Source organism: Schistocerca piceifrons, chromosome 9 (assembly GCF_021461385.2).
Source record: "Schistocerca piceifrons isolate TAMUIC-IGC-003096 chromosome 9, iqSchPice1.1, whole genome shotgun sequence".
Classification (NCBI taxonomy): Eukaryota; Metazoa; Arthropoda; class Insecta; order Orthoptera; family Acrididae; genus Schistocerca; species Schistocerca piceifrons.
The window spans coordinates 49,284,086-49,428,264 of record NC_060146.1 but is presented as its reverse complement, the minus strand read 5'-3'; the positions used below and the strand labels follow the sequence as shown (position 1 = coordinate 49,428,264).

The following is a 144,179-nucleotide window of genomic DNA, read 5'->3' as shown; positions in this document are numbered from 1 at the left end:
TCATATTGCTTAAAAACAATATCAATCCCTTAATGCAATAGTGTAAAATATTTTTTGTTATTCCATCTTTAGCTAACACAAACAAACTGGATGGTTTGCCCACTCGAGAGCATGCCACGTATAATTGTCCGTGTGGAAAACATGGTGTGTTCAAATCTAAGCCACAAGCAGACATCGTTTGATCTTGAGACTTATTGCTAGTCATTGTAAATGCCAATATACTTGTAAATTGAAAACGTTTAAATTGGATCGGCACATCTGTGGGTGTAATAGGGATTCGTGGTAGTAATATATTTTCACCTTTTAATTTGCCATTTAAAATGATGGCTTCGACAACGTTTTTCATTAATTTTTTAATGACAAATCGCGTGCCGTTACACAGCCGTGGTGGGTTCAAGTTTCGAAGCAAAATAACGGGAGATCAAACCTTCAGTTGTAAATTATGCGGTGGCATGTCTGGTAAATCCAATGAGTTCAGAAACTCTGTTGGGTAATTCACAGCTTCGGTGGCATCGCAAACTGTATCAACAGATTTGTATGTCACTTAGTCCCCTGGCAACAACTGTTGTACCTTGAGATTCAATTCGTTAACGTCCACATTTCTGCTGCCAAAATTGCTCTTTCTGCCAGCCACTCATGATCAGTGTAATGTGTGTGTAAATCGGGAAATATTTGGTCAATGAGAGCATTTTGCGAATTTATGATTGTGCAGAAATCGATCGGTAATTTTATGCATTCAGTTTCATCTATAGTAACTTTTCCATAGCCGATATCTAACAATTGTTTTGAGAATGTTTCGGCGGATGGATCTTGAATCATTTGAACGCGCATATTTGCTTTCAGTTGTACTTTTTCAACATTACGCCACAGTGGCGATAATTTTAAGCAAGAGTTGATCTCATCAGCGTACGTTGGACGTGGAATGACGGGAAGTGTTTGTCTGAAATCACCTGAAAGGAGTAACAGAGTGCCGCCAAATAGTTCGTCGTTGTTTTTTTTTATGTCTTTCAATGTTCTGTTCAACGCCTCAAGGGAATGTTTATGTGCCCTAGTGCATTCATCCCAAATAATAATTTTACACTGTTTCAGCACAGTGGCCATGGACGATTTTTTTTTTTTTTTTTTTGTTGCACATTGCGTCTGTCATATTTTGAATATTTAGTGGCAGCTTAAATACTGAATGAGCTGTTCTGCCTCCATCCAATAAAGTTGCCGTAATGCCAGATGATGCAACGGCCAATGCGATGCCATTATTTGATCGTATTTCGGCGAGAATTAGCGAAATAAGGAATGTTTTGCCAGTTCAGCCTGGTGCATCCAAAAAAAAAAGAATCCACCTTGTCCTGCCGAAACTGCGAGCATTAATGCGGTCGTAAATGGTTCTTTGTTTCATTCATCAGTGGGACATTGCGAGAAACAGTCGTTGCCATTTCTGTAGTATTGTATTGCAGTTCACGATTCATTTCAGTGTTCATTAAATCAGATGCAGTTTGATTTAGCGAATGCATACCGAAATGACTGAATGGTAAGTTGGCAATGATAATGCAAAGATCCTCAATAGCAATCAATGCTTCATTGTACATTGCGTCGCTGAATGCTATCGTTAGATCTTTGCACAGAGTAAGATGTTGATACGGTATATCATCGGTCTTTGAATCTTTGTGATTATCCCACAATGTCTCTGCTCGAGCCGGGAAACATGTAGTCAACACTACAGCGAATAGTAGACGAATTTCTTTTGCTGTACAGCTCAATGTACAAATTAATATTCGAAAGAAAACTACTAAGAAAAATTTTTGGACCTGTATACGACGAAAATAACATGGAATGGAGAATAAGAAGAAATGAAGAATTAAGAGGGCTGTACAAACACCGTAACATCGTCGAAGTGCTCAAGCGGAGAAGGTTGAATTGGGCAGGCCATGTAGCAAGAATGACAGAGAATAGACTACCTAGAATGGCTTTCAGCAGAACAATAGATGGGACGAGAGGAAGAGGGAGACCCAGAATGGCGGGATAACATTGGGGAGGACACAACTAGGGTGAACAGCAACAGCTACTGGACAAACAGCGCATTGGACAGGCAGAAGTGGAAGAGGTTCATAGAGCAGGCGTATGGTCGATAAGGCCCTTGCCACATGTGAAGTAAAGTAAAGTAAAGTAAAAGTAAGTACAGTTCAATGCTGCTTCATCAAGCATACATTCCCACTGGTTGTCGTCTTCCAGCAAGCCGAGTGCAAGGCATGCATCTATATACGTTGGATACTGTTGTCCACAGTTGACGACAGTGGACCGGTGACATTAACCAGCAACAGTCGAAGATAAAAGTACTCAGTCTGCCTTGGATTGACTGTAAAAACTCGACCACGTTGTTTGATTTGAAGAAACTGGGACAGGCATCAATCGGTGTGCCATTTTTCTGTTTGAGCCCATGTGAAATATCGTGGTACTTCTGAATAGAGTAATGTCCGCGCAAAGGCACCAAAAGCATCCGTACGATTACACAATTCAAAAAATTCGGTGAGTGTAGTTTTTGGTGGATTTACAGCACGATCAATCGCTGTCTCGTTCGTGAAATATACGTGCTGACAGTTTGCAAGATGGACGGCTAAATGAATAACTGCTGGATCCCGTTCATGAATTGGGAAACCAAAGATACGCCAAACAGCTTCATTGGAGCTTATGTACCGGCGAACTTGGTAAAGCGTTATTCCATCGTACTTATTCATTGGAGGAGCATTGGTATTTCCAACTCGGAATACAGCCATATCACCGCCTTTATTCACACACTTGCAAATGTGTTTGATGCTCTTACCTTAACTGCAGAACTCGACATTAATATGAGCATCGAATGGTTGGCTCAGCAGAGGCGAATATGGCACCACCCAACGATTGTCAATGTCGGTGTTGCTGATATTTTTAATAAATGATTGTCCGCCATTATCGGGATTCCTGCGACGATATATTGGATATCGGTCAACATTTGTGATCGTATCGTTAGTGAAATTTTTAGGAAAATTTTTGGTACATTTTCCATCTGCCATGCAAGGTGATGAACGATTCAAATTACCGCATGGGCTATGAATCGTGTTTGCTGTAACAATATCAAACAGCAACGGATCAGTGGACAGGTCTGGAGTTTCCGCAGAAATTATACTATCGATTAACCAAACCAAAATGTGTGCATGAGGTAATCTCCGCTTTTACCATTCAACCGAATACATCCAGCAACGTGTGGGACCGAATACATGTAATTTTGTAATAAAACTTATTAAAGACTTTAATTTTTGTCTGAACACACGTGCTGTAATGCCATTACGATGTATTGCATTTTGGCCAGGCAATAGCAAAGATGTAATCTCCGGCCATTTTGGATTACATGCGAACGTGATAAATAAACACTGTCGTCCACATTCGCGCACGGAAGTCTGAGCATCCTGTACATATTCTTGCATATGACGTGGACTGCCTATTTACGATGATGGTAGAATAACAAAGTTACCGATTTCGGTCGTGTCGGCGTTGTTGACAACAGTGTCTCGCAAATGAACGTATTCTTCCGCACGCAGCTTTTGTTGATTAAATCGCAAGTATCGTAGTCGTTCGCTCTCTATCTTCACGTACATGTCGACCTTGTATTGTTGACAGAGATCACGACATCGTAGAATGATTTAATATTTATGCGACATCCGTCTAGTCCCTTCCAGAACATTGGCGGATATTGGAGAGCGTCATATGAGCGGTGTATATCAGCAATGAACTGGCGATCATTATTTCTTCTACGAATCACGATTTCTCATGTAGCTGTACGATCGCCAACCACGATTCCAGCAACGTCGTCAGCAACAGGTGCATTGAATCTACGAATATGCTCTCCAGCAGGTGTTTTATCAGGATTGATGACAATAGCGTGATTATCGCTTTGTAATTTGTGCATGTGCGATTTGAATACTTTCAACAATTCATTGTGCTCATTCAATAGAGCGTCCAGCTCGCCGACGATGCGTCTGGAAAAAAGTGAATTGAAGTTATTGTAGTCACAGCGTGCATCCATGCGTGCATCCTCACCGCCCATAAAATAGATTTGTAAAAATTTATGTGGTTCGTTTGGCATGGCAGCAATGAGCCCACTTTGTGATAAATTTGGCCTTTGATTTTGAATGTTGAATTCAATTGTTGACGATTTACAGCATTATTCTTAACTATTTCTGTTGTTCCGAACGATGTCATTTGGAAAAATGAATTGAATGTTCGAATTGACTTCAGGAACAGGTTGGAATGTGGGTACGTGCCGATAAGTAAACCGTTCAGTGGTTCAGGTGGTGTATCAATTGCAGGTAGTTGCTCCTTTCCTGACGCGCAACACATCCCAGATGGCTCATTTTTAAATTTAAGAGCATTACAATGCGGGCATTCCTTGTCCATAGCACCAATTACCACTTTTTATGAGCATAATATTGAATATCCGGCTCATATTCGAACGCTAGACGCAGTAATGAATCAGATGTAAATGATCGATGCACCTGTTTGCGTTGTTGTTCATTTGCTCTGCGTCGATTAACTATGAAACGATGTGCTTCTCTTTGTTCTAATCTCCCTTGTTCATTCCGCTCAACTCGTGCATTTGTATTAACTTGCTGGATTTGTTCTTCTGTCCTTTGGGCTCTTGTATTTGCTTGCCTGCAGCTTTACGTGTTTTTCACGGCCCATAGAAGCCCCTTTGCGTATTTTTGGCATTGTTCACTGTACAAAACACACATAAATAGAACAAACTGAATAACTAATCACGAAAACAGTATAGTAATAATGTATTTATTCATTGATTGTACATCGGCCACTATTAGTTCTAGCGTTTCTACGGGAGATCGAGCGGATTTAATAATTGCAGCCGATACACGGCTCGTCCATGAGCATACAAACATAGCGGCAATTTCGTGTCGAAATGTGTTCGCCAGCATTATGAATAAGGCCAAGCGCACACGCATCGATTTTTATGGTTCAAATGGCTCAGAGCACTATGGGACTTAACTGCTGTGGTCATCAGTCCCCTAGAACTTAGAACTACTTACACCTAACTAACCTAAGGACATCACACACATCCATGCCCGAGGCAGGATTCGAACCTGCGACCGTAGCGGTCACGCGGTTCCAGACTGTAGCGCCTAGACCGCACGGCCACTCCGGGCGGCTCGATTTTTATGGTAAGTAAAAATATTGTACGATTAAATTCTTTTAGAGGAACATAGGAGAGTGTAGGAACTTCTTTGTTCCGCTGAAAGAATTAGATCGTACGATATATTTCCGTACGATAAAAACCGATGCGTGTGCGTTAGGCTTAAATGTCGGTTTGGCGAATGAGCGCGTGCTACCTAGTCAAACTTCTCGGACTAGTTACGGCGTTTCAAATAGGGATATTAGAGTCGTTGCTTTTGATACGTTTTCCTCAATTACCTATCTATCGAATAGTGGAAGGCTATCACCTGGCGGGGATAACTGATCAAGTGATAATTGATCAGTTATCGACTGGGGTTGAAAACTATTAAATTACTAAAATCGCTATTAAAAATAGGGGTTGGTGGTAGAAGTATGAAAATTTTGGGGTTGTATGTATTGTTTAATGCCATATCATAAAAATGAATATAAAAAGTTCTGTCTAAAAAATAAAAAAATGTTTTTGGGGTGGACCATCCTTATCACTTAGGGGTATGAAAAATAGATTACGACCAATACTCGGACCTACCGAATACACAAGTAAAATTTCATCAGAATCGATAGAGCCGTTTCGGAGCAGTATGGCAACTAACACTGTGACACGAGAATTTTATGTACAGTAGAGTCTGGATAGTTCGAGTCTCGATAGTTCGAGTTTCCAATAATCCGAGCCTCTTTCTTTTTTTTTTTTTTAAAAAAAAAAAGGTTACAACGATCTACTTTCTTTTTTTTACTGACATGATAAATAATGAAAACATCATTGCAAAAGATGGGTAGCGAGAGTACAGCTCAGTGACAAAGCAGACAAGAATGCAATCAACACCGACGGTTAGCTCGCTGCCCTGTTGCACGAACATCTGTTGTCAGTGTGGCACGAAACACCCCGACTGCTGCCGGCTGCTACCGATCAGAACTGGGGAGTTCATACGCTACTGTAGTTCCCAGTACCTGTACTGTACAGTGTTGGGTGTCGTTTTGTTTGTTGACTGTGTGTTCCGCTGTACACCTTACAAACATGAGTGCTGCAACAAAAAAGAGGAAATTTGTGACTTTGCATCTAAAATTAGAAGTACCAAGACGACTTCTAAAATTAGAAGTACCAAGACGACTTGACAAAGCAGAAACAATAAAAAAAATTGCTCTCGAATATGATGTCGGTGAAGTTACTATTGGTGACTGACGAAGAAACCGACTTACATTGGAAGTTTTCTTCACAGAAATGCTCACACGAATCTCTCAGTCGAAGAAGTATAAAGAAGTCAAGACTTCGAAAAAACAAGTGAGGCATTGTTCATGCGGTTTACCCAACAGAGACAAAAGGGTGCTCCGATTTCTGGCCCAATCTTTTAAGAAAAAGCTTTGTTTTTCAGAAACCAGCTGCAGGAAGGAGATGACAATTTCGCCGCTAGTGTGGGCTGGCTCGACAAGTGGAAGAAGAGGTATGGAGTGCGTCAGCTAGACGTATGTGGAGAAAAACTCTCTCGCGACGCTCAGGCCGTTTCAAAATTTATCATCGAGATTAAAAAAATAACTGACGAAAATTTGTCTAATGAACAAATATATAACTATGACGAAACTGGGCTAAATTTTAAAATGTTACTAGCGAGAACACTTGATTCTTGTGAAGAAAAAAGAGCTCCTGGACACAAAAAAAGCAAAGAGCGGCTCACAGTTGTGGCAGCTTCAAATGCAACTGGAAACCACAAACTGAAACTAGTTGTGATTGGGAAGTCTGCCAAGTCAAGAGCATTCAAGAATGTATCCATCTCAGCTCTTCCGGTTGTCTATACACATCAGAATAATGCCAGGATGAATCAGGAAATCTTCAAGAACTGGTTTTTTAACTCATTTGTACCTGACTGCAAGAATTTTTTAAAAGAAAAGGGACTGCCATGCAAAGCAATTTTGCTCATGGATAATGCGTCCTCACGTCCAAGTGCAGGAGAACTGCAGTGCGACGGTATCCGCGCCTTGTTTTTCCCACCAAACGTTACCTGTCTCATTCAGCCCATGGATCAGGGCGTTCCGGAATGTCTAAAAAAAGTATCGACAGCGATTGCTACAGTCAATCCTGCATTCCGAAGACAACGACAGCATTGTAGGAGCTTTGAAGAAAGTGACTTTGAAGGACGTCGTGTACTGGATTAGTGAATCTTTGAGCGAAATAAAGTCAGACGCAATTTTTAAGTCATGGAGGAAAATTCTACAGGAAAGTATGGCAGACACAAAACTGAAGATTCAGCAAATGAGGACGATCAACCATTGTGCAATTTAATCAGAAGATTGCCAGGGTGTGAAGAGGCAGAAGAGGTGGAAGAAGGCGAGTGGTTGAATTCGGACTAACAGTTGGAAGTGACAGACCCTTGACATTGTTAACATTCCATCGCAGTGTGAGAGTGACGAGGCAGAGGCTGCACCGGTGATGAGTCACACCGATGGCTAGGCCGCTCTCGAGGCCGCCATAAGCTACGTGGAACAACAGCCTTAGGCGACACAAACTGACCTACTGCTCCGGAGACGGTGGCGTGACATTTCCGCTAGGAAACGTTGCAGTTTCGCCAAACAAAAGACACTTCACTATTACTTGTCTAAATAAATAATTATTATTATTCTGCCAATGCAAATTCATGTGTAAATACTTTTATTTTAATAAAGTTCAAATTTTCACCTGTATTACTTACAATATCATAATATTTCTTTTACCCATTTAAATTTCGATAGTCCGAGTTTTCGATAGTTAGTTCCGGTACCGTTCACTTCGAACTATCGAGACTCTACTGTACGAGGTGCATTCAAGTTCTAAGGCCTCCGATTTTTTTTTCTAATTAACTACTCACCCGAAATCGATGAAACTGGCGTTACTTCTCGACGTAATCGCCCTGCAGACGTACACATTTTTCACAACGCTGACGCCATGATTCCATGGCAGCGGCGAAGGCTTCTTTAGGAGTGTGTTTTGACCACTGGAAAATCGCTGAGGCAATAGCAGCACGGCTGGTGAATGTGCGGCCACGGAGTGTGTCTTTCATTGTCGGAAAAAGCCAAAAGTCACTAGGAGCCAGGTCAGGTGAGTAGGGAGCATGAGGAATCACTTCAAAGTTGTTATCACGAAGAAACTGTTGCGTAACGTTAGCTCGATGTGCGGGTGCGTTGTCTTGGTGAAACAGCACACGCTCAGCCCTTCCCGGACGTTTTTGTTGCAGTGCAGGAAGGAATTTGTTCTTCAAAACATTTTCGTAGGGTGCACCTGTTACCGTAGTGCCCATTGGAACGCAAGGGGTAAGGATTACGCCCTCGCTGTCCCAGAACATGGACACCATCATTTTTTCAGCACTGTCGGTTACCCGAAATTTTTTTGGTGGCGGTGAATCTGTGTGCTTCCATTGAGCTGACTGGCCCTTTGTTTCTGGATTGAAAAATGGCATCCACGTCTCATCCATTGTCACAACCGACGAAAAGAAAGTCCCATTCATGCTGTCGTTGTGCGTCAACATTGCTTGGCAAAATGCCACACAGGCAGCCACGTGGTCGTCCGTCAGCATTCATGGCACCCACCTGGATGACACTTTTCGCATTTTCAGGTCGTCATGCAGGATTGTGTGCACAGAACCCACAGAAATGCCAATTCTGGAGGCGATCTGTTTAACAGTCATTCGGCGATCCCCCAAAACAATTCTCTCCACTTTCTCGATCGTGTCGTCAGACCGGCTTGTGCGAGCCCGAGGTTGTTTCGGTTTGTTGTCACACGATGTTCTGCCTTCATTAAACTGTCGCACCCATGAACGCACTTTCAACACATCCATAACTCCATCACCACATGTCTCCTTCAACTGTCGATGAATTTCAATTGGTTTCACACCACGCAAATTCAGAAAACGAATGATTGCACGCTTTTCAAGTAAGGAAAACGTCGCCATTTTAAGTATTTAAAACAGTTCTCATTCTCGTCGCTGGCGGTAAAATTCCATCTGCCGTACGGTGCTGCCATCTCTGGGACGTATTGACCATGAAAGCGGCCTCATTTTAAAACAATGCGCATGTTTCTATCTCTTTCCAGGCCTTAGAACTTGAATGCACCTCGTATTAAGAAGAAGTTAAAAATAAGACTAAGATTAAGATGGAGAAGAGCTATGTTATTCTTTATTATTTTTACTGGTTTCGGTAATGTACCATCTTCTCGGTATCTGCATCAATCGAAAGAAAAATCCAACTACAGAAAAAGTATGTACAATAATCGTTGAGTTATGGGTTGAACAGAGGGTAATATGATACAACGCTAATGTTACTCACATATCACTGCAGTCGCATTATCCTTGTTTTGCTTTTGTTGGTGCTCATCTTTTATCCTCGTTTCAAGATGCTATCAGGTGATGCCAAGGGAATTAGATTTTGAAACGAGACACATAAAGTAGAAGATGAATTTTGATATTTGAGCAACTAAATAACTGATGATGGCCGAAGTAGAGAGGATATATAATGTAGACTGGCAACGCCAAGAAAAGCGTTCCTGAAGAAGAGAAATTTGTTAACACTGGATATAAATTTAAGTTTTAGGAAGTGTTTTCTGAAAGTATTTGTCTGGAGTGTAGCTATGTATGGAAATGAAACATGGACGATAAACAGTGAAACAGTACGTGTGTCCATCCATCGAATTTAACTGAATAAGTTCTGCAGGGAATGAAAGACTGAGTGAAATTGTAAAAGTCGCATGATATGACGTGACCTGTTCTGCCGCCGAGCGCCAAAGATTACTATTGCGATCTGATATACTCAAAAGCGGTCAAAGATATTTTTCAAGCCCGACCGCAGTGAAACAAAATATGAGTTACTTTGTGAAAACAAAATGTGTACTAAATCCTTCGACCATAGATACTAGTAGACTGGCCTTGCTGTGCAGAAGCTATAGGGCTGGCGTGGCTCCAACATAAACCACGTGACTGTTGCCAAAACGTGGCGGGATTTCAAATCAGCGGTCTGCCATCCTATGTTTGTATCGTATTTTACCCACATTTCTCAATTGACTGCCAAACGCTTCCAAAAAAAATTACTTTTTTATTTGCGAAAAATTATGCCAGAACTACATTTGACCTGGATTTGTTCACAATACCATTTATAAAATCTAACAAATAGATCGAACGCCCCTCTGGTGGGCAGTGGGACGAAATTACTATAAACTATCAATTAAAGTAAAATGTCGTTAAAATTCTTTTAAACAGTAAGAGTGGGCTCGTGTCAAAACTTTAAATATTGGATTCGCCGTATTTCGAGCTCTAGTCACTTATAAAAGAAATGGGTTATGGGAATTATGTAAACTATAGGTGCCAAAATTGTCGACTTTAGGAGCAGGTCCATTTTAGAGTATCAATTTTAGGTGCACTTCAAAGGTTCAGTTCCTACTATTTTTACAAAAGTTTAAACTATCAGTTAGAAAAAATATTTTAGATGAAAGGTGAGACTTTGAAGTTTCAGAAAATAATTTTGGAGTCTACATTTATTTAATAGTATTAGAAGCTAGAAAAACATTCTCTTAATGTGTCGACTATAGGTGCTCTTACTTTATTATAATCTCACTTGTATATACAAAAAGGCGCGTATGTGCAGATGGCTTAAAGTTTTCCCGTTTCAGGGCCTGTATCCAAAGCTGCCTTCGGTTTTCATCCTTAGAAAACCTATGAGTAGGAACGAGAAACAGTTATACTCACTTCTGTAACCGAATTATCACAGATACTTTCCAAAATGTAATATGAGTCTGACTTTACAGGCATCACTTTCAACACTCTAATTTACGTGATACTCTGTTTCAAGTGTAAAAAAAAAAATATATATATATATATATATATATATATATATATATATATATATATATATAAAGTCACTTCAGTAGATTTCAATAAACGCATCTGCACTATCCTAGAAACACACGTGAAATGTAATGCCATTTCCCCCGACAAAACGCCGAGCACAGCCATAAACGCAACACGAAACAACCATGTTTTGCCAACATTCACGTGACTTTAACCCAGACATCTTGGAGCCACGAAAATGACGTCAGGGCCAGTCTATTATATTTATGGTCGAAGACTAAATCCTGTACCACTTATGTTTTGCCTGTCTGTATGTGTAGACGCACGTTATTACAGTTCATTGTAATTTATAATTAAATATATCTAATGTGAATAGTTTCGATGTGAAACGTCTCAATATATCAAGAAGTAAGATATATAAAAAGCAATGGATATTTGCCTGTTTATGAGGAATTGTAATTATTAGCATGAAAGCTGGTTTATGTGGCATTGTCAGCCACGGTCACGTATGAAAAAGTGTTTAAAGTAAGTTTCTCTTTAGCTTATTAAAAATTAATTCTAAACTGGATGCAGATATTTGACTCATTATTTAAATAACAATCACCAGTCAATTTTCATCCCTATGTTCGTAAATGTTTAATTGTCATTTTAGTACAAATGTTCACAGAAATGATCGACGGTTCCACAGGACGAAGAAACTTGAAAGAAGTTGTCGTAATCAGCAAACTACTATTCGTCACTGAAGGGTAATTCGCTGTACTTTATTTCCAAACGTAGGTCCCTTCGCTAATATTGTTGAAATCCAGGCTCAGAAGCTATCCGGCGAAAATTTGATTACAATCCCCGTTTTTGTTTCCCAGAAAAGTGTATCAAAATTATTGATCGCATCTTTCAAGTATCCGACACGTCATTGCACGGAACAAGGTGCGCTTATGTCGAAATCCGGAGTATTCGCACGAGACTAGAAAACGGTATCTTCAAAAACATCAGGTACCGTAGTTAACAGAAAAATACTCTCTCCATTTACCCCCTTCAGAATATTTATAATAGTATAACAGTTTAGACAAGAAGAGAATAGAAGCGTTTGAAATGTGTTGCTACAGAAGAATTCTGAAGATTGGATAGGTAGAAAATGTGGCACAACAACTTGACTAAAAGAAGGGATCGGTTGATGGGACACAGCGTGAGGCGTTAAGAGGTTACCAATGTAGTATTGGAGGCAAGTGCAGAGGGCATGGACAGCTGCATCAAACCAGTCTTCGGACAACTACAACGCTGCAATTACTGACATGAAAAATTACATTTTAACTACAAATTCTTCATAATTTTGCCGTTTTGTCAGGTTGGTATGTGTTCTGTCACTGAGTAATCGGTTACCCATTAAAACGCAATAGATAACTGATCGTAATGAAGAAAGCATATAGACAAAAACAGATAACAAAGATGTCCGATCATGGAAGACAACAGTACAGAATTTTGGAACACGATTATCTTAGAGTATAATGACTTTTCTGGAGACTAGAAATCTAGTCTGTAGGAATCAACATGGGTTTCGAAAAAGACGATCGTGTGAAACCCAGCTCGCGTTTTTCGTCCACGAGACTCAGAGGGCCATAAACACGGGTTCCCAGGTAGATGCCATGTTTCTTCACTTCCGCAAGGCGTTCGATGCAGTTCCCCACAGTCGTTTAATGAACAAAGTACGAGCATATGGACTATCAGACCAATTTTGTGATTGAATTGAAGAGTCCCTAGATAACAGAACGCAGCATGTCATTCTCAATGGAGAGAAGTCTTCCGAAGTAAGAGTGATTTCAGGTGTGCCGCAGGGGAGTGTCGTACGACCGTTGCTATTCACAATATACATAAATGACCTTGTGGATAACATCGGAAGTTCACTGAGGCTTTTTGCGGATGATGCTGTGGTATATCGAGAGGTTGTAACATTGGAAAATTGTACTGAAATGCAGGAGGATCTGCAACGAATTGACGCATGGTGCAGGGAATGGCAATTGAATCTCAATGTAGACGAGTGTAATGTGCTGCGAATACATAGAAAGAAAGCTCCTTTATCATTTAGCTACACCATAGCAGGTCAGCAACTGGAATCAGTTAATTCCATAAATTATCTGGGAGTAGGCATTAGGAGTGATTTAAAATGGAATGATTATATAAAGTTAATCGTCGGTAAAGCAGATGCCAGACTGAGATTCGTTGGAAGAATCCTAAGGAAATGCAATCCGAAAGCAAAGGAAGTAGGTTACAGTACACTTGTTCGCCCACTGCTTGAATATTGCTCACCAGTGTGGGATCCGTACCAGATAGGGTTGATAGAAGAGATAGAGAAGATCCAACGAAGAGCAGCGCGCTCCGTTACAGGATCATTTAGTAATCGCGAAGGTGTTACGGAGATGATAGATAAACTCTAGTGGAAGACTTTGCAGGAGAGATGCTCAGTTGCTCGGTACGGGCTTTTGTTGAAGTTTCAGGAACATACCTTCACCGAGGAGTCAAGCAGTATATTGCTCCCTCCTACTTATATCTCGCGAAGAGACCATGAGGATAAAATCAGAGAGATTAGAGCCCACACAGAGGCATACCGACAATCTTTCTTTCGACGAACAATACGAGACTGGAATAGAAGGGGGAACCGATAGAGATACTCAAAGTACCCTCCACCACATGCCGTCAGGTGGCTTGCGGAGTATGGATGTAGATGTAGATGTAGATGTAACATGTAGTTCTTCACGTGATCAATGTGAAACATATTCTTTGACGATGCAGACTACAGGATAACAACTTTTGTTATGATAGTTCAAAGTTAATCATAAAACGCAAAAACAAGTGGTTATTAAAAAATAGAAAGGAAATGAAATAGAAATCGAACTAAACAAAAACCTCGAACAAAAGTAATTACAAGTAACAGCCGCTACTACGACCATTCAATGTCTAAAAAAATGTTACAGAAGAAATCGCTTAATATCCTTCCCAACAGTAGGGACAATTTACGACCATAGTTATTTGTCGCCTGTATTAGTATCGCAATGCTCTAAAGGCTGGCTGAAACTGAAAAAAAAAAAAAACACACAGTCTTGGTACGCATAAATTATCGTTTCCCCGTCTACAACATCAAATGAAACTATATAGTTCCAGAGTCATTTTCAAGTCTCTAACATCTATGATGTATATATGCAGACTGAACTGACGAATGAAAATTTGTACCAAGGCCAGGATTCGACAGTGACCCGGCATTACTGTACGGACTACCCTGGCACCACTCGCGCCTCAATCCAAATTTGCAACCACGCCTCATCTCACTTCGTACTCCCCCAAAGCACGAACAGCATTGCAGGGGCTCTCTGACACTACTGGAATAGCACCTCGGCACCGAACAAAGTGGGGTATCAGCCCTGAAATCGAAGCGTAGGTGCTTTAATCAGATGAAACTTCTGTCCAAAATTAAAGCAACAAACCGCTGTGTCCCTGTGTTGCGTCGAATTCACGGTATAATCATACAAATGTCAACAGATGTCGGTACAATCTTCTTCGCGGAAGATGACATTCCGGTCAATGGACAACCACTTCAACGATGAGGTCAGGGTACCTATCAAACGGGGTAGTGTTTGCAGGGTAGTCCCACATCCACAATCGCTGTGTACACAGCCACAGACGGTGCAGTATGGCACAGAGAAGACTCCTTCCGGGCGCTCTGCAGTGGAGGGCCATGGAAGGAATGGAAGCAGGACAGCGGCAAATTCATGTGGCCCGGTGACTTAATGTGAACCGTTCTGTTGCTTCTCGAACGTGGCGACAATTTATAGAGATCGGAACTGTACCTCAAAGACCAGACCGGTGCCGACCATGTGTAACATCAGAAAGAGAGAACCGTTATTTGACTGTAAGGGCGCAACGGTACCGCCTTAGTACTGCACGACAACCAGCATGTGACCTCGCAGCATCCTGTGGTGTCACCGGCAGACACCACACTTGCTAGGTGGTAGCCTTTAAATCGGCCGCGGTCCGTTAGTATACGTCGGACCCGCGTGTCGCCACTATCAGAGATTGCAGACCGAGCGCCGCCACACGGCAGGTCTAGAGAGACTTCCTAGCACTCGCCCCAGTTGTACAGCCGACTTTGCTAGCGATGGTTCACTGACAAAATACGGCTCTCATTTGCCGAGACGATAGTTAGCATAGCCTTCAGCTACGTCATTTGCTACGACCTAGCAAGGCGCCATTACCAGTTACTATTGATGCTGTAAAACATGTACCGTCAAGAGCGATGTTCACCATTTATGGATTAAAGTTAAGTATTCCACAGCTACGTCCTTTTTTGCTAGTCTCATTTCCTAGACCTGTTCCAGACCTCACGCCAGCCTGCGTGAGTTAAAACGCGTGCCTTTCGGCTTCCTCTCATAGTGGGTTGGCTGTCTTGCCAATCCACAACACATCCACTGGACGTGTTGTAGTATGGAAAACGATGTACAGAAAGCTTTGGCAGAGTGGATTTTGTTAGACACCTGCTGTATGTGTACCTCTGATGCGTCTTCACTGATCGGAACGACTAGAGTGGAGTCGTCAACATGCGACCTGGACAGTCGAACAGTGGGTCAATGTTCTATTCTCTGATGAGTCCCGATTTGGTCTGGAGAGTGATTCTTGATGCACTCGCATCTGGGAGGAACGTGAACCACGATTTTGGAATCCAAACACTGTGGAAAGAGACCGATTTCGAGTAGGAGCCTTAATAGTTTGCGCAGCGATTATGTTGACCGCTCGAACGCCTCTTCATGAACTTGTACGGGTGACTCAGCAGGAATGAGGTATCGAGACGAGATCCTGGGACCACAAATGCGGTTGTTGCGATGTGGTGTGGGCGCGGACTTCGTACTGATGGACGATAATGCTCGACCCCATAGAGCACGGGTGATCGACGTTTTCTTGCTAGATATTGCACGAATGGCGTGGCCTGCTCGCTCCCCCGATTTGAATCCCACAGGGTGTGTCTGGAATGCACTACGAAGGCGGCTTACATCACGTCAGCATCCACCAACCACCCTCCAAGACTTGTGAGCAGCTCCGCAGGAAGCACTGGCGTTATTGTCTCAACATGAGATTAATAACATCATTCACAGCACGCCCCATCGTTGTCAGGTCTATACTGGTTCCATAGGTGGTCACACTCCATACTGAGCACATTAACCGGCTGTCGGAATATGTGTGTAAATCCGTTAAGTTGAAAAAACGAACATTTTTGTCTACCGTTATGCATGTTGCAATTGTTTCCGTTCTGTGTTCTTTACATTGTTTCTACATTACTATCGTCTGTTTACACAGTTTTGTGGCAAGATAAACGCAGCCTTGCAAAATTCCCGTTTGTTGCTTCAATTTTAGACACCAGTGTATATGGTTTCATTCGATGATGAGATGCTATTCCAATACAGTTGGAGAGCCTCTGCTATACTGTGGAGTTTAGGGAGAGTACCAAGCGGTCTCAGGTCCGAGTGGGACTTTGGAGTGAGGAGGGAGGAGAGCTATGGAAGTCCGTTCAGTTGTGCAAAGGCCTCCTAGAACAATTGTAATGCTTTGCTTTGCAATAGTTGACATTAAAAGTGATGAAGTTTTCTTATCTGCGGACGTATGTCACATGAACAAGTATGCTTGGCTGTTCTGTAAAATACGGTGTGCCCGAGGTGAGACATTCCCGGACGTACGTAATCTCCGCAGGGTAAACAAGTGAACAAATAAATAACGAGGCGGTAGCGGTCAGGTGGCGAGCGAATCGACTATCCGGCCTGCACCGGTAACGCCTTTATCAACATCCTCACGAATGTAGACAGTCGACTGTTTGACACTTATTCTGATCGTCACTTTGTTTGCTGAACCACGTCTGGAATAGCTTCTACAAAAGCTATCCGCCTCCGTAGCGTAGGGGTAACGTCACCGCTTACAACGTAGGGGGCCCGGGCTCGATTGCCGCCAGGGGACTGGGTGTTGTGTGTCCTTAATCATCATTGACTCGCAGGTCGCCGAAGTGGCGTCAACTAAAAAGGAATTGCAATACGGCGGCAGAACTTCCCCGCATGGGGCCTCCTGGCCACCAATGCCATACGATCATATCCATTTCTTTTTCATCGAGAACTATAGTGAGTTCGAAATCGTGACGTGCTGCTTGGTTAGCACAAGACACAACAAGAATGACGTCACAAACCACCATCATAAAATGAGGCATCTCATATGATGAACAGACGTTGTGGACATCTCTGGAGAGTTTTTCACTCAGATAGGCCAGTTACTACCAGAGTGACGAAAGAGAAAGTTTCAAATTTATTTATTTGTGTGTATGTGTGTGTGTGTGTGTGTGTGTGTGTGTTATCTTTTCGCATATACTCTGCATACCAATGTTTTAAATTTCTTTGCTGACGCTTTTTGATTGCATTTGAAGATGGCACTACGTCAAAATGTCGGCTGTTCTTGAAACATTGCCCGGCTGAGTTCTCGAAGATTATTTGAACATTTTATACGCCAGGAAGTTTCAATTCAAAGTTATTACACGGGGAGTACATAAGTGTGGGAATACTGCCAGTTATTTAATGAACAAGAACCAATCATTGTACAGGTATCATACCTATGTTACTTTGAGGAGAAACGCTGAAGGCGTTTATTCATGTATACCGCCACAGCGTTGTTTGGTAATTTGCCGATAGTCAGCGCTAGTCATAAACAAGCGAGTTCAGGTGCGGAGCGAGCTTTCTGTGAGTTGGAGTTCGACAAAAACACCAGATCTCACTCCGTGTGTCTTTTTTCTGTGGGGACACATTAAAGATCTGGTGTATGTACCGCCTCTACCACGTGATGTAGCAGAGCTCCGGCAGAGAATAGGGGAAGCGACTGCCCCAGTCGACGATGCCATAGTGGGACGGGAATGGTAAGAATTCGACTACCATATTGACGTCTGCCGGGTCACTCATGGTTCGCATACCGAATGTTTGTGAAAGAAACTTTAAGAGTTTGTCATCGAAATGTATATGACATCTGTACAATGTTCAGTTCTTGTGCAATAAATAATTAAGTGTTCCAGGACTTTATGTACACCCTGTATTCTGAGCGTATAGCTTCCGCAAATGAATGTTTTCTAGGGCGGAGTCGTTTAATATTTATGCTATGAGAGGTCGAATGAAAAAGAAGTCGTTCACTTGTTTCGAATTTTTCTAAATTCTCTAAGGAGTGCGTGATGGCTACGAAGTTGTGGTAGATATATACGGCTAAGGCTTGGTAGACAGAAAGTAGAAGTACTCTTAGAATGAGATTTTCACTCTGCAGCGGAGTGTGCGCTGATATGAAACTTCCTGGGAGATTGAAACTGTGTGCCCGACCGAGTCTCGAACTCGGGACCTTTGCCTTTCGCGGGCAAGTGCTCTACCATCTGAGCTACCGAAGCACGACTCACGGCCAGTACTCACAGCTTTACTTCTGCCAGCTCAGATGGTAGAGCACTTGCCCGCGAAAGGCAAAGGTCCCGAGTTCGAGTCTCGGTCGGGCACACAGTTTTAATCTCCCAGGAAGTTTCACTCTTAATCTTGTCCTAAATCATTTTCATTGCGTGATTTAGGTGGGGGGTGGGGAGGGATGCCGAGGAGTGGGGGAGGGGGGGCCTTCGAATTTTTTGGGGGAAAATTCTGAAAGCTTTAAATGAAACAAACCTTATATCCATATTCTTTATGTCTCTATATTTATTTCTCAACACAGTCACTATAGCGACGAACACATTTCTCCCAGTGAGAGATGAATCTGTCGATATTGCCACTGTAGGATGTGTGTGTCTTTGTTGATCGAACCACGACCTCACCTCTGCTTGCATCGCTTCATCACTGTCAAAGAGCGTTCTTTAAATTTCGAAAACGGTTGAAATTCGGATTGGGCCAGGCCGTAACCGTATGGACGATGATCGTCGACAATGAAACCAAGACGTCAGTCGGACTGCTGCAAATGCCGCAGGGCTGTGATCTGGAATTGTCATGCTGAAGGAGTGCGTGAGCCATGTGTGGGACGAATTTTCTGAGAGTCTCTCACGCACCGCCATACTTACGTTGCATACTGTCACGTTACACTCTACAAGGCGGAGCTCTCTAGGGGCAAAGGAAGTGGAAAAGTCGACTGATTAATACGAGGGCAGTTCAATAAGTAATGCAACACATTTTTTTTCTCGGCCAATTTTGGTTGAAAAAACCGGAAATTTCTTGTGGAATATTTTCAAACATTCCCGCTTCGTCTCGTATAGTTTCATTGACTTCCGACAGGTGGCAGCGTTGTTAAAATGGCGTCTGTAACGGATGTGCATTGCAAACAACGGGCAGTGATCGAGTTTCTTTTGGCGGAAAACCAGGGCATCTCAGATATTCATAGGCGCTTGCAGAATGTCTGCGGTGATCTGGCAGTGGACAAAAGCGCGGTGAGTCGTTGGGCAAAGCGTGTGTCATCATCGCCGCAAGGTCAAGCAAGACTGTCTGATCTCCCGCGTGCGGGCCGGCCGTGCACAGCTGTGACTCCTGCAATGGCGGAGCGTGCGAACACACTCGTTCGAGATGATCGACGGATCACCATCAAACAACTCAGTGCTCAACTTGACATCTCTGTTGGTAGTGCTGTCACAATTGTTCACCAGTTGGGATATTCAAAGGTTTGTTCCCGCTGGGTCCCTCGTTGTCTAACCGAACACCATAAAGAGCAAAGGAGAACCATCTGTGCGGAATTGCTTGCTCGTCATGTGGCTGAGGGTGACAATTTCTTGTCAAAGATTGTTACAGGCGATGAACCTGAAACAAAACGGCAATCAATGGAGTGGCGCCACACCCACTCCCCTACCAAGAAAAAGTTTAAAGCCATACCCTCAGCCAGTAAAGTCATGGTTACAGTCTTCTGGGACGCTGAAGGGGTTATTCTGTTCGATGTCCTTCCCCATGGTCAAACGATCAACTCTGAAGTGTATTGTGCTACTCTTCAGAAATTGAAGAAACGACTTCAGCGTGTTCGTAGGCACAAAAATCTGAACGAACTTCTCCTTCTTCATGACAACGCAAGACCTCACACAAGTCTTCGCACCCGAGAGGAGCTCACAAAACTACAGTGGACTGTTCTTCCTCATGCACCCTACAGCCCCGATCTCGCACCGTCGGATTTCCATATGTTTGGCCCAATGAAGGACGCAATCCGTGGGAGGCACTACGCGGATGATGAAGAAGTTATTGATGCAGTACGACGTTGGCTCCGACATCGACCAGTGGAATGGTACCGTGCAGGCATACAGGCCCTCATTTCAAGGTGGCGTAAGGCAGTAGCATTGAATGGAGATTACGTTGAAAAATAGTGTTGTGTAGCTAAAAGATTGGGGAATAACCTGGTTTATTTCAATGCTGAATAAAACAACCCCTGTTTCAGAAAAAAAATGTGTTGCATTACTTATTGAACTGCCCTCGTATATATCACACGAAATACATCAACCAATATTGAGAGCAGAATAAAACATTCTGAGGCGTTACTTTTCAGCACGGCTTCGCAGTTCCATTATTTTGTTGGTTCGGCGGCTCTTAAGCCAGATGGCGTGCAGTATTGTGCTACTGTATAAACAAGAGCTAAAGCTGTTGTTCATAATGCAGATGTCGAAAAGTCCCATACAGTGCCTCATAGATTCTGTAGGATGTTATTCCTTGCAGCTGTCCCTGTCAGGTGCTTCTTATTGCTCAACGTTCTGTCTGAAGTAACTCCTAGATACTTCGGAGTTATATTGCGAGCTAAAGAGACATAATTGAAGTACTTCTAAGTTCCACATTTGCAAGTTTATTGTTCATGTGGGAGTGGGGAACCCCTGTCTCAGTTCAAATAGGCTGGAGCCTCCATTTACGGAAATAGTCACCCATTGTTAATAAGTCTTTTGTTAGGTATCCTCCATTCCAGAGCAGAGGAGCTAAACCGAGACTTGAAGAAGGCCATTATTCACTTCCATTTGGTTGCCCCATATGTTCTCAACAATCACTTGAAATGTTTTACCACGAAGCAAATTTTCTAGCAGTCTTGCTATCAAACAACAGGTAATAAAATAAAGAGACTTGCGCATTAATCCTTAACTCCATACAGTGTCATACGTATGCAGCCTTATATCTAACAATACTACAAATAATTGCAGTTCTCTTTGGAATCCACCTTCACTATCAGTAGTTAAAGACAGAATCTGGTCTGAGTAGCCTCTGCCGGTTGTTGAAGCCGAGCGGTTCTAGGCGCTACAGTCTGGAACCGCGCGACCGCTACGGTCGCAGGTTCGAATCCTGCCTCGGGCATGGATGTGTAGGATGTCCTTAGGTTACTTAGGTTTCGGTAGTTCTAAGTCTAGGGGACTGATGACCTCAGATGTTAAGTCCCACAGTGCTCAGAGCCATTTGAACCATTTAGATTTCCTATGATAGTTCCTTGGGGGACGCAAGGAAATCACGAATCCAGTCGCACAGCTGAGATAAAGTTCCATAGGCACGAAATTTTAGGCCTTTATCATGGCATGGAGTGGTCGTAAGTCGGCACTACCATGATGTCTCAAAGTAATGAACTACGTTTCGTCCGAAACGCTCAATATGCCCGCAAAAAAAGAGGTTTAACATAAAAAATGAGTTTTCATCTAATTTTTCGTTCCCTTCACTGTACTGTCGTACTGAACCCTTTCTCTCTCTAGTATGGGTAGCTGTTTTCGATTCATTCGTGACAGTAAAATGATATAGAAATAAAGGATATACCACAATGCCAGCAAGGAAAGAAAACATGTAGTCCGAAACTTAGGGAGAGGGTACTAGTCCTTTAACTCTTTTCTTACCCTAAGAGATGCTGAAAGAGAATTTTTTTATTTTTTATTTATTTCTTTTATACAGAAACTAGTTGAACTAGTTGCGTTTTATTCTCGTGGAACAATTATCTGCAGGTCAGGAAGTCGTCGTGGGAATGCCGCGAGCTTGGTGACTAGAAACCGTGTTGTTCTTAATTGGCAGTGCAAAAATGGTTCAAATGGCTCTGAGCACTACGGGAGTTAACATCTGAGGTCATCAGTCCCGTAGAACTTAGAACTACTTAAACCTAACTAACCTAAGGACATCACACACATCCATGCCCGAGGCAGGATTCGAACCTGCGACCGTAGCGGTCGCGCGGTTCCAGACTGAAGCGTCTAGAACCGCTCGGCCACACCGGCCGGCAATTGGCAGTGCAGAGAAATCGTTTGCATAATAATAATTGGTAAAACAGCTCTAAATATAGTACCTAGAGAACGTCCAGAAAAAGTAGGGTTACAGATCTCATTCGAGAAAAGTGAAACAAAATACGGTAAAATCAAAAAGGTACCGTATGTTAAATATCTCGGAGAAATTGTCGAATCTAAGGTCTTGAAGAAATCTCACAGAAAAAGCGTCTCCAAATAGCAAAAAATACGGCATTAGGGTTATTCCAAAACCTCTACAACAAAACATCCGTGTCAAGAGAGACAAAAATTCGGTGCTACAGCCCAGTCATAAAACCTGCAGTCCTCTGCACAAGCGAAACATTGAGACTTAACAAGAAACATGAACTTTAGAAAATCAAAAAATCATTAGGAAGGGAAGATCATTAGACAATTTTAGGTGCAAGACATACACAATCAATCAAAACAACAAGTTTTAAAAAATCGAAAGTGACGTTAATGAAAGGAGAGTGAAATCCTTCAGTTATCTCCGCGGACTAGCAGAAAAGCGATTGACAAAAAGCGTAATAGACTATGTGACATTACTTAAGAACTAAATATTCTGGCTGAACGAAAGACGAAAGTTCCTCAAAAACGCAAATATAACACAAAGTAACATTTTAAATAGAAACACCTTCTGACAAAAAGTAGAAAAATAGGAAGTTACAAAAGAGAAATAAAAACAAAAACAGTACAGGCCAAAGTGGTCGGAAGAACGTAAACAAGCCATCTCGGAAAGTCTATTGCAGCAACATGAAGAACCTAAAGAAAAGATGATTGAGTTCTTTCCTCAACTCCTTTCATTTACTATGAGAATTCGCTAATAATAATCATAGTAAACGGTTTTCGTTTAAAAAAACAGATTGCAGGTTCGACTTACAAATGTTGAAATGAGATGATAGACCGCTTAGAGCGCACGATCGCCGCATCAGCAAACTGACTACTTCCAGCTAATTTAAAAGGACAAAAATATACAAAAAGCTTCGTTAGTACAGGAATGCAGGATTAAGCACTGTAATACAAAGTAAAGATGAAATAATTCAGATAACATTATTATTTGACACAAGAATTCAAGATACAGGTATAACACAACTTTCTAGCAGACAGACTTAGCAAGGAGGGAGGAAATCACTTTATTGTATTACTTTCACAAGAAATGATCACAATGACCTTCACAGACAAAATGTACTCGAGCATGAAGCTTATCATCAACTATTTAGAATGAAATTTTCACTCTGCAGCTGAGTGTGCGCTGATATGAAACTTCCTGGCAGATTGAAACGGCGTGTCGGACCGACACTTGAACCCGGGACCTTTGCATTTCGCGGGAAAGTGCTCTACCAACCGAGCTACCTAAGCATGGCTCACGACCCACCTTCACAGTTTTACTTCCGCCAGTACCTCGTCTCCTACGTTCCAAACTTCACAGAAGCTCTCGTGCGAAACTTGCAGAACTAGCACTCCTGGAAGAAGGATATTATGGAGACATGGCTTAGCCACAGCCTGGACGATATTTCCAGAATGAAAGATTTACTCTGCAGCAGACTGTGCGCTGATATGACACTTTCTGGCAGATTAAAACGGCTTGCCGGACCGAGACTCAAACTCGGTCCCGAGTACGAGCCTCAGTCCTGCACACAGTTTTAATCGACAAGGAAGTTTCATCAACTATTTATTTCCACACTATTGTTAGATTCTATCAGGTTCAGTCAGGGTATCCGCTTGAAATGAAATGGTATGCTACATTGCCTAGGGGAACTTATAGTTATCACGGCCTCTAACGCCCACTAAAGAATTCCAGCTTTCATGGCGGGCAGTAAAACATTTTCATTAAATTATTATAAAATTTTGTTATAAGGTATCTGGTAAGTCTTTATTATCACATGTTTTAACTTTCTGTAGTTCTGTTTTATATATTTTATAAATCATAGTTACTTTTCCACTTTAAAAAACACCATTACTGTGGAACCTTTGGGCCGTAAGATAATTTTACTATAACAGAGATTCAAAAACAGGTGGTAGGAAAAGTTCAGATTTCACGTTGAACTGTAGGTGTTCTTTCTAAGGTAGGACTGCTGAGCTACATTGAGGTCGCACCGAAATTATGTCCAGCTAAAGTAGTCGCACCAGCCCGTTGAGCGACACGAAACTATCTTGTTTTGTCCCCGTGAAAAACTTGTGGTTCTTGTTGTTGTGGCCTTTAGTCCGAAGACTGGTTTGACACTGCTCTCCACGCTAATCTATCCTGTGCGAGCCGCTTCATCTCTGAATAACTACTGCAACCTTTATCCTTTTGGACCTGCTTTCTATATTCATCTCTTGTATTACCACTACGATTTTTACCGTCCAGACTTACCTCAAATACTAAATTGGTGATCGCTTCATACCTAAGAATGTCTCTTATCAACCGGTCCCTCGTTTTAGTCAAGTTGTGCCATAAATTCCTTGTCTGCTCCACTCTATTTAGTAACTCCTAGTTAGTTACACGGTCTACCTGTATAGTCTTCAATATTCTTCTGTAGCAACAGATTTCAAAAGCTTCTGTTCTCGTCTTGTCTAAACTGTTTGTCGTCCATGTTTCACTTCCACACATGGCTACACTCCAGATAAATACTTTCAGAAAAAAACTTTCTGTCGCTTGAATCTATATTCGATGTTAACAAATTTCTGTTCTTCAGAAACGCTTTTCTTGACATTGCCATTGCACGAAAAAGGGTTCAAATGACTTTGAGCACTATGGGACTTAACTTCTGTGGTCATCAGTCTCCTAGAACTGAGAACTACTTAAACCTAACTAACCTAAGGACACCACACACATCCATGCCCGAGGCAGGATTGGAACCTGCGACAGTAGCGGTCGCGCGGTTCCAGGTTTTAGCGCCTAGAACCGCTCGGCCACTCCGGCCGGCTGCCATGCTATATTTTGAATTTTCTGTACGTCGGGCATCAGCAGTTATTTTCCTGCCCAAATAGCAAAACTCATCTACGGGGTGTTCAAAGTCTCTCCGCAGTGCCGTATGATTGTTAGCCGCGCGTGCCGCATGGTTGTTCGCCTGCCTGGGTTACTTCCCTTTAAGTGGACTCTCACAACATTCCAGCGTCAGTAGTATCTTTGGTGTGGCTCATTACGTGTTGACGTGAACGTTTAAGTTTAGTTCCTTTGTTCGTTTGTTTCGTTTTTGTCACTGTTAAAATACTAACCATTGAACAACGTGTGTTTTTAGTCGAACTAGTGTTCAAGACTGGCCGGAAATACACAGTTTCAGTTCGTCAAATATTTAATTCAGTTTTCCCGGAGACAACACTCCCACATCGCGATACTGTGCCAGATCTGATTAACAAATTTCGAAGTACGGGTACAGTGACAGATGCGCCGAGACGTGATCGTCCTAGCGTTTTGTCCGAGGATAAACAACTCGATATTTCCGATAAAATGTCCATGAGTCCGAACAAGTCAGTAAGAAATCGATGTTAGTGTCGGAACGGCCCACACAGCTTTAAGGAAAAAATTTGAACTTTTCCCATAAAAGTGACAGTCGTGCAAGAACTGAAAAATTCTGATCATGGCAAGAGACTGCATTATTGTCAATGGTTCAAAAATATCGTTCAACAAAATGGAAGGGATATTCTTAATGAGATGCTTTTCACTGATGAGGCATGGTTTCATTTATCCGGGCACATGAACTCGCAAAATTGTCGTATGTGGATTACTGCAAATCCACTGTGTATTCATGAGGAACCTCATCATTCTGTGAAAATAGGAGTTTGGATTGCATTTTCTAGACGTCGGATTGTGGTTCCCATATTTTTCAATGAAACAATAAACGCACAACGATACTGCAGAGAGATTCTGAACCAATTCATAGGAGAACTTCTGTTAAGTGAAATACTGAACGGTTATTTTCAACAAGATGGTGAAACCGCGCATTCAGCTCGCTTCTCAATGTCATTGCTTGCTGATGTTTTTGGCGATCGCATAATTTCACAGGGACTTTGGCCTCCACGATCGCCTGACCTAACACCACCTCACGTTTTCTTCTAGGGTGCAGCGAAAGCAACTGTCTATGAAAACCGTGCAAATTCAATCGATGAAGTGAAAACTGCAATATCCACTTTCACTGCTTCTGTTACAGAAGAAATGTTACAACTTGTGTTTGGGAACATGATTAGACGAATTCAATTGTGTATTCAACAACAGGGGCGACACTTTCTATATTTAATGTGAAAATTTGTAAGTAAAATTGAATATTCATTAAATTAATAACTTGTATTTCACTTGTTTTATTTCGGTATATTCAGTGCGGCATAAGGCACGCGCGGATAACAATCATACGGCACTGCGGAGAGACTTTTTGAACACCCCGTACTGTATACACTTCTGACGTCTTCAGCATGGGGGCGATCTGTAGTATTATGTTCACTTAGTAAATTTCCATCTGCCAAGATTTATAAAATCATTTATTCATGTACCTGACCGGTTTGGGAAATTCTCTGTTGCCATCTGCGAAAGATAGAACCGAAAAATGCTGGGATACAGCAACTAACATAACAGGACACACACGTAATTATGTCCAAGATTGCAATACATGGAACGGGAACATATCTATTTTTTCATCATTACACAATCTTCTTCTTCATTAAATTGATCCTACACAAAAACAAAAAAATTATATTCCGTGTTCACTCGTCTACTACTTTTCGTGTTTCGTTTCCTAATACCTCTCGTTTCTTAACGCCCGCAGCATCACCTGATTTAAATTGAATACAGTATGTTATCCTTGTTTTGCTTTTGTTGATGTTCATCTTATACCCATCTTTCAAGACACTGTCCGTTCCGTTCAGGTGCCCTTCCACGTCGTTTGCTGTCTGTGACATAGTTAGAATGTAATTAGCATACCTCAAAGTTTTTATTTCTTTTCCGTGAACTTTAATTTCTTCTCCTTAATCTTCTATGGTTTCCTTTACTGCTTGCTCAATGTACGGATTGAATAACATCGGGGCCGGCCGTAGTGGCCGTGCGGTTCTAGGCGCTACAATCAGGAACCGAGCGACCGCTACGAACGCAGGTTTGAATCCTGCCTCGGGCATGGATGTGTGTGATGTCCTTAGGTTAGTTAGGTTTAATTAGTTCTAAGTTCTAGGGGACTGATGACCTCAGAAGTTAAGTCGCATAATGCTCAGAGCCATTTGAACCATTTTGAATAACATCGGGGATAGACTACAACCCTGTCTCACTCCCTTCTCAATCATGCTTCCTTTCATGCCCCTCTTCTCTTATAACTGCGTCTGGTTTCTGTACAATTTATGAACACCTGTAGTCTTTCGCTACCTGTAATGTACCCCATCTACCTTCAGAATATCAAAGAGAGTCTTTCAGCAAACACTGTCAAGAGTTTTCTCTAAATCTACAAATGCCACAAACCTAAGTTTGCCGTTTTTTAACCTACCTTCTAAGAGACTTCGTAAGGTCAGTATTGCCTAGCGTGTTCCTGCATTCCTTGATCATTCCCATGTCGGCAACTCCCAGTTTTTTCATTTTTCGGTAAAGAAATTGTGTTAGTATTTTGCAACTATGACTTATTAAACTGATAGTTTAGTAACATTCAGAGCTGTCAGCACCTGCTTTCTTTGAAACTGGAATCATTACAATCTTCATGAAGTCTGACGGTATTGGAATTGCTATGGTTAACGAAATAAAAATATGTAAATTTTTTTTTTTTTCGTGACATTTCACGGTTGGCCTGCGACTAGCGAACGCATGTGGAGAGTTGTCCAGACTTGTTGTGGCACGTCTGCCTGTCAGCATCACGCCAGAGACAATGCAGTACGTGACCTCCTTCGGAACCTGCAACGCACGCGCTACTCTCTCAGCAGGACAAGCAGGCGACGAGTTAGTTCGTGGCCGCTGTCCGCTCTGCTCCGTTTAGAAGCTCCGGCGCAGCAGCATGCGGACATCCACGATTGCAGCCTTCACCGTCCACATCCTGCTCTGTGCCTCTCCTGCTCTCGCCAAGATATCCTTCTGCGGTAACTATTACCTTAACTTTATCGTCATCACTTTGGTTCAATCTGAGCCTTCAAAATCACGAGTGACATTTTCAGCATTCTCCCTGCTTGCGTTGTGTTTATTCTTCATCTCCTATTACTCCGAAAGCCACGTTGCGGTGTATGGCTGAGGGTACTTTGTACACCACTGTCATTTCCTCACTTTTCTGTCCCATTCGCGAGTTGTTCGCTCTCGGTTAAGTATCCGTGTCAGCTCGAACTCCTCTAGTTTTACACTCGTGGTCTTTTCGCGAGTTATACGCAGGAGGAAGCAATATATTGGTTGACTCTTCTAAGAGCGTGAGCTCTCGGAACGTTAACAGTAAGCAGCATCTGCACCTCTAGGTGGCTGAAGCTCTCCGTGATGCTTTCGCGCTCTCTAAATCAGCCTGTAGCAAAACGTGCTACTCTTCTTTGGATCTTCTCTATGCCCTCTACCGATCCTACCTGATAAGGATCCCAGACTGACGAGCAATATTCGAGTATTTTGTGAACGAGGGCTTTGTAAGCTACTTCTTCTCTGGGTGGACTATACTTCCTGAGGACTCTTCCAGTAACACTCAGTGTGGCAAATGCGATTAATTTTACGTGATCGTTCCACTTTGCGTCTTGCACTCCTAGATATTTCATGGATGTACCTGCTTCCAGTTATTGTCCTGCAATCGCATAATCTTTATACATACGCAGTACTTTCTTTATTTAAGGTTGAATAACAGACACAATCTGTTCTCTTCTACTGATTTTTGTTTATTTCAAACTAGTTTTCGGCTTATTGGGCCATCTTCAGAAAACAACTGTCTAGCGTCTGAAAGTGAGCCTAATTCTAAGTTAACTGAACATTGGAAGCGAAAATACAATCCACTTCCATCGAGTGTCGTGCATGAAACGAGGTTCTTCGCGTTGAAATTACAATTCTTTCAATGGGCAATATTACGAACAATAAATAATTAAACTACACAATATTACAGATTAAATGGTTGTAATGCTAAAATCTGTGAGTTCTTGGCAGTGGTTGAGAAACTTTTAAACTGGCCACTCTTCATTTATGTCGTGCAACAAAAATGTTTTTTAACATTCTACATTAAACTTTTGGCAACGTACAATATTATAAACATTAATTAATATGCGCAACCTTACGTACAGAATTACATGTTGTACGTTTTTGATGTCATGATCTGTGAGGCCGTGAAAACTCTGAGTGAGCGTTAATGACTTACGTTGTGCAACAAACATGTGTTACATTGAAAATTATATTGTATGCAGTTGTCAATATTAAACTCAGTACGTGATTAAAATACACAGTATAACAGTACTGCAAGTTATACTGTTGAAGTGTGTGGGGCAAGCGAGGTAAAGAATCGAAAACTGTACTGTATTTTAATTTTGTGCGGGAATATGTGTCATTATGGCGGTTTGAGGGGATGTGGCTGTTGACTACATCACTTGAAGCTTAAAAGTGGGGATGTGTTCAGCTGTAATTAATCATTTAAAACCAGCTGAGGATTTTTAGCTAAATGTTTATTTACCTCAAGTGCTTCAAACAGGCGTAGTTTTCTTTCTTTGTCGGCTATATGTAGTAGTTCCGTGTAGACTTAGTACCTATGTCCTTCCTTCAACAGATATTCGACAAAGGTAGAGTTTTACATGTAATGTCCAGCTGCGTTCCTGTTCATTCAGAGTAGTTGTCATAGCCCCAATATACGTGGCTGTGGTCGGTAGAGCCTATATACGAGCCGGCCGCAGTGGCCGAGCGGTTCTAGACGCTACAGTCTGGAACTGAGCGCCCGCTATGTCGCAGGTTCGAATCCTGCCTCGGGCATGGATGTGTTGATGTCCTTAGGTTAGTTAGGTTTAATTAGTTCTAAGTTCTAGGTGACTGATCACCTCAGAAGTTAAGTCGCATAGTGCTCAGAGCCATTTGAACCATTTTGAGCCTATATAAGACAACAAGTGTCTGGCGCAGTTGTTAGATCGCTTATTGCTGCTACAACGGCAGATTACCAAGATTTAAGTGAGTCTGAACGTGGTGTTATAGTCGCCGCACGAGCAATGAGACACAGCATCTCGGAGGCAGTGATGAAGTGGGGATTTCCCCATACCACCATTTCACGAGTGTACCGTGAATATCAGGAATCCGGTAAGACATCAAATCTCGGACATCGCTGCGGCCGGAAAAAAATCCTGCAAGAGCGAAACCAACGACAACTGAAGAGAATCGTTCAACGTGACAGAAGTGCAACCCTTCCGCAAATTGCTGCACATTTCAATGCTGGGTCATCAACAAGTGTCACCATGCGAACCATTCAACGAAACATCATCGGTATGGGCTTTCGGAACCGAAGACCCACTCATGTACCCTTGAAGACTGCACGACACAAAGCTTTCCGCCTCGCCTGGGCCCGTCAACACCGACATTGGACTGTTCAAGACTAGAAACATGTTCGCTGGTCAGACGAGTCTCGTTTCAAATTGTATCGAGCGGATGGACGTGTACGGGTATGGAGACAACCTCGTGAATCCATCGAACTTCTATGTCAGCAGGGTATTGTTCAAGCTGGTGGAGGCTCTGTACTGGTTTGAGGCGTGAACAGTTGAAGTGATGTGGGACCCGTGATAAGTCTGGATACGACTCATACAGGTGACATGTACGTAAGCATCCTGTCCAGTCACTTGCATCCATTCAAGTCCACTGTGCATTCCGACGAACTTGGGCAATTCCAGCCTGACAATGCGACATCCCACACGTCCTGAATTGCTTTAGATTGGCTGCAGGAACACTCTTCTGAGTTTAAACTCTTCCGCTGGGCACGAAACTCCCCAGATATGAACATTATTGAGCATATGTGGAATGCATTGCAGCATGCTGTTCACAAGAGATCTGCATCCCCTCGCACTCCTTTGGATTTATGGACAGCCCTGCTGGATTCATGGTGTCAGTTCTCTCCAGCACTACTTCAGAGGTCAGTCGAGTCCACACCACGTCGTGTTGCGGCACTTCTAAGTGCTCGCGGGGGCCTTGTACGATACTGGGCCGGTGTACCAGCTTCTTCGGCGTCACTGTTACCAAATAAATCAGTTTTGTTTTTGTTGTTGAATAGGATATTAGCTGTAGTGCCACTTACATAAAATGAAGTTTTGTAATTGCAGGATTTGAGGGCAATGGGCAATTAGGATTTGAGTGTTACGGTAATTTGTGGTTCAAATGACTCTGAGCACTATAGCACATAACTTCTAAGGTCATCAGTCCCCTAGAACTTTTCCTTTTTTTTTTTTTTTTTTTTCCATCAGTCTACTGACTGGTTTGATGCGGCTCGCCACGAATTCCTTTCTTGTGCTAACCTCTTCATCTCAGAGTAGCACTTGCAACCTACGTTCTCAATTATTGGCTTGACGTATTCCAATCTCTGTCTTCCTCTACAGTTTTTTCCCTCTATAGCTCCCTCTAGTACCATGGAAGTCATTCCCTCATGTCTTAGCAGATGTCCTATCATCCTGTCCCTTCTCCTTATCAGTGTTTTCCACATATTCCTTTCCTCTCCGATTCTGCGTAGAACATCCTGATTCCTTACCTTATCAGTCCACCTAATTTTCAACATTCGTCTATAGCACCACATCTCAAATGCTTCGATTCTCTTCTGTTCCGGTTTTCCCACAGTCCATGTTTCACTACCACACCATGCTGTACTCCAGACGTACATCCTCAGAAATTTCTTCCTCAAATTAAGGCCGGTATTTGATATTAGTAGACTTCTCTTGGACAGAAATGCCTTTTTTGCCATAGCCAGTCTGCTTTTGATGTCCTCCTTGCTCCGTCCGTCATTGGTTATTTTACTGCCTAGGTAGCAGAATTCCTTAACTTCATTGACTTCGTAACCATCAATCCTGATGTTAAGTTTTTCGCTGTTCTCATTTCTGCTACTTCTCATTACCTTCGTCTTTCTCCGATTTACTCTCAAACCATACTGTGTACTCATTAGACTGTTCATTCCGTTCAGCAGATCATTTAATTCTTCTTCACTTTCACTCAGGATAGCAATGTCATCAGCGAATCGTATCACTGATATCCTTTCACCTTGTATTTTAATTCCACTCCTGAACCTTTCTTTTATTTCCATCATTGCTTCCTCGATGTACAGATTGAAGAGTAGGGGCGAAAGGCTACAGCCTTGTCTTACACCCTTCTTAATACGAGCACTTCGTTCTTGATCGTCCACTCTTATTATTCCCTCTTGGTTGTTGTACATATTGTATATGACCCGTCTCTCCCTATAGCTTACCCCTACTTTTTTCAGAATCTCGAATAGCTTGCACCATTTTATATTGTCGAGCGCTTTTTCCAGGTCGACAAATCCTATGAAAATGTCTTGATTTTTCTTTAGCCTTGCTTCCATTATTAGCCGTAACGTCAGAATTGCCTCTCTCGTCCCTTTACTTTTCCTAAAGCCAACCTGATCGTCACCTAGAGCATTCTCAACTTAGAACTACTTAAACCTAACCAACTTAAGGACATCACACACAACCATGCCCCAGGTAGGATTCGAACCTACGACCGTAGCGGTCGCACGGTTCCAGACTGTAGCACCTAGAACCGCTCGGCCACCTCGACCGGCGCAATTTGTGGGGTAAATTTCCTAAATATGGGATAGTACACCAGTTGGTTTTATATATGACTGTTGCTGCAGAGGGGCATATACAGAGGGCAACATTTTTCCATTTCCCTGCATCAACCGTCGATCCACTGCAGGTCTTCCTGCATTTCGCTATAATTTTCTTGCATTCCTACTTCTCTGTATACTTCTACATCGTACGCGAAAATACTCGTGCCACCCTGCCTACATTATCAACTCGTCTTTCTTATACAGGGTGAGTCACCTAACGTTACCGCTGGATATATTTCGTAAACCACATCAAATACTGACTAACCGATTCCACAGACCGAACGTGAGGAGAGGGGCTAGTGTAATTGTTTAATAGAAACCATACAAAAATGCACGGAAGTATGTTTTTTTAACACAAACCTACGTTTTTTTAAATGGAACCACGTTAGTTTTGTTAGCACATCTGAACATATAAACAAATACGTAATCAGTGCTGTTTTTGTTGCATTGTAAAATGTTAATTACACCCGGAGATATTGTAACCTAAAGTTGACGCTTGAGTACCACTCCTCCGCTGTTCGATCGTGTGTATCGGAGAGCACCGAATCACGTAGGGATCCAAAGGGAACGGTGATGGACCTTAGGTACAGAAGAGACTGGAACAGCACATTACGTCCACATGCTAACACCTTTTTATTGGTCTTTTTCACTGACACACATGTACATTACCATGAGGGGTGAGGTACACGAACACACGTGGTTTCCGTTTTCAATTACGGAGTGGAATAGAGTGTGTCCCAACATGTCAGGCCAATAGATGTTCAATGTGGTGGCCATCATGTACCGTGTGTACCGTGATGTGCCTACAACCCCAGAGGATATGAAACAACGTATTGTGGCAGCCTGCGGCGACGTTACACCAGATGTACTGCGGCGTGTACGACATTCATTACGCCAGAGACTGCAATTGTGTGCAGCAAATGATGGCCACCACATTGACCACATGTTGGGACACACTCTATTCCACTCCGTAATTGAAAACGGAAACCACGTTTGTACGTGTACCTCACCCCTCATGGTAATGTACATGTGCGTCAGTGAAAAAGACCAATAAAAAGGTGTTAGCATGTGGACGTAATGTGCTGTTCCAGTCTCTTCTGCACCTAAGGTCCATCACCGTTCCATTTGGATCCCTACGTGATTCGGTGCTCTCCGATACACACGATCGAACAGCGGAGCAGTGGTACTCAAGCGTCAACTTTAGGTTACAATATCTCCGGGTGTAATTAACATTTTACAATGCAACAAACAGCACTGATTTCATATTTGTTTATATGTTCAGATGTGCTACCAAGACTAACGGGGTTCTATTTAAAAAAACGTAGGTTTGTGTTAAAAAACATACTTCCGTGCATTTTTTTATGGTTTGTATTAACCAATTACACTAGCCCCTCTCCTCACGTTCGGTCTGTGGAATCGATTCGTCAGTATTTGATGTGGTTTACGAAATATATCCAGCGGTAATGTTAGGTGACTCACCCTGTATATATTGTGAAACTTGATGGTCCTACAGCACTTTTGTGTTACTTTATGTTTGAAGATTTTTGTCCATTGAGAATGACGTGCGATGTTCTGTTTGTTAAAAACTCTTCAGTCTTATATCCCGCACGCTCGTATTTTCATCATTTAGCGGCAGTGCGGAATTGTACCGAACGTCTTCTACAATCAGTTCATCATAAGAATAAACGTGATGTAAACATTGCCCTATGTATTCTTCCGCGTTTGCTGGAACCTCATTTTATTTCCGTTTCACGTGGCACTGCAGCCAAGCAGTCTCGAGTACTGTCAAGTACGATAGTGAGAGTACATTTTGTATTGTGCGTTACGCTCAAATAGACTTAGCGATAATACGGGACAACAGCTTTACCGGCGCATTGAACTTGGACAGCACTGGCCGGTCAGCTGGTACAGCTAAGCAACACATTATAGATTTTAGCTAACGTACTGCTGTAATTAAAAACAAGAATGATGAAAATTCCTGACTTAACCACAGGGTAATTTTTCTGCATAAGCTGTGTGTAACGTAAGAGAGTATTGAAGGATTTCACCGCATAGTTAAATATTGAAGCCACTGAAGGTATTACTTACTGTCAGTCGTCTGGTAATCTCTTAGCTCCTTCCTCATCCGAATCCGAGAAATACATTTCAGTTACTGGAAGTGTCACCTACTACGTTGATGGCGAGCCTATCAACAACAGAATTCAAGAAGCCAACCAGGCGCAGCATCTTCTCTTCTTTTATGACGAGCCGTTCTATATCCCGCCAGCGTTCGGCAGTGACGTGTGAAAAAGGTGCGTGCGTTAGTTCCAGTACGTCAGGTAACTTTACAGCTTCTTACTTCTCGGACCAAACCCCGCAGCTCCAGATCAGTTCTGTTGAGCCGGCCGAAGTGGCCGTGCGGTTAAAGGCGCTGCAGTCTGGAACCGCAAGACCGCTACGGTCGCAGGTTCGAATCCTGCCTCGGGCATGGATGTTTGTGATGTCCTTAGGTTAGTTAGGTTTAACTAGTTCTAAGTTCTAGGGGACTAATGACCTCAGCAGTTGAGTCCCATAGTGCTCAGAGCCATTTTGAAGTTCTGTTGGGTTCAAATTGTAATGGTACAGTAGCAAACGTAAAAAATGTAGCGTTTGTATGATGTGCCCGATGCTGTGAAAATGATTGTTTTTCATGTTTCTACGATACTTATCTACCTCTGTGGTATAAAACGATAGACATAGTCCACATAAAGAGGATTTGATTTTTCATTTTTGACTTACACAATTAAATTGTTATGTTTTCTTAATTTAAACAATTTTTATGAACAGTCTTTCAAAAACATAAATAGTTAATAATTTGTATTTGAAATCAAAACAGGAATTTCGCGTCCAATATGTAATTAGAAACAAGAAGACGTGCATTATTCACAAAAAATGATGATGAGTTTTACAAATACGAGATATAGGTATCTGGAATTGAACGAGGAAAAAAAAAAGAGAACAAATGATACTGGGGAGATTTGAACCAACGCACGAGTAACTGCACATCCAATTGCGCTACCGATTGCACTAAATGTCCAGTGTTGTTTATCAACTGCAGTATATAAACTACTGGCCATTAAAATTGCTACACCAAGAAGAATTGCAGATGATAAACGGGTATTCATTGGACAAATATATTATAGTAGAACTGACATGTGATCACATTTTCACGTAGTCTGGGTGCATAGATCCTGAGAAATCAGTACCCAGAACAAACACCTCTGGTCGTAATAACGGCCTGGATACGCATGGGCATTGAGTCAAACAGAGCTTGGATGGCGTGTACAGGTACAGCTGCCCATGCAGCTTCCACACGATACCACAGTTCATCAAGAGTAGTGACTAGCGTATTGTGACGAGCCAGTTGCTCGGCCACCGTTGACCAGACGTTTTCAGTTGGTGAGAGATCTGGAGAATGTGCTGACCAGGGCAGCAGTCGAACATTTTCTCTATCCAGGAAGGCCCGTACAGGACCTGCAACATGCGGTCGTGCATTATCCTTCTGAAGTATAGGGTTTCGCAGGGATCGAATGAAGGGTAGAGCCACGGGTCGTAACGTCCACTGTTCAAAGTGCCGTCAATGTGAACAAGAGGTGACCGAGACGTGTAACCAATGGTACCCCATACCGTCACGCCGGGTGATACGCCAGGTTGGCGATGACGAATACGCGCTTCCAATGTGCGTTCACCGCGATGTCACCAAACACGGATGAGACCATCATGATGCTGTAAACAGAACCTGGATTCATCCGAAAAAATGACATTTTGCCATTCGTGCACCCAGGTTCGTCGTTGAGTACACCATCGCAGGCGCTCCTGTCAGTGATGCAGCGTCAAAGGTAACCGAAGCCACGGTCTCCGAGCTGATAGTCCATGCTGTTGCAAACGTCGTCGAACTGTTCGTGCAGATGGTTGTTGTTTTGCAAACGTCACCATCTGTTGACTTAGGGATCGAGACGTGGCTGCACGACCCGTTACAGCCACGCAGATAAGATGCCTGCCATCTCGACTGCTAGTGATACGAGGCCGTTGGGATGCACCACGGCGTTCCGTATTACCCTCCTGAACCCACCGATTCCATATTCTGCCAACAGTCATTGGATCTCGACCAACGCGAGCAGCAATGTCGCGATACGATAAACCGCAATCGCGATAGGCTTCAATCCGACCTTTATCAAAGTCGGAAATGATTAGCTTTTCAGAGCATTCACACAAGGCTGGCGTCGGTGGCGACATTTACAACGTGCTGACATGAGGAAAGCTTCCAATCGATTTCTCATACACAAACAGCAATTCACCGGCGTTGGAATTACCATTAATTTGCATGTCACAGCATCTTCTTCCTGTCGGTTAAATTTCGCGTTTGTAGCACGTCATCTTTGTGGTGTAGCAATTTTAATGGCCAGTAGTGTACAACGCTGGGAAACTTCAGAGCCGATTATCTCTGTAAATTTATGAAAAACATTAAGAACAGCCTATTTCTCGGCACTTTTTAACCGAGTTCCACGCGAGTGTTTCACTGCGGAACAGAAAGCAGCCTCGGCCTTTTTCATACTACAGCTTTGATCGTCTTCAGACCTAAAAATTAACATACAAAGGTAGTTTGATGTTCAATGCAGACAAATTAAATAATACACAAAATCAGAAATTGTTACTAGCAAACATGAGAGCATTTCCGTACCTTAGTGAAGCCAGTGCATCACACAAGTCGTGTCATTGTGTATACAGATGGTATAGTCGCGTTAATCAACCATACAAGCTTCGTCATAAAATCTAACCATTTTTCTATGTACCATGAATAGTACTGCGCGACAATCAGAGCGCAACGCTGCAGAGTCGGTGACTGTACACGATTTTCGAAATAAAATCTTTGTAGCTAAAGGGTGAATAAGAAAAACTTTGATGTCTGTTAATACATTTGAATATCTTAAAATTTCATTTAACGTAACTTGGTAATAAGCTATGTATTACGTAAGTAGGACCTACTTCCAAGAGCGTAACACCACCAGTGTACGTGTGCTACGGCTTCTGACCAATCATCACATTTGTGTCTGTTTACATGAGGTTTATTCTGATGATAAACAGATTACAGAAGTCAAGGAACACGGATCAACTTCGACGTCGGTATCTACCACGTTTTGGGTGTTGTGGGCGAAGAAGTGAGCTGGATTTCATTCGATCCTCGTTTTCGGAATCCATATTCTTCATCTACATCTGCGTACGTCATCTACAACCACCTTAAGGTACGTGTCTGAGGATACGCTGTACCACTACCTCGCATTTCCTTTTCTGTTCCGCTCGCAAAGAGAGAGAGGGAAAACTATTGTCTATATGCCTCCGTACAAGCTCTAATTTCTCGTATATCTCCGTGGTCCTTACGCTAAATATAATTGTCGGTAGCAGAATCGTGATGCAGTCAGCTGCAAATGCCAGTTCCCTAAATTTTCTCTGTAGTGTTCCTCGAAAAGGACGTAGTTTTCCCTCCAGTGATTCCCTTTTGAGTTCTCGAAGCATCTCCTTAATGCTTGTGTGCTGATCGAACCTACTGGTGGCAAATCTAGGAGCCCTCCTCTGAACCGTTCTGATGTCTTCCTTCAGTCCGATCTGGTGCTGATTCCAAAACTCGAACAGTACTCAAGAACGGGTCAGACTAGTGTTATATACGCGGTCTGCTTTGCAGATGAACCGCACTTTACTAAAACTCTCCCACTAAACCGAATTCGACCATTCACCTTCCCTGCTGCACTCCTTACATCTTCATTCCACTTCATATTGTTTTGCAACGTTACGGCTAGATGCATAATCGACGTGACTGAGTAAAGCAGCACATTACAGATTTGTCTTTTCCTACTCGTCTGCATTATCCTACATTTGCCTACTTTAGCCTCCAGATATGTTATAATACGTGAGGATAAAACATGGTTCGTCGACCCTTAAAAACATTAACACTTGTAACTTGACTCCACTTCCAATTGCTTGAAACGCTTTGTTGATACAGCGACCTTCAGTCAGCTGTTGCTTGAAAGAGAGTAATTTCTTTCGTACAATCAAGATATAATCTTACAGTTGTCCCACATGATCCTGTCACCTTTCCTCTGTTATACGACTTAACATTTACGCAGTAATTGATCTCTATCTATATTAGTTAGATATTTATATGTTCCATAAATCATTTGAACTATTCTTTTATATGAAATGATGGGGAGCGAGTCATTTTACAGGACACGTAAACATGATTTGTGTTAACATTAATGAACAAATTATTTTTTTAGGCTTACTCATACAGCGCCACTTGAAAAACCAAATTTTTCTTTACTGGCTACCAGTTTTTAACAGGAAATTCGTCCATACAATAGAAGGAGTTGTCCAGGAGAAACAATTTTAGGATAGATTCAAAATTTGCTTCCGTATCCGTCGGACATTTTATCTTATTGAGCAAATGATCAAAGATATTTGCTGCTGAATATTAACTCCTTTCTGAGCCAGTGACTGCTTTAATATGGGTAGTAAGGGTCACTTTTCCCTCTAGTGATGCATGTGTGGATCTTACTGTTATTCTCAAACTGTGACTTAATTTATGACGAATTTCGTTAGAAAATATATGTATTTTGACGACACAATTAAATTGCATAGTTCCTTGAAAAAGAACACGCTCGACGTCCCTGGGGTGAACGCCACATATTATTCTTTCTGCTCACTTTTGTGCAATCACGCCGGCCGCAGTGGCCGAGCGGTTCTAGGCGCTTCAGTCCGGAACCGCGCTGCTACTATGGTCGCAGGTTCGAATACTGCCTCGGGCATGGATGTGTGTGATGTCCTTAGGTTAGTTAGGTTTAAATAGTTCTAAGTTCTAGGGGACTGATGACCTCAGCTGTTAAGTCCCATAGTGCTCAGAGCCATTTTTTTGTGCAATAAATATTTTTTTCTGAGTGGTGCGTTACCCCAGAAAATTATCCCATACTGAGTTCCAAGACTAGCAATTGTACGTGGAGCAAAAGTAGCTGAACTTCATTGTTTAAGAAGATCGGTAACATGCTTCTTCCTACGCCACTTTTCGTCAACAGGTATACCTCAAAATTCGGAGCATTCTAAGCTGTTTACTGGCTCTTGCTCAGATACTGGTATGTTGAAAGGTGGCTACACCGCTCACAGCGCCAGAGATTGCGCCAAAGATTATTATTCCGCCGGCTGCACTGGGCAGTAGTAGTTCAGAGGATGTCGAAGAGAGTTGTTGTCCTGCTGGGCGGGAGAGTAGACGATGTTCGGTTGGTGTAATGTATAGATGGAAGAAGTTGCAATTGTCAGAATATATTTGAGAAAGGAGATGGGCTTTTGATTTATGATGCTGGTGTAATGGAATATTTTCGTCAATGTATAATGAGGTAAAAGGTATTACAGTTTTCTTTAATGACAATCCCTCTTGCTCACAGGTACAGTCAACAAAGCATCTGGCTCGTGTTCATTTATTAGACTTGTAATTCTGGTTTCTATGTGCAATTATAGTATTTCTGGTTTTTCAATTAGTTCATTGAAACGGTGTTTAAAATATTTTGTCGCATTGAGAAAGAACCGAGCCAGATACATGTACGTTCAGTCACACTACAACACACAGAACAGTTACACTTGTGCTTTGTTGTTTCGTAGCTTTTTTAGTTCCAGGGGACTTAATTAATCAATTGTGTTAATAGTAATTCCTTGTCATTCTTTATTTTTATTTTATGCAATCAGATTGTGTGCTAATACTAGTCAGGGCCAACCGGTTACGAGACTTCGTAACCAGTCACACAGCTAATAAAATTATTGCATTTATTCATTAATATTAGTCCTTTCTCTTTTTAATTAAGCCCCCATGCAATGTCTCTGTTTGTTGAACAGAACTGAATATAGTACTTATCTCAAAATTAAGGGAGAATCCGTTTTCTAAGAACCGTTTGATAATTCTTTTAAAAAATCACTAGCGATTTCTTCTGGTGCTTTGTCTCTAATGGCTTTTGTTATACTACTAGTAACGTCAGCAAAAAGTATCAATTCTGCTTGTTTAATGTTAAGTCGGGGGGAAGGGGGGGCGGGGGGGGGGGGGGGGGAGAATGTCATTCACGTACACATGAAACAGGAATTGACTCAAAATTTAACACTATAGAATTTCTTTTGCAATTTCTCTCAAGAGTTACTAAAATTTTTTACGGTTCCAGCATTGTTTGAATTATTCAATCATAATTTCCATTCTGTTTGTTAAGAGTGATTCAAACCTGTTGTCTAAAGCCATTAATTCCGCTACTTGATCTAAGAGAGAGTAGTCTGATTTACACAATACGTCTTGCACAGATTACAAAAATACCACTCACGATTTTTTATTATTTCAGAACTGTAGTATTCATCTTGTTATAAATCCAGTAATGGTTCGCAATAAGTTTTTCACCTGATAATTAATGTCGGTCAGCTTTGATCATCTTCAGACCTAAAAATTAACATACAAAGGTAGTTTGATGTTCAATGTAGACAAATTAATTAATACACAAAATCAGAAATTGTTACTAGCAAACATGAGAGCATTTCCGTACCTTATTGAAGCCAGTGCATTATACAAGTCGTGTCATTGTGTATACAGATGGTATAGTCGCGTTAATCAACCATACAAGCTTCGTCATAAAATCTAACCATTTTTCTATGTACCATGAATAGTACTGCGTCAGACATGTTGACACGAAGTACATCGCCGCGCAGCGACGAAAGACGTGTTTGCACTAAAGCAAACCTATCCTACAGAATGTAGCGCAAATAAATCTCAAAGAGCAGATTAATGTCTTTCTATGACACAAAATAAAAGAATCTGCATTACAATATTACATAGCGTCATTATATAGTGCAATGTATCTTGAAACAAAATCTGCAGCTTGTTGATGAAGCAGACCATAAAAGCCCTTCCTCCAACCCACACACCGCACTCATGCAATCCATCTGCTAAACTTCATCCTACAAACCTTATCTCAACCGTATGTGTAGAAACGTAGTGCCATTCAGCGCTAGTGTCCCACAGGATTTACTCATGAGGTATAGTTAATACAAACTGTAAAAACGGATTTGATTGAAATAACAACACTATGTTATAAAAACCATGCAATACCATTGTACAGTGCACACTAATCATTAAAGCACCAAATGCAGATTCTTTGAAAGACAACAAATAAAAACTATACGGGATATAGTGAAGACAGGTGAGGCCAAAAAGGAAGAGCAACAAATAGCTCTGAAAATAAATGAGACTTTGGTAACAAGTGCATGTAGTGTTGCAAACCTCTGAAACAAGTGCTTCATTTCTGTTACTGACAGCTTGGGGTTATCAGGTTCAGTGAACAGTGCAAAGGAGTACCTGAGACCAGTCTTTAAAAATAACGTCAGTAAAATGGAAATGACATTCACGTCTCCCAAAGAAGTAGCATCCATCATAAAATCCTTAAACTCTAAGTATTCCAGCGGGTATGATAACATGTCAACGAAGTTAATCAAAGAGTGCACATGCGAGTTGAGTTCTATCTTGTCGCGAAATTTAAGTAGATACTTCCTGTGAGTTAGCATGGGCAGAGGTCATTGTTGGCAACCGGAACTAAATAATAATAGGATCCTTTTACCGATCTCCCAGTTCAGATGATACAGTTGCTGAAAGGTTCAAAGAAAACTTCAGTCTGATTTCAAATACGTACCAGACTCATACAATAATAGTTGGTGGTGACTTTAATTTACTCTCGATATGTTCGCGAAAATACATGTTTAATTCCGGAGGTACGCATAAAATATCATCCGAAATTGTGCTAAACGCATTCTCTGAAAATTATTTCGAACCCACGCGAATAGTAAACGGTTGTGAAAACACACTTGACCTCTTAGCAACAAATAGTCCTGAGTTAATAACGAGCATCAAAACCGATACAGGGATTAGTGAACACAGGGTTGTCGAAGCGAGATTGAATATTGTAATCCCAGATCCTCGAAAAATTAGAGAAAAATATACCTATTCCAAAAAGCAGATAAAAATTCACTTGGCGCCTTCCTGAGAGACAATCTACACTCATTACAAATTAATAATATAAGTGTAAACCAGATGTGGCTTAAATTCAAAGAAATAGTGTCGGCTGCAGTTGAGAGATTTATACCAAATAAATTAACAAACGACGGAGCTGATCATCCTTGATACACAAAACGGGTTAGAACACTGTTGCAGAAACAACGAAACAAACATGCCAAATTTAAACATACGCAAAATCCCCAAGATTGACGATCTTTTACAGAAGCTCGAAATTACACGCCGACTTCAATGCGAGATGCTTATAACAGTTTCCACAACGAAACGTTGTCTCGAAACCTGGTAGAAAATCGAAAGAAATTCTGGTCGTATGTGAAGTATGTCAGCGGCAAGAAACAATCAATGCCTTCTCTTCGCGATAGCAATGGAGATACTATCGCAGACAGTGCTGCCAAAGCAGAGTTACTAAACACAGCCTTCCGACATGTCTTCACAAAAGAAGACGAAGTAAATATTCCACAATTCGATTCAAGAACAGCTGCCAAAATTAATAACGTAGAAGTAAATATCCTCGGAGTAGTGAAGCAACTTAAATGACTTAATAAAAGCAAATCTTCTGGTCCAGACTGTACACCAATTAGGTTCCTTTGAGAGTATGCTGATGCAATAGCTCCATATTTAAAAATCATATAAAACCGTTCGCTCGATGAAAGTTCCGTACCCAAAGATTGGAAAGTTGTACAGGTCACACCAATATTCAAGAAGGAAGTAGGAGTAATCCACTAAATTACAGGCCCATATCTTTAACGTCAATATGCAGCAGGATTTTAGAACGTATATTGTGTTCGAACCTTATGAATTACCTCGAAGAAAACGGTCTATTGACACACTGTCAACATGGGTTTAGAAAACATCGTTCCTGTGAAACACAACCAGCTCTTTATTCACATGAATTTTTGAGTGCTATTGACAAGGGAATTCAGATCGATTCCGTATTCTTGGATTTCCGGAAGGCTTTTGACACTGTACCACACAAGCGGCGTGTAGTGAAATTGCGTGCTTATGAAATATCGTCTCAGTTATGTGACTGGATTTGTGATTTCCTGTCAGAGAGGTCACAGTTCACAGTAATTGACTTAAAGTCATCGAGTAAAACAGAAGTGATTTCTGGGTTCCCCAAGGTAGTATTATAGGCCCTTTGCTGTTCCTTATCTATATAACCGATTTGGGAGACAATCTGAGCAGCCGTCTTAGGTGTTTGCAGATGATGTTGTCGTTTATCGACTAATAAAGTCATCAGAAGACCAAACCAAATTGCAAAACGATTTAGAAAAGATATCTGAATGGTACGAAAATTGGCAGTTGACCCTAAATAACGAAAAGTGTGAGGTCATCCACATGAGTGCTAAAAGGAACTCGTTAAACTTCGGTTACACGATAAATTAGTCTCATCTAAAAGCCGTACATTCAACTAAATACCCAGGTATTGCAATTACGAACAACTTAAATTGGAAGGAACACGTAGAAAATGTTGTGGGGAAGGCTAACCAAAGACTGCATTTTATTGGCAGCACACTTAGAAAATGTAACAGACCTACTAAGGAGACTGCCTACACTACGCTTGTCCGTCCTCTTTTAGAATACTGCTGCGCGGTGTGGGACATTAGAATAGATAAGACTGAAGGAGTACACCGAAAAAGTTCGAAGAAAGGCAGCACGTTTTGTATTATCGCGAAATATGGGAGAGAGTGTCACAGAAATGATACTGGATTTAGGCTGGAAATCATTAAAAGAAATGCGTTTTTCATTGCGACGGAATCTTCTCACAAAATTCCAATCACCAACTAACTCCTCCGAATGCGAAAATATTTTGTTGACATCGACCTACATAGGGAGGAACAATCATTACGATAAAATAAGGGAAATCAGAGCTCGTACGGAAAGATATAGGTGTTCATTCTTTCGCGCGCTATACGAGATTGGAATAATAGAGAATTGTGAAGCTGGTTCGATGAACCCTCTGCCAGGCACTCAAATGTGATTTACAGAGTATCCATGTAGATGTAAATCTAATGACTGCCCTTAAAATATTAGTGTTTTTTGTAGTATACAACTTATATCGGATCTCGACTTTTTCTTGCATTTATATATACACTCCTGGAAATTGAAATAAGAACACCGTGAATTCATTGTCCCAGGAAGGGGAAACTTTATTGACACATTCCTGGGGTCAGATACATCACATGATCACACTGACAGAACCACAGGCACATAGACACAGGCAACAGAGCATGCACAATGTCGCCACTAGTACAGTGTATATCCACCTTTCGCAGCAATGCAGGCTGCTATTCTCCCATGGAGACGATCGTAGAGATGCTGGATGTAGTCCTGTGGAACGGCTTGCCATGCCATTTCCACCTGGCGCCTCAGTTGGACCAGCGTTCGTGCTGGACGTGCAGACCGCGTGAGACGACGCTTCATCCAGTCCCAAACATGCTCAATGGGGGACAGATCCGGAGATCTTGCTGGCCAGGGTAGTTGACTTACACCTTCTAGAGCACGTTGGGTGGCACGGGATACATGCGGACGTGCATTGTCCTGTTGGAACAGCAAGTTCCCTTGCCGGTCTAGGAATGGTAGAACGATGGGTTCGATGACGGTTTGGATGTACCGTGCACTATTCAGTGTCCCCTCGACGATCACCAGTGGTGTACGGCCAGTGTAGGAGATCGCTCCCCACACCATGATGCCGGGTGTTGGCCCTGTGTGCCTCGGTCGTATGCAGTCCTGATTGTGACGCTCACCTGCACGGCGCCAAACACGCATACGACCATCATTGGCACCAAGGCAGAAGCGACTCTCATCGCTGAAGACGACACGTCTCCATTCGTCCCTCCATTCACGCCTGTCGCGACACCACTGGAGGCGGGCTGCACGATGTTGGGGCGTGAGCGGAAGACGGCCTAACGGTGTGCGGGACCGTAGCCCAGCTTCATGGAGACGGTTGCGAATGGTCCTCGCCGATACCCCAGGAGCAACAGTGTCCCTAATTTGCTGGGGAGTGGCGGTGCGGTCCCCTACGGCACTGCGTAGGATCCTACGGTCTTGGCGTGCATCCGTGCGTCGCTGTGGTCCGGTCCCAGGTCGACGGGCACGTGCACCTTCCGCCGACCACTGGCGACAACATCGATGTACTGTGGAGACCTCACGCCCCACGTGTTGAGCAATTCGGCGGTACGTCCATCCGGCCTCCCGCATGCCCACTATACGCCCTCGCTCAAAGTCCGTCAACTGCACATACGGTTCACGTCCACGCTGTCGCGGCATGCTACCAGTGTTAAAGACTGCGATGGAGCTCCGTATGCCACGGCAAACTGGCTGACACTGACGGCGGCGGTGCACAAACGCTGCGCAGCTAGCGCCATTCGACGGCCAACACCGCGGTTCCTGGTGTGTCCGCTGTGCCGTGCGTGTGATCATTGCTTGTACAGCCCTCTCGCAGTGTCCGGAGCAAGTATGGTGGGTCTGACACACCGGTGTCAATGTGTTCTTTTTTCCATTTCCAGGAGTGTATTTCCGCCTTCTTCTCACTTGAGATTCTAATATCCTTAGTTATTCATGGCTTACTTGCTTTTTAAAAGATCTTTTAATAACTTTTTAGGGAGGCAACTTACAAATACTAACAAAACATTTAGTGTGGAATAGATTCAATTCTTTCTGTGTATACCTCATCTCACACCATCTCTTTTTAACTTACTCTTAAAACATTGTACCTCATTAAGAAGGCTCGCTGTTTTGTATGACCCTGCCTTTGGGATGTAAGGTGCTATTGTTTGTTTCAATTAATTGTGTATCATGATCAGATAGTCAAATAACAATGGCGTACACATTAACTGTTCCAGTCTGAGCAGTATCTATAAAAATGTTATCAGAGTCCTTATCTTGGTACACCAGATGTGGAAACCTAAGTACTGAAATTATTCTGAAACTCCCAGACAATGATTCTAGTTCATTCTTTCTGCCCGTATCTTTAAAGATATCTACACTGAAACCTCCACAAGTTACTGTTTCTTCTTGTCTGACGGGTAGTACAATAATACACCTCCATTTCTCATAAGTAGCTGAAAGTTTCCTGGCGGGAATCTGTAGCCTGTTACAATTACCAGAGAAATGTTCTCGTAATATCTCACAAGCACATGCTTCTAGATTGTAATCAACACAAAAATTATTTCTCTCAATATTTTTGACTTCATGTTCAGCTTTTACATACGGCACAATTCTTCCTGTTAACTCTACACGAAAATGATGCTACTGTGTAATCTCTCCTATTTATCTTCCCCATCTCTGTCACCACTTAGTGTTCAGAGAGGCACACCACATCTATGGGTTCGGAATTTTCCACATCCTGTAAGCGTAGATGAAGAATCTGTGTCTTGTTTTCAACCTCCTAATGTTCTGGTGAAGTAAATTAAGTCTACTTTTCTGAAAACTTTTACACTGGGGAAGTAGCATTAAAAGGGATTCATATCTCAAGATGTTTTGATTTAAATATCTTTGAAGCGGCCAGATAAGTCGAAAAGCGTGTTTCCTTCACAATCGTATCGACGCCCAGAAGATACTGACCTTTCTTGTGATACGGTAGGAGCATTTTTCGTTCTGGTTTCCAACTATTTCTGTACCATACTTCATCATCAGTCTGCCATAGCTTGGCAACCGATACAGATTTATTTGATTCGGGCGACGACTGATCCGTTTTTTATTGTCTTTCGGACCAAGTTGCTTATATCGTGTAAGTGGATAAAGCTTTCGCAAAACAGGACGACGATTGATTACCTTAATTTGTCTACCTTCTTAAAAGAAATTTGAACCGATTCGCAGAAGTTTGAAACATGTAAATACTGCACGGGAAAAAAATCACAAAAAACGTGTTTTTTGAACGTAAAATAAAAAAACGACGTTTTAAAAAGCACGTCCTCAATTTTATCGTAGGAACGCATTTTTTCACCTATTTTAATCAGTTTAAACCGTCTCGGCGCATTCAGTTTGTGTAAGAACGAATTTTACGAATTACATTTAGCTCGACTTTAAACAATCGTATGTAGATAATGGATAAAGATTACTGGATAAAAAATGTTTCAGTTTGAGCTTATCCATTTATCTACCATAGCGCAAAGTTTGAGGCAGTTCGTACAAATTAAAAGTACAGAAATGGCGCGCATCAGAAACCGCCCAGAAAAACGTGTTTTTAGCACGTATTTGTAACTAAAATCGGAACGGTGCATATACCAATGGATCCGTTAGCTGACCATTAATTTCAGCCCAGTTAACATCTTTTGCAAAAGGGGTTAATCAATTCGCACAATTTTCCTGGGCAGCAACTCCGGTGGTTCGTCGTTCAAACCTTGCTTAATGTACTGTAACATAGCTATAGTAAGAAAGATATTCGGACGGCTGTGCGAATGACTACTGATCCGTGGTAAACTGAAAACTTTTCATTCCATGTCCCCAGCTCAAGTAGGAAGCACCGAGACCCCCCACACGGCGATTGGGCGCGCGGCGCAGTCAAACATTTTTCTTCACTGTTTCAGCCTTTAACGATTAGTATCAAACATGGGCCTTAACTTGAAAAAGAAGTTTCTGAGAATGCTCGTGTGCAGCACAGTTTTGTGTGGTAGTGAATCATGGATTGCAGGAAAACCGGAAAAGAAGAAATGGTTCAAATGGCTCTGAGCACTATGGGACTTAACAGCTGTGGTCATCAGTCCCCTAGAACTTAGAACTACTTAAACCTAACTAACCTAAGGACATCACACACATGCATGCCCGAAGCAGGATTCGAACCTGCGACCGTAGCGGTCTCGCAGTTCCAGACTGTAGCGCCTAGAACCGCACGGCCACTCCGACCGGCGAGTGTGATTTGGCGCTGTTCAAAACAGAAAGAGAAGCATTTCCGAGAATAGATCATAACCAACGATTCTGCAATGCTCTTTTCGCAGGAGTATCAATGTGGAGCTCCGGATGACGCAAGGTTGGAAGTACAGAGGACTCTGAACCAGGCAAAGAAGAGGGCACGAGAGGAAAATACGTCTATTTCCAAAATCTGTTCAGAGGAGCTAGGTAGCTTGCATAATCGAGGGTACGACTTTGTGTCAGAAATGCCAGAGCAACGAACAACGAAGGGAACGTTGTACAAGCAAAGAGCAAAGTCGCAGAGAAGTCAAAGGGATCCAGAGACAAGAGAAGAGATTGAACTTGAAACAGAGCTATTAACTATGAATGATGGCAACAGTTTCCTATTAAGCGACGATAAATTCAGAGACAGGATAATAGTTTTTTGTGAAAGAGCAAGGAGAGAGGTTCTAAGAAGTAAACGAGACATTTCTATGGATGGTACGTTCAAGTGCAGCAGCAAACAGTTTTCACAGATATATACAATTCATGCAGATTTTGGAAGTAACAAAAATGAGACTAATATCTACCTAGTTGCATTTTCATTGTTACCAAATAAAAGGAAAGAGACATATCTGACTTTTCAGAAATGTGCTGGAAAATGTTCCAGAATGGAACCCTGCAAGTTTGACTGCAGATTTTGAGTCAGCAGCGATTCATGTGTTACCAACTTCCTCAGTGCATGTATCTTATTTCCACATAAGAAAGTCTCTGGAGGAAAGTACAGGATCTTGGACACACGCGAATACAAAGAAACTGAAGAAGTGAGACAACAAATTCGCATGCGTGCTGCGCTGGCGTTTCTACGGCCTGAAGATGTATGTGATGGCTGGCTGGAGATACATTCACAGGCACCGGATGTTCCTAGACTTTCTAACTTTCTCGACTATTTTGTAGAGAGATGGTTGGAAATTGAAGAAAACCCTATCAGCCTTTGGAGCTGCTACAGACGGCTCAATCGAACAACTAACTCCGTAGTAATATATTAATGATATGCTTTCCAAACCAAATCCTAAAATTAGTGATGTAATTACTTGCATGAAAACGGAAGCAGAAAATTAAACGTGCCCGTTAATGATAACAGAGCTGAGTATGGAAGGTAAAAGAAAGAAAACGGTGTACATGAAACTGGATGAAAGGCAGGAGAAAATATTGAAAAGGCAGACACAAGCGATACCAAAGGTAATGCCTGTTCGTAAGAGCCAAAAACATATTTCACTGTCAATTTCAAAATTACAGAAGACGTTGTATATGAAACATACATCAACTCGAATCGGGAGGGAGTAAGGACGGCGTCAAGGATGAGAAGAAGCATCGTTATTTATGTAAGAAGCTACTGTGCTAACAAGTTTTTTTTATAAAACAATGAAATACTGATAACTTACATGCATGTACAATTGCCATTAAATGCCGTTGCTCAACGAAATTAAAATACAGGGGGGTATAAATTAGTTATGCATAACTAAACTGTAATTGTGAAAATGGTACATAACTTACAGAAATGATTGATACCGCATTGAATGCAGCGTATCTTCAAGTTTTATTCCCGCAGCACTGTTAGTTCCCGACGTTCCTGGTAGGTGGCCTGCGCGAATGAGTTACTCCGACATTCATCATGGAGTCGTATAATGGTGCAGAGCGTGCGCAGTGTTGTTTGTGATATCGTGCCCGCCTCGATCAGCTGATTGAACCCCAATGGACTTCTGTGTATGGGATTGCTTTAAAGACAGTGACTGTTCCTCACTTCTGGGAAACGTCGATGATCTGCGACAACGTTATAACGCAAGCAGCTGCCACAACACTTCAATACTTGCTTCGTAGGATTTGGCAGGAAATTGATTGGAGACGGGACATTTGTCATGTTGCAGGAGGTTGCCGCATTGAACAAAGTAAAACTTGATGAAATGCTGCATCCATTGCTGTATCAAACAGTCCTGTGCGTTATTTACCTTTCCACAAAGGTTAATTTTGTATATCTAATTGGTAAGTACCCTGTACAACATGTAAATTTCGAGGTGTTTGGAAAATTATTTATAAAGAACTGAACAGTAATGGAAAAGATAATGTTTAACAAGCCTTATGATACAAAACAACCAAGTGTAGGGAAATTTATATGTATTTGTGCAACTTAATAAACATGCTAACATTACAAATAATATCAGGTTCAGCTGAGCTCGAAATGCCACATGACATGTCATCTACATCTGCATCATACTTTACAAGCCACGTATGGTGTGTAGCGGAGGGTACTTTTGGTCTACTAACTGAGCCTTCCAGCTCTTATTCCACTCGCGAATAGCGCTGGGAACAATGATTGTCGGTGTAAGCCTCTCTATTGGCTCTAATTGATCGAATTTAGCCGGCCGGTGTGGCCGTGCGGTTCTAGGCGCTTCAGTCTGGAACCGCATGACCGCTACGGTCGCAGGTTCGAATCCTGCCTCGGGCATGGATGTGTGTGATGTCCTTAGGTTAGTTAGGTTTAAGTAGTTCTAAGTTCTAGGGGACTGATGACCACAGATGTTAAGTCCCATAGTGCTCAGAGCCATTTGAACCATTTTTTTGCTCGAATTTTCTTCTCGTTGTCATTACGCGAGAGGTATACGGCGGAAAGTAATATGTTGTTTGACACTTCCCGAAATTTCAGTAGCAAATATATCTGTGATGCACAACGCCTCTCTTGTAACGTCTGCCGATGGAGTTTGCTGAGCATCTCTATAACGTTCTTATGCCGACTAAACGATCTCGTGACGAAACGCGCCGCTCTTCTTTGGATATTCTCTATCTGTTCTATCAGTCCTACCTGTTAGGGATCCCAGACAGATGAAAGATACTGAAGAATGGGTCGAACGAGCGTCTTATATGCCACTTCCTTCCTGGACGAGTTACATCCCCTTAATATTCTTCCTATGAATCTGAGTTTGGCATTAGCTTTCCCACTATATATTTTATGTGCTCATTCGCTCCGGCTAGTTACGCCTAGATATTTTACGGCAGACTCTATCTCCAGCAGTATGTCATCATTAGTGTAGCTGTACAGTGATAGATTTATTTTCCTATTTATGCGCAATATGTTACATTTATTTACGTTCAGCGTCATCAATTCTCTGGAGGCCATTCTGCATTTGTTATAGACAACCGCACCATCTCGAACAGGCTTAGAGAGCATCCGATGCTTTACACTACAGCATTGTAAACAATGAAGGACCTGTCAAGCTCGCTTGGGTACTGCGGAAATTACCTTTACGTCTGTCGATTTTATTCCGTTAAGAACGACGTGTTCAGTTCTGTCTGCAAGAAGTCTTGAATCCAGTCGCAAGCCTGCTCCGATACGCGATAAACTCGTATTTTTTCACTAAGTGGCAGTGCGGGACGGTGTCAAATGCTGTCCTGAAGTCAAGGAACTCGGCATCAATCTGGGCACCATCGTCTACGGCGCTGTGGATCTCATGGAGCAACAGAGCGAGTCGAGTTTCGCAGGATCTCTGTTTGCGGTACCCATGTTGCTTTTTATAAAGGAGATTTTTCTTCTCCAGGAACGTCACAATTCTTGCGAATAAAATGTTTTCCGTAATTCTACAACATATTGACGCCAACGATATGTGTCTATAATTGTGTGCATCTGTGCACGGCCCTACTTACAAACGGGAGTGGCCTGCGTTTTCTTCCAGTCGCTAGGTACCCTTCATTGCTCAAGCAATCTACCATAAGTTTTTGTTAGAATGAGAGCAACACTGCTTCACATAATCTTTGAAGAATCTTCTAGGTATCTCATCTGGTCCTGACGATTTCATAAGTAATAGAAGAAGACCAAAGAATTGGAGGGTGATTCAGCGTAATTGAATGTGTTCCAAGCCACGTAGGAAGGGCAAGAACCGTGAGGACGAGCTGACCGATATCTGAACATGTACACTAAAGAGCCAAAAAAACTGGTACATCTCCCTAATATCTTGTAGGTCCCCCGCGAGCACGCAGAAGTGCCGCAACATGACCTGGATGGACTCCGGTACGGTCTGAAGTAGTGCTGGAGGGAACTGACACCATGAATCCTGCAGGGCTGTCCATAAATGCGTAAGGGTACGAGGAAGTGGAGATCTCTTCTGAACAGCACGTTGCAAGGCATCCCAGATATGGTCAATAATTTTCATGTCTGGGGAGCTTGGTCACCAGCAGAAGTCCTTAAACTCAGAAGAGTATTCCTGTACCCACCCCGTAGTAATTATGGACGTGTAGGGTGTCGCATTGTCTGCTGGAATTGTCCAAGTCCGTAGGAATGCACAATGGACATGAATGGATGCAGAGGATCAGACAAGATGCTTAAGTACGTGTCGCCTGTCAGAGTAGTATCTGGATATATCACGGGTCCCATATCACTCCCAATTGCATACGCTCCACACCATTAAAAAGCCTACACCAGCTTGAACAGTCCCCTGCTGACATGCATGATCCATGGATTCACGAGGTTGTCTCCATACCCGCTCGATACAATTTGAAGTGAGACTTCGTCCGACCGGGCAACATGTTTCCAATCGTCAACAGTCCAATTTCAGTTGTGACGCGCCCAGGCTAGGAGTAAAGCTTTGTGTCGTGCAGTCATCAAGGGTAAACGAGTGGACCTTCGGTTCCGAAAGCCCATATCGATGATGTTCCGTTGAATGGTTGACACGCTGACACTTGTTGATTGACGAGCATTGAAATCTGCAGCAATTTTGGAAGGGTTGCTCTTCAGTCACGTTGAAGGATTCTCTTCAGTCTTCGTTGGTCCCGTTCTTCCAGATCTTTTTCCGGCCGCTGCGGTGTCGGTGATTTCGTGTTTTACTGGATTCCTGATATTCACGGTACACGCGTGAAATTGTACAGGAAAATCCCCACTTCATCGCTACCTTGGAGATGCTGTGTCCCATCGCTCGTGCGCCGACTAACACCACGTTCAAACTCAGTCCTAATAACCTGGCACTGCAGCAGCAGTAACCGCGCCAGACACTTGTTGTCTTATACAGGGTGTTACAAAAAGGTACGGCCAAACTTTCAGGAAACATTTCTCACACACAAAGAAACAAAATATGTTATGTGGACATGTGTCCGGAAACGCTTACTTTCCATGTTAGAGCTCATTTTATTACTTCTCTTCAAATCACATTAATCACGGAATGGAAACACACAGCAACAGAACGTACCAGCGTGACTTCAAACACTTTGTTACAGGAAATGTTCAAAATGTCCTCCGTTAGCGAGGATACATGTATCCACCCTCCGTCGCATGGAATCCCTGATGCGCTGATGCAGCCCTGGAGAATGGAGTATTGTATCACAGCCGTCCACAATACGAGCACGAAGAGTCTCTACATTTGGTACCGGGGTTGCGTAGACAAGAGCTTTCAAATGCCCCCATAAATGAAAGCCAAGAGGGTTGAGGTCAGGAGAGCGTGTAGGCCATGGAATTGTTCCGCCTCTACCAATCTGTTGTTGAGAAGCGTACGAACACTTCGACTGAAATGTGCAGGAGCTCCATCGTGCATGAACCACATGTTGTGCCGTACTTGTAAAGGCACATATTCTAGCAGTACAGGTAGAGTATCCCGTATGAAATCATGACAACGTGCTCCATTGAACGTAGGTGGAAGAACATGGGGCCCAATCAAGACATCACCAACAATGCCTGCCCAAACGTTCACAGAAAATCTGTGTCGATGAAGTGATTGCACAATTGCGTGCGGATTCTCGTCAGCCCACACATGTTGATTGTGAAAATTTACAATTTGATCACGTTAGAATGAAGCCTCATCCGTAAAGAGAACATTTGCACTGAAATGAGGATTGACACATTGTTGGATGAACCATTTGCAGAAGTGTACCCGTGGATGCCAATCAGCTGCTGATAGTGCCTGCACACGCTGTACATGGTACGGAAATAACTGGTTCTCCCGTAGCACTCTCCATACAGTGACGTGGTCAACGTTACCTTGTACAGCAGCAACTTCTCTGACGCTGACGTTAGGGTTATCGTCAACTGCACGAACAATTGCCTCGTCCATTGCAGTTATCCTCGTCGTTGTAGGTCTTCCCCAGTCGCGAGTCATAGGCTGGAATGTTCCGTGCTCCCTCAAGACGCCGATCAATCGCTTCGAACGTCTTCCTGTCGGGACACCCTCGTTCTGGAAATCTGTCTCGATACAAACGTACCGCGCCACGGCTATTGCCCCGTGCTAATCCATACATCAAATGGGCATCTTCCAACTCCGCATTTGTAAACATTGCACTGACTGCAAAACCACGTTCGTGATGAACACTAACCTGTTGATGTTACGTACTGATGTGCTTGATGCCAGTACTGTAGAGCAATGAGTCGCATGTCAACACAGGCGCCGAAGTCAACACTACTTTCCTTCAATTGGGCCAACTGGCGGTGAATCGAGGAAGTACAGTACATACTGACGAAACTAAAATGAGCTCTAACATGGAAATTAAGCGTTTCCGGGCACATGTCCACATAACATCTTTTGTTTATTTGTGTGTGAGGAATGTTTCCTGAAAGTTTGGCCGTACCTTTTTGTAACACCCTGTGTAGGCAGGCGTTACTGACCGCAGCGCCGTATCCTGTCTGTTTACATATCTCTGTAATTGAATACGCATGCCTAAAAAATGGCTCAAATGGCTCTAAGCACTATTGGACTTAACATATGGGACTTAGAACTACTTAAACCTAACTAATCTAAGGACATCACACACATCCATGCCCGAGGCAGGATTCGAACCTGCGACCGCAGCAGCAGCGCGGTTCACGACTAAGGCGCATAGAACTGCTCGGCCACAGCGTCCGGCAAATACTCATGCCTATACCAGTTTCTTTGGCGCTTCAGCATATGTATACTATTATTTAAAATAGTTGTCACTTGACAGGCAATGGGCTGCAGGGCTCCTGCCACCAATAAACCGATGGCAGCCGGCGCTGTCGGCTGCCACTGCATTGCCACTTCGTTCTGCTGAGCTGACATAGGCATTGTGCCAGCCAGTCCTCAGCGAGCCGTTGTAGACGTGCGGGTGAGAGATTTGAGTGACTTGTAGCTTCGCGTGTTTACGATGTCTGATGAAAGCGCTCGCAAGAGAGGGAGGCCGAGGCTGCACACTCCTCGGAAACCTCCAGAACGTGGCGGACGTGGCGTCGTCATACGCAGTCAGGCGCGTGAATACGTGTGTTCCTTAAGGGAGAGAGAGAGGGATGCAGGAGGGCCTCTCGTTCCTTTGGATAAGGTGGCGGAGCGAACTGCAGCTGCTCTGCAAGTTAACGAACGATCAGTAATAAGAATCTGCAAGGAGAAATTCACGAAAGAAGGCTCAAGTGAATCATCTAAATTGGAGACACCTGGGAAAAAGAGGCGACTAGAGAAGAGGGTCACAAAACTTGGCTCTTTTCAGGAAGATGCCATTCGTCGTCAAATATACGCATTTTATTCCAGGAAGTAGTATCCAACACTCAAAAAACTACATGCTACCCTCACACCGGCTGACCTGTTCCAGGGTAGTAAACCGTCTTTGTTACGACCCGTGAAAATGTTAGGATTCCGCTATAAATCCCTCTCTGGCAGAAAGTTACAAATAGAACGCTAATATATTGCAGCCTCGCGATGCCGCTTTCTTAGAGAATTAGTGGTGACAAATTTTGATGATATCGTTTGGCTTGATGAAACGTGGGTGAATGCAGGAGACAGTTTAAAAAAAGGCTGGACAGACGGTAGCGGTAGTATGGCAGCTCCGATCGGCAGAGGAAAAAGTATAATTGTAGCACATGCAGTAAATTCAAAAGGTTTCATTCCAAAATTGTCTGCTGCTATTCAGTTCAAATAAGACCTGCGACTACCACGAAGAGATGAGCCACAATACTTTCGTGAAATGATCTGAAGACTGTCTGCTCCAGAACTTAACAAAAAAACTCTATCATTGTTATGGATAACGCTCCTTAACACTCAGTAATACAAGATAAATCACCCGCAAAGGCAACGAGGAAAAACGACTTTGTTAGCTGGTTACAGAAACATTAGGTACAGTTCGACAGTGATTTGACAAGCGCAGAATTATTAGAACTTGTATAGCAACACAAGCCGAAGAACACGATTTACATTGTGGATGAAGTGGCAAAAAAATACGGACATAAAGTGCTCAGATTGCCTCCTTACCATTGCCATTTCAACGCAATAGAGCAGATTTGGGCTCAGGTTAAACGGCATATTGCTGTGAAATTCACATTAACCGAAGTGGAACGCCTTTTGAAAGAGGCAGTTGAAATTGTGGCATCGGAAGACTGGCAGAAGGTAGTGCATCACGTGAAAGGAGTGATACAGGACGCATGGAACGATGAAGGTATCTTACAACAAAGTGTCAAAGACTTGATTATATCTGTCAATACGAGCAGCGAGACGGATAGTTCCACTGAAAAATGGGTTCAAATGGCACTGAGCACTATGGGACTCAACTTCTGAGGTCATTAGCCCCCTAGAACTTAGAACTACTTAAACCTAACTAACCTATGGACATCACACACATCCATGCCCGAGGCAGGATTCGAACCTGCGACTGTAGCGGTCTCGCTAGTTTCACTGACTGACTGAATTAAACGGTGTTTTCGCATTGTCTGATTAGTGTGTAGTGTACTTACTGCCATTAAATATTGTGTTTGTGAATTTATTTTGATTAATTCTTATTCTTGTTGTGAGACCAAGAAATACTGTTTGGCCAGCTCTCGTCATCTCCTTACGGTAAGTTAGACTGAATTTTAATTCTATTTCATTTTGTATATACACCAAGATGATATTCAATGTGTGTAATAGTTTTCGAAATTTGAAATCTAAAGAAGAAAACTTTTCCGGACGCGAAAATTTCTCATACTTCAATAGTTAATGTAACAGCGGCCACAATTAAAATTAAGAAAACATATTTGATATGCTTATAGACCCCCCCATGAACCATGGACCTTGCCGTTGGTGGGGAGGCTTGCGTGCCTCAGCGATACAGATAGCCGTACCGTAGGTGCAACCACAACGGAGGGGTATCTGTTGAGAGGCCAGACAAACGTGTGGTTCCTGAAGAGGGGCAGCAGCCTTTTCAGTAGTTGCAAGGGCAACAGTCTGGGTGATTGACTGATCTGGCCTTGTAACAATAGCCAAAACGGCCTTGCTGTGCTGGTACTGCGAACAGCTGAAAGCAAGGGGAAACTACAGCCGTAATTTTTCCCGAGGGCATGCAGCTTTACTGTATGATTACATGATGATGGCGTCCTCTTGGGTAAAATATTCCGGAGGTAAAATAGTCCCCCATTCGGATCTCCGGGCGGGGACTACTCAAGAGGATGTCGTTATCAGGAGAAAGAAAACTGGCGTTCTACGGATCGGAGCGTGGAATGTCAGATCCCTTAATCGGGCAGGTAGGTTAGAAAATTTAAAAAGGGAAATGGATAGGTTGAAGTTAGATATAGTGGGAATTAGTGAAGTTCGGTGGCAGGAGGAACAAGACTTCTGGTCAGGTAACTACAGGGTTATAAACACAAAATCAAATAGGGGTAATGCAGGAGTAGGTTTAATAATGAATAGGAAAATAGGAATGCGGGTAAGCTACTACAAACAGCATAGTGAACGCATTATTGTGGCCAAGATAGATACGAAGCCCACGCCTACTACAGTTGTACAAGTTTATATGCCAACTAGCTCTGCAGATGACGAAGAAATTGAAGAAATGTATGATGAAATAAAAGAAATTATTCAGATTGTGAAGGGAGACGAAAATTTAATAGTCATGGGTGACTGGAATTCGAGTGTAGGAAAAGGGAGAGAAGGAAACATAGTAGGTGAATATGGATTGGGGGACAGAAATGAAAGAGGAAGCCGCCTCGTCGAATTTTGCACAGAGCACAACATAATCATAACTAACACTTGGTTTAAGAATCATGAAAGAAGGTTATATACATGGAAGAACCCTGGAGATACTAAAAGGTATCAGATAGATTATATAATGGTAAGACAGAGATTTAGGAACCAGGTTTTAAATTGTAAGACGTTTCCAGGGGCAGATGTGGACTCTGACCACAATCTATTGGTTATGACCTGTAGATTAAAACTGAAGAAACTGCAAAAAGGTGGGAATTTAAGGAGATGGAACCTGGATAAACTAAAAGAACCAGAGGTTGTACAGAGATTCAGGGAGAGCATAAGGGAGCAATTGACAGGAATGGGGGAAATAAATACAGTAGAAGAAGAATGGGTAGCTTTGAGGGATGAAGTAGTGAAGGCAGCAGAGGATCAAGTAGGTAAAAAGACGAGGGCTAGTAGAAATCCTTGGGTAACAGAAGAAATATTGAATTTAATTGATGAAAGGAGAAAATATAAAAATGCAGTAAGTGAAACAGGCAAAAAGGAATACAAACGTCTCAAAAATGAGATCGTCAGGAAGTGCAAAATGGCTAAGCAGGGATGGCTAGAGGACAAATGTAAGGATGTAGAGGCCTATCTCACTAGGGGTAAGATAGATACCGCCTACAGGAAAATTAAAGAGACCTTTGGAGATAAGAGAACGACTTGTATGAATATCAAGAGCTCAGATGGAAACCCAGTTCTAAGCAAAGAAGGGAAAGCAGAAAGGTGGAAGGAGTATATAGAGGGTCTATACAAGGGCGATGTACTTGAGGACAATATTATGGAAATGGAAGAGGATGTAGATGAAGATGAAATGGGAGATATGATACTGCGTGAAGAGTTTGACAGAGCACTGAAAGACCTGAGTCGAAACAAGGCCCCCGGAGTAGACAATATTCCATTGGAACTACTGACGGCCGTGGGAGAGCCAGTCCTGACAAAACTCTACCATCTGGTGAGCAAGATGTATGAAACAGGCGAAATACCCTCAGACTTCAAGAAGAATATAATAATTCCAATCCCAAAGAAAGCAGGTGTTGACAGATGTGAAAGTTACCGATCTATCAGCTTAATAAGTCACAGCTGCAAAATACTAACACGAATTCTTTACAGACGAATGGAAAAACTAGTAGAAGCCAACCTCGGGGAAGATCAGTTTGGATTCCGTAGAAACACTGGAACACGTGAGGCAATACTGACCTTACGACTTATCTTAGAAGAAAGATTAAGGAAAGGCAAACCTACGTTTCTAGCATTTGTAGACTTAGAGAAAGCTTTTGACAATGTTGACTGGAATACTCTCTTTCAAATTCTAAAGGTGGCAGGGGTAAAATACAGGGAGCGAGAAGCTATTTACAATTTGTACAGAAACCAGATGGCAGTTATAAGAGTCGAGGGACATGAAAGGGAAGCAGTGGTTGGGAAGGGAGTAAGACAGGGTTGTAGCCTCTCCCCGATGTTGTTCAATCTGTATATTGAGCAAGCAGTAAAGGAAACAAAAGAAAAATTCGGAGTAGGTATTAAAATTCATGGAGAAGAAATAAAAACTTTGAGGTTCGCCGATGACATTGTAATTCTGTCAGAGACAGCAAAGGACTTGGAAGAGCAGTTGAATGGAATGGACAGTGTCTTGAAAGGAGGATATAAGATGAACATCAACAAAAGCAAAACAAGGATAATGGAATGTAGTCTAATTAAGTCGGGTGATGCTGAGGGAATTAGATTAGGAAATGAGGCACTTAAAGTAGTAAAGGAGTTTTGCTATTTGGGGAGCAGAATAACTGATGATGGTCGAAGTAGAGAGGATATAAAATGTAGGCTGGCAATGGCAAGGAAAGAGTTTCTGAAGAAGAGAAATTTGTTAACATCCAGTATTGATTTAAGTGTCAGGAAGTCATTTCTGAAAGTATTCGTATGGAGTGTAGCCATGTATGGAAGTGAAACATGGACGATAAATAGTTTGGACAAGAAGAGAATAGAAGCTTTCGAAATGCGGTGCTACAGAAGAATGCTGAAGATTAGATGGGTAGATCACATAACTAATGAGGAAGTATTGAATAGGATTGGGGAGAAGAGAAGTTTGTGGCACAACTTGACCAGAAGAAGGGATCGGTTGGTAGGACATGTTCTGAGGCATCAAGGGATCACCAATTTAGTATTGGAGGGCAGCGTGGAGGGTAAAAATCGTAGAGGGAGACCAAGAGATGAATACACTAAGCAGATTCAGAAGGATGTAGGTTGCAGTAGGTACTGGGAGATGAAAAAGCTTGCACAGGATAGAGTAGCATGGAGAGCTGCATCAAACCAGTCTCAGGACTGAAGACCACAACAACAACAACAACAACATGCTTATAGAAACCACTGAGACCGATACTGTTTGTAAATTTAAAAATATTTACATGATATTTACAGGAGATAGAGATTTTAAACGTCATACTTGTTTCGAGTTCAGTACTGATGGGGTTGCTTAAAAACGCTGTTTTCGGAAATTTATATACAGGAAACGTAATGCACTACGGAAACTTTTAAGGATTCTTTGCCGAGTGCATTATTTTTGTAATGAATAGAAAAAAAATATTTTGCTGTGTCAGTAATGACATGATAAGTTAGAAGCTGTTTGCGAAATCGAGAATTTAAATGGTTTCAAACGAATTAACTTAACTCTTGTCCTAATTAAAATTAAGAGTAGATATTTGACAGATTGAGAGACATTGCAGAGATATACATCATATGTGGGTTTGAAATTTTTTGCTTACTTTTTGTAGAAGATACAGGCTTTAAAACGATTTTCTATCGCCGGGGGATAGAAACAAGGAAGGATGTAAGTTACGATCCCGAGTATTGCACACTACAGTCATTCGCCCTGTTGGGCACTCGTTTGCGAGTAATTGACGAAAAAAGTCGTAATTTTGTGTAATACTGAACAGCGCTAAAAAGCTGCGATTGTGGCGTGGTGTAATAGGTAGGATAGCATCTTCGCTTGTAGGAGATTGTGGGTTCGAGTTTTTTCAGGTGTAGTATGTTCTTTTATTTTTAAATGTTCGTCGAAGTGACTTTGGTTATCATTTTTATTCACTTAACTGATTTGTATGTAATCTTTTAATTCCATTCTTTTCCACATAATTTTAATCGTAGTATCAACTTCTTCATTTGCTCTCATTTTCCCTCCTATCATTCTTTCTGCACTTCAAATCTTTGTTCGTGTGTTTTTAATTAATTTTATGTACTAATTTCGATTTAATTTCTTTTAGCACCGTATTTTTTCATCCACATTATTGCGTTCATTATATCTATTTCTCATTTGATTGAATTTCGCTTTACTTATAAACCCGTCTTTTATTTGAATTTTCATCTGCGTTATTTTGTCCATGGTGAAATAGGTATTTAGGGCATGTTTTAAATGTTTGTGTAACGATAATCGTGCAAAAAAATTGCACCCCTTGTAACAAAAATAACCAGTGCTCAAATATAAATATATTGTTTCACCTTATGTTTTTAACTGATAGATAGAAATTATCAAATATTTGAATATTGGAAATGAAGTCCCATGCTACTTGACAGAGCGTAGGGGAACGATGCGGGAGACCCGCACCGTCGTACCAGGCTAGGTCCTAATGGAGGTGGTTTGCCGTTGCCTTCCTCCGAGCCAGTGTGCGATTTGCAGGGGGGGATGGGGGGGATTCCCCCCCCCCCCCCACCGGATCAGACCATCCCCTCCACTGGTTTTAGTTTATGCACCCCAACCTGGAATGTTTATTTCCCATGCACTGGAGTAAAACTTTACATATAATTTAAATTTGTGGAGCCGAGCACTGAAAGTTTTTAATACAGTCTTACTATTAATACTATTATTATGCTCGGTTATTAATTTTGAAGAAGTGTTATGTAGTAGGTAAGCATTTCAAAACATTTAGAACTAAATGACAAGACGACGCACGCCACATTTCCGTAGCGTGCCACAATGTTTGCAAGACGTCTCTCCAGCGTAAACGAGGCTTTCTAAGCCACGTCTGTATTGTATGGTGGATGTGATGCGTTGCGTACGAAACTAAAACCTGCAATCAGATCCAAACGGACGTGGAAAACTGTAAAGAAGTGTCATCCTTCAGCAAGGTAACGCTCGCCCGCATTCTGCCAAACGGACAGCCGACGCAATAAAGGAGTTGAGATTCGAGGTGCTGGAACATCCACCATACAGTACAGACCTGGCTCCAAGTGGTTTTCACATGTTTGGACCCTTAACGGAAGCACTACAGGGAAGAAGATTTGAAAGTGATGAAGACGTCATTGCTGCGGTGCAAAATTGGTTACAGATGCAACCGATAAACGTATTTTCTGATGAAATAAAAAAAAAAGAAGTCGTAAAACGTCGTGAAAACTGCATTGAAGTCCAGGGAGGTTACGTAGAAAAATAACGCATGTTTCAGTTTTCTATCATCAGAATAAGTACAGCTTTTCACAAATGTACCTTTACTTTTTGAATTCCCCCTCGTATACCTGTATGTCGATGATTTTGTAAATAAGCTTCACTTACAATGTACTTTGAAAGATATAACAAGGGATGGCTTTTCTGATAGTGCATACGCGTGAGTAGTGAGTTTCGGCATTAACATCTATTTATAAATAAGTGTTTAACGATGGGTAACGTCATGGTCCAGGCTAGTAACATATATAATTATACTAACCCCCTAAGACATCCCCCCCCCCCCCCCCACTGGTAAAAGCACAAATCGCAGACTGCTCCGAGCGCAGTGGGGATGGGTGACGATGATGAAGACAACACAACAACACCCAGTCATCTCGAGGCAGTTGAAAATCCCCGATCCCGCCGGGAACCGAACCCGAGACCCCGCGCTCAGGATAAATTTATATTTACAAAAATTCCAATTAGACAAAAAAATAAATGAAAAATTTGGTACGGTGATTAAAACGATTAGGCAAAGGAACAGCAATAAAAATTACATTTAAGCGAATTAATTGAATAGAAATAATGATCGAAATAATTTCGATAAAGTCCGCCTCCGTAGTGTAGCGGGAGCGTTACCGCCTACCACGCAAGGAGCCCGGGTTCGATTCCCAGCAAGGGACTGGGTGTTGTGTGTCTTTCATTATCATTGACTCGCAAGTCGCCGACGTGGCGTCAACTAAAAAGGACTTACAATACGGCGGCCGAACTCCCCCGATTGGGGCCTCCCAGCCAACAATGCCATACGATCATTTCCATTTTCCATTTCGATAAAGACTTAAGGACCCTGACGAGATTCGAACCCACTATCTCCTGCATTTGAAAGTGTTCTCCTATCCATTACACAAGGTAACCACGCCACGTAATCCTAATTTTTCAACAATATTGAGCACCACGCAAATTTCCAAATTCTTTATTCGTCAATTAACTCGCAAAAGAGGACCCACCAGGATGAATGGCTGCAGTGTGTGATACCTGGGATCTTAACCTATGTACATCACCGTATAGATAGTTCCAGGAAGTCAATCGGACCGCTGTGGACCTCGTCTTAAGCAGAACCAAAAATACATAAAATTAAAAGTCGCCTCCCGCGCGATATCAAGTTGCAAATTAACTAATTGCAATTTTGTTTTTTCTTTCTTTTCATCGTTGCCACATCCTAACCCAACTTTTTTTATGGGTATTTTTGTACGAATCAGCAGTGTTAACCAGTCGTTTTCTTGTTGCTTGTTCCTCGTTTACAGATTCGGAAGTTGGCAAGTGCCTGCACGCGGCTGTGGAAAACTGTGATAGCGAGGCGGACCACTGCGTGCTGAAACGCGGCTCCAAAGCGACCATCACGATCGAATTCAGCCCCGGTAAGTAGGAGGACTGTTTATATTTTAGTAAATATCGGAAATCCGATATATCGATTTTTAAAAAACTATTACTGTCACCTCATTACATCTTAAGAAGTATCGATATATCGACATGTTGGGGGAGTGAATATCGACGTACCGGCCTATAAAGATACCGGCTGCACATTGTAAATATATTGCTGGTTTTAGAGCTGTATATTTAAAGTACTGATTTATAATTAGTCTGTAAATCAACCGCTCAGTCCGGAGCCGCGCGACTGCTACGGTCGCAGGTTCGAATCCTGCCTCGGGCATGGATGCGTGTGATGTCCAAAGGTTAGTTAGGTATAAGTAGTTCTAAGTTCTAGGGGACTGATGACCACAGATGTTAAGTCCCATAGTGCTCAGAGCCATTTTTTTGTAAATCAACAAGCTAGCGGCATGCCTGTTCCCCTTACAGCAAGAATTGGAAGAAAAACTACGCACGTTCACGCTTGGCGATAACCACTTAGCTAACAATGGTAACTCCATGCAAGTGTCACAACAAAGGGTGTCCGAAGGGTCCGTCGTTTGCTTTAATCACATAACGGATTTGTCCGGAACACTTCGTGTCGACTTCCCTCTTTTCTCAGTTCTGCAAACGCCAGAGACCTAGCAGCTGTAGTGGCAAAATTGCGTGGTGAAGCTAAGCTTTGCAGTTTCTGTTGGTAGCGCCGGGCGCCGACTACGTCGCCATTTTCTCTCACACGCCTCCGCCCATCGCAGCGACAGTCGCGTTTTTAGGCTTTTGTTCAACTTTTTTAGCAGCTGTTATTCAAGAATGTCGATGTAAGGATATACGAGGGTTGTTTTTTAGGTAAGGGCCGTTCGCGCTTATAGTCCCGTAGTTCGCGCGGACGCCGCAACAAGCCACCGCGCCACTTGCCGGCATCCTTCCCGTTCACACCGATGCAAGTTGCAGCTCTGTAGCTGACGTGTACGCATCGCTGTGCTACTTTATTATGTTTACGATTATTGAATCGCCCGCCGCGTGTGAGATACGGTCAGTGATACCTTTTTTGACCGCGAGAAGCCTATCAGCTGCAGAAATTCATCGTCAGTTAACAGAAGTTTATGGCTTGAATGCAATGAGTGAAGGTAAAGTGCGTCAATGGGTTAGAGAGTTTAAAAATGGCCGTCAAAACGTCCATGACGAAGGACGCTCAGGCCGGCCCTCTGTGATCACTGATGATTTGGTGGCTGCAGTCGAAACAAAGATTCGTGAGGACAGAAGATTCACAATTTCCACTCTTTCTTTGGAATTTCCACAAGTTTCGAGATCGGTTTTGTACAAAATTGTGTCTGAAAACCTAACTTTAAGGAACTGTGTTCTCGGTGGGTACCCAGACTCCTCACAGAGGACCACAAGGGGAAGAGATTTGCCACCTCATTGGACTTTTTGATTCGTTACGAGGAAGAAGGGGATGACATGTTGAGTCAAATTGTCACTGGAGATGAAACATGGGTATCCCGTATCACTCCCGAAAGCAAGCGACAATCGAAGGAATGGCGACACACAACCTCACCCGTCAAGGTCAAAGACAAACAGACGCTGTCAAAGCGCAAGATTATGGCAACTGTGTTCTGGGACCGGCGCGGTGTTTTGCTAGTGGACTTTATGCCACGAGGAACGACAATCAACTTAGATGCCTACTGTGCAACTCTAAAGAAGCTCCGCAGAGCAATTCAAAACAAAAGGCGCGGCATGCTGACAAAAAGAGTTTTGCTCCTGCACGATAACGCTAGGCCTCACACCTCTCAAAAGACTCGGGATTTGATTGATTTTTTTGGCTGGGAAGTTTTGGACGATGCACCATACAGCCCCGACCTTGCTCCTAGCGATTTTCACCTTTTCCGGTACCTGAAACACCATCTTGGCGGGCAGCGCTTCAATGACGACGATGAAGTGAAAGCGGCCGTGAACTCTTGGCTGTTGGAGCAGGCGGCCGAATTCTTTGAAGAGGAAATTAAAAACTTAGTTGTACGGTATGACAAGTGCTTAAATAAACAAGGCAATTATGTAGAAAAATAGGTAAAAGTGTGTAGAATCAGAAAATAAGTTTTTTAAAAAAGTATTTGTATCTTTTTTTTGAAAATAAAAGCGGCCCTTACTTAAAAAACAACCCTCGTAGCACACTACTTGCGTTATAAACTTTTTTCGTCACGCAACTGGCGTTTTGTTTCTTCCAATCGGAAATGATGTTATTCCATTCATACCGCCACCCTCCAGTACACTAGGAGTCCTTCTTTTGCGCCACAATACTAGCTTCGCACAGTCAAAGATAAAGCTGGATGTGATGAAAGCTCACACAGTGAAAGTAAAATTATGTTCTACTGCAATTTCAAAAGAACAACTTCAAATATTTTCCGAAAATTTTGAAAAGATATAATACAAAATAAAAATATCAGCACTGGATATTGCCTTTTTTATATCGATATATCGGTGGTAAAAGTGCTGCAGGCATATATCGACACTTACTGAAAAAATATCGATGTATCTGTGGTGTCACCGCCAGACACCACACTTGCTAGGTGGTAGTGCCCCCGTGTCGCCACTGTGTGATCGCAGACCGAGCGCCACCACAAGGCAGGTCTCGAGATACGGAATAGCACTCGCCCCAGTTGTACGGACGACGTAGCTAGCGATGCACACTGACGAAGCCTCGCTCATTTGCAGAGCAGATAGTTAGAATAGCCTTCAGCTAAGTCAATGGCTACGACCTAGCAAGGCGCCATTAGTAACATTGCATGTATCTAAAGAGTCTCACTTGTATCGCCACAATCTCCAGATGTACCAAAAGGATGGATTAAAGTTAAGTATTCCAGGAGCGACGTACTTTTCTTTATAGCATTCATTACGTATCCTGTTTCAGACCTCACGCCATCCTGCTTTAGCTTAGCGCGTGCCTTTCGGCTTCCTCTCATTGTGTCTAGGCTGTCTTGTCTAGACACAACAGTATCGATATATTATGAACAGCCCCTGTGATTAGTCCGCATGCAACGCTTATCTTTGTCGAGTGAACGAGGACCACAACTACAGCAAACATGATTATATTTTAGACTTGGTTGTTTTGTCAAGAGATGCTGCCCAAAAACACTCCTTGACGTTTAATGTTATTTTAATGTGATCTTGCTGATGTTAAGGAAGGAATATATTTTTGTTTGTATTGCACTTGCAGTTCAATAAAAATCACATGGGGGGCTAAGTATCTTGCTGAAAGTGTACACTATGAGAATCGACATAGTAAAACAATTTTCAGGTTTTTAATTTCGAACAGCAACCAGCCACATGTATCTTCCTGGGGACAAAACGCATAAAAAATAGAAACTTTACCTATTTTTAAATGCAGAACTTCTTGTTTATTTTATTGCACAAAACCAGTAACATCTGCAAAGCGAAGCCCTAGGAGAGTAAGAAAACCTGTAAGAGTCATCTGGAGATGGATTTGTAATCAACAAGAAACCGCTAATGGTTTGATTTAAATAAAAAATTTTAAAATCGTACTTGTGACACGTTGCTGTACTTATAAAACACAGATGAGGTGTAGTCATAGAATTTTAATTATCACTAATATTAGTGATTAATGAAAACCACCTAAGGTGTAATATTGTAGAGTGAACCAAAAAATTTGCGACAAACTTCGAGGGAAGATACAAGACGAATTAGACAAAATTTCCAGTTGGTGTGATGAATGGCAGCTAGCCCGAAGTGATAGTTAATGCGGATGAATAGGCAGAACAAACCTGTAATGTTCGAATACAGTATTACTAGTGTCCTGCTTGACACAGTCAGGTCGTTTGAATATCTGGGCGTAACGATGCACAGCGATATCAGGTGGGACGAGCTTGTCCGAACTGTGGTAGACATGGCAAAAGCCCGACTTCGATTTTTAGGAGAATTTTAGGAAAGAGTGGTACACCTGTAAGGGAAACCGCATATAGGACGATGGTGGGACCTATTCTTGAGTACTGCTCGAGTGTTTGGGATCCGTATGAGGTCGGATTGCAGAAAGACATAGAAGCGGTTCAGAAGCGAGCGGTTAGATATGTTACCGGTAGATTCGAACAAGACGTAAGTGTTACGGAGATGCTTCGGGAACTGAAATGGGAATCCGTTCTTTTCGAGAAACACTATTGAGAAAATTTAGAGAACTGGAATTTGAAGCTGACTGCTGAACGATTGTATTGCTGCCAACATACATCGCGCATAAGGTCCACGAAGATAAGAGAAATTAGTGCTCATATGGAGGCGTACAGACAGTCGTTTTTCCCTCGCTCTGTTTGCGAGTGGAACAGGAAGGGAAATTACAAGTAGCGGTAGAGCGTACCCTCCGCCACGCACTGTACGCTGGCTTGCGGAGTATCTACGTAGATGTAGATGTTCTAGAGGGCGTGTTGAGAAACAAGTTGCAGATAGGAAGCTGTGGCGTCATCCAGCGACGACACAGAACGCCGAAGGTATAGGCGATGGAGCCTACCACTGCGCCATCCATTCGGCAGCAAACGTGCCTTTGTACACTGGCAGCCCATAGACGGACTGACTGACACGATCGCAAAGATGGAGATGGCTGCTATGAAGACAGGCCTTGTCTCGTATTAATGTAATACTCTGTTCTCTTGGTGGATCTCGGTTTTAGACCTGGGTTTCCATCTGAAGGTTATTTTTCTTCTGTATACTGTAATACACTGGAGATTACAGAGCGTTCCAGGAGAAAAACTAAACTGTGGATAGAAACCTGTGTGTGAAACCAGCATCCATCGAGGAAACATCGTATCGCATTATAAGGAGACAAGGCCTTACTATGCAGCAGATAGCGCCATCTTCTCCACCTTCGGGCGTGGTAATCAGTCGTCATCATTTAATAACATACAACATTGCGAGGCCTATGAAGTCACGTTTGCTGCCTAAGGGCTGGCTTAGCGGTAGGAGCAGGTGCCTATAACTTCGACGTTCTGTAGCATCGTTGACGTTTCTGGACACGGGTTCCTATCTTCGATTTGTTCCTCAAGACACTCGTAAGTATATCGCAAAATTTCTACGACACCCTGTATATTTATTATGTTTCGACCAGTTTCGTTCGTCATCAGGTCGCTGAGTTGCGCCATTATCATGAGATAATCGGTCTGGTAGTCGTATGTAACAATCGAGATAAAAATTATGGAAACAACAAGGCATGCTCTGTACATCCTGACAACCAGACCATTTAAAGGCTGATACTTTCTTTCACAACTTGGCAGCCTGATGATGTTCTAAGAACGGAATCAGTTGTAGCACAATAAATGTGTAATAATGCAGGTGTGATGAGGTTTGGTTCGTGGGGCGCTCAACTGCGCGGTCATCAGCGCCCATACAAAGTCCCAATTTGATGATGATGATGATTATGATGAAATAAGGACAACACAAATATCCAGTCCCCAGGCAGAGAAAATCCCCAACCCAGCCGGGAATCGAACCCGGGACCCCGTGATCCAGAGGAAACAACGCTAGCCGCTAGACCACGAGCTGCGGGCATGGTGCAGGCGTGGTGGTTTTCATTAATCATTGATATTAGTGGCAATCAGCTATGGTGTTCAACATGATCAAGATTCCATTTGGGAAGAGGTGAGGTTCTGGCGAAATACAGCTGTGGGGGCAGATCGTGAGTGGTGATTTGACCTCGGGTGGTAGACCACTTGCCCGCAAAAGGCAATGGTCCTCGGTTCAAGTCCTGGTCCAGCACAAAATTTGATCTGTTAGGAAGTTTGGTGATTAATCTTAATCTTGAAAAAGTCAAGCTGCGACGCTGAAACTTAGTGAGGCAGAAGTCTGCATTTTGGCTGTTTAGGAACCGTTCCACCTCGAAAATCGCCTCGCATCTTTCTGTAATTGTCTGCCACGCAATGCTTTTATTCATCTGAGGAAAATGTTACTGTGTTGCATGTCAGGAGAATTCGAAGGGTGAGGCCAGATTTGACAGCCCAAAGAAGCACCATGTGTGATTACCTCCTAACACCCTATCCAACCGAATCAGTGCATATATCCAGTCCAGAGAGGGATATTGATAAGTCGGCCCATATTGCCAAATTCTTTGTGAAATTACTCGATGTTGTAATCACTGAAATAACATCACATGCCTTCTCGAGCAGTGAACTTTCATTTCGTTTCCTCCTCGCATCTGAGTGGTTCGCTTTTTTTCTGTCACACACTGAAATTATAGCACTCTGCAATGCAAATGAAACGTACAGAACGCCTGATACGTGGTAAATGAGGTGTATGCCCTGGCATGTAATGTATGAATGTATTTGTAGATGTGCACATCCCATCAAAGGTTTGGAATAACACAGAGTTTACTACAATAACTTCTTATAGTACACCCATTTAGATTTTTACAATGCTTTATTAACAAAATTAACATAATTCCTTCTGAAAACAAGAACGATTTTGGCTGGTTATAAAAAATCATTACAAAACAGAGTAGGCTATCTTCTAAGTGTACATCCTGAAAACAAAAAATCTTTATCTCTCGATGATGATTATGTCTTTAGTAGTCAGTATGTCCTCCCAGTACACGGCATGCTCTGGACTAGACTGTCAAGTTTATCTTGGAATGAGGTACCACTCCTCAACGGCATCTCCAGTGAGGTCCTGAAGATTATCAGTTGGATTCGGACGGCGTGCAATGGCCACCTTCAACAGGTCCCATGCATGCTCAGTTGCATTTATGGCTGTGGACTGTACTGGCCAATGCATTCGCTTGATGATGCAACTCTGAAGATGCCAAGACACTGTTAGAGTACAGTGCCGTCTCGCATTGTCATCGACTAGGATGAAATTGTCACCGACTTCACGTCTTAAAGCCTTACAATCTTTTGTAGGACCTATTGGAGGTATCAGGGACCAGTCAAATTGCCGTAGACGGGAATTAGAGGGGGTCTCCTGTCCCACCATTTTTGCCGCACTGAACATTACACTTCGACCTGCAAAAGGATGGTTTTTCTCGACGTATTGGCGTTCCTGGTGCCGTCAAGCGCTTCTCAAAATCGTAACACGTCCAGTGTCCGATCGCCAAACATTCATCGTCTCGTCAGCAAACATGGCATTACTCCAATCTGTATTGGTCCAGCGTTGATGTGCAAGAGCTCAGGGCCTTCGACTGGGTCGGTTCCATTGCTTCAGTGCAGAATTTCGCATTGGTCTTCTGGAATGAAGACCACCCTGATGCAGTCTTCTATGCATTGTTTGGTCTGAGATGCGAATCCCTGTTGCCCAGGAGAAATCATTTCCAATATTTCTGGCACGTGATGTCGGATGTCTGCGAGCCAGTAATTGGAGGAAACGATCGTGCATTGGTGTTGTCATACGAGGTCTATCTATCTCTCCGTACTTTCTCCACATCTTAGACACTCCACTTTGAGTGACATGTAACCAATCGGCAACATCTTGCTATGTATGACCTGCTGAAAGTAAAGCCACTATCCTGACTCTATGAAAGTGTTGTACGCTTCCACATGACATGTTACTGCAGTGCTGAACACAAACTGAATGAAGTTGTTGTTGATACCAGGCTGTTAGCGACGTGCCACTGCGGTAGCGGTATGTTTACATGAATGGGAAACGGTCATAAAGCAAGCCAGTAGCAAACACCCTCCAGTGTATGGACTCTAACTGGATAACGCGTGAAGCGCCTAGATCAGTGAGACTTCTAGTATCGTAGACTACATTTTACGACACTATTCTAAACTTCTGATAAGCAGTGTATATGTAGATGTATATGGCAGTTCTTTGCTGGATTCCAAGAGATTAGAAAACACCGTAACGACGTCCTAATGGGAGGTGGGTAGACGAAATTACAGATCACAGATGCGTACTGCTGAAGAAAACCGGAAGAGGACTATAACCGAAGTGGATATCAAATTTCTGAGGATGGTAATAACAAAGAAGATTAATTACGGAATGTACTGTATCGAAATAGGATCCAAAAAAAATAAGGGCAGTGGCAAATGTCGTTTGCATGGCAAAGCAAAGTGTATTCTATTATCATCCTAGGTCCAGAAGCACGCAGCTGTGTAAGCTGATAGGGAGCCGTGGACGGTATTTGATATCGACCAGGGAGTCAGCTGCCCAAATAGAATCGGTCAACAAGACAGGTTCTAAATTCGGAGTGCGGACGTTGCTGTGTGTGCATGATATCAGGGAGAAGGTGCTCAAGGTTCATTTGGTGAAGCAATGACCTCGACACTGTTCTGGAAACAGGCATTTCTTTCTACGAGGACGGGTGGAAGTTTTTCATAAAAGTGTTAAATATTGTCGCGATGTGTGCTGCATGTAATGTTGAGTAGCAACTAGTGCCATTGGCTGACGTGCTGTGTTCCTCATATATGTTTTTTTTATTTATCATTTCTATAAGTTTCTCGATATTTCTTATATTTTTAATGTGTGCAGATTCTGGAATATTCGATGTCTGTATTAATATCAGCACTCTCCATCCAGCAGGCAGTTCTGTTCTGCCTGTACGTTAGATCCATCATAAACGTGGTTTCGGTGCTAATCATTGCACTTCATTGGCTACCCTGCTTTCTGATTTGGACTTGATTTTGGTTCCGAAGTTACAATGTCATCGGTTTGCAGAAAGACTACATACTCGTTCTCAATATGACCTTCACTGAGTCCAATTAATTTCGCCCGGAGACATCACATCTTTCCCTCGGAAAATCAAATTGTTTCGCAACTCTGAATAGTTTGCGTTTAGGTAATAGGAAACCTTCTCATTTATCAGTGAAAGAAATGTGAGGATCTGCTAAGTGAAGCTGAGTTCGACTTTATGAAATGAAAATGGCATCAGAGAGGTGGTTATAGCGTTACCTTGATAATGGTGCCGAGGCTTCAGAGAAATCGAACACTTTCGTAGGATTTGTTGCCGTACCAAAGCGTTCGTCCGTCTAAAGTGATTTAAGATGTGCTGGACTGGGACTCGAATACGGAACCTTTGCAATTCTCGTGCACCTGTTCTACCGACTGAGTTACCGAGGTACTGCTCATGACCCGCCCACACAGTTACACTTCCACCACTCCAAAACTCGCAGAAGTTCTTCATACCTTGCGGGATGAGCACTACTTAACACTTTAAGTGAATAGACTTTAAGTGTGAAGACCATTCGTCATAAATGCTGTTATTGCTTTATTTACCGCAAACAATTGATTGTACTTGTATTAATATATTCGCAATAAGTACGGTTTTTATGTTCCTAAGCAGGTAAGCTTGAGATACCAGTGAACAAGTGAGTATTGGTATGAATGGTCACCGATACTCTTTAAGGCATTCGTCTTCAGAACTGCTTTTGTGTTCAAATAGCACTTGTGACTTATGGATTTGCGTTTCTGAAGTCTTTTGATACAAGCGACATATAAGTTCACAGTAAAATTAGCGACATTATAAAGTACAAAATCAATACGGGAGTCTCTTGTAAGCATATATGTAGGTAGTATTATTTCGCGCCGTACATGTATGCAAATAGATTGACTGAATTCAGCTCCAGGTTATAGCCAGTCTTACTGATTATGTGCTGTGAAATTCTTCTTGCAGGTAATATTGTTTCACAAATTATCCCTAAAATATAAGTCACTGAGATAATACAAATTTATTTTCGCTGATAATGCACATGTAGGAAGATTAATGAAAATAAGCAACATGTCAAAAACATTTGCGCAGTTTCAACAGTCAAAAGTAGGATCAGCAACCCCTTTATTTCAAGAGACGTTTATCAGAAATCTGTCACGTTTGCAGTACGTATATTTTGGTGGCTAGTTTCGAAACTACTGGTTCAGTCTCACTATACAATTCATAATCCAGCTGAAGCTGATTCTCACTTGTATAATGAGCATATGTACATTGTGACATGTATCTACCGTCATTGTGTGATGCATGTATTGCAAATTTGATGGTTACCATTAAGATCAGATACTTTTACTACAGCCTTAGTAGGTGTCAGGCTTGACAATTAATCACTCGGTGCGAAATCACATGTACTACAACTATGACGAATTTGTTATAAACTCTTCATGACCGAAAACAGTTTATGCACACACTTGAATGTAATAGGCATATTATTTCCTCATTTTTGGTTGTTTTTTTTAGTTGGTGGAATCATTATGAAATATTCTTTTTAGATCTGTAGCTATGACTTCATTGGAGTGGCATAGTTCAATGGCGGATGAAGTTCTGGTTGATCGTGTAACGAACTGCTTGGAAGAGGTTACAGAGAAGCACGCAGAAGACTGAAAATTTAGAGGAGACTGTGAAGTACAAGGTGTAGTTACTATTTCTACAGTTCAAACACTACTATAATAATTGGTGGTGGTCTGGGTAACACACTATCAAGTTGACCAGTAGTTGGAAAATACTATAGATGCAGCGGCTAGGCATGACTGTGTGTCTGTGCATTTGATTAAAGTGTTGAAACTAATTGTTGTACTGAAGTGACTGCAAATGTTGGGCTCTGAGCGCTATGGGACTTAACATCTGAGGTCATCAGTCCCTTAGAACTTAAAACTACTTAAACCTAACTAACCTAAGGACATCACCCACATCCATGCCCAAGGCAGTATTCGAACCTGCGACCATAGCAGCCGCGCGGTTCCTGAATGAAGCGTCTAGAACCGCTCGGCCACCAATGCCGGCCTGCGAATGTTGATTTACTATATATGCGTGGTATAAAGTTGGTTGTGGACTCCGTTCTTTCGGGGAATTGTATTGTCACTTCTTTCTATATACAGAGTAGCCTGTCCAATGACACAGGCCTACCTTTAAGATCAGCCACACTTCGCCCCCAATAAATTTTAAGCTAGGATTCTTAATTACATATTCGTTCTAGTGGCTGAGTGCAAATAACGCATCTGCTATTGTATTTCAGAAGAATTTAGGCGTATGCCACTAGCACGTACAAAAAATGACAGCTACTCCAAAACCAATTTACTGTGCTTGTCATCGATATTACTACACGTGGGAATTGGTGAAAAGTTATTACTCGTCAGCGCTTACGTTATCCCTGATAGCAAAGGTGAACTGACCAAACTTTGTGCCCAGTCATTTTAAAATGACATCCAAACACGACCTCTAACAGCACGCTACTAAGCAAATCAGCTATCCAGTAACTCTTACGTGAATTTTATACACGTAATGTCACGCTTACTGTGACGTTATCAATTAAAATATTTACTATTTCCACCTCTTTGAGTAACTTCACGATTCGAGATAACTACTGCTGCAGCTGGTTATTTATCTAAAAAAAATGCCATCGGTCGGTAAGATGATCTACAGCGGAGCGCGTCAAATTACTACGAAAAACTTAAGAGTACATCAACACACGTATTAAATATTTACCGTGGCTGCTATTAATCTTACTTACGTTAAGTACCGACTTAACAAAATATCTCAAACATTAAATGCCAACTTGTCAGTTTTTACGAGAGTTCCGATTGTAACAGTAACATCTCTAATTTTATCATAAACCAGCGATAGCACGGATGTAAAAAAAAAAAAAAAAAAAAAAAAAAAGGGAGATGGTGCAATATTGCAATATACTTACGCTGTACATTGTTTTGAAGCCAGTGTGAGCGGGGCTTGCCGCCATCTTAAATAGGCCAAAACATTAGCAGACTACTGTTTGCGATTGCTTCTTGTTCTTTATTTCTGTCTAGTGCACGCATCAGCTGTTTTAAATACCGAAAATTACAGAGCTTACGTGCATAACACGGTGTAAGAAACGAAATTTTGAACGTTTTTCTGTTCTTCAATCTGTATTTGCTGGGGTAATACGACACATTTGGCCTCGTTAAAGTCGCTTGTTTTTTGTTGAAATGTCTCGAATAACCTAGAAGAGAAGGATGTGACATCAAAAGCATGCTTTGGTAATGTATTTTTTTTCAATTTTACTATGTTCGTATCGATAGCAAATGAAGCAGGAACATCGAAACCATTGCTTGTTTGCTTACTGTTACTGATTATTGTTCGTTATAATTTCAGATTTCAACTCGTAAGCACACATTTGATGTTCACGATTGCAAAAAAACTTACCTACGTGTTCTCTGTTAGCACATAAGCGTGTGCAATGAGAAAAGAAACAAGGCATGCTATCAAATCTTGTGCATATCAACAAAGAGAACGCTTACTGAAATGTCATAGGAACAAAACTGCACAGGGGTATACCTCCATGCAGAATAGAGTACTTGTTTTATTACATTGTCAGTGCAATAGTCTAACTGTAGTTTACACATCTTCTCACTTTGAAACCTTACTTATGATGCATCATCATTCAGTGTTTGTCCACTACGCAATTTACAACGTTAAAAAAAAGAAAAAGATAATTTTTAAACATCTTCCAGCGTTGTGGAATGCTATAAGTGTGGTTAAGGGAATGGTCTCAAACGCTTAAGATTCTATAAAATGGGTATTTTGCTTTAACATGTATGTAAACATTTTTTTAAAGTAATGATAGCCTAACCTATGTAACATGTAGGCCTACCTTGCCAACAGTATCCTATTTGCTTCTTTTCCCGGAATATTCTTCGCCAGTAACTCCTGCCAGTTTTTCAGGAATGACCAGAGATAGCAGAACTGGTATGCTATTTTGTCTAAAACTGACATAGTGAGACCGTGGCTGGGTACAATTAACGTAGGCTGATTCTTAGAAAGAAGAAGACAACCAGCCACTATTATAGTGGCTGATTGCTGTCTTCTTCTTTGTAAGAACTGGTATGTCTGTCTACTTTCATCATCTGCTTGATTTTACTTATGAGTTTCATTTTGAGGTTTTCAGGCGCATACCACGCTTCGTGACATACCAATAGTAAGTTAGTTAATTAGTTAGTTTCATGTTCCATGTATCATTTGCATGATATATCGTAATGATGTGGAAGAATCATTATACACTGAAGCGCCAAAGAAACTGGTATAGGCATGCATATTCAAATAGAAAGATATGTAAATAGGCAAACATGACGCTGCGGTGAGCAACGCCTATATAAGACAGCAAATGTCTGGCGCAGTTGTTAGATCGGTTACTGCTGCTACAATCGCAGGTTATCAAGATTTAAGTGAGTCTGAACGTGGTGTTATAGTGGCCACAAGAGCGATGGGACACAGCATCTCCAAGGTAGCGATGAAGTGAGATTTTTCCATACGACCATTTCACGACTGTACCGTGAATATCAGGAATGCGGCAAAACATCAGATCTGCTGCGGCCGGAAAAAGATCCTGCAAGAACGGGACCAACGACGACTGAAGAGAATCGTTCAACGTGACTGAAGAGCAACCCTTTCTCAAATTGCTGCAGATTTCAATGCTCGTCAATCAAAAAGTGTCAGCGTGTGAACCATTCAACGGAACATGATCGGTATGGGATTTCGGAGCCGAAGGCACACTCGTGTACCCTTGATGACTGCACGACACAAGGCTTTACGCCTCGTCTGGACCCGTCAACACCGTCATTGGACTGTTGATGACTGCAAACATTTTGCTTGGTCGGACGAGTCTCGTTTCAAATTGTATCGAGCGGATGGACGTGTACGGGTATGGAGACAACCTCATGAATCCATAGACCCTGAACGTCAGCAGGGAACTGTTGAAGCTGGTGCAGGCTCTGTAATCGTGTGGGACATGTGCAGTTAGACTGATATGGACCCCTGATACTCCTAGATACGACTCTGACACGTGACATGTTCGTAAGTATCCTGTCTGATCACCTGCATCCATTCATGTCCATTGTGCGTTGCGACGGACTAGAGCAATTCCAATAGGACAATGCGACACCGCACACATCCATAATTGCTACAGAGTGGCTCCAGGAACCCTCTTCAGAGTTACAACACTTCCGCTGGACACCAAACTTCCCAGACATAATCATTACTGAGCATATCTGAGATGCCTTGCAACGTGCTGTTCAGAAGAGAACCCCGCCGCCTCCTACCCTTACGGATTTATGGACAGCCCTGGAGGACTCATGGTGTCAGTTTCCTCTAGCACTACTTCAGACAGTAGTGGAGTCCATGCCACGTCGTGCTGCGGCATTTCTGTGTGCTCGCGAGAGCCCTACACGATATTGGGCAAGTGTACCAGTTTCTTTGGCTCTTCAGCGTATATTCTCCTTCACTATTGACAACAGTCTGCCAACACTGGGGTAACTTTACGATGCCGCGACTTTAGAAATCACGTGGTTCGAGGCGAGATAACCGTCGCGATATGTTCAGAGCACATTCTCATCTGGCAAGGATGTTCCTTGGAGGCTGTTCGATAAGAGAGCGGAAAAGGTAAAATCCGAGGGCGCAACATCAGGTGAACAAGTGCGTACGGCATGACTTCCCAACTCACCCCCTGTACAGGGTTATTATAAATGATTGAAGCGATTTCACAGCTCTACAATAACTTTATTATTTGAGATATTTTCACAATGCTTTGCACACACACACAAAAACTCAAAAAGTTTTTTAGGCATTCACAAATGTTCGATATGTACCCCTTTAGTCATTCGGCAGACATCAAGCCGATAATAAAGTTCCTCCCACACTCGGCGCAGCATGTCCCCATCAATGAGTTCGAAAGCATCGTTGATGCGAGCTCGCAGTTCTGGCACGCTTCTTGGTAGAGGAGGTTTAAACACTGAATCTTTCACATCACTATGCATGAAACTTGCCCGCACGCGTTCAACCGTTTCTTCCCTCACTGCAGGCCGTCCCATTGATTTCCCCTTACAGAGGCATCCAGAAGCTTTAAACTGCGCATATCATCGCCGAATGGAGTTAGCAGTTGGTGGATCTTTGTTGAACTTCGTCCTGAAGTGTCGTTGCACTGTTATGACTGACTGATGTGAGTGCATTTTAAGCACGACATACGCTTTCTCGGCTCCTGTCGCCATTTTGTCTCACTGCGCTCTCGAGCGCTCTGGCGGCAGAAACCTGAAGTGCGGCTTCAGCCGAACAAAACTTTATGAGTTTTTCTACGTATCTGTAGTGTGTCGTGACCATATGTCAATGAATGTAGCTACAGTGAATTTATGAAATCGCTTCAATCATTTGTAATAGCCCTGTATAGCGTTTTTGTCTGCCCAGCACAATGCGGACGGGAGTTATCGTGGAGTAGTATCACCTCACGCAGTCTTCCTGCTAATTGTTCTTGGACTGCGTCTGCAAGACATCTCAGTTGTTGACAATGAAAGTCAGCAGCGATGGTTGCACCTCGGGCAGGCAATTCGTAGGACAGCACACCGTCTCTCTTCCCCGAGGTGCATTACATTATCTTTTGGCTGCGTACAGGTCTTTGTACAGAGAGTTGCTCCTTTTTCTGGGCTCATCTATTCCTTTCTTTACCTTATGTTAGCACAAAGACACCATTTCTCGTCAACAGTAGGGATGCAGGATAGTAATGGTAGGTAGTTTTCATGAGCCAGTTGATGACTAGCAAGCAGAGGTGCACGTACAATCAATCACTGAGTTTCGTGATTTTGGCTTAGAGCCATCTGCTTTTTGAACCTTCGCCATTGCATGCAAATGCCGCACAATGGTGGGATGATCACAGTTCATCACATTTGACATTTCTCGAGTACACTGACGTGTATTAATGCTTTTAAATGATCTTCATCGAACTCCGAAGGTCTTGGGTGAACGTTGTGAGTCAATAATGTCAAAACGACCCTCCTTAAACCGAGAAAACCATTTTCTTGCCTTTCTCTATCCAATGGCATTATCCTCACACACCGTGCAAGTGTTTCCAGCTGCCTCCGCTGCTGTCACCCCTCTACTGAACTCCAACAGAATGTCGGAAGTGTTCAGATTTCTTCACTTGTCACTCCATTTTCTAGTGTACACACACCGAGCGAGGTGGCGCAGTGGTTAGCACACTGGACTCGCATTCGGGAGGACGACGGTTCAATCCCGTCTCCGGCCATCCTGATTTAGGTTTTCCGTGATTTCCCTAAATCGTTTCAGGTAAATGCCGGGATGGATCCTTTGAAAGGGCACGGCCGATTTCCTTTCGCATACTTCCCTAACCCGAGCTTGTGCTCCGTCTCTAATGACCTCGTTGTCGACAGCTCCACTATTTCCGAATGACAAAATGACCATATGTCAAGTCAAATAGCAACACTAAACTACAAATAAAAAAGACAATGGATAAATAAACCCACAGCAATCGGAATACCGACATGCAAAACAAAAGCTATACGAACTTACACTATATGATCAAAAGTATCCGGACACCTGGCTGAAAACGACTTAAAAGTTCGTGGCGCCCTCCATCGGCAATTCTGAAATTCAGTATGGTGTTGGCCCATCCTTAGCCAAGATGACAGCTTCCACTCTCGCAGGCATACGTTCAGTCAGGTCTTGGAATGATTCTTGGGGATTACAGCCTATTCTTCACGGAGTACTGCACTGAGGAGAGGTATCGATGTCGATAGGTGAGGCCTGGCACAAAGTCGGCGTTCCAAAACATCCCGAAGGTGTTCTAGAGAATTCAGGTGAGGACTCTGTGCAGACTAGTCCATTACAGAGATGTTGTTGCCATGTAGCCACTCCTCCACAGGCCGTGCATTATGACAGGTGCTCGATCGTGTCGAAAGGTGCAATCGCCATCCACGAATTGCTCTTCAACAGTGGGAAGCAAGAAGGTGCTTAAAACATCAATGCAGGCCTGTTCTGTGATAGCGCCACGCAAAACAACAATGGGTGCAAGCTCCCTCCATGAAAAACACGACTACACCATAACACCACAGCCTCCGAATTTTACTGTTCACACTACACACGCTGGTAGATCACGTTGACCGGTCATTCGTCATACACACACCCTGCCATCGGCTCGCCACATTGTGTACCGTCATTCGTCGTTCCCTACAACGTTGTCCCAGTGTTCAGTCGTCCAATGTTTACGTTCCTTACACCAAGCGAGGCGTCGTTTGACATTTACTGGCGTGATGTGTGGCGTATGAGCAGTTCATCGACCATGAAATTCAAGCTTTCTCACCTCCCGCCAAACTGTCGTAGTACTTGCAGTGTATTCAGTTGCAGTTTGGAATTTCTGTGTGTTGGTCTGGACAGATGTGTGCCTATTACACATTACGACCCTCTTCAACTGTTGGCGGTTTTGTCAGTCAACAGACGAGGTCGGCGTGTACGCTCTTGCGCTGTAGGTGACACTTCATATTTCCAGTTTATTGTTGTTCTTGTTGTTGTTGTTGTAGTCTTCAGTCCTGAGACTGGTTTGATGCAGCTCTCCATGCTACCCTATCCTGTGCAAGCTTCTTCATCTCCCAGTACCTACTGCAACCTACATCCTTCTGAATCTGCTTAGTGTATTCATCTCTTGGTCTCCCTCTGCGATTTTTACCCTCCACGCTGCCCTCCGATGCTAAATTTGTGATCCCTTGATGCCTCAGAACATGTCCTACTAACCGGTCCCTTCTTCTTGTCAAGTTGTGCCACAAACTCCTCTTCTCCCCAATTCTATTCAATACTCCATCATTAGTTACGTGATCTACCCATCTAATCTTCAGCATTCTTCTGTAGCACCACATTTCGAAAGCTTCTATTCTCTTCTTGTCTAAACTATTTATCGTCCATATTTCGCTTCCATACATGGCTACACTCCATACAAATACTTTCAGAAATTACTTCCTGACACTTAAATCAATACTCGATGTTAACAAATTTCTCTTCTCAGAAACAATTTCCTTGCCATTGGTAGTCTACATTTTATATCCTCTCTACTTCGACAATATCAGTTATTTTGCTCCCCAAATAGCAAAACTCCTTTACTACTTTAAGTGTCTCATTTCCTAATCTAATTCCCTCAGAATCACCCGACTTAATTAGACTACATTCCATTATCTTCGTTTTGCTTTTGTTGATGTTCATCTTATATCCTCCTCTCAAGACACCGTCCATTCCGCTCAACTGCTCTTCCAAGTCCTTTGCTGTCTCTGATAGAATTACAATGTCATCGGCGAACCTCAAAGTTAGTATTTCTTCTCCATGGATTTTAATACCTACTCCGAATTTTTCTTTTGTTTCCTTTACTGCTTGTTCCATATACAGATTGAATAACATCGGGAATAGGCTACAATCCTGTCTCACTCCCTTACCAACCACTGCTTCCCTTTCATGCCCCTCGACTCTTATAACTGCCATCGGGTTTCTGTACAAATTGTAAATAGCCTTTCGCTCCCTGTATTTTACCCCTGGCACCTTTAGAATCTGAAAGAGAGTATTCCAGTCAACATTGTCAAAAGCTTTCTCTAAGTCTACAAATGCTAGAAACTTAGGTTTGCCTATCCTTAAATCGTTCTTCTAAGATAAGTCGTAGGGTCAGTATTGCCTCACGTGTTCCAATATTTCTACGGAATCCAAACTTATCTTCCCCGAGGTCGGCTTCTACCAGTTTTTCGATTCGTCTGTAAAGAATTTGTGTTAGTATTTTGCAGCTGTGACTTATTAAACTGATAGCTCGGTAATTTTCACATCTGTCAACACCTGCTTTCTTTGGGATTGGAATTGGAATTGTTTTTTTATCACATCGGAATGGGATGTTTAGAAGTGTGGAAATTTCGCGTACAGACGTATGACACAAGTGACACCCAATCACCTGACCATGTTCGAAATCCGTTAGTTCCGTAGAGCGCCCAATTCTACTCTGTCACGATGTCTAGTGACTACTGAGGTCGCTGATATGGAGTACCTGACAGCAGGCAGCAGGATACTTTTTTAATCACAAAGTGTATGAGCCAACCTAATATTTGGCAACGAACAGCACCTGTGCAGCGTCCTCTACACGTTGCAAGCATCAGTTGTGGCCAGAACGGTGTTCTGTGTAGTTGTGAGTGCATCATGTCGGAGCTAAGAGAGTTCCAACGTGGAACATGTTGGCGCACTTGTGGTGGGTGTTTACACAACCATGGGAGACGAACAAGTTTTCGGTGTTTCAAGGGGCGCTGCGTCCCCTTATCGAAGATTTACACCGCAAACAGCGAAAGCAGGAAAATGTTATCCACCAAGTCACGACGCAGTCGAAAGTGTGTGTTAGGTCGTCGTGACGGAGGTCGTTAATGAGGACTGTAACGAAAAATAAAAGGACGACAGCTCCAAAGTCACTGCAGAACTGAATGTCGCACTCGCGGACCCTGCCAAAACATCTCGAAGAGAGCTCCAGAAGTTGGGAATTGCAGCGGCCAAAGCTACAAAACCTAGACTATGGAATAATAGAATAAAGGCACTTGGTTGGACGAATCTTATTTCACACTGTTTGCATCTTCTGGCCGAGTTTACATCCCAATAGTGAAACATTGCGAGGATTATGTGATTATTTGGGCGGCCATATCGTGTTACTCCATGTCGCCATGGTTAATCTCCAAGGCTGCATTATTGTCAAGGATTATGTGGCCATTTTGGAAGATCAGATCCCTCGCATGGTACTATGGGCGTTCAATAAGTAATTCACTACTGGCCGTTAAAATTGCTATACCAAGAACAAATGCAGATGATAAACGGGTATTCATTGGACAAATATATTATACTAGAACTGACATGTGATTACATTTTCACGCAATTTCGGTGCATAGATCCTGATAAATCAGTACCCAGAACAACCATATCTGGCCGTAATAACGGCTTTGATACGCCTGGGCATTGAGTCAAACAGAGCTTGGATGGCGTGTACTGGTGCAGCTGACCATCCAGCTTCAACACGATACCACAGTTCAAGAGTGGAGACTGGCGTATTGTGAAGACCCAGTTGTTCGGCCACGATTGACCAGACGTTTTAAATTAGTGAGAGATCTGGAGAATGTGCTGTCCAGGGCAGCAGTCGAACTTTTTCTGTATCCAGAAAGGCCCGTTCAGGACCTGCCACATGCGGTCGTGCATTATCCTGCTTAAATCTAGGGTTTCGCAGGGATAGAGTGAAGCGTCATTCATCCGAAAAATGACGTTTTGCCATTCGTCGACCCAGGTTCGTCGTTAAGTACACCATCGCAGGCGCTCCTGTCTGTGATGCAGCGTCGAGGGTAACCGTAGCTCTGATCTCCGAGCTGATAGTCCATGCTGCTGCAAACGTCGTCCAACTGTTCGTGCAGATGGTTGTCGTCTTGCAAACGTCCCCATCTGTTGATTGAGGGATCAAGACGTGGCTGCACGATCCGTTACAGCCATGCGGATAAGATGCCTGTCATCTCGACTGCTAGTGATACGAGGCCGTTGGGATGCACCACGGCGTTCCGTATTACCCTCCTGAACCCACCGATTCCATATTCAGCTAACAGTCATTGGATCTCGACCAACGCGAGCATCAATGTCGCGATACGATAAACCGCAATCGCGATAGGCTACAATCCTACCTTTATCAAAGTCGGAGACGTTATGGTACGCATTTCTCCTCCTTACACGAGGCATCACAACAACGTTTCACCAGGCACCGCCGGTCAACTACTGTTTGTGTATGAGAAATCGGTTGGAAACTTTCCTCATGTCAGCACGTTGTAGGTGTCACCACCGGCGCCAACCTTGCGTGAATGCTCTGAAAAGCATCTGCTTCCTGTCGGTTCAATTTCGCGTCTGTAGCACGTCATCTTCGTGGTGTAGCAGTTTTAATGGCCAGTAGTGTACAAAACTTATTTCTGAAAGCAAGTTGGGTAATCAGGACTCCAACAGACCTAATTATTCCCCATTCTTCTGGCTACAGAACCCTGTTTTTCGACATGATATCAGTTCAATGCGGCGATCTTATGCCACCTTACTGAGAGGGGTTGTATGCCCGCATGGTACCACTCTACTAGTCGACGCTGGAACCTCATAATGCTCAAGAAATTCCGCACAAGTTGTCGCTCGTCGCTCTTTATGATCTTCTGTTAGTCGGCGATGGTCCCAGTGGGCACTCACCTTTGTGTACCCCAACTGCTGGACGATGGTGGTTGTGGTGCTATGACGATGATGATGTTTGGGGTTTTGGGGCGCTCAACTACTCGGTTATCAGCGCACATACAAATTCCCAACCTTTACGCAGTCCAATCTCGCCACTTTCATGGATGGTGATGAAATAATGAGGGCGACGCAAATACATCTACATCTACATACATACTCCGCAATCCACCATACGGTGCGTGGCGGAGGGCACCTCGTACCACAACTAGCATCTTCACTCCCTGTTCCACTCCCAAACAGAACGAGGGGAAAAATGACTGCCTATATGCCTCTGTACGAGCCCTAATCTCTCTTATATTTGTGGTCTTTCCGCGAAATGTAAGTTGGCGGCAGTAAAATTGTACTGCAGGCAGCCTCAAATGCTGGTTCTCTAAATTTCCTCAGTAGCGATTCACGAAAAGAACGGCTCCTCTCCTCCAGAGACTCCCACCCGAGTTCCTGAAGCATTTCCGTAACACTCGCATGATGATCAAACATACCAGTAACAAATCTAGCAGCCCGCCTCTGAATTGCTTCTATGTTCTCCCTCAATCCGACCTGATAGTGATCCCAAACGCTTGAGCAGTACTCAAGAATAGGTCGTATTAGTGTTTTATAAGCGGTCTCCTTTACAGATGAACCACATCTTCCCAAAATTCTACCAATGAACCGAAGATGACTATCCGCCTTCCCCAGAACTGTCATTACATGCTTGTCCCACTTCATATCGCTCTGTGGTGTTACGCCCAAATATTTAATCGACGTGACTGTGTCAAGCGGTACACTACTAATGGAGTATTCAAACATTACAGGATTCTTTTTCCTATTCATCTGCATTAATTTACATTTATCTGTATTTAGAGTTAGCTGCCATTCTTTACACCAATCACAAAACCTGTCCAAGTCATCTTGTATCATCCTACAGTCACTCAACGACGACACCTTCCCGTGCGCCACAGCATCATCAGCAAACAGCCGCACATTGCTATCCACCCTATCCAAAAGATCATTTATGTAGATAGAAAACAACAGCGGACCTACCACACTTCCCTGGTGCACTCCAGATTATACCCTCACCTCCGATGAACACTCACCATCGAGGACAACGTACTGGGTTCTATTACTTAAGAAGTCTTCGAGCCACTCACGTATTTGGGAACCAATCCCATATGCTCGTACCTTAGTTAGGAGTCTGCAGTGGGGCACCGAGTCAAACGCTTTCCGGAAGTCAAGGAATATGGCATCCATCTGATACCTTTCATCCATCGTTCGCAAGATATCATGTGAAAAAAGGGTCCAGTCATGTTGCGACAGGTGAAAAATCCCTGACCCCGCCGGGAATCGAACCCGGGATCCCATGTTCAGAAAGCGAGAACGCGACCACGAGACCACGTCGTGCTATGTATAGGGCGGCAGCAATGGTGGACGAGTGTGTCAGCACTACGACAGGGACGTCCACTTGAGCAGCGAGGTGATTGATTGTGATCCGTTCGTCACCTCGAATGAGTGTGTCCTCACGTTCCAACACTGCAGAAGCGACAGCTGTGTGCGGCCGGCTGGCACGTGGGAGATCAGACAGGTTTGCACAACCTCGTTGCGATGATGACAGACACATCGCCCAACGAGTCGCCGTGCTTTTGTCCACTGCCAGGTCTCCGTAGACGTTCTGCAAGCGCCTATGAACATTGACGATGCTCTGGTTTTTCACCAAAAGAAAATAACAGCTCTCTGCTTGGAATGCACCTCCGTTACAGTCCCATTTTGTAGGTTACATACAGCGTCGCCACCTATCGGAACTTCATAATACTACAGGGGCTGCAGCAGAAATATTTCACGACGGCGCACAACGGATTTCGCATTTTTTTAGCAGAAATTGGCCGAGAAAAAAGTGTTTCATTAGTTATTGAACGTCCCTCGTACAGTGTTTGTTCTCCGGTGGTGATGCTGTGTTCGGAGACGAAAGCTCTCATCGTCCAGAACTGGTTTTCTAACCACGAGGGTCAATCGCCACATCTTCTCTGGCCACCACACACACCAGATCCGAGAGGTATTCAGTCTTTGGGGCCTATTTTGGAGAGAAGGGTGTGCGATCGCCACCCACCTCTACATCTACATCTACATCTACATTTACACTCCGCAAACCACCCAACGGTGTGTGGCGGAGGGCACTTAACGTGCCACTGCCATTACCTCCCTTTCCTGTTCCAGTCGCGTATGGTTCGCGGGAAGAACGACTGCCTGAAAGCCTCCGAGCGCGCTCGAATCTCTCTAATTTTACATTCGTGATCTCCTCGGGAGGTATAAGTATGGGGAAGCAACATATTCGATACCTCATCCGGAAACGCACCCTCTCGAAACCTGGATAGCAAGCTACACCCCGATGCAGAGCGCCTCTCTTGCAGAGTCTGCCACTTGAGTTTGCTAAACATCTCCGTAACGCTGTCACGCTTACCAAATAACCCTGTGACGAAACGCGCTGCTCTTCTTTGGTTCTTCTCTATCTGCTCCGTCAACTCGATCTGGTACGGATCCCACACTGATGAGCAATACTCAAGTATAGGTCGAACGAGTGTTTTGTAAGCCACCTCCTTTGCTGATGGACTACATTTTCTAAGAACTCTCCCAAAGAATCTCAACCTGGTACCCGCCTTACCAGCAATTAATTTTATATGATCATTCCACTTCAAATCGTTCCGCACGCATACTCCCAGATATTTTACAGAAGTAACTGCTACCAGTGTTTGTTTCGCTATCATATAATCATACAATAAAGGATCCTTCTTTCTATGTATTCGCAATACATTACATTTGTCTATGTTAAGGGTCAGTTGCCACTCCCTGTACCAAGTGCCTATCCGCTGCAGATCTTCCTGCATTTCGCTACAATTTTCTAATGCTGCAACTTCTCTGTATACTACAGCATCATCCGCGAAAAGCCACATGGAACTTCCGACACTATCTACTAGTTCATTTATATATATTGTGAAAAGCAATGGTCCCATAACACTCCCCTGTGGCACGCCAGAGGTTACTTTAACGTCTGTAGACGTCTCTCCATTGAGAACAACATGCTGTGTTCTGTTTGCTAAAAGCTCTTCAATCCAGCCACGCAGCTGGTCTGATATTCCGTACCTGAAATTGCTACTATTTTGCGGCAAGAATGGAATAAAATTCGTTTGAAAACCATACAGGACCTGTATTTATTCTTTCAGAAATGACTGGAACCTGTTTCGAATGCCGACGGGTTTTCTTACATCGTGTAAGACGTGGTGGTACGCTGTGTTTTTGGTGTTTCTATGAGGTGTGATAGGAAAGTTTTAAGAATGGGCTTGTAATAGTACAAACGGTGGTACTTACATGTTACTGTAATGCATCTCCTTCAAAATAGTTCCCTTCTCACCGAACACAGCGACTTCAACGGTGTTTCCACTTTTGGAAACATTCCTGGAAATTTTTTTCCTGGAGTGTGTTAAGTGGGGTAGGACATCAAACTGGCCGACTTGGAGCAGGAGAGTCACCACAGGACATTTTATTTTCTACTGTCTATACTTTTACAAATAAATTCATAAAACTTTGTCAGCATGACCAGGAAGGGTTCATGATTCACGCTCATAGCAGTGGAAGTTCAAAAATATAACAAATCTTTTTTTGCATGTGAAATGTCATCATTGTTTCAGTTACTATTGGCTGCATTTGTTGCTATAGGTACACTTTTCTTCAGAAGTATGGGAGATTCTTCGATGAATTTTGCACAGCATACAAACCATACTTACAGGTATATGAAAATCTAGAATTTTCCAATCTATTAAAAACTGTGCTAAAAATTGAGATAATTAACCATTAAATTTGAGATTTTTCTAAACATGAAGTTTAAAATGTAACAGCTCATTCATTTTTTCATTAATTAAATAAATTCTAGAGTTGCATACACCTATAAGTATGGTTTGTATGCTGTGCAAAATTCATCGAAGTATCTGTCTTACTTGTGAATTAAAGTGTACCTATAGCAACAAATGCAGCCAATAGTAAGTGAAAAAATGATGAAATTTCACAAGCAAAAAAATTTATTTTATTATACTTTTGAACTTACATTGTTATGAGTTTGAATCCTGAATCCTTCCTGATCATGTTGACAAATTTTTATGAATTTATTTGTAAAAGTATAGACGGTGGAAATTAAAATATCGTCTGGGGCCTCTCCTGCTCCAAGTCGGTCCGTTTGACTTCCTACCCCTCTTAAGGACGCTCTCCGTATTTGCCTGGATATCTTCCATCGAGTCAATTCGCTTCCCTTTCATTGAAAATTTCAGTTTAGAAAACAGGTAGAAGTCATTAGGGGCAAAATCAGGGGAATACGGCGGTTGTCGAAGCACAGCAATTTTGAATTTGCTCAAAAATTCAACGATGGAGAAGGCACGATGAACCGGAGCGTTGTCATGGTGTAGCACCCAACCCCTGTCTCTCCACAATGCTGACGTTTTCTTCCACACCTTTTCGCACAGACGCTCAAGAACTCATTTGTAGTATTCCTGGTTAATTGTCTGTCCTCGAGGGGTAAATTCATGATGCACAACACCGGTAGAATCGAAAAAAAAATCACCAACACTGTCTTCACCTTCGACCGACTTTGCCGTGCTTTGCTCGGTCGTGGTGAACCTCGAGTCTTCCACTTCGAAGTCTGAACTTTTGTTTCAAGGTCATATCCATATACCCACGCTTCATCACCTGTAATTACCCTATTTAACAAATCTGGGCCATTTTTAGTCCGATCAGTTCTTGGCACACTTCAAGTCGGTATTATCTCTGGTCACTTGACAACACTTTTGGAAGGAATTTTGAGGACACTCGATGCATGTTCAGAAAATGTTCAAATGTGCGTGAAATCTTATGGGACTTAACTGCTAAGGTCACCAGTCCCTAAGCTTACACAGTACCTATCCTAAATTATCCTAAGGAAAAATGGTTCAAATGGCTCTGAGCAGTATGGGACTTAACATCTGAGGTCATCAGTCCCCCAGAACTTAGAACTACTTAAACCTAACTAACCTAAGGACATCACACACATCCATGCCCGAGGCAGGATTCGAACTTGCGACTGTAGCGGTCGCGCGGTTCCAGACTGAAGCGCGTAGAACCGCTCGGCCACACCGGCCGCCTTATCCTACGGACAAACACACACACCCATGCCCGAGGGAGGACTCGAACCTCCGCCGGGAGCAGCCGCACAGTCCATGAATACAGCGCCTTAAACCGCTCGGCTAATCCCGCGCGACGCATGTTCAGATCTTCTGTAAAAATTGACTGAACTGCATAGAAACGTAAATTAAGTTCATCAGCCATCTCCCTAATTTACGATCAAAGCGCACTAAGTCGCAAACTTTCAAAACAGTTTCATTCGTTTTCGAGGTGGAAGGACGGCCGAAACATAGTTCATATATTAATGATTCGTGGTCATTTTTGAATGTGTTGAGCCAGACAAAAACATTTGACTGGCTCATACAATTATCTCCAAAAGTTTTTTTAATAGTCTCTAAGTGTCAGAAGCTGATTTCCCAGCTTTAAAACAAAATTTTGCACAATCTCATTGCTCCGTTTTTACGGCCCTTTTCACCCAGACAGAATCCGGCAACAAGCCCTAACAGACCCACACTCAACCAGCTGCCACAACGAGCTGAATAAAGGACACGCAGTTTCCTGTCAGAAGGTGTTCAAGGACAAGGCAATGACACACTCCCAACCCTCCGTGTACCTGCCTGGCAAATCAGTAAGCAGTAGCGGATCCGTTCTTAACACTTTCCAATCACACCTCGTATGTATTTATCCAACCCCTGTACTTCTCCCAGTTTATACCATCTTTCTTTCTTTTTTTTCCACAAGACTTTGCACCACGCCTTTGTCTGTTACCATGTCAATGGCCTATCTCGCCCCCTACTTTGTACAGTATGGCGCTGCAAGCATCACACATGATGCCAATTGGACGTTTATTGCATGCCCTCTTCACGGTTTACAATTTTAATGCCAATCAGTGTAGTACAGGGTGATTCAAAAAGAATACCACAACTTTAAAAATGTGTATTTAATGAAAGAAACATAATATAACCTTCTGTTATACATCATTACAAAGAGTATTTAAAAAGGTTCTTTTTCACTCAAAAACAAGTTCAGAGATGTTCAATATGGCCCCCTCCAGACACTCAAGCAATATCAACCCGATACTCCAACTCGTTCCACACTCTCTGTAGCATATCAGGCGTAACAGTTTGGATAGCTGCTGTTATTTCTCGTTTCAAATCATCAATGGTGGCTGGGAGAGGTGGCCGAAACACCATATCCTTAACATACCCCCATAAGAAAAAATCTCAGGGGGTAAGATCAGGGCTTCTTGGAGGCCAGTGATGAAGTGCTCTGTCACGCGCTGCCTGGCGGCCGATCCATCGCCTCGGGTAGTTGACAATAAGGATTCATAACTAACCTTTTTCGTAGGACTCTCCATACAGTTGATTGTGGAAATTGCAGCTCTCTGCTAGCTCTGCGAGTGGATTTTCCTGGTCTGTGAACAAATGCTTGCTGGATGCGTGCTACATTTTCATCACTCGTTCTCGGCCGTCCAGAACTTTTCCCTTGGCACAAACACCCATCCTCTGTAAACTGTTTATACCAACGTTTAATACACCACCTATCAGGAGGTTTAACACCATACTTCGTTCGAAATGCACGCTGAACAACTGTCGTCGATTCACTTCTGCCGTACTCAATAACACAAAAAGCTTTCTGTTGAGCGGTCGCCATCTTAGCATCAACTGACGCTGACGCCTAGTCAACAGCGCCTCAAGCGAACAAATGTACAACTAAATGAAACTTTATAGCTCCCTTAATTCGCCGACAGATAGTGCTTAGCTCTGCCTTTTGTCGTTGCAGAGTTTTAAATTCCTAAAGTTGTGGTATTCTTTTTGAATCACCCTGTATAATGGGACGCGAAATTAAAGCGTCACCCATCCACAAGGATCAGCTCAGTTTGCAGGTAAATATAAGTTTAATTTAGTGTTTTGTTTATATATTTGAAATATTTTGTTATATTTGTAAAATATTTGAAGTTTTGTATTTTTGTTTTGTATGTTTCATGTTTGGAAACAGCATCTTCACTGCCGGAACCGGAAAAAGAAAATTGCTGGCCACTAGATGTCGCGGGTCAGCGGCCAAAGTGCAGCAGAAGATGCTGTGACCGGGTTATTGCGTCGAACCTCCAACATTCAAATAAATAAAAATTTTTAATTTTCCATCGTAATGACGTCACAGAAGTTTTTAGTTCATGTTGTATTTTGTTTAGTTCTGTTTTGTCGAGTCTGATGTTCACATCTGTATGTAGCATATACGAAGACAATAAAACAGTGTATGCTCTAAAGCTTAAGTACGTGTTCGAGAATTATTTATGAAGAGTTACATTGAGGAAGAATTATTACTGAATTTTTCATAGATATTAATTTTTAGAAGAGTTGGATTTCGATTTTTGAATCTTAAAGGTTTTACAGTCTGACTTTAATATGAGAAAAATAAGATGACTTGCAAGAATATAATTTCCAAGAAGAAACAAACGACATCTAAATTTCAAAAGTTTGCGCAAACCAGTTGGACTGAGTGACGTAATTTTGCACAAACGACTCAACTGAGGGTGTTTTAATTACAGTTTCGTTCAAGAATCTTTTATAGTGAACTTTAAAAGAATTTAAATAATTTTTTTGAAGTGTTTTGTAAACGACGTAGGTGACGAACTCTGCACATGGTCATATTTCAAACAGAAATCATTGAGTCATACGCGTCGTAACACTACAGTAGTTGAAAATGAAGTATGTACGTCTTTGGTGGGATGAAAACGTCTTTGAGTGCCTATGATTTTTTTTTTCAGGCTAGCTGCCCGTTTTATAAATGACTTTGTTGCACATAGTCTTAGCAATATCCAGCAAAATTTCTGTCTCTTGGTTCCAGACCATCAAGTCTCCATTGTGAAGCCTCTGGTGTTCGGCGTGGTGGGGAAATTTCCCATTCCGTTTCCACTGGCTCACAAGAACGCCTGCGGCAGTTCTGGGCTCGAGTGTCCACTTGCAGCAGGGCATCGCTACAACTACACTGACGCAGTTTCCGTCAAAAGGATGTATCCAAGGGTAAACAACAAGGGCATAATTTCAACAGTCGGATGTCCTTAAAGTTTTATTCTGTATACAGAACCAACTATCAGAAGGGAAAATTAGCGCTTTTCACAGATGATACAAGCGTCATTGTCGAGCTGGTCAAAGAATCATCCACAGAGAAAATAAATTATGCTTTTGTTAGAGTTATTAAATGGTTTTTGCACAAACAGACCACCTTTAAATACAGATAATCCAATTTTGAGCTGTCAAAAATACCGCACTTACTATGAAGATGAAGATGAAATGGGAGATATGATACTGCGTGAAGAGTTTGACAGAGCACTGAAAGACCTAAGTCGAAACAAGGCCGCGGGAGTAGACAACATTCCATTAGAACTATTGACAGCCTTGGGAGAGCCAGTCCTGACAAAACTCTACCATCTGGTGAGCAAGATGCATGAGACAGGCGAAATTCCCTCAGACTTCAAGAAGAATCTAATAATTCCAATCCCAAAGAAAGCAGGTGTTGACAGATGTGAAAATTACCGAACTATCAGTTTAAGAAGTCAGAGCTGCAAAATACTAACGCGAATTTTTTACAGACGAATGGAAAAGCTAGTAGAAGTCGACCTCGTGGAAGATCAGTTTGGATTCCGTAGAAACACTGGAACACGTGAGGCAATACTGACCCTACGACTTATCTTAGAAGAAAGATTAAGGATAGGCAAACCTACATTTCTAGCATTTGTGGACTTAGAGAAAGCTTTTGACAATGTTGACTGGAATACTGTCTTTCAAATTCTGAAGTTGGCAGGGGTAAAACAAAGGGAGCGAAAGGCTATGTACAATTTGTACAGAAAGGAGTTGGCAGTTATTAGAGTCGAGGTACATGAAAGGGAAGCAGTGGTTGGGAAGGGAGCGAGACAGGGTTGTAGCCTCTCCCCGATACTATTCAATCTGTATATTGAGCAAGCAGTAAAGGAAACAAAAGACCAATTCGGAGTAGGTATTAAAATCCATGGAGAAGAAATAAAAACTTTGAGGTTTGCCGATGACGTTGTAATTTTGTCAGAGACAGCAAAGGACTTGGAAGAGCAGTTGAACGGAATGGACAGTGTCTTGAAAGGAGGGTATATGATGAACATCAACAAAAGCAAAACGAGGATAATGGAATGTAGTCGAATTAAGTCGGGTGATGCTGAGGGAATTAGATTAGGAAATGAGACACTTAAAGTAGTAAAGGAGTTTTGCTATTTGGGGAGAAAAATAACTGAAGATGTCGAAGTAGAGAGGATATAAAATGTAGACTGGCAATGGCAAGGAAAGCGTTTCTGAAGAAGAGAAATTTGTTAACATCGAGTATTGATTTAAGTGTCAGAAAGTCGTTTCTGAAAGTATTTGTATGGAGTGTAGCCATGTATGGAAGGGATCATCAATTTAGTACTATAGGGCAGCGTGGAGATTAAAAATCGTAGAGGGAGACCAAGAGATGAATACACTAAACTGATACAGAAGGATGTAGGCTGCAGTAGGTACTGGGAGATGAAGAAGCTTGCACAGGATAGAGTAGCAGTCTCAGGACTGAAGACCACAACAACAACTACTATGAATGTGGTTTACCAGATAAAAATAACAAACGGGGAAGAGTTTGAAGTTCTTGAGTCGGCTTATGGATCAAAATTTACTTTGGAAAAATGATACAGTGAGGCGACAAAAGTCTTGGGGTACCCCCTAATATCGTGTCGTATCTCTTGGCGTAGTGAAGAAACTTGACTTTGCGAGGTCCCGACAAGTCGATGACAGTCCCCTGCAGAAATATTGAGCCATGCTGCCACTACAGCCTTCCATAGTCGCGAAAGTGTTGCCGGTGCAGAATTTTGTGCACGAACTGACCTCTCGATTGTGTTCCACGAACGTTCGATCACCCATGGTGCAGGAATAGTGTCTTTCATTAGTAATCAAAATGTCCTTGATCCCTGGTTCGAACTCTGCCACCGCTTAAATTTTGAATTAAAGTCGTCAGTAATGGCGACCGAAGACTTCTGGCATAAGAAGTCACCATCATTCAGCTAACGGCCATGTCAAAAGAGGGCGGAAGAGCTGATAGAGGTTGAGGGCACTCTCTTACCCTTGGGATGGGAAACGGCAACTGATGGCAGAAGAATCAGCAATGGTCAACGGCATGAGGATCCAGATGGCAATGGAACCTACTGCGTTAAAGACGCATAATATATGTCCACAGGACATGTGGGCTGGAATTGAAAAAGTGTCATGATGATCTCTCTGTTGGCGAAAGATTCCGGAGTAGTTCTCCATTCGGATCTCCAGGAGATGACCGCCAGGTGGAAGGTGACCATAAGAAATAGAGTTCGTAACCAACGAAAGGATAATGTTCTACGATTCGGGGCGTGGCATATCAGAAGTTTGAACGTGGTAAGGAGGCTAGAAAATCGGAAAAGGGAAGTGGTATGGCCCATTCTAGATATACTGGGGGTCAGTGAAGTGAAACTGAAAGAAGCTGTGGATTTCTGATCAGAAGAGTATAGAGTAATATCAACAGCAGCCGAGAATGGTATAACGGGACTAAGTTTAATTATGAGTAGGAAGGTAGGACAGAGAGGGTATTATTGTGAATGGTTCAGTGATAGGGTTGTACTCATCAGAGTCGATAGCAAACCAGCACCGACAACGACAGTTCATGCCGACTTCGTAAGCCGATGATGAAACTATAGGGAAAGTATGTGAGGATACTGAACGAGTAATTCAGTACATAAATGAAGATAAATATCTAACAGTCATGGGGAATTGGAATGCGATTGCAAGGGAAGGAGTAGAAGAAAGGGCTGTGGGAGAGTAGGCTGAAGTTTGAGATTAGTTTGGAAGAACAAATACGCAAGTAAGTAGGATACAGATGTACTAAGGAGTGAAGAGGTACGTTTGAAGTTCTCTGAGACTATAGATAATGGAATAATGAATGGCTCAGTAGGCAGGACAGTTGAAGAAGAACAGACATCTCTAAAAATGGCAATAACGGAAGTTGAAAGGAAAAACGTAAGTACATAGAAGGAAGCTGTGAAGAAACCATGGATTACAGAACAAATACACCAGTTGACCGATGAAAGAAGGAAATACAAAAACGTTCAGGGAAATTCAGGAATATAGAAATACGAGTCACATAGGAATGAAATAAAGAGGAAGTGCGAGGAAGGTAACGCGAAATAGCTGCATGAGAAAAGTGAAGAAGTCTGAAAAGAAATTACTGTCGGAAAGACTGACTCTACATATGGAAAAGTCGAATCAACATTCGGGGAAATCAAAAGCAAAGGCGGTAACATTAAGAACGCAATGGGGATTCCACTGTTAAATGCAGAGGAGAGAGCGGATACGTGGAAAGAGGGTATTGAAGGCCTTTATGAGGGAGAAGTTTTGCCTGATGTGATAGAAGGAGAAACAGGAGTCGATATAGAACAGATAGGGGACCCAGTATTAGAATGAGATTTGGAGAATTTAAGATCGAATAAGAGAGAAGGGATAGACAACACTCCGCCAGGATTTCCAAAATCATTGGGGGACGTGGCAACAAAACGACCATTCACTTTGGTGTGTAGAATGTATGAGACCAGCAGTTTACCATCTCACAAGTGCGAGAATTATCGCACCATCAGCTTAACAGCTCATGTATCCAAGATGCTGTCAAGGTAAATATCCAGAAGGATGGAAAAGAAAGCTGAGGATGTGTCAGACGACGATCAGTTTGGCTTTACAAAAGGTAAAGGCACGAGAGAGACAGTTGTGACGTTGCGGTTGATACTGGGGCAAGACTAAAGAAAAATTAAGATAAGTTCATAGGATTTATGGGCCTCGAGAAAGGGTCCGACAATATCAAATTGTGCAAGATATTCGAAATCCTGAAAAAATAGGGGTAAGATAAATGGTAACACGGGTAACATGCAATATGTACAAGAGCCAAGATGGAACAATACGAGTGAAAGACCTAGAACGATGTGCTCGGATTTAAAAGAGTTTAAGACGCGGATGTTGTCTTTCACTCCTTCTGGTCAGTCTGTACATGGAAGAAGCAATGACAGAAATAAAAGGAAAGATTCAAGAGTGGGATTGAAATCTAAGGTGAAAGGCTATCAATGATAATATTCGCTGATGACATTGCTATCCTCAGTTAAAGTGAAGAAGGATTACAGGAATTTCTGAATGGAATGAACAGTGTAATGAGTAAAGAATACGAATTGAGAGTAAATCTCAGAAAGACGAAGGTACTGAGAAACAGCAGAAATGAGATCAGTGAGAAACTTGATCAGGATTGGTGATCACGAAGTAGATGGTTCAAATGGCTCTGAGCACTATGGGACTTAACATCTTAGGTCATCAGTCCCCTAAAACTTAGAACTACTTAAACCTAACTAATCTAAGGACATCACACACATCCATGCCCGAGGCAGGATTCGAACCTGCGACCGTAGCAAACCCGCGGTTCCAGACTGCAGCGCCTAGAACCCCACGGCCACCGCAGCCGGCACGAAGTAGGTGAAGTTAAGGAATTCTACTACCTAGGAAGCAAAATAAACAATGACGGATGGAGCAAGAGGGCCATAAAAGCAGATTATCCCTGGTAAAAAGGGCATTTCTGACTAAAAGATGTCCACTAGTATCAAACATGGGCCTTAATCTGAGAACCCATGACCTTTGGTCCCTTCAACCCCCACGAAACCCGACCTTAATACGAAGAAGAAGTTTCTAAGAATGTACGTCTGGAGTACAGCACTGAATGGTAGTGAAACATGGACTGTGGGAAAACCGGAACAGAAAAGAATCGAAGCATCTTAGGTGTTGCGCTATAGAAGACCGATAAGATAAGGAATGAGGAGATTCTCCGGAGAACTGACGAGGAAAGGAAATTATGGAAAACACTGACATGAAAAATGGACAGGATGATAGGACACGTGTAAAGACATCAGGCAATAACTTCCAAGGTACTAGAGGGAGCTGTAGAGGGTAAAAACTGTATAGGAAGACAGTGACAGGAATATATTCAGCAAATAATTGAGGAATTGCAAGTGCTGTTCTGAAATGAATAAGATGACGCAGAAGAGGAATTCGTGGCGGGTCGCAACAAACCAGTCAGAACACTGGCGATTCAAAAAAATAAAGGAATAAATCAATAAATACATAAAACAAAACAAATGTTCTATGGGATTCATACTAGGTGGTCTACAGGATGTTACGAAAAGGTACGGCCAAACTTTCAGGAAACATTCCTCACACACAAAGAAAGAAAATATGTTATGTGGACATGTGTTCGGAAACGCTTACTTTCCATGTTAGAGCTCATTTTATCACTTCTCTTCAAATCAGATTAATCATGGAATGGAAACACACAGCAACAGAACCTACCAGCGTGACTTCAAACACTTTGTTACAGGAAATGTTCAAAATGTCGTCCGTTAGCGAGGATACATGCATCCACCTTCCGTCGCATGGAATCCCTGATGCGCTGATGCAGCCCTGGAGAATGGCGTATTGTATCACAGCCGTCCACAATACGAGCACGAAGAGTCTCTTCATTTGGTACCAGGGTTCCGTAGACAAGAGCTTTCAAATGCCCCCATAAATGAAAGTCGAGAGCGTTGAGGTCAGGAGAGCGTGGAGGCCATGGAATTGGTCCGTCTCTACCAATCCATCGGTCACCAAATCTGTTGTTGAGAAGCGTACGAACACTTCGACTGAAATGTGCAGGAGCTCCATCGTGCATGAGCCACGTGTCGTACTTGTAAAGGCACATGTTCTAGCAGCACAGGTAGAGTATCCCGTATGAAATCACGATAACGTCCTCCATTGAGCGTAGGTGGAAGCTTACATGGGTCCCAATCAAGACATCACCAGCAATGCCTACCCAAACGTTCACAGAAAATCTGTGTTGATGACGTGATTCCACAATTGCGTGCGGATTCTCGTCAGCCCACGCATGTTGATTGTGAATATTTACAATTTGATCACGTTGGAATGAAGCCTCATCCGTAAAGAGAACATTTGCACTGAAATGAGGATTGACACATTGTTGGATGAACCATTGGCAGAAGTGTACCCGTGGAGGCCAATCAGCTACTGATAGTGCCTGCACACGCTGTACACGGTACGGGAACAACTGGTTCTCCCGTAGCACTCTCCATACAGTGACGTGGTCAACGTTACCTTGTACAGCAGCAACTTCTCTGACGCTGACATTAGGGTTATCGTCAACTGCACGAAGAATTGCCTCGTCCACTGCAGGTGTCCTCGTCGTTCTAGGCCTTCCCCAGTCACGATTCATAGGCTGGAATGTTCCGTGCTCCCTAAGACGCCGATCAATTGCTTCGAACGTCTTCCTGTCGAGACACCTTCGTTCTGGAAATCTGTCTCGGTACAAACGTACCGCGCCACGGCTATTGCCCCGTGCTAATCCATACATCAAATGGGCATCTGCCAACTCCGCATTTGTAAACATTGCACTGACTGCAAAACCACGTTCGTGATGAACACTAACCTGTTGATGCTAGTACTGATGTGCTTGATGCTAGTACTGTAGGACAATGAGTCGCATGTCAACACAGGCACTGAAGTCAACATTACTTTCCTTCAATTGGGCCAACTGGCGGTGAATCGAGGAAGTACAGTACATACTGACGAAACTAAAATGAGTCGCATGTCAACACAGGCACTGAAGTCAACATTACTTTCCTTCAATTGGGCCAACTGGCGGTGAATCGAGGAAGTACAGTACATACTGACGAAACTAAAATGAGTCGCATGTCAACACAGGCACTGAAGTCAACATTACTTTCCTTCAATTGGGCCAACTGGCGGTGAATCGAGGAAGTACAGTACATACTGACGAAACTAAAATGAGCTCTAGCAAGAAAATTAAGCGTTTCCGGACACATGTCCACATAACATCTTTTCTTTGTCTGAGTGTGAGGAATGTTTCCTGAAAGTTTGGCCGTACCTTTTTGTAACACCCTGTATGTGGCCAAATTATTTGCTAGAACTGTCCAGAGAGTTCTTCAAACCAATTGTGAATAATTGTCTCCGTGACATGGCGCATTGTCATCGATAAAAATTCCATCGTTGTTTGGAAACATGAAGTCCGTAAATGCTAAAAGTGGTTTCCAAGTGGTTTCCGAATGTAACCATTTCTAGTCAGTGATCAGTTTAGCTGGATCAGAGGACCCAGTCGATTCTATGTAGACACAATCTACACCATTATGAGCCACAACCAGCTTCCACAGTGCGTTGTTGCCAACTAAGGTCCAAGACTTCGTGGGGTCTGCGCCACACTCCACCCTACCATCGACTCTTACCAATTCTTCCACGCAGCGTGGTCACGAGCCCGGGAGAGGCGCTGCAGGCGGTGTCGTGCTGTTAGAAGAGGCACTCGCGTCGATCATCTGCTGTCGTAGCTCATTAACGTTAACTTTCGTCGCACTCTCTAACGGATGCGTTCGTCGTATGTTCCGCACTGATTTCTGTGCTTATTTCACGCAGTTTTGCTTATCTGATAGCACTGACAACTCTACACAAACGCCACTGCTCTCGGTCATTAAGCGAAGGTCGACGGTTACTGCATTGTCCGTGGTGAGAGGTAACGGCTGAAATTTGCTGTTCTCGGCACTCTCTTGACACTGTGGAACTCGGAATACTGAGTTGCTTAACGATTTTCGCAACGGAATGGTCCATACGTCTAGCACCAACTACCACTCCACGTTCAAAGTCTGATCATTCCCGTCGTGTGCCATAATCACGTCGGAATCATCTTTCAAATGAATCACAGAGTACAAATAACAGCTCTGCCAGTGCACTGTCTTTTCATACGAGGTGCATTCAAGTTCTAAGGCCTCTGATTTTTTTTTTTTTTCTAATTAACTACTCACCCGAAATCGATGAAACTGGCGTTACTTCTCGACGTAATCGCCCTGCAGACGTACACATTTTTCACAACGCTGACGCCATGATTCCATGGCAGCGGCGAAGGATTCTTTAGGAGTCTGTTTTGACCACTGGAAAATCGCTGAGGCAATAGCAGCACGGCTGGTGAATGTGCGGCCACGGAGAGTGTCTTTCATTGTTGGAAAAAGCCAAAAGTCACTAGGAGCCAGGTCAGGTGAGTAGGGAGCATGAGGAATCACTTCAAAGTTATCACGAAGAAACTGTTGCGTAACGTTAGCTTGATGTGCGGGTGCATTGTCTTGGTGGAACAGCACACGCGCAGCCCTTCCCGAACGTTTTTGTTGCAGTGCAGGAAGGAATTTGTTCTTCAAAACATTTTCGTAGGGTGCACCTGTTCCCATAGTGCCCTTTGGAACGCAATGGGTAAGGATTACGCCCACGCTGTCCCAGAACATGGACACCATCATTTTTTCAGCACTGGCGGTTACCCGAAATTTTTTGGTGGCGGTGAATCTGTGTGCTTCCATTGAGCTGACTGGCGCTTTGTTTCTGGATTGAAAAATGGCATCCACGTCTCATCCATTGTCACAACCGACGAAAAGAAAGTCCCACTCATGCTGTCGTTGCGCGTCAACATTGCTCGGCAACATGCCACACGGGCAGCCATGTGGTCGTCCGTCAGCATTTGTGGCACCCACCTGGATGACACTTTTCGCATTTTCAGGTCGTCATGCAGGATTGTGTGCACAGAACCCACAGAGATGCCAGCTCTGGAGGCGATCTGTTCAACAGTCATTCGGGGATCCCCCAAAACAATTCTCTCCACTTTCTCGATCGTGTCGTCAGACCGGCTTGTGCGAGCCCGAGGTTGTTTCGGTTTGTTGTCACACGATGTTCTGCCTTCATTAAACTGTCGCACCCATGAACGCACTTTCGACACATCCATAACTCCACCACATGTCTCCTTCAACTGTCGATGAATTTCAATTGGTTTCACACCACGCAAATTCAGAAAACGAATGATTGCACGCTGCTCAAGTAAGGAAAACGTCGCCATTTTAAGTATTTAAAACAGTTCTCATTCTCGCCGCTGGCGGTAAAATTCCATCTGCCGTACAGTGCTGCCATCTCTGGGACGTATTGACAATGAATGCAGCCTCATTTTAAAACAATGCGCATGTTTTTATCTCTTTCCAGTCTGGAGAAAAAAAATCGGAGGCCTTACAACTTGAATGCACCTCGTACATCTAGGTAGCAGTGTTGATTCTAAGTCTGCGTGGCAAATTGATATGTTCTGTAATTGGTCTCAATATTTACTAGGTGTAGAAGCATGAAACCGGAATTTAGTTGCAATAATTACACCTCTGTTGTTTGAAACTGATAAACAATATTTTATTAAAAATAATCTCCATTGCTAGTTATACATTTCTCCGACCTCTACAGCAGGCTATGAATGCCACGCAAAAAGAAAAAAAAACCAGTTCTTCTTTTGAAGCGAACCAATCAGCGAGCCCTTTTCGTACATTTTCATACGAACATAAACATTGTTCAGCGAGAGCGTGTCCCAGTGATGCAAGTAGATGACAAACATACGAAGCCAAGTCTGGAGAATAAGCCACATTCCCTAGTGTTTGAACGTCTCAATCGTTTTCCTGACCCGTTTTTCTGTGTGTAATGGGGCGTTGTTATGGAGCAATATGACATTGTGTTGCCTTTTTCCATATTCCGGTCGTTTTCCATACAATGCTCGATTTAAATCGATCATTTCCTATTGGTAGTGATCAGTGTTAACGGTTTCACCAGTTTTTAGCAGCTCATAATAGGTGACACCCATCTGATCCCACCAAGCACAAAACATTGTCTTCTTTGCAAAGTGATTTGGTCTTGCAGTGAATGTCGATGGTTTGCCCGGATTCACCCATGACTCTAAAAATATATCCATTTTTCGTCAACTGTCACTATTCCATGGAGAAACGACTTTGTTTTGTATCTGGCGAACAGCATTTCACAATATTGGTCTTTCGATTTGCTTGCTGTCTTTCATTCAGTTCATGCAGAACCTATTTTACCACTTTTTACACCTTTATCATAGCTTTCAATCAAAGAGAAACATCTTTCTGCGTCACTTTCAATTGTTCCACGAGTTCCTGTTGAGTCTGAGTATCATCTTCACCCAATAAAGCCTGCAATTCGTTGTCTTCGAAATTTTTCGTTTGTTTCCCATGTCAATATCACCATTTTTTAATTTTTTGAACCACTCGTAACACTGTGTTTTCAAAATAGCATGTTCGCCGAAAGCTTCGACAAGCATTTGATGCAATTCTGTCGCAGTTTTCTTCAAATGATAACAGAAACCAATGCTGTTCGCAAGTCGTAGTCCGTAGGCACAAAACTCGACATGTTTATGGGTTTGAAACAGATGCTGATGTATGGAACTAGGGGTTACAAGGTATTGACGTTTGTCATCAGCCATTAAAGGAAGCAGATGGCGCTGCAGACACGGTCTCACGGGTCCTATACTGACGGCTAGAACAATGTATAGGGAAATACTGGTTTCATACTTCTGCAGCTGGTACAGATGTAATTACACTACTTTCCATTAAAATTGCTACACCACGAGGATGACGTGCTACAGACGCGAAATTTAACCGACAGGAAGAATATGCTGTGATATGCAAATGATTAGCTTTTCAGAGCATTCACACAAGTTTGGCGCCAGTGGCGACACCTACAACATGCTGACATGAGGAAATTTTCCAACCGATTTCTCATACACAAACAGCAGTTGACTGGCATTACCTGGGGAAACGTTGTTGTGATGCCTCGTGTAAGGAGGAGAAATGCGTACAATCACATTTCCGACCATGCTGGACCCAAATGGCCTCGTATCACTAGCAGTCGAGATGACAGGCACCTTATTTGCATGGCTGTAACGGATCGTGCAGCCACGTCTTGATCCCTGAGTCAACAGATGGGGACATTTGCAAGACAATAACCATCTGCACAAACAGTTTGCCGACATTTGCAGCAGCATGGACTATCAGCTCGGAGACCATGGCTGCGGTTACCCTCAACGCTGTATCACAAACAGGAGCGCCTGCGATGGTGTACTCAATGATGAACCTGGGTGCACGAATGGCAAAACGTCATTTTTTCGGATGAATCCAGGTTCTGTTTACAGCATCATGATGGTCTCACCCGTGTTTAGTGACATCGCGGTGAACGCACATCGGAAGCGTTTATTCGTCATCGCCATACTGGCTTATGTGTTGTGACCCGTGGCTCTACCCTTCATACGATCCCTGCGAAACCCTACATTTTAGCAGGATAATGCACGACTGCATGTTGCAGGTCCTGTACGGGGCTTTCTGGAAATAGAATATGTTCAACTGCTGCCCTGGCCAGCACATTCTCCAGATCTCCCACCAATTGAAAATGTCTGGTCAATGGTGGCCGAGCAACTGGCTTGTCACAATACGCCAGTCACTACTCTTGATGAACTGTGGTATCGTATTAAAGCTGCATGGGCAGCTGTACCTGTACACGCCATCCAAGCTCTGTTTGACTCAGTGCCCAGGCATATCAAGGCCGTTATTATTGCCAGAGGTGGTTGTTCGGGGTTCTGATTTCTCAGGACCTATGCACCCAAATTGCATGAAAATGTAATCACATGTCAGTTCTAGTATAATATATTTGTCCAATGAATACCCGTTTATCATCTGCATTTCTTCTTGGTGTAGCAATTTTAATGGCCAGTAGTGTATATACACTAATGGACAAGAATGTGGGGCACATGGAAGGGGATGATGAAAAGAAATGAAACTTTGCAAGTTGAGAGGATATGCAACGTTATTTCAGTGATTAGAAACTCAAGTCAAATTTACAAAAAAAAAATTTGGCAGAACCACCCCACTTTTCGCTATGACATTTCCCCCTCTGTCGGCATGCACTGATTCGATTGGGAAGGGTGCCACAAAGTCAGGGTATCCTCTCCTAAGGCAAACTAGCCCACAACTGTTGTAATTCTTCCTTGACATCCTAGATACTGGCAATGGATGGAGTTGACCTATGGTCCCTCACACATTCTTCCAGGGACAGACATTGTGATCTTGCTACCTGTGGGAGTACCTCAATAAAATGTAGATATTTCAGAGTCATGTGTCATCTGTGGACATGTATTGTCCTGTTGCAAAAGGCACCAAGATACTGTCACATGAGAGTTAACATATGAGAACTCAAGATGTCCATGCAAGGGTGCCCATAGGAATGCCTACATGGGAGGAGGTGAGCAAGACCTGGGGCTATGAAGTATTGCCAATAATTTGGAAAATGAATGGTGACCTGTAAGTAGGCATAAAAAAGTTCCAATTCTGATGCTGTTAACAACCTACATAATACCAACCTTTAGATCTTATTCTTGAAATAAAAATACCTAACTATGCTATATTTTTTCCTTTCCATAAGAGCTGGGGGGGGGAGATAAGAGAGGGAGCCGACTCATGCTCTGGGTGTGAGTGTCCTTGCATCCATGGCTTACTATTATGCTCTTGAGTGCCATCAGTTACTACCAGCTATGACGTGAAGTCATACTTAACGGATCCCCACTCCATGGCACCAGGAGTTACACTGCTGTGACCCTTTGAAGCATTGGAAGAGTGGGACTTTTCCCCAGGTCGCCACCATACTCATCAATGTTGATCTTCCAAGGTGGTGCAGAACTGCTACTCGTCACACACATACAATGTGATGTCATTCAACAGCAATCCATGCTTCCCAGACTGCTCCATACTCAGCCACTTTTGTGTTGCAGTGTTAAGTGCAGCCTACGCCTGGGTCGGTAATTCCCTAGTCTAGCCAGAGCTCATATTTGACACACAATGCCGCAGGGAGTCTATTATTTACTCTCAAATGGGTGGTGCAGATATACCCCACAAATCTGGGAATTGCACAGTTTGACCACACATCTAGTGGAGACCCACAATGAGGCCCCTTTAAAACTCTGTCATATGCCAATAACACTGTCTCAAACAAGTATGTGGCATCTCCATGTCCTTCATAGTGACCATTCAACATCTGATGGTGTTCATGCCCTTTGTATACCCAACCGGGCCTGGGAATAACACTAAAGATGTGCAACATTAACGCACTCTGGTGGCTGTTCTACTTGTTAAAAATTATTATTAAAAATCACTGGAGCTCTCACCATTTAAATACCAGCTGATGGTCTGTGCATGTACAAAGCTACACTGGTATCTGACAATGTCTTCTGGAGGAGGAGGAGGAGGAAATTAGTGTTTAACATCCCATCAACAATGAAGTCGTTAGAGATTGAGCGCAAGCTCGGATTAGGGAAGGATTGAGAAGGAAATCGGCCATGCCCTTTCAAAGGAAAGGAACCATCCTGGCGTTTGCCTGAAATGATTTAGGGAAATCATGGAAAACCTAAATCGGGATGGCTGGAGGCGGATTTGAACCATCGTCCCTCTGAATGCGAGTCCAGTGAGTTAACTACTGCGCCACCCCACTTGGTATGTCATCTGGGTACTTCACACTTTATGTCAGCTAGTATACTGTTCTCACTAGCCCACTCTGCGGTCTCCACATGACCATTCGCAACCATCCATTTAGTCAGTAGAGAGTACATATCTCTCTCTCTCTCTCTCTCTCTCTCTCTCTCTCTCTCTCTCTCTCTCTCTCTCTCTCTGTGTGTGTGTGTGTGTGTGTGTGTGTGTGTGTGTGTGTGTGTGTGTGTGTGTGTTGTCTGTTCATGAATGCCTATTCAGCCAAAAATTTACTTGTTGGACAGTCTCTTTGTTGTGCCTATCTGCGACCTAGCGTCTACGCTATATGGTAAACAGCAATCTTTTCTGTTCATAATATTGTCATTATTCCATCCTGGATTTTCCATTATTTGAATGAGACAATCTGCATTTGGGTCACATTTCCTTGACTCTTGTTGAGAAAGGTTTGCAATATATTGCTGCATCCATTTTCGGTAAGCTCCCACAAGAATTCAAAAATCTTAGCAGTAATTCATGCGCTTTCAAATTGAAACTGAAGAGTTTCCTCATGGGTCACTCCTTCTATTGTGTCGAGCAGTTCCTTGAAAAATTAAGCTGATAATTATGTTATATTATTAATTTCATTTACATGAACTTATTGCTTGTCTTTTTCGGTTCATAAACATTTTATTTTATCTGTTATTGCTTTTCTGTTGTAATTTCATGTACCAAAACGCTCCATGACCTTGTAGATTTGCTCCTCAATTTGGTTTTACGGAACTAGATGTGCAAAATAAAAAAAAAAATTTTTAAACATACATTGATCTAAGACAAAGGCAGCTAGAAACGTAAGCCTGTTTGCCACCACAACATTGCTTTATGCTTATCACACTTAGAAAGGAATCTGCAACTCAAATAAAGCTGCTTCCTCCCCAGGTTTATCATATAGCTGCTGTTTATCAACTTATTGGAGTCTCGTACAGACTTTGCCCACAGATATCTACTTTTGGTATGTGTAACAAATACATTACCAAAAGGATAGAGTGACTCTCACCATAAAGAAGAGATTTTGAGTTGTGGACAGGCACAACAAAAAGACTGCTATATATTTTAGGTTTTAGCCATAAGGTCTTCTTATGAAACAGAAAGCACATACACTCACTCAAGCACAAGTCACACACATATGACGACTGTCCTGGCCACTGTGGTTGGCCATAGCAGCAAGAGACAGTCATCAAGTGTGTGTGAGTGTGTGCATTCTTCTGAAGAAGACCTCTTGACTGAAAGCTAAAATATATAGCAGTTTTTTCATTGTGTCTGTCTCGAACTCATCATCTCCTCTATGTGGTGAGTAGCAACCTGTCCTTTCCATAATGTTGTTCTTATTCTGTCCTGGTACCTGTAAGTCATTTTCATTTATTTGGAACTTGAGTCTGCAATCTCCGTAGAGGAGGCAGTGAGTCACAGACAGGTGCAATGAAAAAGACTTCTAAAATATTAACTGTTGTTAGTAAATTGTTGTTATGCCATCCTGGACTTTACATTGTTTAATATGAGCCTATGTACACTGCTTAACAGCTGCTAAGTAACAGAGTCATTGTTGGACAGGAATAATCTCAGGCAATGATGGGCAACATGAAACACAGTACATACATAACAGTTGTAGAGTGGTATATTTGTAATGAAAACTGATACAGATTTCACCACATGAAAGTAGGATAACAGTCATAAGTAACATTCATGTTAGACACAGGTCAGATTCCCAAAATAAAGATCAATATTGGACCCTCAATAAGGAATATGCCTTTCTTGGGCACTAATGCACATTTTGCACATGTCATTCATGCTGACTGCCAAATTGTTGTGGTGCTCTTGAGGAGTGTTTACCCACTCCTCAGGCAGTTTTCAGTTATTGCACAGTTTGGGGAGGGAGGGTGTTCATTGGGAAACATGTCTGCCAAGAGCATCCCAGGCATCCTCTATACAATTTAGGTCCAGTGAGTGTGCAGGGCATTCTATACATTCAGTATATTCGTTTTCCAGTATGTCTGCACCTCTGTGGTCCTGTGTGGGTGGCATTTTCATCCATAAAGAGACAGATATGATCCATTATAAACTCCCTGTAATACCAGTGTTCTGTAATGGTACCTCATGCAATAATATGCTGTGGTGTTTAGCCATTGTGTGTAATACCTGGCTACATCATAATGCCTCTGCCATACCGATGATGTTCATGAACATTCTGTGGTGTGCAATGTGTTTCCCTCAGTTTCTGCACTAACTGCTGGCCAGAATAACTTGCCACAGTGTTACAGATTTCATCAGAGAACATCACTTTGCACTACTGTTGCTGGCCTCAGCCAACATGCCCCAACACTAATGAACTCTTTCTCAATGATGGTGCGATTGAAAATGGATGCACTTAACAGGTTTCTGAGCATAGAAGCCATACTGATTTAATTGCCATAAAATAGTTCTGTCAGAGATGTGTGTACCAGTAGCAGTTGCAACATATGCAGTGATCTGCCTACAAGTGAGATGTCCATGCCACTTCGGCTATGTATCAACCATTTTGTGGTCTGGTCGACCATCTACAACCACCAGCATGCTTTTGCATAGCATTTCAAACTTCAGTGGCCTTTTTTTTTACCGTGAGATGACACTTTCAAATAAGCACATTACTGTGACACTTTGACCAGCTTCAAGGCATGTTTCCACACCTCACAGAATGTCGCAACAATCAGTTTTGTGACACCCTTCAACAAAAAAAACCATACTGCATGAGCTGCTGAATGCATACAGAGAATTCATAGACAGACTTCACTTAACATGTCCCACCCTCTACATTTCCTTTTACCATCATTGTGGTTCTGTAACACTTGTCTGTTCTTCTACAGCAGTGGCAGTTGTTCCTTAGGAAGTGTCAAGCAGTGTAATATTAAGAGATTAGTTTCTGAAAGTATTTGTATGGTGTGTAGCTATGTATGGAAGTGAAATGTGGACGATAAATAGTTTAGACAAGAAGAGAATCTAAGCTATCGAAGTGTGGTGCTACAGAAGAATACTGAAGATTAGATGGGTAGATCACATATCTAATGAGAGGTGTTGAATAGAATTGGAGAGAAACGAAATTTGTGGCACAACTTGACTAGAAGAAGGGATTGGTTGGTAGAGCATATTCTGAAGCATCAAGGAATCACCAATTTAGTGTTGGAGGGCAGCGTGGAGGGAGACCAAGAGATGAATACACTAAATAGATTCAGAAGGATGTAGGTTGCAGTAGGTACTGGAGATCAAGAAGCTTGCACAGGACAGAGTAGCCTGAAGAGCTGCATCCAACCAGTCTCCGGACTGAAGACCACAACAACAACAACAACAACAACAAAAGCTATTAGTGGTGAACCAATAGTGATCTTGTTCCATTATTCACCTGGTTATATGTGGTATGGATGTTTTTGCGTCCTTTTTCAGTATGCTATTGTTGCATCCAAAGTTCTTAGTTTTTGAAGAGTTCTCTAATGCCCCAGGCAGTTTATTTATGTAGATCAAGAACAGGAGTAGCCCAAGCATACAACCTTGCAGAATACTATATTCAATGTTTCCCCATTCCGAATTTTGCCTGCTACTTCCTTTATAATTTATTATGTGATCGTCTGTTCTCTACTCTTAAGATAAGACTATGTCAAACTGATGGGACTGCCACCATTCAGCAGTGTTACACTGTCATTGCTGTACTCCTGCATATTAGTTGTTTTTTGATATATCTTTCAAGTATTCATTCACTCATTCATTCATTGTGTTTTGTAGTTCCTATCAAGATGAGGAGCTTTATGGATGTGGGACAAATGAAGGTGTAATAGAAATATTAAAAAAGGTAGGAAGATTTTTCTGTTTAGCAAAAGTGACAAAAAGCAGATTTCAGAGTACCTGATGGCTCAACACAAAAGTTTTGTCTCAAGTACAGGTAGTGTTGAGGATCAGTGGACAAAGTTCAAAACCATCGTACAATATGCGTTAGATGAGTATGTGCCAAGCAAGACCATAAGAGATGGAAAAGAGCCACTGTGGTACAACAACCGAGTTAGAGAACTGCTGCAGAAGCAAAGGGAACTTCAAAGCAAACATAAACATAGCCAAAGCCTTGCAGACAAACAAAAATTACGCGAAGCGAAATGTAGTGTGAGGAGGACTATGCGAGAGACGTTCAATGAATTCGAAAGTAAAGTTCTATGTACTGACCTGGCAGAAAATCCTAAGAAATTTTGGTCTTATGTCAAAGCGGTAGGTGGATCAAAACAAAATGTCCAGACACTCTGTGACAAAATTATACTGAAACAGAGGATGACAGACTAAAGGCCGAAATACTAAATGTCTTTTTCCAAAGCTGTTTCACAGAGGAAGACTGCACTGTAGTTCCTTGTCTAGATTGTCACACAGATGACAAAATTTTAGATATCAAAATAGATGACAGAGGGATAGAGAAACAATTAAAATTGTTCGAAAGAGGAAAGGCCGCTAGACCTGATGGGATACCAGTTCATTTTACACAGAGTACGTGAAGGAACTTGCCCCCCTTCTTGCAGCGGTGTACCGTAGGTCTCTAGAAGAGCATAGCGTTCCAAAGGATTGGAAAATGGCACAGGGCATCCCCGTTTTCAGGAAGGGATGTTGAACAGATGTGTAGAACTGTAGACCTATATCTTTAATGTTGATCAGTTGTAGACTTTTGGAACACGTATTATGTTAGAGTATAATGACTTTTCTGGAGACTAGAAATCTACTCTGTAGGAATCAGCATGGGTTTCAAAAAAGACAATTGTGTGAAACCCAACTCGCACTATTCATCCACGAGACTCAGAGGGCCATAGACACGGGTTCCCAGATAGATGCTGTGTTTCTTGACTTCTGCAAGGCATTCAATACAGTTCCCCACAGTCATTTAATGAACAAAGTAAGAGCATATGAACTATCAGACCAATTGTGTGATTGGATTGAAGAGTTCCTAGATAACAGAACACAGCATGTCATTCTCAATGTAGAGAAGTCTTCCGAAGTAATGGTGATTTCACGTGTGCCGCAGGGGAGTGTCGTAGGACCGTTGCTACTCACAATATACATAAATGACCTTGTGGATGACATTGGAAGTTCACTGAGGCTTTTTGCGGATGATGCTGTGGTATATCGAGAGGTTGTAACAATGGAAAATTGTACTGAAATACAGGAGGATCTGCAGAGACTTGACGCATGGTGCAGGGAATGGAAGTTGACTCTCAATGTAGACAAGTGTAATGTGCTGTGAACACATAGAAAGAAAGATCCCTTATCATTTAGCTACAATATAGCAGGTCAGCAACTGGAAGCAGTTAATTCCATAAATTATCTGGGAGTACACATTAGGAGTGAGTTGGTAAAGCAGATGCCAGACTGAGATTCATTGGAAGAATCCTAAGGAAATGCAATCCAAAAACAAAGGAAGTAGGTTACAGTACGCTTGTTCGTCCACTGCTTAAATACTGCTTAGCAGTGTGGGATCCATACCAGATAGGGTTGATATAAGAGATAGAGAAGATCCAATGGAGAGCAGCACGCTTCGTTACAGGATCATTTAGTAATCACGAAAGCATTATGGAGATGATAGATAAACTCCAGTGGAAGACTCTGCAGGACAGATGCTCAGTAGCTCGGTACGGGCTTTTGTTGAAGTTTTGAGAACATACCTTCTCGCGAAGAGACCATGAGGATAAAATCAGAGAGATTAGAGCCCACCCAGAGGCATACCAACAATCCTTCTTTCCACAAACAATATGAGACTGGAATAGAAGGGAGAACCGATGGAGGTACTCAAGGTACCCTCCGCCACACACCGTCAGGTGGCTTGCGGAGTATGGATGTAGATGTAGAGTAGATGCAGATGTTTCAACAAAATCAGCCTGAACACTGTATTAACAATAACATGTCACTCTGCTGCTTGAAAGAAGGCATTGTCAGATATCAGTGTAACTATGAGCATGTACAGACCATCAGCTGGTATTTAAATGGTGAGAGCTGTAATGCTTTCTGGCAAGTAGAATAATCACCAGAGTGCATTAATGTTGCACATCTTTAGCGTTGTTCCCAGGCTTGAGTTATCACTGTGAAGGACATGGATAGAACACCACTAGATGTTGAGTGATCACTGTGAAGGACACGGATGTGCCACATACTTGTCGGAGACTGTGTTATCAGCACAGGAAAGAAGTGGGTCTCCACTTAGCTGGCTGTTCAAATTATGCAATACCCAGATTTGTGGGGCATATCTGCACCTGCCATCTGAGAATAAGTAATGGACTCTCTGCACCATTGCTGAAATATCTGCAGCAGCTAGACTAGGGGATTATCAACCCAGGCATAAACTGTGGTTAAACTGCAGTGCAAAAGTGGTGGAGTATGGAGTGGTAGCATGAGTAGGAAGTACAAATTGCTGTTGAATGACATGACATTGCTTTTCTGTGATGAATAGCAGTTCTACACCACCTCAGATGATCAACATTGAGTATGGTGGCAACCTGGACAGATGTCCCACTGTAGAGGCACAGAAGTGTTGTTAGGAGCAATCGGGTATGACATCAGATAGTAGCTGGTAGTGACTGACAGTACGCAAGAGCATAACAGTACCAGTATGTCACAGACACAAGGGCATCCCCCCACCCGTCCTGTTCTTAGAAAAATTTTAAAAAATATATATATATATATATCATACATAAGTGTTTCTCTTCCGAGAAATAGATTTCAAGTTGGTATTATGTAGGTTTTTAACATGGTCAGAACTGGAACTTTGTTATGGCACTTACAAGGCAACCACCATTCATATTCTAAAATATTAACAGTACTTCACACCCCCAGGTCTTGCTTCCCTCCTCCTCTGACAAAACAAGCTGGAATATATTTACTTCCCCTCTTGTTTTGCCATCTGCCTTCTTAATATTCATTTTTTCACTTTTAACTAATTATCATTAACATACATGAGTATAATCTGCATTTTCATAACAGAGAAAGGTTGGCCCTCAGTTTCAAAGAATATAACACCAGATATAATTTTGTGCTTAGTTTTATGTATGTAATGGATTTTCCAGTTTATTTTGACTATTCCTAGTTAGTATCTTTCATTATAGGGTGAAACCAGTAATTGTTTCGTAACTTAAATTCTATTGTTTACTTATAAACAAATATAAATTCTATAATAATTATAAACGTTTGGTAGACAAAACACTAGCATTCTTTAAGTACCGGTATTTATTTGGATCTATTCAGAAACATGTTAGCAAAGCAAGCCCTTAATTAATTTGAAAGTAATTAACAGTTTTGTCAAAAGTAGTGTTCGCATAACTATACGTTATATGTTGATTTTATGATTTAAACAAATAATTCAGCCTAACCTTTGTAATAGAAGAAACTGTTAAGAAGGACCAATTTTTTGATGTATTCAGTTAATTTAATGAGTTAAGTTTTAATTGTAGTTTCTGTACATTTAACTTCGAACAATGTGTTGTTTCAGTACCTATTATTCCTTCAACTTAACTGTGAAATAAGTGTGACACTATTAGGCCATGTGTTAAAACAATGGCAGTGTCTGCTCCATATGTACCTTTCTATTCTTCAAGAACTGTGGACTTTGTGGTTAGGTTTTCACTACTTGTAGATTTTCAACAGTAAACTACTGTAGCAGTGTGTTGAGGTTTTCCTGCAAACTGTTAATGAGGCTTATGGAAAGTTAAAACAACAGTGGACTGGCCAAATATAACTGTGCATTATTGAGGGAGGGGGGGGGGGGGGGGGGGGTTGTGAACAGTGAAAGTAAACTACTGTGAAATGCAACTGTGCACCTGTCGGTTGTTGTTGTGGTCTTCAGTCCTGAGACTGGTTTGATGCAGCTCTCCATGCTACTCTATCCTGTGCAAGCTTCTTCATCTCCCAGTACCTACTGCAACCTACATCCTTCTGAATCTGCCTAGTGTATTCACCTCTTGGTCTCCCTCTACGATTTTTGCCCTCCACGCTGCCCTCCAATGCTAAATTTGTGGTCCCTTGATGCCTCAAAACATGTCCTACCAACTGATCCCTTCTTCTAGTCAAGTTGTGCCACAAACTTCTCTTCTCCCCAGTCCTATTCAATACCTCCTCATTAGTTACATGATCTACCCACCTTATCTTCAGCATTCTTCTGTAGGGCCACATTTCGAAAGCTTCTATTCTCTTCTTGTCCAAACTGGTTATCGTCCATGTTTCACTTCCATACATGGCTACACTCCATACAAATACTTTCAGGAACGCCTTCCTGACACTTAAATCTATACTCGATGTTAACAAATTTCTCTTCTTCAGAAACGATTTCCTTGCCATTGCCAGTCTACATTTTATATCCTCTCTACTTCGACCATCATCAGTTATTTTGCTCCCCAAATAGCAAAACTCCTTTACTACTTTAAGTGTCTCATTTCCTAATCTAATCCCCTCAGCATCACCCGATTTAATTCGACTACATTCCATTATCCTCGTTTTGCTTTTGTTGATGTTCGTCTTATACCCTCCTTTCAAGACACTGTCCATTCCGTTCAACTGCTCTTCCAAGTCCTTTGCTGTCTCTGACAGAATTACAATGTCATCGGCGAACCTCAAAGTTTTTACTTCTTCTCCATGAATTTCAATACCTACTCTGAATTTTTCTTTTGTTTCCTTTCTGCTTGCTCAAAATACAGATTGAATAACATCAGGGAGAGGCTACAACCTTGTCTCACTCCCTTCCCAACCACTGCTTCCCTTTTATGCCCCTTGACTCTTATAACTGCCATTTGGTTTCTGTACAAATTGTAAATAGCCTTTTGCTCCCTGTATTTTACCCCTGCCACCTTCACAATATGAAAGAGAGTATTCCAGTCAACATTGTCAAAAGCTTTCTCTAAGTCTACAAATGCTAGAAACGTAGGTTTGCCTTTCCTTAATCTTTCTTCTAAGATAAGTCGTAAGGTCAGTATTGCCTCACGTGTTCCCAGTGTTTCTACGGAATCCAAACTGATCTTCCCCGAGGTTGGCTTCTACTAGTTTTTCCATTCGTCTGTAAAGAATTCGTGTTAGTATTTTGCAGCTGTGACTTATTAAACTGATAGTTTGATAATTTTCACATCTGTCAACACCTGCTTTCTTTGGGATTGGAATTATTATATTCATCTTGAAGTCTGTGGGTATTTCGCCTGTCTCATACATCTTGCTCACCAGATGGTAGAGTTTTGCCATGACTGGGTCTCCCAATGCCATCAGTAGTTCTAATGGAATGTTGTCTACTCCCAGAGCCTTGTTTCGACTCAGGTCTTTCAGTGCTCTGTCAAACTCTTCATTCAGTATCTTATCTCCCATTTCATCTTCATCTTATTTAAAGCAGTCAGTATTGTATTTCCATACCCCATTTTTGAGCGAGAATCGCAATGCGTTACATCGACACTGAGGACAAAAAAATGAAGAAATAAAGAGGGCAAACCATCACACTCCCTATAAAGATTCATACGTACACCATTGTGTAGACATCTTGTGCCTTCGTGTGTTACTTCTCATGTGACAGTATCTTGGTGCCTTTTGAAACAGGACAATGCTTGTCCACAGATGGCACATGTCTGTGTGAAATGTCTGCATGACATTGAGGTATTCCCATCCGCAGCAAGATTCCCAGGTCTCTCGCTTCCTGAGCACAAGGTCCTGGGTTTGATTACGGTGGGCTCAGGGACGTTCATCTGCCTCGAGATGACTGGGTGTTTGTGGTGCCCTCAGCGTTTCGTCATCATTTGTGAAAGAGGCGTGATCGGGCTGAGCAGAGGATGGTAATTAGTACGGACTCTGATAACCGAGCAGTTGAGCACCCCACAAATCAAAAATCATCATCACAATCCCCAGGTCTGCCCCTGACGGAACAGGTGAGGGATCATCTCAGATGTCAACTCCATCCATTGCCAGTATTTAGGATGTCAAGGAAGAATTACAACAGTTGTGAGTTAGATTGCCTCAGGAGAGGATACAACGACTTTGTGGCACTGTTCCCAACTGAAACAGTGTGTGCTTCCAACCCAGAGATGCTGTTACATCCTTCCCAATCAAATCAGTGCATGCATCCAGGGGTGCAATGTCATACTGATAAGTGGGCTCATATGCCAAGTTCTGTGTAAATTTGGGTTTCTAATCACTTAAGTAATGTCACGTACCCTCTCAAACCATGAAATGTTCTATTGTTTCACCTGGGTTTTTCACTTTTTTTGTAAGGCAATGAATATAGATTCACATTCTTTGTTAGTCATTCAGCATTATGACATGCAATAAACTTCATCAGTTCACTTAACCCATTAATTTTATAAAATTCATCTTTACACATTTAAGTTGATATTGGACATATCTAAAAATTCTTCTAATGAATTGAATGTGTTAATACACAATAAGTTGTGTAACTTTTCCTTAAATACTTTGATTGGCATGCTGGAGGCATGTTTAGATATTTTGTTATATATTTTAACTGCTATATACTTACAACTGTTGTTAGGTTTTGCTAATCTGTTTTGTGGCAAGAGTACTGGCCAGGGTGGCCGAGCGGCTCTAGGTGCTACAGTCTGGAACTGCACGACCGCTACAGTAGCAGGTTCGAATCCTGCCTCGGGCATGGATGTGTGTGATGTCCTTACGTTAGTTAGGTCTAAGTAGTTCTAAGTTCTAAGGGACTGATGACCTCAGCTGTTAAGTCCCATAGTGCTCAGAGCCTATTTATTTATTTATTTATTTTTATTTTTTTTTATTTTTTTGGCAAGATTAATGAAGTTTGATTTCTTACACATAAATTTGATAGTTCAGCAAGTATACTGTTAACACTATCAAGAATATACAGATTAATAACTGTTAATATTCTGTATTTAATGAATAATGGCTTACAATCTGTCCTATTATATGCCTTACCCACTTCTCTGATTGCTTTCTTCTGAATCACCAGAATTTTACTTGTTTTTTCCCGATTCCCCAGAGTATTAAAAAAAGCATTAAAAAAGTCTTGCAAGAAAGTAAAACACACTGTTCTTACAAATAGTCAAATCTCACACAGTATATCAGTCAGATATATAACTCTTGATAGCCTTACAACTATGCGTTCAACATGAGAGTTCCATGTTAGCTTATTGCAAAGTATAATACCTTAAAATGTTGTTTTTTGTTTTTCTATTTTTACAGTATTTGACAGACTGAACCACATATTCTGTGTCTTTTTCTCATTTAATTGTAGACCATTTGCATTTTCTTTTGCCAAATTCATAATACTAACAGGGTTATCAAAGATATATTTTACAGACAGAAATGCTGTATAATCTGCATGCTTATACGTCTTTAGGTCTGTTTCCTGCTAAGTGGTTTGTATGTACAAGGAATAGAAGTGGTCCTAATTTAGTTCCCTTTGGTAGTCTGTGTCGAACCTCAACTGTATTTGACAGATGACTTCCTGAACTCACCTCTTGCTTCCTATTATTAAGGTATGATTTGACAAGTTTTAAACTTTTGTCACATGTTCCATAGTACTCAAATTTAGGGAGCAAAACAGAGTAGTCAATACAGTCAAAGGCCTCGCTCAAATCACATTAGGTGTTAGGTTATGTGTATGTGAGCTTGCCCTTGAATGCTGCTAAAATGTCTTTCACTAAGAGTTCTATGAAATCTATAGATGACTTTTCTTTTCTGTAATCAAAATGTGATGTACCTAACATATCATTTAGGTCTAGGTACTCATACAACTGCTGCAACATTATGCCTTCAAGGACTTTGGCTAGTACTGGAATTAGTGAAATTGGCCTGTAGTTTGCTTGACTTACATCTGTAAATATTGAGGCCATTTACAGTAAATTGCTACTTTCCATGCAGTTTTAGAATAAACGCAGCTACATGTAGTCAACTGAAATTTTCAGAGTTAGACTTAAATATTTGAATAATTATATCATAATGAAAATTTAAACAAAAAATTTATTAAAATATGAAACAGAACTATTGATGATCAGTAGTTACCTTCAAGAGTGGAAATATTAAGTACAGCTGACAGACACATATAAAAGTAGAAGTACACAACCTATCCTACCCTCCTTCTTTGGGAGCAGTGGGGGCAGGGGATATGTTGGGGAAGAAATTGTAGATAACTCAGATCTCAGGGATGAGTGGGACCCGGCTGTAGAGAGCACAGGGCTAAACTGCCTGCTCCCGGTAGCTGAGTGGTCAGTGCGACAGAATGTCAGTCCTAAGGGCCTGGGATCAATTCCCAGCTGGGTCGGAGATTTTCTCCACCCAGGGACTGGGTGTTGTGTTGTCCTAATCATCATCATTTCATCCCCATCAATGTGCATGTCGCCGAAGTGGCGTCAAATCGAAAGACTTGCACCCGATGAATGGTCTACCCGACAGGAGGCCCTAGTCACATGACATTTACTGGGGTAAATTGAGATATAGGGAGATGTCAGAGAGACTAGAATGTCAGACACATCTCTGACCTGCTCTCTCTGATGGCTCCCTCTTATCTGTCTCTACTCTTGTCTTCACTACAGATTCAAAATATCTCTGACCTTGTTCTGCTTTTGACACCTATTTCCCAACAACATTGACCAGTTCTGACAATAGGTGGAAATCTTGTGGAGCACTATCTCCAGTCCTGGTGGCACGGCACCTTTATGATTGTCATTGTGCACTAGAGAATTTATTTAGAGTTGACAACCTTACATCTTGCAGACGTATCTCCAGGAGCCTAAGTATTCACTTTTAATAACTTTACTTATGTCTTGACCATACCTTTTTTCATCAACCTTACGTATTTCGACTTTGTCATTTTCAAAGACTTTGCTATGTCAGGACAAGTGCTCAAGAATGTTGACATGATAAAATGTAATGTTTTTATATGAATGACATAGCAATGCCTTTGAAAATAATGGAAATTCAAAGTGCATAAGGTTGATGAGAAATAAAAATTTGGTCAAGACATAAGTAAAGTTATTAAAAGTACATTCAGATGGCCACATCATCTCATAGCACTTTCATGCAAATTGCGGCCTAAGTACTCTTACCCTTATCATCTAATACATGTATTCTTTAATGGTATTTTGGCTAACAATAAGAGCAAATTTTATATGAACTCAGCCACACGCATCCCACAGTACTAGGAGTAGAAAGAATGTCCAGGGTCCTACTCTAAGGTTCAGAACTGAATTATGTAATCTGCCACAGAAGTCTTTTATCAGCTTGCCAGCAGGAATCAGTCAGGAAATTGGAAAAACCTAGATAATCTAAACCAACTAAAAGAGCAGCTTATTAGCTACTGCTATAATTTATCAGAAGATGTGGATTTTGAAACATATATTCCATTGAACTCCTTTTCAACAGCCTTTACCTTTCCCAGTACACAGACAGTTGATAGTATTTTACTCCAGTTAGTAAAGTTACAGTAGTGGTTAAAGTCTTGATAAGTATGTTCCAGATGAAGTAATAAAAGACAGCAAAGACCCAAAATGGTTTCATTGTACCATCTGTACAATGGTACAGAAATGGATATTATTACACTCTTGCTACAAAAGAGATGCAGGGATATTTACAGAGAAAAGTTAATAGCACCTCCCGCATGTTTAAGAATGGTCATATGTGAAGCCCATAAAAACTTTCACAGTCAAATCCTGGTGGAAAATTTATCAGAAAATTCTAATGTGTTCTGGTCATATTTAAAACCAACACACTTACAATAAGAAATATTTTTAAGAGAAACATTATTTTATATACATTTCTGAGATAATGCTACACAAATATATATTACATCTTGGTTCAAGCAGTATTTATTTGCATTTTTTAACCAGTAGTTGGTAGCAATTTTATCAACGTAGGTTACTGATCTGCTGTTTGGTCTAGTGCTTTCATAAAAGTTTAACTTTAAACCAAATTTCTGATTTTAGTTGAAAAACTTTGTGGAATCACTGCTTTAAAATAACATATTTATGTTGAAGTCTGTTGAAATCACAACTTTTTTTCTTTCTGTCTTTGTGAAGTTTTTTAAGAAGACATTGGAATTTAGCCTAGAACCCTTTCATTATAGCACATCCAGGAATTCTACAAATTGCTAGAATCACTGTATTCAGATCACTTAACTCTATAGAGCAACTCTCAAACACATGTTCTTCAATTAAATGACTACAATTTTCTCTTCCTTTATAACTTACTTAAGTTCCAATAAGAATGCAGGAGCCACTACAAGATTTGTTCCTCCCACAAAAACTGCTAGCTACCTTAGAAATAGTAATACTATTTAAAACTTGTATACAATCTTCTGGTAATTGGTTTCATTTTGACAGATTATTTTAATATTTACATATTCTGAAAGCACAATTTTAAGTTCACCAATTGTAGCATAATTCCTCAGGCTTTCCCAGCAATATGTTGACATGCTGAGTAAGTGGATCTTTTTCACATGATATTTCAACAGCAAGTCACACCACTGAAATATCATGCGAGAACAGTGTGAAGAAATGGCAAGAGAAGCTGATTATTCAACAATTAATTTTAGAGTATTCAAGTTTTGGTAGCTCTGCTGATAAACCATTGATATTCTAGTGCATAAACAGAGAATTTTTTTTTTTGTTTCACTATGATTTCATATTTGTCCTGTCCCTGGTATCAATGCTTTTTATTTTTCGTTTGTCACCTTCATCAGAATGTATCAGGTTTCTTTGTTTTTTAGGATTTTTACCCACATCTACAAACATTTTACTGAAGTTCGTAGAGCCTACTGAATGTACATCTTATAACTGAAAAAAGCAGACAGAGTGCAAAAATATTAATTTTCTTATTTAAAAATTTATTTATGAATGAATGAGACATATTAATATTGGTATCCTGGCCACTGAAAAACAATTAAGGCTGGTTAAAGTGAACAAGGCACCAGGCCTTAAGTGGATTCCAGCTAGCTTTTGCATTGAATATGCTCCTTTCACTTTCTGGGGTCATAATATGACAAATCTAAAAATCACCTTCACAAAACAAATACGAGCTGTTAGAATAAATTCCACCAGTCCAAGGCTAACACCCTCCAAGCAGCTATTTCAGCAGCTAAATATTCTACATTTTTCGTGCCTCCACAGATAAAAAAAGGTAACTAACATAAAAAGGTGCACTGAAAATTTCAAAACAATTCAGATCTTGATTCATATAATACAAGAACGGGCAATGATATTCGTGTAAAAAGAGTAAACAAGGTATTGCACATAAACAAACAAACGTTCAAAGTACAAAATTGAATAAAAATCTTCCAGTGCATAAAAAATAAATGAAAAAATTTACTACATTTGAGGGACAAATGTTCAAGTTTTTAATGACCAACTACTATTACAGTGCAAACAAATACCTTCAACAAACTAGTAGCAAGTAATTATATTCATGTACTGTGTTGATACTATATGCCATACTCAATATCAATAGCATTTTTAGTCAAATGTTTGCTATGATCCATAGTAGTACTTTAAACTGAAGTATCACAACTATTATGTGTTTTTATTTAAATCTTAACAAAGTGATCAATGAAAAAATATCTTTTATATAATTCATCAAAATTGTGTGTACAGTTTTAATGTAAGATTGTGTAGGTGTATTGGCACCCTTGTATTTGTAGGATACTGTACATCCTTATATTTGTTTGTGTGTATTTTAATTTTTTTATATACTACATAATTTCTGGCAAAATCCCTGCAGTGTAAAGTGTCACCAACTGAATAAGCTATTACTGCTACTGCTAATAATAATAATAATAATAATAATAATAATAATAATAATAACAAAAAGTGAGGGGACTAGAACTTTCCCAGCAGGGCAATCACTTTTCGTTTTTTGGGAGTTGGTGACGAAAGAGACACTCACACTGAGCTTTACTATTTGCACTAGGATCAATATGATGCAGGCCCGTTTCATCAGCAGCGATTACCTTTGAAAGAAACTTTGGATCCTCTTTTAACATCAGCTTCAACTTTATGCAGACCTGCATGTGAATGTCTTTTTATTTGTGAATCAGTGGTCTTGGCACCCTCCACACAGAAACATGTCTCATGTGTACATTTTCGGTCACCGACACATGGGTGACACCCAGTGAAATTTTCAGTATTTCAGAAAGTATTCAGAAGGACATTCATTAATCCTGTCTCAGAATGACAGCAGCTGTGTTGATGTTTCATTCCACAAGAGCATTAACTGGAACACCAAGACCTCTTCATTTGAAACTGATTGCCTCCTCCCTTTAAAGAATTCAAACCATTTTCAAGCTGTGCAGTATGTAATGACAGACTATCCATAGGTGTCCTGCAACTTTGCATTGGCCTAAGTTGAAGATCCATTGAGGTGAAAGGAGAATTTCAAAGCTGTACAGTGTTCATCATGTGATCACCTCCCCTGTTGCAGTAGACAATATGGAAAGTCTCAGCTAGTGTGCTTCTCAGAGGAAGGTACCAAGAATGCCAATGATGAAACTAGTACTGTGTGTTTGTTACACATTAAGCTAACAGAATATTATTTATGATCATTCTTAATTGAATACCCTCATACAATTTCACAAGCCTAAATAGAGTGTTTTCCTTAGGATGCGGGTTTACACACATTGCATGTTATTGAAGTTTATGGAAGTTACACAATTAAAATAAAATTACTAATCTTAAATTTTTGTAGATAGAGACCCTGATGTCTTAACAGATGTCTATCATCCTATTATTTCTTCTTGTCAGTGTTTTCCATATATTCTTTTCCTTGCCAAGCTTCCAGAAAACCACCTCATTTCTACCTCATTTCTTACCTTATCAGTCCATCTAATTTTCAACATTCTTCTGTAAGCACTGCATATCAGATGCTTCAATTCTCTTCTGTTCTCATTTCTCTACAGCCCATGTTTCACTACCATACAATGCTGTGATCCAAACATATATTCTCAGAAATTTCTTCCTCGAATTAAGGCATGTGTTTGATACCAGTAGACTTTTCTTGGCCACGAATGGCCTTTTTGCCAGTGTAGGTTGGTTTTGGTGTCCTCCTTGGTCTATCCATCATGGGTTATTTTGTTACTTAGGTATCACAATACTTGACTTACTTGAATAATGATAACAAAATCAGCAGCTGTATTTGAATCCATGTTGTTTATTCTTTTTAACACATGCTACCACTTTGGACATCAAGTGGTGTTTTCTTCAGGCCCCAAGTGTAACTTGGCATCCACAACCCTTTTCATGTGCAATGAACAGGATCATATGCAGTGGGCAAAAATTAACTGGATTCTGTCATTTCCATGACAATATTCCTTGACTTCATCTGCTTCATGATCCCCTACTCTGATGTAAGGTTTCTCACTGTACTCATTTCTGCTACTTATTGTTAGTTTCATATTTCCTCAGTTTACTCCCAGTCCATTTTCTGTAATCATTAGACAGTTCATTCCATTCAACATACCATGTAATTCTTCTTCACTTTCACTGAGGAGAGCAGTGACATTAATGAATCTTATCACTGATACGCTTTCGCTCTGACTTTTAATTCCATTCCTCACCTGTTAAAGTAAATAAATCAGAACTGTCTTTCATCTCCTCTCCTATGGTGGTGCTTGGTTCTGTGTTGTGAATTTCTTTTGTTCCTAAGAGTTTCTTTTGTTTTCCATGTTTTTACTCTTTGAAGTTTTTGTTGTTGCTGTGAGTCAACTTTTAGATATTAAAGGAAGAAGAACACTATTCCTAAAAGTGTTGTGTTCTTTCTATAGAATTATGTCTTAAGTTCATCCACATGACCCTCCCTTTTATTTTGTTTACTACCTCTTCAGTGTATAGATTGAACAGTAGGGGCAAAAGATTACTTTGTTCTTGGTCTTCCAATCTTATTTTTCCCTCTAAATTGTTGTATCCATCTTTCCCTATTTTACTCCTATTTTTTTCAGAATTTTGAACATCTTGCACCATTTGGCATTGTTGAACACTTTTCTCAGGTCAACAAATCCTATGAATGTGTCTTGATTTAACTTTAGTCTTGATCCATTATCAAGCATCAGAACTGCCTCTTGGGTGCCACTACCTTTCATAAAAACCAAATTGATTGTCGTTTAATGGATCCTCAATTCTCTTTTCCAATCTTCTGTATATTATTTTTCTCAGTAACTTGAATTCCCAAGTCTGATGGTATACGAGGTGTGGCTAGAAAAAAACCGGACTAGTACTGGTGAAACAATAAAATGAATGCAATAAGGCTGAAAGTCGCGTGGCCTGTCACGTGACTCTCGCCCCGCCTACTGCTCGAGTTTCATCTGTCTCCTGCACTCAGTCTGCCCGTGGCGTCTGTTTTAAGTAATTGACGTTTTGTCTGTGCGTCGGAAAATGTTGAGTGTACAGAAAGAACAGCGTGTTAACATCAAATTTTGTTTCAAACTAGGAAAATCTGCAAGTGAAACGTTTGTAATGTTACAACAAGTGTACGGCGATGATTGTTTATCGCGAACACAAGTGTTTGAGTGGGTTAAACGATTTAAAGATGGCCGCAAAGACACCGGTGATGACACTCGTACTGGCAGACCATTGTCAGCAAAAACTGATGCAAACATTGAAAAAATCGGTAAACTTGTTCACAAACAGTGAATCAGCATTACTACATTAGCGTCCTGGCTACCCTACGTGAGCGAGTATGGAGAAAACGGAATGATTTGTGGAGAAAAAAGTCATGGATCCTTCACCAAGACAATGCCCCAGCTCACAGTGCGTTGTCAGTGAAGACGTTTTTGGCAAAACACAACATTCCCATCTTAGATCATCCAACCTACTCACCTGATTTGCCCCCCTGTGACTTTTTTCTTTTCCCTAAAGTCAAGTCAGCTTTGAAAGGAACTAGATTTGAGACTGTTGAAGCAGTAAAAGAAAAAGCGACGGAAGTAATGTATGGACTTACCGAAAATGATCTGCAGCATTGGCAGCATTGCTATGAACAGTGGAAAATTCGTATGGAGCGGTGTAGAGACCAAGGAGGAGAGTACATTGAAGGAGATAACATGAAATTGTAAATAATTGTAAATAAATGTTTTTTCCAGCATCAGTCCGGTTTTTTTTCTAGCCGCACCTCATAGTTTCAGTCCTGTATGTTCTACACACCAATGTGAATAGTGGTTTTTTGACACTTCCCCCAATGATTTTAGAAATTCTAATAGAATATCATCTGTCCCTTCTTTCTTATTTGGTCTTAAGCCTTCCAAAGGTCTTTAAAATTCTGATGCTACTACTGGATCCCCTATCTCTTCTGTATTGACTCTTGATTCTTCTTCCATCACATCATCAAACAAGCCCTCCCCCTCACTGAGGTTTTCAATGCGCTTTTTCCCCCTATCCACTCTCTCCTCTGCATTTAACAGTGGAACTCCTAGTGCACTCTTAATGTTATCACCCTTGTTTTTAATCTCACAGAAGACCATTTTGACTTTTATATATGCTGAGTTAGTTCTTTGGACAATCATTTCTTTTCTGATTTCGTCACATTTTTCATGTGGCCATTTACCTTAGCTTCCCTGTACTTCCTATTTATTTGATTCCTAAGTGACCTGTAGTTCTATATTCCTGAATTTCCCTGAACATTTTCATACTTCCATCTTTCGATAACCAACTGAAGTATTTCTTCTGTTAGGCAAAGTTTTTTCGCCCTTACCTTCCTTGTACTTACATTTTTGTTTCCAACTTCTGTGATTGCCCTTTCTAGAGATGCCCATTCCTCTTCAACTGAACTGCATACTGAGCTATTCATTATCACAGTATCTGTAGCCTCAGATAACTTGAAGTGTACCTCTTCACCCCTTAGTACTTCCATATCCCACTTCTTTGCACATTGATTCTTTCTGACTCATCTCTTAAGCTTCAGCCTGCTTTCATCAATACTAAATCATGAGCTGAGCCTATATATGTTCCTGGGCATGTCTTAACAATACAATACTTGATTTTGGAATCTCTACCTGACCTAAATGGAAGCTTCCTGTACCTGCCAGCCTTTTTCCTAGTATATTTTATCCTCTTGTAATTCAAGAATAGAGTATTACCTATTAATATCTGAAATTTATTTCAGAACTCAATAAGTTTTTCTCCTCTCACATTCCTATTACCAAGCCCATATTCTCCTGTAACCCCTTCTCTGCTCCTTTCCCTACAACTGCTTTCCAATCTTCCATGACTGTCAGATTTTCATCTCCCTTTATGCACTGAATTACCCTTTCAATATCCTCATATACTTTCTCCATCTCTTCATCTTCTGTTTGCAGTTTCGATATGTATACCTGAACTATTGTTTTCAGCATTGGTTTGTTGTTGATTCTAATGAGAACAACCCTATCACTGAATCAATCACAGTAACTCACTCTCTGCCATACTTTCCTATCCATAACAAGTCCTACTTCCATTATGTCATCTTCTGCTGCTATTGATATTACCCTACACTCATATGACCAAAAATCCTTGTCTTCTTTCCATTTCACTTCACTGGTCCCCACTATACATAGACTGAGCCTTAGCATTTTCTTTTTCAGATTTTCTACTTTCCCTGCCATGTTCAAACTTTTGACATTCCATACTTCACACTCTGACTCAGATCTCTACACACATTCCATTTTATACAGGTTTCTGGGTTGCTGCAAATACTCATTTTAGGACAAGGTTTTCCCTTGCAGATAGTAATAAACTATATTTTATTCCTTTTTAATATGTGCACTGTTCTCAACTCAACTACCACTGCAGAATTCATAACTCAAAGTTCTTCTGGGACTGACTTGAAATTGATTACTATTTCAAACACTTGTGCAACATGATAGCCAGCAGTTAAAGGAACTAACAGATACATTAACATGTTATGCAACATTTACATGCACTTTACATAACGTCACACTTACAAGAAGAAATATTTTTCATTGGATCAATGTTTAGTAATCAGTTTTAAAAGTTACGAATTTTCATTTTTGCAATTCATATCTCGACTAATATTGTATCAATAAAAGATCCTTCCACTTATAATTTATTAATTCCTTAAATTATTGAACAAACATGACAATTTGTCACTCTAAATCATTGCAAATTATTACAATAACCCAAAAATGTCCAAAACCAATATTTTCCCCAAAAATAGAAGTTTATAGTTTGTAACAAGGATGTTTGTTCCATAACAATTCCTGATTTTAATTTTGCAAAAAATGGACAACTCTATTGTTCCCATACATGCTAGCAAAGGTGTCTAAAATTTGCTTTCCAAAAATAATAATTTGCGTTTCACTAACATATTTTGGAAAATGATTTATTTCATTGTTATGTCTGTCCCTTTTTTTTTTAGAACAAGCTTTCTTAGCTTATGTAAGTCCCACTTGTTGCAATGTTAATCACTGAATATGATTATATCTATCAAAGGTATCTGTTGTGAGAACTATTTCATATAACCATTGTTACTTATATTCCCACATAACAAGCATGAGTTTCGAGAACAAAAATATCTAACATATGTTTGTACATGTAACTAGCTAAGTAGAACAATTACACAGCAAATTCTACTAACAATACCGAAAAAAGTAATTCCAGTTGCATGAAATACTGTCTCTAACCCTTTGTCATAATAGTTCAACAGCACTGATATCTAATCTATAATTTTTTCACATTTTTCATTGCAGATACCTGTTGTTGTGCTGTGGAAACTGCTGGATGGTAAAGGGAAGGTTATTTGTTGTGTAAAAATTCCATGTGAAATTCGCTGAAAAAACTCAAAACACACATCAAAGCATAGTCCAAAACCAGATAGTAATGAACCTTTTACCAAAAGCACTAGTACTCTCTGTCTGACAAGAATTTCTTCAAATGACATGTTTCAGTTTCCCATGAATAATAAATCAAAAACAGTTTTCAAGGCCAAAACAATGCATAAACCATTTTTGCAGTATTAAATTTTATAAAGTTATGTTTACAATTTACTTTACTTTTATGAAGTTTCTAAATTTCAAACATATAATGACTTTTTTAATGTCTGCTGAAATTCTTTGTCTCAAATGAGCCATTACAAGAAGAACTGAAGTAAATCTTTGAAATTTAGTATATAGTTTGATTTAAAACAACTGAATCCTCATGAATTGACAACAGGCAGTTATACATAATTATCATGCATCATTGCTTCCTTTGTTATTTGATTTTATTATGCATTCCACTAAGCCCAAAACCATCAGAACTGCTCAGATATTGAATGAGTAAGTATTTTTACATAAAATTTGCAGTTATGGAAACAGTAGGGTGCAGTATGACAGTCATAGTAGTACTCATAAACTAATGTTACATTGTAACACATGAAAATAAACAAGGTTCAATATAAAGCATGACCTTGGAAATAATATTTATACACACACTACAAGGCATTCATATTAGTAATATCTTAACAGTTGAAAATCAATTTAATATCGCTCACAAAACAATAATTTATATTTATGCTTGCACTAATGGGGCATCACAGATATACACTAAAACTACACAAATTTATGGTAAAAACTTCACCATTTTTGTAGAGTGTATTTTGCAAAAGGTACTCTTTCAATTTTCTTTTGATCTGGGTTGTTGAAGAATTGAAAACTTTCGTGCCTGAGCATTTCTGCACAAAGGTGAAGTTAGTCTGGTTGCTACATAAGTCCTGTTTTAAACCACAAAACCTAGACTATCAAATAACAGAAGAAAGGTTCTTGGTTGGACAAGTCTTATTTCACACTGTTTACATCTTCTGGCCAAGTTTACGTCCCAATAGTGAAATATGGTATTATTAATTCTCAGTTGAGCATCACTCATAATGCCCATAAACATTTATGTAATCACATAACAATGCATGAAAGTATCTTAAGCACCTCTTACACCCTCTTATCTGAAGAGGATGATGAATAATGCATAATGCAAAAGTTGTGGAATGAAATATTAACTCTAGATCTAGGATAGGGTAGCGTCAGTAGAATTTGCCGCTAGTGTACTCACCCAAGAACTTAGCAGAATCCACTTGCTGTATTTGTTGTCCATCATATTTATTAAATTTTATATTTACGTTCACTTTTTCTTCCTGTGTCATGTGAAGTTGCATGTAATGAATTCCTTCAACATTCAGACCATTGCAGCTGAATGAGTTGAGGACATCATCAAATACACACAAGCAGCTTGTAATGAAATTGCGTGCTTATGGGATATCATCTAAGTTATGTGACCCAAGTCATGATTTCCTGTCAGAGAGATCATAGTACTTGACAGAAAGTCATCGGATAAAACAGAAGAACTTTCTAGTGTTCCCCAAGGTAGAGTTATAGGCTTTCAGCTGTTCCTTATCTATATAACAATTTAGGAGACAACCTGAGTGGCTGTCTTAGGTTGTTTTCAGATGATGCTGTCATTCATCATGTGACATAGTCATTAGAATATCAACACAAACTGATTTAAAAAAGATATCTGTAGGATGCAAAAATTGGCAGTTGGCACTAAATAATGAAAAGAGTAAGGTCACCCACATGAGTGCCAAAAGGAATCAGTTAAACTTTGGTTACATGATAATTCAAATTTCGTGGCTGTAAATTCAACTAGATACCTAGAATTACAATTATGAACAACTTAAATTGGAAAGAACACATAAAAATGTTGTGGGGAAGGCAAACCAAAATCTACATTTTATTGTCACAACACTTAGAAAATGCAACAGATCTACTAAAGAGACTGCCTACACTACATTTGTCCGTCCTCTTTTGGAGTACTGCTGTGTGGTCTTGAATCCTTACCAGATAGGACTAATGGCCTACATAGAGAAGGTTCAAAGGAGAGCAGCACATTTTGTATTATCGCAAAATAGAGGAGAGTGTGTCACTGAAATGATACAGGATTTGAGGTGGGCATCACTAAAACAAAGGCATTTTTTGTTGCTGCAAAATTTTGTCACAAAATTTCAATCACCAACTTTCTCCTGCAAATGCAAAAATATTTTGTTGATGCCAGCCTAAATAGGGAAAATGATCATCATAATGAAATAAGGGAAATCAGAGCTTGCATGGAAAGATATAGGTGTTTTTTTCTGTGTGCTGTTTGAGATTGGAATAATAGAGAAAAATTGTGAACATGTTTTGATGAACCCTCCACCAGGCACTTAAATGTGATTTGTGGAGCATCCATGTAGATGTAGATATACGCTGCTAGCAGGAGTTTCTACTGTTGTATAATAACATCAGATACTAGCTATTCCTCCTCATTCTAGCTTCAACAAATAGTTTGTTTGGACATCTACATGTAAAATAAAGTACTAATACTGCAATGCATAATTAAATATAAATATAAATATTTACATGCAGGTCTACATGTACTGTATGTGAATATTTTCACATTATTATAGAGCTATAAACATAAATACAGCATGTAATAGAAAAAATGAGTGAATCAATACAAATACAATGCCTGCAAAAAAGAGAAGCACCCAGAATGGGAGGAGGAATTGAAATGACACTTCATGGGTTTAGAGGATATGTGATGTTAATTCAATGATTAGAAATTTGGATCAAATTTACAAAGAACTTGGCAGTATGAGCCGACTGTGCTGTCACACCCTCCTGGCCTGTATTCATCCACGGATTTGGTGTCATAAAGTGGTTGTATCCTCTCCTGAGGCAAGCTGGCCCAAAACTGTTGTAACTGGCCCTTGATATCCTGGATACTGCCACTGCGATGAAGTCAACACACAAACTGGTCTCATACACATTCCACTGGGGACAGATCTAGAGATCCTTTTTTGCTACAGGAGTACTTCAACATCACTTGCACAGTTCATAGGGACTTCAGTGGGGCATTGAAGAGCATTGTCCTGTTAAAAAACGACATCAAGATATTGTCACATAAGAGGTAACACGTGAGGATGCAGGATGTCTGTAGTGTAGTGTTGTGCTGTTTATGATGGAAGTTCAACACTTATTACTGTAAATGATGTAGCAAACAGAAGAGCAAAGTTGCATTTCACAATTCTTTACTTTCACCATTCACAACCCCCCCCCCCCCCCCCCCAATACTACACAGTTATCTGGCCAGTTAACTAGTGGCAAATTTTGATAATCCTCATTGACAGGCTGCAGACGAACATCAGCATACTGCTACAATAGTTTACTGGAGAATATCTAAGAGCAGTAAAAACCCAACCACACACTTCACAGTTCTTGCAGGATAATATGGTATATATTGAACAGACACTGTCACTGTTTTGACACATGGCCTAATTGTGTTACACTTATTACACTGTTAAGATGATGTATTGTTGTTGACCTAACCAACACAGGTTTCTCATTTGAAAATCAGCCATGGACTGACTGTATCGAGACAACAAATTGGGCCTTTATATATTATCACAATAATGGGTACTGTAACTATCCATTGTTCAATGTTTGTTACATTAATTACAATTAAAACATAACACATTCAATTAACTGAATATATAGAAAAACTCAGTCTTTTTAACAGTTTCTTCTACTAAAAAGTTTAAGCCATATTATTTGTTCAAATGATGAAATTACCAGATATTGTTACACAAATAATACTTTTGTCAAAACTGGTAATTACTTTGGAACTTATTAAGGGCTGGCTTTGATAACAAGTCTTCAAAACAAATACTTAAAGAATTCCAGAGATTCGTCTTCCAAATGTTTATATTTAGTATAGAATTTATATTTGTTTATAAGACAACAATAAAATTTAAGTTACGAAACAATTACTGAATTCACCCTGTAACAAAAGATATTAACTAGGAATAGTCAAAATAAATTAGAAAATCAATTACATACATGAAACTAAGCACAAAATTAGATCTGGTGCTATATTCTCTAAAAGTGAGGGCCAACCTTTCTCATTTATGAAAATGCTGATTATACTTACATATGTTAATGGTAATTGGTCAAAAATGAAAAAATGATTTTAAGCAGGCACATGGCAAAACGAGAGAGGAAGTAACAAGATCCGAGCTTGATTCGTCATGTGTTCTATCACAAATTTTTGTGTGGTCATGCAGATATTAAACCAACAGCAGAATCTAAACATCAATTATTTAGTACAAATGAGGAAATAGCATTATTTCAAATTAAAAGCTTTGGTGCAAATTTTAATAAATTACAGTTGTCTTGAGTAAGTGCGATTATTTTATAGAGATTGAACAATAGTTAATAATCAACAAAATTTCTAACATTTGCATAACTTAGTGTGTAGGCCAAGTTGTTCCACAACCCTGATGGTTTCTAAAGCTACTTATCTGTTATTGTGCCTCTTAACTCTCATGGATGTATTCATCTTCACCAATCTTCTTTAGTTGATTGATGTGTTTTTTCTGATGGTACTAATGACTTGACATCACAACAGAATCAAGTTTGCTTGTATAGTTCATTTACATTTAATGAACTTTAAACAAGTTTAGACAACAGTAGTTTTCCAACTAGGCATTGTGTTACTATGTAACCATTTACCTGTATGTTCATGTGTTGCATACGTCAGGCATTAGCTCATTTCAATTTCTTTGTCTGCATATGCTATCAGTATCTTAACAGATTTCCCTAGAAAATGAATCGGTGAACCATTTAGAAACTGAATCAGAATATATAAGGGCTGCTTAACCCACAGACCAGTTTGTTCTACATAGTTATTCTCTCATCTGTTACTTAAAAATAAACAGATTTAAAGCAAAATTGAAACTTTCAATGTTTAATTCAGGTTTTATTAAGAAATAGTTGATTTTTTAACATGAAACAGAGGGAAGTTGTAGTAAAATAATAAAAAGAAATACAGATTTATCACATAGTATTAGAAAATGCAATTTCCTCAAAAAAAGTAAAATTTAAAGAAACAAAAACATATCAAATATCCTTCCAATACTTGACCGAGCTTATACAAAATCTGTTTCTCCTATTCATAAACAACTTTTGCACTTATCAGTAATGAAAGGAAACTCTTGGCTTTGATGTTAATAATAAACTTTCTGTTGCCTACAAAATAACAATAATAATTATAGAGATTTTTTATGTTTGTGCTTGTAAACTATACTTGCATCAAAAGTTTATTTATTTATCTAGAATTTTTTGTGTGGAGTCATCAATATGATGGCTTTTTCAAGCATAAAGTACAGCTACAAACATTAAATACATTTAGATCTTAGCCTTACAGGTAGTAATTAAACAATAAATTGATGTTTGTCAAAATACGTTACATCGTTTTACAGCCAATTATTTTTATACATTATTTTACAGCTCTTAAACTTAACCATTTAAAACTCATTGCATGAATAAAGACACTTTTCAATTAAGAGTTCTTTTAGTTTTGATTTGAATTGCTTTTTATTACTGTTTCTCATGGTCTCTGGCAGTTTATTACACCATATCAGTTCATTAGTATATGGGCTCTGGTCCGTCAGTTTTAATCTTGTTGTTTATCGGTAGTAATTCTCTTTGGACCTGGTGTTGTGGTCATGTATATCACTACATTTAGTTACTTCAGTTTTCTGTGAGACAAAAAAAGTTGAGGGAATAGGATATAGTTGTAGGTAAACAACTAGAATTCTCTCATATACAGATTTATTAGCACTTCGCTTCTACACAGATACAAGTCCGGAGGCCAACTGCCATTCATGGCCAACATCCTCCCAAAGCCCTCTCCTCAAAGATAGCACACTTATACACTGAACAAATATCGATATTTATGGTGCTTTACGCCACATAGCCCCCCCTCCCCCACGCAGTATGGAGTACGTCCCTGTGAATGGGGTGGGGGTGAGAAGTTATGAAGGTAACGTACAGTTCTTCTGCATCAGGCGGAAGCGGTTGACTGGTAGGAGACGGGGGGGTGAAACCCGGTACGTCGACAGCAAAGTCAGCAAGCGATGCTGGTGGCTGAAGATGACGTCCCATCCTGGAGTGGAGGAGTAGCACTTCATCAGCCGGCAGGCAGAGAATCACCTTGCCAGAAGGCCTAACAAAGGCACGTAAATTGCCACATGCAGCACTTATGCTCAATTTAAAGCAGCACACCACAAGAGTTTCTGCACTTCCTCCCTCAACATTGTCACATGTGAGTACCACACACACCGCATCGCCATCTACAACAACAGATAATTTATGTATGTCATCAGGGTGTACATGTCTTGTGAATTCTTGGGTGGCACCTGTACAAGCAATGGTAGTGAGGCAGGGAGGTGTGGGAAAGCCATGGCTGGGGGAAGTATCTGCGAAGAGGGGAGTGGCAGGTGCACTGGACTGCGCAGGCGACAACCTCGGGCGATCAGCTGACGGACAAGGGAGCGTGACCGAAGGCAACGAGGAGCCAGCGTGGATTGAACAGCATGACAAAGAGCTGTCACATGAAGATGGTAACACAATGGTAGAATCTGAATGGTTGGCAGTTCGACTGCAAGGGCTGTGAGGAGTGAAACCTCGAAAAGATTGGCCACTCGAATTAGATGAACGCGGAGAAGAAGCAGTGCTCAGCAGAGAAGCACGCTGTGGAGAATCAATACCCGAATGTATGGTATGAGAAGATGCATGGCCGCTTGAAGCAGGAGTGGGATAAATAGGGTCAGAATCAGGGAGGTTCACCTGAGGCTCAATGAAAGCTGGTTTCAGTCGGTTGAGTGAGACCGTGGTTACAGAGTCTTTTATGAGGAGATCCATGTTATTCTCGGAGTGTTTGACGACCTTGTAAGGACCTGTGTAGGGCGACTGGAGCTTTGATTGAGTCGTCTCTGAGAAACACATACTCACAAGAGTCTAGCGTGTGCAGTACGCACACGCACGGAGGTGTATGAGTAGCTGGAGGTGGGAGCTGAATTTTGCTGCAGTGCAAGCTCACTCACTTGAGAAGTGAAGGGATTTCAGAAGGCCATAGAAGTGGGGTGGGAGTGACTAATTCTCCAAGCAAAACCAGAGGTTGGCCATACACAAACTCGGCAACGGAACCTTTGAGGTCTTCCTTGAAAGTCGCACGAAGGCCAAGAAGCACGAAGGGCAGTGCTTCTGTCCATAGTGAGTCATGGCAATGCAAGGCAGACTTTAAGGTGCGATTCCATCGCTCGACAAGCACACTGCTTTGGGGTTGGTATACGGAAGTATGAATTTTGACAATACCACACATTTTACATAAGTCGGAGAAAACTGAAGACTCGAATTGTCGTCCCTGGTCAGTGGTGAGGTAAACAGGTGAGCCAAATCTAGAGATCCACGTATCTAAGAATGCTCGACTTACTGTCTCAGAGGTAATGTTCGGAATAGGCACAGCCTCAGCCCACCGAGTCATCCTGTCAATAGCTGTAAATAAGTAACGGAAACCCTCGGAGGGGGGCAAAGGGCCCACGAGGCCCACATGAACATGGTGAAACCGGCCTGGCAGTTGGGCAAAACAGCCAAGGGGTGGGGAAGTGTGCCTGGAAACTTTGTTCTGTTGACACAACACGCATGCCCTGGCCCAAGACTGACAGTTGTGGTGCATGTCTCTCCAGACAAACCATTCAGCTACCAGACGGGTGGAAGCTTTGACACCAGGGTGTGCTAATGTGTGTAGTTTGTCAAAGACCTGGCGTTGAAGGGACTTAGGAATGAATGGCCGCAACGTACCAATCGATTCATCACACCACACTAAGTCAGATATGCCAGGGAAAGTAAAGCGTACCGGTTGGAGAGAGGAGCTGTGGTCCAAAATTAACTGCATGGTATCGGGGTCTGCCGATTGCAACCGAGGTAGGTCCGTTAAGTCAATTAAGGTTGTGACAGCACCAACGTGTGAGAGAAAATTGGCAACCACATTGCCCGCTCCTCGGATGTAGCGAATGTCATTTGTAAATTGATGTAATCAATGTGATGAAAGCATCGTGGGGGCGGATCAGCCGCAGGATTTTTTTATGGCAGGAACCAACAGCTTGTGATCAGTGAGCGCATAGAAATCTTGCCCTCAACATCAGTTCTGAATTGTCTTATGGCCTCGTAAACTGCAAGTAATTCTCTGTCGAATGCTGAGTATTTCTTCTGCATGTTGTTCATTATGTCTGAGTCAGTACTGTGCCGACAGCATTGTCACTAGTGTCAGTAGTGATAAACATTGTGGTGTCTGCACGTGGGTGAGCAATAGTGGCACCGCAGGCCAACAGCTGTTTGAGTTTGTTAAATGCCTTGTCCATGTCTGGTGTCCATGTGACCTGGCAGGTGCCAGGAGTTTATGGGCCAGTGAGAGCATCTGGGGGTGTGGCATCTCCCACTCCTGCCTTGAGTGGCCATCCATCTTCTCATACCATACATTTGGGTATTGATTCTCCACAGCGTGCTTCTCTACCAAGCACTGCTTCTTATCCGAATTCATCCAATTTGAGTGGCCAATCGTTTCGAGTTTCACTCCTCACAGCCCTCGCAGTTGAACTGCCAACAGGCTTGATCTTGTCCTGCGGTGGTGTCAGACCGTCCGACGACACAACATAACTTAGGAATGTGACGGATGACTGGTGAAATTGAGTCTTTTTATTGTTCAGTTCAATACCAGCGGCTGCTAAAATATCTGTCATGACTTGAACACGCTCCTCACTCTGTTCCAAAGTAGAAGCAAAAACCAATATGTCGTCCATGTATACAAAACAAAAGTCTAGATGGGATAAAGTTTGATTGATGAAACGCGGCCCCGTTTGTGGGGCGTTTTTCAACCCAAACAGCATAAATTTGTATTGAAACAGCCCGGAGGGAGTGGTTATGGCAGTCTTTTCAATATCCTCCGGAGCCATAGGAATCTGATGAAATGCATGCTTACAGTCCAAAACAGAGAAGTTCTTTGCACCTGCGAGCGCATGATTGAAGTCTACAATGTGTGGGGCCAGGTATTTTTCAATGATGGTACGGGCATTTAAATGCCTATAGTCTCCGACCATACGCCAAGTACTGTCTTTCTTTTGGTCAAACAGGATAGGACTAGCCCAGCAACTGGAAGAAGGTTCAATTATTCCCTTTTGTAATAGATCATCTAATTGTTCTTTTGCAATTTTCATAAATTCCGGCTTGAGGCGGCGTGGGCGTTGTGATATGGGCGGCCCATCGGTTAGATGTATCTGATGAATTGTGCCATTAGTGACTACTGCAATACGTGGTGCGACACGACAGTCAGATGTCCATGAAGCGGAACAGGCAGTGGCAGATGGGCAAAGCTGTGGCGCTGAGGGCACGGAAGTACAGGTGTGCCAACCACTCGTAGGCTGCGTAAAGGCCGCACGCGTGTTAACATGGGTGAGGTTGGTACACTGGTTCTTGGTAGCGGGCCGTGCTGCTACGAGCACTGTAGGCACAAGTTGGTGTGGCCGAACAGCAGATGGTCATAGTTCATTGCCATGAGCTTGGGAAGTTAATTGTCCATTCTGAACGCAAGGAACATGAACACTCGGGCGTACACTGTCATTACAAGAGGGGGTGCTGACACAGTTTACAGAGTTCACAACATTGCCGTTAATGTGCGTGGGCATGGGAACACCAGATTGGCACAGACTGACCTTGTCTGTAGCTGACGAGTCATCTGCTTGTAGTGTCGTGAGGTGTTGTTTGGAGGCCACCTCTTGGTGTATGTTGCAGAGATGCAGCAGCATTTCCATACGTTCCGTCCGCAAATTCGAAGACTTGGCACACTCCACTAGCCACTTCTTTGTCCAAGATTGCAGCTCCAAGGATAAGTTTAAGCACTTCTTAGCACAGCACGCCTGTTTGGTGTTAGCCGAACTGTCACTCGGTGGAGTGAAAGGAATATGTTTGTTTAGTGGGGGGTAAAACAGTATTTTGCACAAAATCTAGTGACAACTGATAGTGCTTGAGGAAATCAATTCCGAGAACAGGTTCTTCAATTGTTGACACTAAAAACGTCCACTTCAGCCAGCACTTGGGCGAAAGTTTCACTGTATACAGAGTAGAACCCGAACACTGTAGGGTAGACAAGTTCACTGCATGAAGTACTGTTTTGTGTGGTTGCACTTTATTGGTTGCTAGGCGAACTGGCAGCAAAGAGATGTCTGCGCCAGTGTCTACCAGAAAACGTACACCTGATTTTAAATCGTGAACATAGACTCGACCACACTTACTGTTGTTATCCGAAACGGAATGCAACGTTGCATGGTGCCCATTGTTTACATCGCAGGAGGTGGCACCGCAGCCTACCTGCAGTTGGAGTTTTGGTAAGAACACGGTGACTGGCATTTGCGAGCTTGCTCCCCAAATCTTGCATGGAAGAAACAGTAAGGTTGGGCGGGCCTGTGCTCCTGTTGGTGGTTGCTAGGTGACGGCGTATGTGACCCAGAGTCTTCCACAGAGGCTGATGCACTGTCATTGCAGGCAGTTGAAGGTGCAGGTAGGGCGGCTAGTTTAACAAACTTGTTATTAACAGCACCAGACAAGGACGTGGTGTCAGAAAGCTTCTTAGTGCAGTCACGTCCAGAACGCAGTGCACAGAGCTCACGTTGCCTGTCAGAGTATGCTTTGTCGGCAGCACGGAAACGTTCATTTACTGGCGTATCTTCATATGCGGAGATTGCAGTCTGGACAGGCAGAGGCAGCTTTTCTGTCCAGATTTCTGCGAGTGTGTCATCAGGCATAACTTGCTCATCGACGAGAAGATGGATGCACCCCCACAACTGGGACGGAGACCTGTCGCCGAGACGCTCTTCGTAGATGAGCTGTCGCACATTTTCTCTCCTGGTTTCCGAGACGCGCTCCACTATTGTCTGTTTTGCCATAGCACAATTCCCTGCTAGAGGGGGGGGTGCTTTGACCAGATTGTAAATTAAATCGACGCAATCATGAAGATGGTTCATGAGGCAGGCGAAGCGTGCGTCATCGTCCAAAGCACAGACTTTGAATATTTGCTCAACCAGGTTAAACTAGAACTCCGGTTGAGCGGGTTTGAAGCCTGGTAGTTTCAGCAGATTCGGCACTGCAGTCACTGTGGAGGTGCGCCTATTTCTTCGGACGGAAGTAGAGCATGCAGAAGATATCGAGTCCGAATTATTGGCGTCCCATAATGTAGGTATCGCGAAATTCACTTGAAGCCGAGGGCGGAGGGGGAAGGGGGGGGGGGGGGGGCTGAGAAGCGACGGACGCTCGAACAGTGTGAGGATCATAGTCAAAATGTGCATTCTCATTGACGTGGTAGCTCTGAGAGAAGCCACAAGTACTTAAGTACGCCAGTGAATGTCCATTATGCACACTGTATTCACTCAACTGTGAGTGGTGGGGCTGGTTGTAGATGTCCAGGTAATTACTGTCCAGCATAGAATTGTTGACTTCATTAGAAGCAACACAAGGATCCCACACATGTCCACTAGGATGCACACTCGGTGTGATATTTGCTGTTTGGCGAGCATTGAGCACCTGTTGACTAGCCAGCGTGGAAGGATACATACATGGCAGGAACTGATTCGAGTTTGGATTTACTACTGGATTTTCCAAAGTAGCAGAACTTCGCTCGATGCCATGAACTGTATTGAGTTGTGCGTTCAACACAGGAGTAGGAATGATCCGAACAACACTCTGTGGAGAACATGTGCAAAGGTCTAGGCTAGCAAAGCCAGAGTCCGCCACCGTTGGCGGTTGGAAGAAACTGGCGGCACTCGATGAATTCCACTGCATGTTCGGGCTGAAGGATTCCGAAGAGTCTTGTGGCATGTCCACTATGACAGCAGGAGTGCTGGAGACATGTTGCTGAAATCTGGGCGGCAGTGAGTGCTGAAAGGCCATTGTCTGAAGCTGAACAACAGCCCTCGCAATCGCGAAGAAACCCGACGCGGTAGGCACGTAAATAACCTTCGGGCAGTAACTCGGACACGTATTACACAAAAAACGGGGTCACCAGTGAGGGAATAGGATACAGTTGTACGTAAACAACTAGAATTCTCTCAGATACAGATTTATTAGCACTTCGCTTCTACACAGATACAAGTGCGGAGGCCAACTGCCGTTCGCGGCCAACATCCTTCCAAAGCCCTCTCCTCAAAGATAGCACACTTATACACTGAACAAATATCGATATTTATGGTGCTCTATGCCACAAAGTAATTAATTTGTAAAGAGACAAAGAGTATATGGTGAAGTACATATATTGTCTGAAAACATCACGGCAAAAGTCTTTATAGCCTAGTCCATGGGGAGCGATGAGCACGCTGTTTGCAGCCTTTAAAAATCAAACCAACCAACCAACTTAGTCCATGTATAATCCTTAACCCTCTTTTTTATACTAATAGTACTCTGTTAAGGTGGATGTCCACAGCACAACACCATATTTCTATACAGTAGCTAAGGTGGAGATAGATTGTCCCATAATACACATTTTTAATCATTTGGGTGGGCACCATTTTGGACAGTTGGCTAAGCAGATACAACCCATTGCTGACTTTTTTACATACCGCATTAATGTGGCTAATCCACTGCAGGTTTGAGTCCAGATGGACCCCTAGAAATTTACACTCATTTGCTTCCTCTGCCACTATGCTGCATATGTCATTTAAGCATGAGTGATGTGAGCAGCCAGCTGTAAATATTAGCATCTACAATTCTAGTATACCATTACTTGCTGCAAATTTCAGTTCCTCACAATCTTTAACATGAAATAAAACTGAGGTGTCATCAGCATAATTTACAATGTGCGAGTTAATTGGGGTATAAAACGTCATTAATATATACTAAAAACAGGAAAGGGCCAAGAATTGAGCCTTGAGGGACTCCCTGTGTCACTGTTTCACTTGTGGATTTAAAAGTTAAGATCTTATTGTCAATTTGATGTGTAAGTTTGGTATACTGTTTTGGATTCACCAGATAGTTGTATGGAAGTTTCTGTGATGCATCATTGATATTGTACGCACGCAGTTTTTTTAACAGAAGCTCATGGTTTACTGAGTCAAAAGCTTTGCTCACGTCAAGGAATATTTTGGGTCTGTGCATACCCCATTCTATATTGCTATATACTTCATGGAAGAAACTGGTGACAGCAGTGGCCGTGCTTAGGTCTTTCCTAAACCCATGCTGCAATCCAGTGCGCATTTTTTCTCTTGAGAAAAATGTTGTGAGTTGTGATAGGGTAGCTGTTTCAAATATTTTATTGAAGGTAGGAGTTAGTGATATTGGTCAATAATTTGAAACTACTTCTTTACTTCCCTTCTTATGGATGGCTGAATTACACATATTTTTAATTGCACTGGTTACAGGAAAGTGCAGAAGTTACGTGATCAGCTAATGTTTATTGCTTATAAAATGCAATTTATATTTTGTAAGCATATAAAATGCACAATGAACTGAACCTGAATCAAGTGCAGTTCTAATTGTGTGCAAAGTAAACTAAACTCTATCCAAACAGACCTTTAAGGCCCAATGGTACCGATTAACCACCCTGTCATCCTCAGCCCACAGGCATCACTGGATGTGGGTAAGGAGGGGCATGTGGTCAGCACACCATTCTCCCAGCTGTTGTGAAGTTTTCATGACTGGAGACATTACTTTCCCACCCAGCAGCTCCTCAATTGGCCTCACAAGGGCTGAGTGCACACCGCTTGCCAACAATGCTTGGCAGACCAGATGGTCACCTATTCAAGTGCTTGCCAAGCTCAACAGCACTTAACTTCAGTGATTTGATGGGCGCTAGTGTTACCACTGTGGCAAGATCATTGGCCCCAATTATGTACAAACCAAGTAAACTAAAACAAAGATAGCTCTTTGGTTCCCAGTTTCTCTCACACATTCATTTACATGTCTTTATGTATGAGTGCTACCAATACTACCAGTAATCCTACAATTTACTACATTATTTATGTACTGTACTAAAACTACTGAGACATAGTTTTGTTAGATTGCAACTCTAATTCCAAGAATACTCTCTAAAGCCAAGGATAAAATGCATGTTAAGGCTAATAGTACTTGCAGGTACTTTCTTTCCTTTCCTGTCTTGGCTCACTCAACTTGCAATGATTTGCCCATCTCACATGTGACCCTTGAGCTGTGTCTGTTTTTTTGGTCAGCGACAGTGCATTAGACACATTGTGGGAAATTGAATATCCCTGTATACTCAAACACAAAGTAAATGAATACATCATAAGCCACTCATTTTCTAATTTATCAGAATATCTGGACTTGAGTATGTAAATTACATGTAAGTCTAATGTTTTTATTAAACATATCTTGACTTTGCCAGTATTAGAGACCAGCAGCTAAGCAGTGTGAGACAAGGAATGGTGGTTTCCTCCAAGGTAGTTGTTTTTCTCCTTATACAAGGTGTTTCAGAGCTTGACAGCAAAACTGCAGGAATGGGTTCATCATATAAAAAGAAGAAAAAAAGGCTATGTGAATATGGGTCTTACTCAGTTATTTGAGCATGTTTCACTTATGCAGTGGATGTTGACAAGCGCTGCCTGCAGGAGAAAAATTATGATGCCATTTACAAGATTTACATGAGTAAATAAATTGTGAATCGATATGATATGGACCAGAATATCTTTCAGCACATGCAGATGAAGTACAGAGATTGCCATCTAATTACGCAGTTGTTGGCATATCTGTGGTTAGTAATTGCTGTGTGCAGTGTGCTCTGAAGTGACCGATATTACAAACTTTAAATGAATATGTAGTCATTAGCAAAGGTATGTATGGGGTTGTTTGTAATTGTCTGTGTCCATAGTTTGCAGTCTGGAAATGTACACCAACCAAGAGCTCATAACCATGCATTGGAGGCACATTGCTTGTGCCAGGAACACTACCCATTGCATGTATCACCAGACTGAAAAACGTTTGAAGGAATTCATCACCACTTCTATGAACACAGGAGTTTTAGATGTCCACTGGGCAGTGGGAGTCAGCCAAGTCATACAGCACTAGACGAAGAGGAAGATTTACTCAGTTCTATGGAGGAAAGTCCTGAAATTGGCACAAGGCAGTTA

General features: G+C 41.8%; 1 protein-coding gene across 1 annotated transcript; it reads left to right on the top strand.

Annotated features, from left to right (window-relative positions):
- The first annotated feature begins 28,169 nt into the window (after window positions 1–28,169).
- On the top strand, window positions 28,170–129,146 carry LOC124717098 (NPC intracellular cholesterol transporter 2 homolog a-like). The gene is made up of 4 exons (XM_047243804.1): window positions 28,170–28,296; window positions 64,572–64,685; window positions 93,605–93,780; window positions 128,899–129,146. Exons 1-4 carry the CDS (start codon window positions 28,215–28,217, stop codon window positions 128,980–128,982), a joined length of 456 nt encoding a protein of 151 aa, XP_047099760.1. The 5' UTR covers window positions 28,170–28,214; the 3' UTR covers window positions 128,983–129,146.
- Window positions 129,147–144,179: the final 15,033 nt, after the last annotated feature.

Excerpts from the sequence above, each read along its gene's own strand:
- LOC124717098 (XM_047243804.1), top strand. The coding sequence starts at position 28,215 with ATGCGGACATCCACGATTGCAGCCTTCACCGTCCACATCCTGCTCTGT. Across the intron at positions 28,297-64,571 it reads CGCCAAGATATCCTTCTGCG|ATTCGGAAGTTGGCAAGTGC; the intron begins GTAACTATTACC and ends CCTCGTTTACAG. Across the intron at positions 64,686-93,604 it reads CACGATCGAATTCAGCCCCG|ACCATCAAGTCTCCATTGTG; the intron begins GTAAGTAGGAGG and ends TCTTGGTTCCAG.